Source organism: Carcharhinus amblyrhynchos, chromosome 28 (assembly GCF_965287045.1).
Source record: "Carcharhinus amblyrhynchos chromosome 28, sCarAmb.v2.hapA, whole genome shotgun sequence".
NCBI lineage: Eukaryota > Metazoa > Chordata > Chondrichthyes > Carcharhiniformes > Carcharhinidae > Carcharhinus > Carcharhinus amblyrhynchos.
Genome location: NC_137351.1, coordinates 12,868,730 through 13,012,908, shown reverse-complemented (window position 1 = coordinate 13,012,908; position 144,179 = coordinate 12,868,730). Strand labels below are relative to the sequence as shown.

The window sequence follows — 144,179 nt, the reverse complement described above, 5'->3', positions numbered from 1 at the left end:
GCCCCGCGTTCATGTCTCCACCATTGGTCACCCGCCATGTTCATCCTCATCACATCCTGCCTTCCAACAGCCAATCAGAAAGTGAACAATCTCCTTGTCCAATCACAGAGTCATAGGGAGGAATTTCCCCGCCCAGCCCGTGATGGGCTGGGGGGGGGGGACCATGCAAACGTCCGTCATCTCAGGCAGGAGTTTCTGGCCTTGGGGTGAGCATAGCTAGAAAATCCCACCCATAGAGGATTTTATACCCCGCTCACCAGGGGAATCGGAGTGGGTGAGGGGCGGACAATGGGACGATCTGTTGACCTCGGTGGAATTTTACAGTTTCAGGACAAGTGAAGCCATAAAATCCTGCCCACAGAGTCATATCGTGCAGAGAAGGCCCATCGAGTCTGCACCAGCAGTATCTACCACACAAGGCGCACTAATCCCATTTTCCTGCCTCGGTCCCATACCTTTGAATGTTATGATATTTCAAGTGCTCATCCAAATATTTTCTAAAGGTTGTAAGGTCTCTGGTCTCCACCATCTTCCCAGGCAGCGCGTTCCAGATATCCAACACCCTCCGAGTGAATTTTATTTTCTCAAATGTCCTCTGAATCTCCTGCCCCTCCCCCTAAAACTCTGCCCCCACGTGATTTACCCCTCAACCAAGAGGGGCAACTGCTCCCTACTCACCCTCTGCATCCCCCCACACTCCATCCATACCCCCCCACACTCCACCCGTACCCCTCCCACACTCCACCCGTACCCCTCCCACACTCCACCCGTACCCCCACACACACTCCACCCGTACCCCCACACACACTCCACCCGTAACCCCCCCACACTCCACCCGTACCCCTCCCACACTCCACCCGTACCCCTCCCACACTCCACCCGTACCCCCACACACACTCCACCCGTACCCCCACACACACTCCACCCGTACCCCCACACACACTCCACCCGTACCCCCCCCACACACTCCACCCGTACCTACCCCCACACTCCACCCGTACCCCCACACACACTCCACCCGTACCCCCACACACACTCCACCCGTACCCCTCCCACACTCCACCCGTACCCCCTCCCACACTCCACCCGTACCCCCACACACACTCCACCTGTACCTCCCCCCACACTCCACCCGTACCCCCCCCACACTCCACCCGTACCCCCACACACACTCCACCCGTACCCCTCCCACACTCCACCCGTACCCCCACACACACTCCACCCGTACCCCTCCCACACTCCACCGGTACCCCCACACACACTCCACCCGTACCCCCCCCACACACTCCACCCGTACCCCCACACACACTCCACCCGTACCCCCCACACACACTCCACCCGTACCCCCCCACACTCCACCCGTACCCCCACACACACTCCACCCGTACCCCCCCCACACACTCCACCCGTACCCCCCCACACACTCCACCCGTACCCCCACACACTCCACCCGTACCCCCACACACACTCCACCCGTACCCCCACACACTCCACCCGTACCCCCACACACACTCCACCCGTACCCCCACACACACTCCACCCGTACCCCCACACACACTCCACCCGTACCCCCCCCACACACTCCACCTGTACCCCCATGCACACTCCACCCGTACCCCCACACACACTCCACCCGTACCCCCACACACACTCCACCCGTACCCCCACACACACTCCACCCGTACCCCCACACACACTCCACCCGTACCCCCCCCACACACTCCACCCGTACCCCCACACACACTCCACCCGTACCCCCACACACACTCCACCCGTACCCCCACACACACTCCACCCGTACCCCCACACACACTCCACCCGTACCCCCACACACACTCCACCCGTACCCCCACACACACTCCACCCGTACCCCCACACACACTCCACCCGTACCCCCACACACACTCCACCCGTACCCCCACACACACTCCACCCGTACCCCCACACACACTCCACCCGTACCCCCACACACACTCCACCCGTACCCCCACACACACTCCACCCGTACCCCCACACACACTCCACCCGTACCCCCACACACACTCCACCCGTACCCCCACACACACTCCACCCGTACCCCCACACACACTCCACCCGTACCCCCACACACACTCCACCCGTACCCCCACACACACTCCACCCGTACCCCCCCCACACACTCCACCCGTACCCCCACACACACTCCACCCGTACCCCTCCCACACACTCCACCCGTACCCCCACACACACTCCACCCGTACCCCCACACACACTCCACCCGTACCCCCACACACACTCCACCCGTACCTCCACACACACTCCACCCGTACCCCCACACACACTCCACCCGTACCCCCACACACACTCCACCTGTACCCCCATGCACACTCCACCTGTACCTTCCCCCACACTCCACCCGTACCCCCCTCACACTCCACCAACCCATACCCCCCACACACTACCCATAACCCTCCCACACTCCACCCGTAACCCCCTCCACATTCCCACCTGTACCCTCCCCAAACACTCCCACCCGAATCCCCCCCCACACACTCCACCCGTAACCCCCCCACACACTCCACCCGTAACCCCCCCACACACTCCACCCGTAACCCCCCACACACTCCACCCGTAACCCCCCACACACTCCACCCGTAACCCCCCACACACTCCACCCGTAACCCCCCACACACTCCACCCGTAAACCCCCCCACACACTCCACCCGTAACCCCCCCACACACTCCACCCGTAAACCCCCCCACACACTCCACCCGTAACCCCCCCACACACTCCACCCGTAACCCCCCCACACACTCCACCCGTAAACCCCCCCACACACTCCACCCGTACCCCCTCCACATTCCCACCTGTACCCTCCCCAAAAACTCCCACCCGAATCCCCCCCCACACACTCCACCCGTAGCCCCCCCACACACTCCACCCGTAAACCCCCCCACACACTCCACCCGTAAACCCCCCCACACACTCCACCCGTACCCCCTCCACATTCCCACCTGTACCCTCCCCAAAAACTCCCACCCGAATCCCCCCCCACACACTCCACCCGTAGCCCCCCCACACACTCCACCTGTAACCCCCCCACACACTCCACCCGTACCCCCTCCACATTCCCACCTGCACCCTCCCCAAACACTCCCACCCGAATCCCCCCCCACACACTCCAACCGTACCCTACCCCACACTCCACCCATACCTCCCCCCACACTCCACCCATGACCAATATTTTTTATAATTAACCCTCAGCGAAATGAAAGCGAAACAGAGTTATAGAGATTTATAGAGTTCTTTTCACAACATCCAGAAAGCATTTACAACCAATCAAATATTGCCATTGTAATGCTGAAGAAAGCAAAATTACATAGCAAGCTCCCACAAACAACAGCAGGTCAATAATCCAATGACGTTTCCAGCCTTGCCTAAAAAAAGTGCCATGATGTCTTTAACATCTACTTGAGGATACCTGGCTTACAACTCACCTGAAAGACAGCAGTGCAGCACTCTCTCGGTACTGCAGGGTGTCAGGCTAGATCCTTGTGCACATGTCTCCAGCGTGAGGCTTGAACCCACGGCCTCCTGACTCAGGGTTGAGAGTTCTCCCCTTTGGGGCACAGCTGGCACGTGTGTTTTTATTTTTATCGTTCCTAACTCCCGGGTTTTCAGCCCACTGCTGTTTGCTGGAGATTAATCTCCAATTTCCGGAGACTCCAGGGTGGCGTGGGAGGGTTTAGGCAGAGGCAGGGGCTCGGAACGTGGCCTGTCACTGAAGGCTTGGGGCCTGTGGACAGTTTCCACGCGGCCACAGGAGGGCAGCCTCAGGAGAATCGCACAGCACGATGACGGGCCAAGGATCGGAAGAAAGCAGATGAGAGAATCTGTCACACAAACATCTTCATTAAAACAGAATCATCCCTCCATGTCATTGCTGAGCGGGGCCCGCGTATTTCAGGAAAAGCTGTCTTTAGTCAGGGGGAGGCGTCATCCAATCTGGACGTTTTAAACACAACAGCTGTACCGCAGGGTTGCCAGTTCTGCTTGGATATGCGTCTGAAGGTTGCCTCATGTGACTCCCGGCCACTAACTCCCCCACCCAGTCTAACAGCTTTCTAACCCACCCCCGCCCCCGCAATCCCTGTCCACAGTCTCCACCCCCCCCCCAAACAATCGCCACAATTTTTATAAATATTGTATAAAAGAGTTCAAGGCTTCGTTTTAATGTTCTTCTGCCCTCCCCAGCACCCTGCAACTCCTTTCCCCACCGGCCCCCACCCCCGTTACTCATTGTAGAGACTCCAAGACAATCCTGGAGAGCTGGCAACTCCAAATTCACAAATCTTCAAAATGACAGCTTTCATGAGAGAAATAAAGATCCTTTCATTTATTTTTAAAGACTTTACAGGTGAAATCCCCTCTACAACAAGGGTTTTCTGGAGGGATAAATTTAAATTTTTTTTACGTTAGTGAGGTTAAGGGAGATACACAAGGGTCAACCAGAGGGAAGTATCCTACAGATTACCAGCATTGAAATCGCCGCTACGTGGCGGGGAACATTAAGGGCCTTGAAAAAACGGGAGAGATCATTGAGTGCTCTCCCCTTCCTGGCAAATGCACCATGTTACCCTCAGTATCGCCTGCTAAATGCACCCTGCGACATCGCAACCCGCCAAGACTTCTTCAGCAACTCCCCCACAAATGCGTGACCTCCACAACCCAGAAGGACATGGGTAGGGGGTGAACGGAAACACCAACCGCTGGAAGATCCCCTCAAGACACTCACCATCCTGACTTGGAAACATATTGGCAGTTCCTTCACTGTCCCTGGGTCAAAATCCCGGAACTCCCTCCCTAACACCAGTGCCTACACCACATGGATTGCAACGGGTTCAAGAAGGTGGCTCACAACCACCTTCTCAAGGGGCAATTAAGGACGGGCAATAGCTACCAGCAATGTCCAGGTCCATGAATGTATTTTTTAAAATGTAACACCACAGGATATCGGCCAGATTTACTATAAACAGGCTGCATGTAATCGATCTCTGGCCGGACGGGAACTAAGTCTGTTTACTTTTCATAATAAGCAATTCTTCTTCTGTTGTACAACGCTGAGCAGGAAAGAGACATCACTCACTGTCACGTACTGAGACTACTGAGTCAGATCTATGGCAGATGCTCAGGCTAATGAGATCAGCTTGAGATCCTAGTATATTCTACAAAAACATCTGACCATCACAGCTGCTAGAACAATCCCTCACAATGCTGATCAGAGGGAGCACTGTCATTCTAATTGTCTCAAGGTTCCTTCTTTTCGGGAGAGAGAAGCGGTAATATTTGGCTGTTCTCTGATTTTCTCCTGAAGGTGTTGGCTCACACTGCCCTGTGGCTGCCATCTCCCTTGCATGGTCTTTTAAGTTTAAGTTTATTTCTTAGTGTCACAAGTGGGCTTACGTTAACACTGCAATGAAGTTACTGTGAAGATCCCCTAGTCGCCACACTCCGGCGCCTGTTCGGGTACACTGAGGGAGAATTTAGCATGGCCAGTGCATCTAACCCTCACGTCTTTCAGACTGTGGGAGGAAACCAGAGCACCCAAAGGAAACTCGCACAGACACGAGGAGAACGTGCAGACTCTGCACAATGAACCTAAGCCAGGGATCGAACCCAGGTCCCTGGCGCTGTGAGGCAGCAGTGCTAACCACTGTGCCACCGTGTCGCCCACATTCTCATTGGTAAGCCTAGGCACTGAAGTGTTGGCAACTGTTTTCAGATAACAGCACTTTCAACACAGCTCAGCCTTCACTCCCAATGAAAAGAAAGAACTCACATCATTGGTCCAAAGCACTTACCTAACCTGTGGCCATTTTTACAGTGCAGGAAGTCACTTTGCACTCAGGAATCAGGCATGTGAGAATGAGTTTATCTGTTTCAGTGACGGTAGTTAAGGGTAACATACTGGCTGGAATTTTACTGCCCTGCCCACCACAGGAATTGGAGAAGGCGAGAGGCGGACCATGGGAAGGTCTGTTGACGTCAGGCGGGACTTTATGGTTGTGGGATGAGCGAGGCTCCTGGCACAGCACTTCCATCCTTCTTCGAAATAGTCACTTTTCATTCCCATGAAAGGTCAGATGGAGCCTCATGTGAACATCTCAGTGACTACAATTGTAGCCCGTCAGTGGTTGCCTGATGCTGTTGGATGGAGAACTCAGTGTCGGAATTGACAGTAATCAAGGAATCATAGAAATAGAATCATCAAATGGTTACAGCACTGAAGGAGGCCATTCAGCCCTTTGTATCTGTGCTGGTTCTCTGCTAACCCCACTCCTCCACCCTTTCCCACTAACCACGCAATTATTTTTCCCTTCTAGTAATTATTCAATTCTCTTTTGAAAGCCACAAATGAATCAGCCTCCATCGCACTCTCAGTCGGTGCATTCCAGATCCTAACCACTCGTTGTGTTAAAAGCTTTTCCTCATTCTGTCTTTGCAAGTTTTGCCAACCCTTCTGCCAATAGGAATAATTTCCCTGTCTACCCCTGATTATTCTAAATATCAAAATTCTAAATATCAAATCCCATCCTCCGTCTGAAATTTGAAAGACAATGTATCTCGGTGACTCATGAGGATGAACCATGCAAACACATGGCACAGAATGCTGTGAACTCTCTGCACCGTCTAAACTGGTGCTTAATGTGCCTCCATATCTCGCCCCTCCCTATCTCAGTAACCTCTCCCAGTCCTACAACCCTCTGAAATCTCTGTGCTCCTCCAATTCTGCCCTCTTATACATTCCCAAATTTAATTGGTCCATCATTAAAGACCGTACCTGTAGTTACCTGCGTCCTGAGTTCTGGAATTCCCTCCCTAATTCTCTCCTTTAAGACTCTCATTGAAAACTAAAGCTTTGACCAAGCTTTTGACCGCCTGTCCTCATATCCCCTTAAGTGCCTCAGTGTCAAATTTCTCAAAGTTTGAGAACTAATAGCTGCGGCACAGTGTTGAGCGCTGCTGCCTCACAGCACCAGGCTTCAATACCAGCCTCGGGTGACTGTGTGGAGTTTGCACGTTCTCTCCGTGTCTGTGTGGGTTTCCTTGGACGCTCCAGTTTCCTCCCACAATCCAAAGATGTGCAGGTTAGGTTAATTGACCAAGTTGCCCTTTAGTGCCCTGGGATGCATAGGTTAGAGGGTAAATATGTGGGGTTACAGGGATAAGGCCTGAGTAGGATTGTTGTTGGTACAGACTAGATGGGCCGAATGGTCTCCTTCTACACTGTAGAGATTCTATGATTCTATGTCTAGCTTAGACATGAATGAAAGGTTACTGGAGGGGTGGGGTGAACCTGTGTAAAATGCTCTGATGACAAGCTGGTGCGGACTCGACAGGCTGAGTGGCCTCCTTCTGCACGGTACAGATTCCTGTGGATGCTTGACCATGTTAAAGGTGCTATATAAATGCAGTGTTGTTGTGCCTAATGCAGCGAGTGCAGGGATCTGTGAGCTGGATAAGAAATAGGTGTGCAGTGTGGCAGATTGTGAGGTGGGCGCACAAATTACTGTATCTATACTGAACATCGCATGAATACGTTACCAGCACTCAGGTGACCACCCTGGGGGACGGCCTCTTGTCTCTTACCCTTTACTTCTCTCCCCACCCCTCACGTTATCCGAGAATCTGTAAGACATTCCAGCCGATTTCCCGAAACAGGCTGAATCCCACCTGTTTCAGATGGGTGGATACCTGCATATTAATTACCTTGCCACTTTCTAACATGTTTCCTTCCTAATTACTGAGGCTCGTTGTCCCTTTACCAGCTGTAGCTATTGTGCTGTGTGATGTCTGCCCAGCTCTGCGAGGTTCTAGTGTTTACTTTTCAAAAGCCTAATTAACAGTTAGTTTTTTTCCCCCCAGCATTTTTTTTTGCTGTGATTGCAAAGGCTACACACCCTACGTGTAAGAGTCTCCTTCACAGCTAACAAGCACTGAAGCATCAACATCATTGACTGGAGTGATCTTTTCGAGTGTATAGTGGAAATAAATTCCCTAGAGTCATTCACGGGGGAGGAGGATGTTGTGATGGGAGTACGGCTGCAAACCCTCCAGGATTTAAGGTAATTGACAAAATTAAACCAGAGGGGAGATGAGTAAAACATTTTTTTTTCGCGCAGCGAGTTGTGATCTGGAAGGCACTGCCTGAAAGGGAGTTGGTAGCAGATTCAATGGTGACTTTCTAAGGGGGATCATTTTGAAGGGTTGTGGGAATCATTAGGATCCCTACAGAGCAGAAGGAGGCCATTCTGCCCATCGAGCAACAATCCCACCCCAGGCCCTACCACCTAAACCCCACAAATTTACTCTGCCCAGGGGCAATTTAGCATGGCCACTTTATCTATTATTGTCACAAGTCCGTTTACATTAACACTGCAATGAAAAATCCCCTAGTCGCCACACTCCGGCACCTGTTTGGGTACACCGAGGGAGAATTTAGATGGCCAATGCACCTAACCAGCACGTCTTTCAGATTGTGGGAGGAAACACACGCAGGCATGAGTGAACAAAGCCCAGCCCATCGCACAAACCAGCCTCCCACCCATTGACTCCGTATACAGTTCCCGCTGCCTCGGAAAAGCAGATAGCACGATTAAGGACCCCACACACCCCGGACATTTTTTTTTCCACTTTCTTCCATCGGGAAAAAGATACAAAAGACTGAGGACACGCACCAACTGACTCAAGAACAACTTCCCAGCTGCTGTCAGACTTTTGAATGGACCTACCTTGCATTAAGGTGATATTTCTCTGCACCCTAGCTATGGCTGTACCACTACATTCTGCACTCTCACATTTCCTTCTCTATGAATGGTATGCTTTGTCTGTATAGTGTGCAAGAAACAATACTTCTCACTGTATACTAATACACGTGACAATAATAAATCAAATCAAATGCGGAGAATGAGCGAACTCCACACAGACAGTGAACCCAAGGCCAGGAATCGACCCCAGGCCCCTGGTGCTCTGAGGCAGCAGTGCTAACCTCTGAGACACCCATGGGAAAATGGGGCTAATTGGATAATTCTTGTAAGAGCTGGCACAGGAATGATGGGCTGAAGGGGTGCTGTGTGTATCATACTCTATTTTATGACTGCTTTGCTCTACAGGGGTTAAAGCTTAATCACCCTTGTGCTGCTGCAAACAAAACAAAACAGAATAAAAATAAGACCATCATTGAAAAATGTGTTTCAGAAACTGTTTGGGCACCTTGGGTTTAGCAGTTACAAGAATATTGGGTAATGAAAAAAAGACAGGGATGTTACACATCTGTCCAGGAACATACAACTGAGTAATATGAGAACCCTTTCAGTTTCCAATTGGCCAGGGGAAAGCTGATGGTGTGAGGGTGCGTGCGCTGGGTGACCAATGGATGTCTGTGGGGGCGGAGTGGTTGGAGACAGGAGGTCATGTGATGAAAGCTCCAGGAGTACGTCCAAGCAAAGCTGGCAACTGGAGATGGGAAAGACTGCACTGTCTCAATGGAACAATAGGCTCAGTGGGTGGATTAGTCCCCCCGGGACTCAGCGAATTCTTGTGATGTTTCAAGAGCTGGCTAGCTCCTCTCTAATATATTTATACAAGGTCCGAGGGTTCAGTCTCTGCTCTGGGTTGAGTTAGATGCTCTTAGCTGGGATAGAACCACATTTGGGCTCAGCGCCTTCCATGTTAAGATGTGCGAGCATGCCAGCGTTTCTGCTCCTGGCTGATGTTTCCTGTCAGGAGATGACTGTGTGTTTCTGATGGCAATAATCAGGTTCTGTCGTGACGCCCCCACAGTGGAATAGCTTGCTCATATTCACTGCCAAGATTCACACTTGGGAGCTTTTATATCTGTGGTTATCGCTCCACCCCATCATTTGCCAGCTGTAAAACACTTTTCGGGGAGGAGATGGGTCCCTCTGTGGCTGTGACCGGTGCTATATCAATGCAGTAACATTAAAGCAAAATAGTGCAAATGCTGGAGATCTGAAATAAAGTGCTGGGGAAACTCAGCAGGTCTGGTGGTCGAACACGATATCAGTCTGATTTTGAGACGTTTACGGCCTTGCTTATCCCCCAACTGGAAAATCCCACCTGAGGTCAACAGACCTTCCCACGGGCTGCCCCTCGCCCGCTCCGATTCCCATGGTGGGCGGGACGGTGAAATATATCAATCAAGCTTCCTTCTTAGTATCTACTTCAGAGCTGGTCTCACAGAGACACAGTAAGAAGTCTCACAACACCAGGTTAGAGTCCAACTAGTTTATTTGATAGTAATCCCACAAGCCTTCGGAAACGGTGTTCCTTCGTCAGGTGCGTGGAAGGTTACTCCTGTCCAACGCCGGCATCTCTACAACATGACCCACAGAGACACACATGACAGCTCACCACCTACATATTTCCTTATTCCGACTGCAGAATTGTCGACTGTTCTACTCTGATCTATCCTGTTCCCAGAACGGGGACTGGTTTAATGCCATTGACCGCAGGTGAGCTGATGTCACTGCAGTTGACTCCATGTCCTGGTCGAGCAGCTGACTGTGTTTGACCCAGAAGGAAAAGGAGAAGCCCAGGTTCATTTATTAACATCATAAGTCAGCTTACATTAACACTGCAATGAAGTTACCATGAAAATCCCCTAATAGCCACACTCCGGCACTTGTTTGGGTACACTGAGGGAGAATTTAGTATGGCCAAAGCACGCCTTTCTGACTGTGGGAGGAAACCAGAGAACCCAGAGAAAATCCATGCAGACACAGGGAGTACACGCACTCGCATCGAACCATAGAAACCTACAGTGCAGAAGGAGGCCAATCGGTCCATTGACTCTGCACTGACCACAATCCCACCCAGGACCTATCCCCAGAACCCCGTACATTTACCCTAGCTAGCCCCCGACACTAAGGGGCAACTTTAGCATGGCCAGTCCACCTCACCCACACGTCTTTGGAGTGTGGGAGGAAACTGGAGCACCCAGAGGAAACCCATGCAGACACTGGGAGAACATGCAGACTCCGCACAGACCCAAGCTGGAAATCGAACCCGGGTCCCTGGTGCTGTGAGGTAGCAGTGCTAACCACTGTGCCACCGGGCCGCTCCTTAGGTACCAAACTCCAGTCAGAGTCAGCCACCTAGCTGGAGAAAATTAGACAGTGGATCACAGCGTTCCAGTCTCAGGAGTGACTGGGCTGGTGTCTGTCTTCAGATTTCAGCTGACAACGCTGTGATTTCAGTGAAAGGAAATAGACACGTATGGAGTGAGAATTGTGTGTACTTTCGTCGATTTGAGTGAAGGAAAGGAACAGAAAGTTCTTCAGTTAAGTGAATGAACATGTTAAAAGCAATTATCACATTGACTACTGGTGTCAGGCTGTGACTCCAACAGCTCCAATATAGGGGTGGTGTGGGTACAGTTCCTGAATAACGTCAAGTGAGGTGTTGACAGCTGAAGTGAAACAAGCAGAGACTCTGGAGCAGACGCTGCCTCTGATGGCAAATGGGAGACCGCATTTCTCGTGTTCCTTTTTAAAAACAAACTTACATTTATATAGTGCCCTTCACAACCATCAGATATCTCGAAACATGTTACGTACTTTCGCAAGACAGGCACCGTTTTAAGTTGGGAAACAGCAGCCATTACGTGCAGAGCAAGACGTCAGAAGTAACAATTCGGAATCATAGAATCCTATAGTGCAGAAGGAGGCCATTCAGCCCATCGAGACTGCACCAACCTCAATCCCACCCAGACCCTATCCTCATAACCCCATGCATTTACCCTAGCTAGTCCCCTTGACACTAAGGAGCAACTTAGCATGGTCAGTCAACCTAACTCATACATCTTTGGACTGTGGGAGGAAACCCACGCAGACACGTGGGAGAACGTGCAAACTCCACACACACAATGACCCAAGCCAGGAAACAAACGTGAGCCCTTAGCGCTGTGAGGCAGAAATGTTAACCACTCTGCCATCGTGCTGTCCTGATGTAGGGCTGGCCAGATTGTGGGTTAGTTTGTGTGATCCTGACTGAAGGATTGGCCAGGACACTGGGGAGGAAATCTCTCCGGTCCTTCTTCAAATACTCTGTAGGACTGTTTCACATCCTCGAGAGGATTGGTGCCTCTGTTTAACATCCTCTCTGAAAGACAGCACCTCCGACACTGCAGCACTCCCTCAGTACAAAACTGGAGTATCAGAATTGAGTTTTGTGCTCAAGTCCAGGAGGGTGACTTGAACCCAGAATTTTGTCAGTCAGAAACAGGAGTGCTGCCAACTGAGTCACGGATGATCATTCATTCGCCCTTATTTTAAAGAATTACCATCTTGTTCTTCAAATATGAGGCAGCCTTGTAGATCTGAGTAACTTGTACTCCAGGATGGGTGAGGGATTGATTCTGTGGGTAAACACTCTTGCACTGAGTCAGGCGAATATTCAGCTGACACTTCAATATCATAGAATCCCTACAGTGCAGAAGGAGCCCGTTCGGCCCATCAAGACTGCACTGACAACATCCCACCCAGGGTCTAACCCCACGTAATCCTTCTGGCACTAAGGGGCAATTTAGCATGGTTAGTCAACCCAACTCACACATCTTTGGACTGTGGGAGGAATCCGGAGAATGCAGACATGGGGAGATCGTGCAGACTCCGCTCAGACAGTGAGCCCAGGCTGGGATCCAATCCGGGTCGCTGGCGCTGTGAGGCAGCAGCGCTAACCACTGTGCCATCGTGCCGCCCCCAAATGTCAAAACCGAATTCATCATCACACTGGAGGTGCGACCTGCCGTTTGAGGGAGAATTTTGAGAGAGGCTTTTCTTCACCTGTTCCAGCTTGGATACTGAAGATTCCGTACCGGGAGTTCTCCCAAATCACTGGGCAAAGTCCCCCTCAAACAACAGCGCCAGGAAAGCAGAGCCCCAGCTCACCCCCTCGCTGTTCACGGGGTATTGGAGCCTGCAGACAGGCAGCCGCAGTCGCCTGCGAAACCCAACTCACTGCATTTCAAAGCAATTCCATGTGAAATATCTGAGTTGTTTCCGTTGAGAAGTGTGACAAGATGTTAAATAATGTAAAAGTGTGTTGTTACAGTAGGACTGAGGGAGCGGGGCTGAAACAAGGAAACTGGCACAGAACTCACCCTATTACAGCACAGACTGACTCACAGTTGGACGCAAGTACAAAGGCTGTAAGAAAAAACATTGTGAGTGTTTGAACCCCGGGAGTTACAGGTCAGTCAGCGTCTGAAAGAAAGAATTTGCATTTACGTGACTTTAAAGCTTTAGGATGCCTCAAAGTGCTTTACAACAACAATAACACCAGCCTGCATTAATATAGCACCTGCAATGTGATAAAACAAATCAATGTGCTTCACATTCAAAGTCCGATGGCAGCAGGGGAGAAGCTATTCACATACCAACAGACTCAAGAACAGCTTCTTTCCTGCTGCCGTCAGACTCTTGAACGGGCTTATCTTGCATTAAGTTAATCTTTCTCTGTACCCTAGCTATGACACTAAATTCTGCACCCTCTCTTTTCCTTCTCTATGAACAGTATATTTTGTCTGCATAGTGCACAAGAAACAATACTTTTCACTCTATATAAAGTTTATTTATTATTAGTCATAAATATGGCTTACATTAACATTGCAATGAAGTTACTGCAAAATTTCCCTAGTCGCCTCAGTCCAGAGTTTTTTCGGGTCAATGCAGCTAACCAACATGTCTTTCAGAATGTGGGAGGAAACCCGGAAGAAACCCACGCAGACACATGGAGAACATGCAAGCTCCACACAGACAGTAACCGAAGCCAGGAATCGAACCCAAGTCCCTGGCACTGTGAAGCGCTTACCACTGTGCCACCCCTGATACCTGTGAGAATAATAAATCAATTCAAAATCATTGTAAAACAAAATGTGACATTGAAAAGTCTACTCTAGTTCTCCCCACATAAGGAGCAGGTAGTCGAAGGTGGAGTTGAGGAGCATCTTAAAGGAGGAGGGAGAGAGGGTTAGGGAAGGAATTCCAAATCTGTGGGTCTAGGAAACTGAAGACATGGCCACCAAAACTGGGGTTCCCCAACAGGCCAGAGTCAGTGGGGTGCAGAGGGTTCAGAGAGGCGAAGGCGTGAAGGAGATTACAGACACAGAGAGAGTGTGAGGCTAGGGAGGAATTTGAAAACAAGAACGAGAATTTTAAAATCAACCAATAATGTATATAAAGTATTTCTGAAGTGTCAGACACTCAACAGCCAATTTATATACAGCAAGGTCTCACAAATGGATATTCTAGTTTGTTTTTGTGATTTTGATTCAGCGATGAATGTTGGCCAGGATGTCAGGAAGAACTCTGCTGATGTTCTTCCAGAAAGTGCCGTGGAGCCTTTTGCCTCCACCTGAGAGCCCGGACTAGGCACCAGTTTAACATCTCGTCCAAAAGACAACACCTCAGACAATGTAGCACTCCCTCAGTACTACACCACAATGACAGGCCTGATGATATTATCCAGTGGCTGGCGTAGTGTTTGAGTCCACAGCTCTAACGTAGAGGCAATAGGGCTGTCCACTGAGTGACAACAGATAGCCACAGGAACATGTTAGATCTGACCTTGCACCAGGAATCAAATGTTGCGCCTAATAAAGATTCACAGAATCACAGAACACTATAGAAGAGGCCCTTCAGCCCATCGAGTCTGTACTGACGCCTGAAAGGCCCTGATCTGCCCACCTAATCCCACTTGCCAGCACTTGGCCAATTGCTTGGAATGTTATGATGTGCTAAGTACTCATCTAGGTACTTTTTAAAGGACATGAGGCATTCCACCTCCACCACCCTTCCAGGCAGCACATTCCAGACCCTCACCACCCTCTGGGTAGAAAGGTTTTTCCTCAAAACCCCCTAAACTTCCCACCCCTCACTTTTAACTTGTGTCCTCTCATAACTGACCCTTCAACTAAGGTGAACAGCTGCTCCCTATTCACCCTGTCCAACAGATGTTTGTAATCAGGGAGTTCATGGACTAATATTGCGTTAAAAGGATCCAAGACAGTAGGTGAAGCAGAAACTGAGGCACAGAGGTTTATTATATTAAGAGCACTTATTGACTTGTTCAGTCTCACATCTCCCCTCCCACTCAGCCCAGTGTCCCAGCCGTCCCCTATTTTATGTGTCCAAACATACTCATTATCTGTTTCTCTTAACTGTAACAATGTAGTTGACAAGACGTTGACACAGTGTAGGAGCTACAAATCCAAATTAAGGACAGAAAATGTTAGAAATACTTCGCAAGTCAGGCAGCATCTGTGGAGACAGAAACAAGTGTTTCAGCCTGATGACCTTTCATCAGAACCATGCTAAATTTTCCCAGTATTTTCTGCTTTTAAACAATTTTGACAGAGTATATCTCTCTTCTGGTCTTGTGGCGCAGTGGGTTAGCATTCCTGCCTCTGAGCCAGAAACTCCCGGTTTGAATCCCATCCCAGGACTTGATGGCCAAGGAAAGTGTGTTCATTACACGCAGCTCCTTCCAAACACGCCAATGACTGGCGGTAAGAGTGGAAGAGACTCCTGATCAGCCATGATTGATGCGGAGTGGCTGCCCCCAAGCTATAAGCCTCCGGAGACAGACTAGTGACCTGTTCCCAGAATTACTAGCTATGGAAACAGATGGTATCACTCGGTGTGAGTGGAGAATTGGAATTGGAATATCTCCCTTCCCTCAGTCCATGACACGAGAGGCATCAATTATTGAAGCTTTCACTGATGTTTTAGCTGTGGGTTTATAAGCTGAACCTTGGTCCCATTCCCTGTCTGTGTTTGTCTTTGGCTGAAGTCAGGGGTCCCCGATTATAAAACCCACAGAAATTCTTCCAATTAAATCTTACAAGGCCAACCTGATAGGCAGCAACAGAAAGGGATACAAAGCCATGGCCAATAAATGGAGTTAAATTACAGATCAGGCATGATCTAACTGAATGGTACAACAGACTGGAGGAGCTGAATGGCCTTCTTTTCTCTATGTATTAGCACTTTCCTCTTCCTGTAAATGGGCAGAACAATGGCACAGTAGTTAGCATTGCTGCCTCACGGCACCAGGGACCCAGGTTCAATTCCCTGCTTGGATCACTGTCTGTGTGCAGTTTGCACATTCTCCCCATGTCGTCATTGGTCTCTGGTGTAGTCCCGGAGGATTGGAGGATAGCGAATGTTGTCCCATTGTTTAAGAAGGGGAACAGAGACTTCCCCGGGAATTATAGACCGGTGAGTCTTACTTCTGTTGTGGGCAAGGTTTTAGAAAAAATTATTAGGGATAGGATTTATAGTTATTTGGAGTGTAATGAATTGATTAGAAATAGTCAGCATGGTTTTGTAGCAGGTAGGTCGTGCCTTACTAACCTTATTGAGTTTTTTGAGAAGGTGACCAAAGAGGTGGATGGGGGTAAGGCAGTTGACGTGGTATACATGGATTTTAGTAAGGCGTTCGATAAGGTTCACCATGGTAGGCTTCTGCAGAAAATGCAGATGTATGGGATTGTGGGTAATCTAGGAAGTTGGATCAGGAATTGGCTATCAGATAGGAGACAGAGGGTGGTGGTGGATGGTAAATATTCATCATGGAGTGCAGTTACGAGTGGTGTGCCTCAGGGATCTGTTTTGGGGCCACTGTTGTTTGTAATTTTTATTAATGATCTGGATGAGGGTATAGTTGGGTGGATTAGTAAATTTGCTGATGACACCAAAGTTGGAGGTGTGGTAGATTGTGAGGAAGGGTGTCATAGTCTGCAGGGAGACTTAGATAGGTTGCAGAGCTGGGCCGAGAGGTGGCGGATGGAATTTAATGCGGAGAAGTGTGAGGTAATTCACTTTGGTAGGAGCAACAGATGTGTCGAGTATAGGGCTAACGGGAGGACTTTGAATAGTGTGGATGAACAGAGGGATCTAGGTGTGTGTGTACATAGATCCCTGAAAGTTGGGAATCAAGTAGATAAGGTTGTCAAGAAGGCGTACGGTGTCTTGGCGTTTATTGGTAGGGGGATTGAATTTAGGAGTCGCAGTGTAATGTTGCAACTGTACACTACTCTAGTGCGGCCGCACTTGGAGTACTGTGTGCAGTTCTGGTCCCCGCATTACAAGAAGGATGTGGAGGCGTTGGAGAGGGTGCAGAGGAGGTTTACTAGGATGTTGCCTGGTATGGTGGGGAGGTCCTATGAGGAGAGACTGAGGGATCTAGGGTTGTTTTCGTTGGGAAGAAGGCGGCTAAGAGGGGATCTTATTGAAACATGTAAGATGATTAGAGGTTTAGATAGGGTGGATAGTGATAGCCTTTTTCCTCGGATGGAGAAAGCTAGCACGAGGGGGCATGACTTTAAATTAAGGGGGGGTAGCTACAGGACGGATGTCAGGGGTAGGTTCTTTACCCAGCGGGTGGTGAGGGATTGGAATGCCCTGCCTGCTGCAGTTGTAGATGCGTCTAGTTTGGGGGCGTTTAAGAGATCTCTGGATAGGTTTATGGACGAAAAGGGATTGGTATAGGCTAGTGGGTCATTGTTTTTGTAACTGGTCGGCGCAACATCGTGGGCCGAAGGGCCTGTTCTGCGCTGTAATGTTCTATGTTCTATGTTCTATGTTCTATGTCAGCGTGGGTTTCCTTCAGGTGCTCTGGTTTCCTCTCACCGTCCAAAGATGTGCAGGTTTGGTGGGTTAAGTGTCAGGCAAACTAGCAGGGTAAATACATGGGGTTACAGGGATAGGGCCTGAGTGGGATTGTGATCGGTGCAGACTCAATGGGCTGAATGGCCTCTTTGGGCACTGTAGGGATTCTATGATTCCTCTCTCCTGCTCTCCTGGTGTATTGTGAGGAATTTCAGGGTGCCATCAATCCCAGTGTTTATGAACAAAAACAATCTTTTCCTATCTGGATTGTAATGGAAAAAGCTGCACCTTGTCACCCTAGTCTTTGTTAAAGCAGTCAGAAGATGCAGTCTGAGTGGCAACTGGAGGTGTGAGGGTTGGATGGGAGAGTCAGTTCTTTCTCTCAGACCCCATTGTGTGGGAGGACAGCTATTGCTGTGGATCTCCACAGCTCTATTCCAGTCAGGAAGTACAGGATGTTATGGGCTGTGCTACATGTCTGTGTCGGTACTTGTTGGAGGAAGTGAGAGCTGTTAACTCCTACTTAGTGCTGTCGGTGGGAAAGAGAGAATACATTCAGGGGTGTTTAAACCGATCAAAGCAAGTTTCTCATTACAACAATGCAGTTGTAATTATACAATCATTCAAAGCATTGAGAACTGTCAACAGATTTTGGTGTGGAGCGCTCTGCGCAGTGTTACATGCTACTCCCTTTTCAAACCAGCTTTTTCATGTTACATTTTTCCAGCCTTTCTTTTGGAATGGGGAAACCATTCAATTTTTGATTTGATTTATTATTGTCACATGCATTAGTATACAGTGTTGCTTCTTGGGTGCTATACAGACAAAGCGTACTGTTCATAGAGAAGGAAAGGAGAGAGTACAGAATGTAGTGTCACAGTCGTAGCTAAGGTGAAGAGAAAGATCAACTTAATGCAAGGTAGGTCCATTCAAAAGTCTTGACAACAGCAGGGAAGAAGCTGTTCTCGAGTCGCATGGTATGTGACCTCAGACTTTTGTATCTTTTTCCCAAAGGTGGAAGAGAGAATGTCCGGGGTTCTTAATTATGCCTTTCAACCTGTTCCACATTCAATTCATTGCAGTTTGTCGATTCCCAGTCATCGGCCGAAACTGTACCATCTTGCTAGTCCCAGAATTGGGGCGGGCGAGGTTCTTCATTGGCCTCAACTGGGATTTTACGACCTCGCCTGAGCGAGGCCTATCCATAGAATCCCTACAGCGCAGGAGGCAGCAACTGGGCCCATCAAGCCTGCACCGACTCTCCAAAAGAGTATCCCACCCAGGCCTTCTTCCCGTAAACCCGCATATTTACCCTACCTAATCCCCATAACCCCCACATCTTGGGACAGCGAGGGGCAATTTAGCATGGCAAATCTGTGGATCTTTGGACTGTGGGAGGAAACCAGAGCACCCGGAGGAAACCCATGCAGACACGGGGAGAATGTGCAGACTCCACACCAATAGTGACCCAAGCCGGGAATCAAACCAGGGTCCCTGGCGCTGTGAGGCAGCAGTGCAACCACTGTGTTGCCCCATTGGCCATGCATAAATTGTCCCTTGGTGTCCAGAGATGTGTAGGTTAGGCGGATTGGCCATGGTATACGTGTGGGTTAGAGCAGGGGCAGGAGGGCCTGGGTATGATACTGTGTCAGAGAGTTGGTGCAGACTCAATGGGCCGAATGGCCTCTTCTGCCCTGGTCCATCGGTCCTCAGCTTTCCGGGGCGATAAAGTTCCAGATTCCCACTATTGTTTGTATCAGGAAGTGCTTCCTGACGCCCCCGTGCAGCCTCGTTCCAACATTAGGGTTTGGCCTACTTCTTCTGGGCTCGCCCCCACCAGAGAGAATTGGGTGTCTGTATCCAGCCCGTCTAATCTTTTAACCATCTTCAAAATCTCAATTAGATCATTCTTCCCCTGAAGGCACTGGGTAACGCTTGCTGGTGTTCAATTCCAAACACCCCGGCGCTCTCTGTCACTGCGCCAGAAAGGTCTGTTGTTTATGTCTGAGTGCAAAACTGGCAGCGTCTCTTGGTTGGCTGAGCCACGAGGCTCCGGGTTCAAGTCCCACCCCAGGAATTGAACACAAAAAAAAATCAAGGCTGACACAGCACTGAGGTACTAAGCGTTTTCAGATGAGATGGGAAAACAAATCTCCGGCTGCTGCTCAGTCGGAAAGAAAAGATCCATAACATTACTTTGAAGGAAAGTGGGGAGGAGGCCATCATCACAAAAGGAACAGATGATTACTCTGCTGGGTGTGGGATCTTGCTGTGCCTAAATTGATTGCTGCATTTCCTACAATAACCCGGATTCAATTCCCAGCTTGGGTCACCGTCTGTGTGGAGTTTGCACATTCTCCCCGTGTCTGCGTGGGTTTCCTCCGGGTGCTCCAGTGTCCTTCCCACAGTCCAAAGGACGTGCTGGTTAGGTACATTGACCCGACCAGACACTGGAGTGTGGCGACTAGGGGATTTTCACAGTAACTTCATCGCAGTGTTAATATAAGCCTTACCTGAGACTAATAAAATAAGCTTTAACTTTAGGTATGCGTGGGTTCGGTTGATTGGCCATGCTAAATTGTTAGAGGGAATGTGAAGGGGATTAGTAGGGAAAATATGAGAGGTAATGGGGATAGGGCCATGTAGGATTGTTGTTGGTGCAGTCTCAATGGGCCGAATGGCCTCCTTCTGCATTGTAGGTATTCTACGATTCTGTGAGTCCTGGAAAATTCTGTTGAAATGTACGATGGTTCTGAAAAATGTGAGTCTTTTTGTATAAGCAGCAGGTGTTACCAAGTTATTCGACCTTGGAGTGCAGCGCAGATCAACTTGAACCTGACATCTAAGTTTATAGTTTATTTATTCGTGTCACAAGTAGGCTTACATTAACACTGCAACAAATTATTGTGAAATTCCCCTAGTCGCCACACTCCAGCACCTGTTCGGTTACACTGAGGGAGAATTTAGCATGGCCAATGCACCTAACCAGCATGTCATTCGGACTGCGGGAGGAAACTGGAGCACCCGGAGGAAACCCATGCAGACACAGGGAGAACATGGAAACTCCATACAGATAGTGACCCAAGCTAGGAATTGAACTTGGGTCCCTGGCGCTGCAAAGCAGCAGTAATAACACAGTGCCACCCTACACAAAGGATTACAAGGTAACTGGAGAGGAGAAAGATCATTTATCCCATCTCAATTCACCCATCCAGAGAGCTGCTAACATTCCCACCAACGGTTCTCTGTGCCTGATGTAATACTACGGTTGTTATCCCCGTTGCTCTCCCTCTCTCTGAAATGTATCCAGACGCTTCTGTGTAAGGGAGAATTTCTGATATCAGCTTGAAAATTATCCTCCTTTAGTTTGAAGCTGCTTCTAAGGCCTATGGTTTAATTTCAGATAATTTCCTGGGTTAATTTTTCTCTACCTGATAAAATCACCAGACTAAAAAAGTTTAATCCCCCCGCCCCACCTCCAGCATTTCCTCAGAACGCAGGCCGCTGACTGATGATTAGCCCCCTGGCTCCTTTCTAATTTGCTTCCAGTGTTTGAAGGTCAGGGCTTTAAGCGTTATTCAAAATGCAGCTTATCTGAAGCACTCTATAACAGCCTAGCTCCTCCGTCTACCGAGTGCAGCATCCAGTGGGCTGTCGCTGATTGCTGCTGTGAAATATCTGACGTGTTTAGAGCTGATCCTTCTGAAACTCTCAGGTTGCAGCCGGTCTGATTCCCATTGTGCTTCCAGCTCCCTAGACCTAAGCTCCGGAATTCCCAAAAGAATTCTGAGGGAGGCAGTAGTGTAGTGGCACTGTGGTGTCATCATTGGCCTAGTAATCCAGATACACCCGGTAGTGCTCTGAGAACCTGGGTTCGAATCCCACCATGGCAGATGGTGACATTCAATACAATATCTGGAATTAAAAGCAAGTCTAATCGTGACCCTGAATCGATTGCAATAAAAACCCATCTAGTATTCTTTTGGAGGGAAATCACAGAATCCCTACAGGATAGAAGGAGACCTTTCAGCCCATTGAGCCTGCACCAACATCAATCCTACCCCCATAAGCCCACGTATTTTACCCTAATCCCCCTGACATTAAGGGACAATTTGACATGGCCAATCAACCCAGCCCACACATCTTTGTGATTGTGGGAGGAAACCCTCGCAAACACGGAGAGAATGTGCAACAAACTCCATATAGATAGTCAACCAAGGCTGGATTTGAACCCCCAGGTCCCTGGCACTGAGAAGCAGCAGTGCTAATCACCATGCCATCCTTATCTGGTCTGACCTACATGTGACTCCATGGTTGACTCTGAACTAGCCTCTGAAAGCTCCTCAGTTCAAGAGCAAATTGGGGATCAACAACAAATGCTGTCTCATGAAAGAATTCTTTTAGAATTCTCTCCCTAAACCTCTCCACCTCCCTCTCCTCCTTTAAGTAGCTCCTTTAACCAATGCTGGAATTCTCTGACCTTGCCCATGGCTGGGGTTCTCCAGCCCCGCTGCAATGAATGGAGGTTTGGCTGAACATCAAATTCTCTGCAGTGATCGCGGGGCACATGAAATTGGAGATCCCGGCCCAAGTCTCAGATTATCTTCCTGAACGTCTCCTCACGTGGCTCGACGTCAAACTCTGTTTGCTGCTGCCCTTGAGAAGGTGACATTTCACTACATGGATGGCACTACATAAAATGTAAGTGACTGTTGTTAGTGATCTGTGGTCCTATGGAGGGGAGACAAGCTTTGGGCAAACTTCTTTGACTCCATCCAACCTCCCTTCCCCACCCGCCATCCCCACACCCCCAACTCTTCTATCCTTTCTGGTTGTATCACAGCTTGTTATATCTCCTGATTTGACTAAGATCACAGGAAACTACAAAGGGTCGTGAATGAAGCCCAATCCATCACGCACACCAGCCTCCCATCCATTGACCCTGACTACACTTCCGGCTGTCTTGGCAAAGCAGCCAGAATAATTAAGGATCCCTTTCACTCAGGACATTCTCTCTTCCACCTTCTTCCGTTTGGAAGAACATACAAAAGTTTGAGGTCACGTACCAATCAACTCAAGAATAGCTTCTTCCCTGCTGCCATCAGAGTTTTGAACGTTATATTAAACTAATCTTTCTTTACACCCAAACTATGATTGTAACACTCCATTCTGCACCCTCTCCTTTCCTTCTCCTCAATGTACTCTATGAATGGTATGTTTTGTCTATATAGCGTGCAAGAAACAATACTTTTCACTGTATCCCAATACATGTGACAATAATAAATCAAATCAAATCAAAAGTCTCACCACTCCAGTTAAGCTCCACCACAATCAATGACAAGACTGCCACCCAGGTCAGATCCAGAATCAGATCTGGAACCTTTTGCACCCAGAGAAAGGCAAATGGTTACTCCTGCCGCACCTCAGTCAGTTTGCTGTAGAATTAAACCAAAGGGGATGAGACTAGTCCCAGCTTCTAACTGTTCTTGATTTTGATTTGATTTATTATTGTCACATGTATTAACGTACAGTGGAAAGTATTGTTTCTTGCGTGCTACACAGACAAAGCATACCGTTCATAGAGAGAGAAAGGAGAGAGTGCAGAATGTAGTGTCACAGTCATAGCTAGGGTGTAGAGAAAGATCTCCAGGGTCCTAGGGTCCACTAAAGCTGTAAGAAATTGTATTAAAGCATTGTTAGAGTGTCAGAATAAAGTTTTAGAAGCCTAGAACCAGAGTAAAAGATAGAATTAGAAAGTATACTGGGCACAGCTTGCAAGAAGTGGCCTCGCTCTGGCACCATCTCAATCTCAGCCGAGTTTAACAGTTGAGGTTTGAGACTGTGCCCTCAGTATTGTTCAGCTAACGAGGGCAGAGTGGGATAATCAGGGAGTAAGCCAGGGATTCCATTCTGGATCACAGTCCAGTGGCCATCTGCTGGAGATGCCTTTCACAGTCAAACAGCCAGCTGCCACTGGCAGGTGAGGAACGTCCCACTCGGGGGCTGCCTGGCCATCGGTGCCCAAACATGAGTCAGCTCCAGTAGACGAAGGGTTAAGACTAAGCGCTGTGCCACCATATGAGGCATCTGGTTTGAAAGGTCCCGTTGCCTAAGTTTAGTGATCGCAGTATGACGTTGCCACAGGGGATGATGGGCCGTGTGAAACTCCCACTCCAAACCAAACATGTTGAGTGGATATCAGAGAAGTACAGAATCCAAACAAAACATAAAGTCTTTCACCACTAAGTAACCACCAAAGTTGGAAATGTGTTCTCTTTCTGGGTTACATCTGTGACAGATTTCCATTTCCAGCATGCCTGTTATAATCTGGATCGTATAACCCCCATCACTGCATTTAGATAGTGCCAGGCACATCAGGCAAGCTGAGCTCATTCACCCATCCATCCAGAGTGATCTTACAACAACAACATTCATTTATATAGCCTATTTTTACGTAATAAAACATCCCAAGGGGCTTCAAATCAATAGCAATACCAGACAAAACCTCAAACTGAAGCTCATAAGAAGCACTATCAGTGGGAATCTGGAAAGCATGGTCTGGGAAGGTAATGGAGGTAACTTTACAACCTCTCAAAAATACTTTGGATGAGCACTTGAAATATTACAACATTCAAATCTATGGGATGAGTGCAGGAAAATGGGATTAGTGCGCCTTTAGTGGTAGATATGGTTGGTGCAGAGTCGGTGGGCCTTTTCTACATTGGACTCTGTGCGTAGGATTTTGTAATCTCACTTGTTCCGAAACCGTAAAATCCCACCTGAGATCAGACCTTTCCATGGTCTGTCCCTCGCCCACTCCGATTCCCGTGGTGGGCGGGACAATAAATTTCCGGCCTATAGCTCTATATTGAGACGGATAACCAAAAGGCTTTGAGAATCAGTGCAGAAGGAGACTGTACAGCCCATCGAGTCAGCAATGACCACAATCCTACCCAGACCCTATCCCCCTAACACCACATATTTACTCTGCTAATCCCCTTGACACTAGAGTCAGTTTAGCATGGCCAATCAATCTAAGCCGCACATCTTCAGAAGCATTTTCAAAAGGAGGAAAGAGTGAGAGAGATCTGTGGAGGAAATTGCCGAAGGTGTGGCCCATGCAACTGATGACACTCTCACCACTACGCTGGGGAGAAGATGTGTGGATTAGGTGGATTGGCCATGCTAAATTACCCCTTACTGTCAGGTGGATTGGCAGAGTAAATAAATGGGGTTATGGGAATAGGGCCTGGGTGGGATTGTTGCTAGTGCAGGCTCGATGGGATTCTATGATTCTAGGTTTACACAAACTGCCCTCAGTTTTACTCTGTAAATCTTGAACAGCTCAGTTCAATGCGTAGCTGTTCCTAGGACCTATCAACTCTGCCCAGACATATTCCTGGATCTTTTGCCAAATGGCTTCCCACCTCCAATTGCCCCACCCTGTTAAACAGCCCACTTTTCGCCACTTCCAAATCACTGCAGAAACAAAACTGTGCAAAGAAAGCGAAACAGAAAAACAAAAGACAAACTTTTCTAATGCCCTCAGTGATTTTCCTCCTGTGTTGCTCACAGCCGTGTCCAGGGTGATAAATCCGTAATGCCCCGAGACGCCGGGACAGTCCTGGAGGGTAGGTGACCACCCCCCCACCCCCTGCCTCGAGCGCAGTCAAACCACTCATCCTTGGCAACCAGCAGCCGGAGGTCCGAAGGTCACTATGGGGTAGTGACAAGGTGTGGGGGTTAACTATTGACGATGCTGGAGCAGATTGTTACGGTGCTAATTAGCTTCATTGCACACACACACACACACACACACACACACACACACACACACACACACACACACACACACAAAGAAATTGCGTGACTGAACAGTTTGGTGCCAGGGCCCAATGTTTTGTCAGTGACTCTGAGATATGGGGGGGTGTGTGTGGAGGTGGGGGTGGGGAGGGGGGCTATAAGATGGGCTGGCGGGTGGGGGAATTGTCAGGGTGGGGGGGGGGGGGATTGGGGGCTGGGGTATGAGATGGGCTGGCTGGGGGAATAGTCACGGTGTCTCCGCAGCTACACCCATTCATTCTGTCGGCATTGAGCACAGCTCAGGAACGACTGTTCCGATGCTTTGGAAGCCATCCAACCCCTTCTGTCAAACACTAGACCTCATTGTTTGCTGGAATGCTTTCTTTTTGAACTGCTAACCCAGAAACATGAAAGCAGTCTTATAAGTTTCAAATTATGTATCCTTTGTTTCTTAATTACATTCATTCTGGAAAGGGATTCTTTTCATCCCACCATTTGATCTCGCTATAGCGAGGGAAACTGAATGTTTAAAGTAGACAGGAACAAAATGACTCTGATTTACACAAGCTATTTAGCCCAGGCATAAAAAATGAGGCCTGGGACAAAGCCTTTGTTCCTTCAGTGCTGCTGCCTTCAAAGAGTTCTTTTTGTTCTGTTTTATTTTTTGTTTTTTTTTCCATGGGACGGTTGATTCTCTCTGGTCAAAGCTTGGAATGCAACAAAGCTCTTTTAAGGTCATCTCTTAGGCACCCTGTATTTAGTAAGTACGAAAGAGAGAGGGAAAAAAGATGAATTGCATTTAGATAGCGCCTTTTAGGATCTCAGGATATCCCAAAAGTATTAATCGAGGCATAGATTACCAAAGCATGTTGGAGTTGTACTCAACTTTGGTGAGGCCACAGCTGGAGTACTGTGTGCAGTTCTGGTCGCCACTTTATAGAAAGGGCATGAACGCACTGGAGGGGGTGCAGAAGAGATTCACCAGGGTGCTGCCTGGGGTGGAATATTGAAGTTATGAAGAGAGGCTGGAGGAGGCTTGGGTTGTTTTTGGAGGAGCAGAGAAGACTGAACATAGAACATAGAACACTACAGCACAAACAGGCCCTTCGGCCCACAAGTTGTGCCGATCATATCCATACCTACCAGGCCATAGAACTATCTATAATTCCCAATCCCATTAAATCCCACGTACTCATCCAGAAGTCTTCTAAAAGACCCCAGCGAGTTTGCCTCTACCACCACTGACAGCAGCCGATTCCACTCACTCAACACCCTCTGAGTGAAAAACGTATCCCTAACATCTCCTCTGTACCTGCTCCCCAGCACCTCAAACCTGTGTCCTCTCGTAGCAACCATTTCCGCCCTGGGAAATAGCCTCCGAGAATCCACCCTATCTATACCTCGCAACATTTTATAAACCTCTATCAGGTCTGAAGGGCAACCTGATCGAGGTGTACAAGATTATGAGAGACATGGACAGAGTGGATAAAGAGCAGCTGTTCCCCTGAGTTGAAGGGTCAGTCAGAAGGGGATATAGGTTCAAGGTGAGGGGCAAGTGGTTATGGGGGGGAAATGTGAGGAAAAGCTTTTTTATCCATAGGGTAGTGAGGGTCTGGAGTGCGCTGCCTGGGAGGGTGGTGGAGGCAGGTTGCCTCACATCCTTTAAAAAGTATCTGGATAAGCATTTGGCACATCATCACATTATGGGCCAAGTGCTAGTAAATGAGATTAGGTGGGAGTTCAGGTGCATTGCTGCAAATTAGATGGGCTGAAAGGCCTCTTCTGCACTGTATGATTCTATAATTTTATACCTCTCATTATCGGTTCTCCTCATTCTCTCTCACTCTTTCCTTCCCTCTTCTGCTTCACAGACAATGAGTACTTTGCTCAAAGTGCAGTGTTTTGTTGTAATGTAGGAATCACAACAACTAAATCACACACATCAAATCCCAGATACTGCCCCTAGAATCTGTTTTCTTTTTGTGTTATTGATCCAGGACACGGGGGAGAGAACTCATCAGCCCCTTTCTCAATGGCAGGTGGGTGGCATATTTTACATCCAGCTGAGGGGGCAGACAGATCCTCAGTTTAACACCTCACCTGAAAGATGGTACCTCTGAGAGTGCGGTGCTCCCTCGGCACTGCACTGAAATGTCAGGCTCGAATTGGCACTCAAACCTTCCGCATGATAATTTGTAAAGATTTAGGCCAAAGTGGGGGGGCAGCACAAAATTGAAACACGGTGGCTGGAATTCTCCGGCCGTTCCCACCGGCAGGATTCTCCGGTACTGTCTGCAATACATCCCCGCCAGCGGGTTTCCCGCCGGCATGGGGCAACATCAACGGGAATACCCAATCCATCACGCAAACCAGCTTCCCATCCATTGACTCTGTCTACGCTTCCCACTGCCTTGGCAAAGCAGCCAGCATAATCAAGGACCCCACGCACCCCGGACATTCTCTCTTCCACCTTCTTCCTTTGGGAAAAAGATACAAAAGTCTGAGGTCACGTGCCAACCGACTGAAGAACAGCTTCTTCCCTGCTGCTGTCAGACTTTTGAATAGATCTACCTTGCATTAAGTTAATCTTTCTCTACCTCCTAGCTATGACTGTAACAGTACATTCTGCACTGTCTCCTTTCCTTCTCTATGAACGGTATGCTTTGTCTGTATAGCACGCAAGAAACAATACTTTTCACTGTACGTTAATACATGTGATAATAATAAATCATATCAAATTATTGGGATTGGAAAATGTAACCACTAACAAATGACGTGCCACCACTTCCCACCAGTGGGAAGCATGGCGCTGGGAGACCGGACAATCTCTACCCTTATGTGAACAAGTTATTTTGCGCAGTTGGTTACCAGTCATGAGTACTAAACATCGGGGCATGGGAACAGAATGTGCGAGCATGACCACAATCCACTCGTGACAATCTAGCCTAGATGTTAATGGAGATATTGTCTGACTGCTGGCTGCCTCAGAGCATCTGCTTATCTTGCAGATCTTTGTCGACACTCTGTTTCTGTGCAGCAACTCTTAGAGCTCTCTTCATGCCCTGGGTGTCTGCACCTCTGTAGAGATTACAAAGCCACAATTGAAGGTGGCAGTGGCTTTCTTTTGCACTGCCGTGTTCCACAGTCAGTTGGACCACCGCAGACAGGTTGGAGGCACGGTGGCACACTGGTTAGCACTCACTGCTGCGTCACAGCACCAGGGACCCAGGTTCAATTCCAATCTTGGGTCACTGTCAGGCGTTTGCACGTTCTCCCCGTGTCTGCATGGATTTCCTCCAGGTGTTCTGGTTTCCTCCCACAGTCCAAAGGTTGATTGGCCGTGCTAAATTGACCCTAGTGTCAGGGGATTAGCAGGGTAAATGTATGAGATTATGGACTGGGTGGGATGTGGTCTGTACAGACTCAATGGGCCAAATGGCCTCCATCTATACTCTAGGGATTCTACAAAAAAACTCAAATGTTTCGTTCCATTTCCAGTGTATCACAGCTTAGCTTGGCAGGGGTGGGGGGTGAGCTCATCCTTCACAGAGAGTCATAGAGCTTTACAGTATGGAAATAGTCTCTTTGGCCCAGCTTGTCCATGCTGCCCTTTGTTTTAAGCTCCTAAGCTAGTACCAATTGCCCACATTTGGCCTATATCTCTCAATACCCATCTTGCCTATGTAACCATCTAAATGCTTTTTAAAAGACAAAATTGTACCCGCCTCTACTACTGCTTCTGACAGCTTGTTCCAGACACTCACTACCCTCTGAAAAAATTGCCTCTCTGCATCCTTTTGTATCTCTCCCCTCTCCATCCACTTTGCATCTTCCCGGGAAAGGAATGGGCAAGAATCAAGGATTGAAGTTTGATTATTATTTTCAAATTTGATTAATTCTATCCTGTTTCTTTTTTATTCAATGGATGATTTTATAGAATTCAAATTTTACCATCTGCCGTGGGGCGATTCGAATCAGGTTCTCTGAGCATTGCCCTGGGTCTCCAGCTTACAACACACCGCTACCTTCCCTCTGCATCATGGCCCATTGTTCTGACTGGGTGACTGCCATGACTACACCAATGTCTTGGACAGGGTGCAGAGTCACCAGAATGTTGGATGGGGTTAAAAGAGTTCATTAATCACAAAGGTTATGCCTGTATTCCCTCGAGTAGAAAATTTAAGGCTGATCTAACTGGAGAGCTGTGGTTAAGATGATGAAAGGATTTGTGACGGTGGCACAGTGCTGATTGCTGCTGCCTCCCAGTGCCAGGGACCCTGGTTCAATACCTGACTTGGGTCACTCTTTTGTGGAGTCTGCACGTTCTCACCATATCTGCGTGCGTTTCCTCTGGGTGCTCCGGTTTCCTCCCACACTCCAAAAAAATGTGCAGGTTAGGGGGATTGGCAAGGCTAAATTGTCCCTCAGTGTCCCAAGGTGTGTAGGTTAGGGTAAAATGAGGTTACATCAGAGAGTTGGTGCAGGCTCAATGGGCCAAATGGTCTCCTTCTACACTGTAGAGATTGGGTTGATGGTCCATGCTAGATTGACCCTAGTGTCAGGGGATTAGTGGGATAAACATGTGGGGTTACAGGAATAGGGCATGGGTAGGATTGCGGTTGGTGCAGACTTGATGGGCCGAATGGCCTCCTTCTGCACTGTAGGGATTCTATGAATCAGTATGGGAAGAACATCAAAAATATGTAGAATCTAAACAAGGGACTCCATCAAATCTTATGCAACTATTTTTTAATAGAATTCATAATATAAATGTAATGACCTGAGGGAGGCCCATGAGGTTGGCCTCTTGGAGTAGAAACAGGTTCCATCAAGGTATTCAAAGGGGAATTGGATTGAATGAGAGAATGTGCAAGATTACAGGGCAAAGACAGGGGAGTGGGACTGGATAGAATGCTCCTTTCAGCCAGCCAAAACTTGATGGGATGAATGGCCTCTTGTTGCACTGTAAAGATTCTGAGACTCATGTACAAATCTCTCCACAGCCTCACCCATCCCTATCTTTGTAATCTCTGACAGCACTCCGAGATATCTGTGTTCATCTAATTATATATCAGCTCTTCTTCATCCCCAGTGTTAATCACTTCATCATTGGTAACTGTGCCTTCAGCTGCCCCGACCTGTAGCTCTGGATTTCTGTTAATTCACAACATGCTGTACTCCTTTAGGATACTGTAAGATAGAATCCGTATTGTGCAGAAGGAGGCCATTCAGCCCAATAATCTCCAGCAGAGCATCTTACCCAGAACCATCCCCAGCCTATCCCTGTAACCCCCGACAATTTACCCTGCTAATTGCTCTAACCTGCGCATCTTGGGACATTAAGGGGCTATTTAACATGGTCAATTCACCTAACCTGTACATCTTTGGACTGAGGGAGGAAACCGGAGCATCTGGAGGAAACCCACACAGACACGGGGAGAATGTGCGAACTCCACACTGACATGTAGATATTGCTTCAAACCTAACTCTTTCAAAAGCTTTTGAACACCTAAATATCTCCATCTGTGACTTTAGTAATTTTGCTTGTTGTTGCTCCAGTAAAGTGTATTGGTGTGTTTTACTGCATTAAAAGGGGCTACATAAATGTACGTCTTAATTATAAATGAATGTTGTTCTGTTTTAGATCTCGTTACTTTGTGTTTCTTTCGTTGTCTTATTTGGGATCGGGAGTCAGCCTGACTGGGGTTAGAACAAAATTGATTTGTCACTGAAGTGATTTAATTGCAATGATCACACAATAAAAATCCCCCAGCTTTTGTACAGAAAATCAATAGCCCAAAACTCCAAGAAAATGTAATGAAAGCTCACAGTCCCCTTTACTGAATTTACACTAATCAGATTCATTGCAATTACAGGAAAGACAAGGTAGAACTTGCATTTTTATGGCACTTTTTTTGACATCAGGACATCTCTGTGCTTGCTCCAAAAATCCAATTCCAATTGATTCCAATCCATGGTTCCCACAAGAGAGACAAACAAGATCCAAGTTGATAAAAGAAAGCATTGTACCCCATCTCAGGCCTGATCTTAGCCAAGAAGTGCTGAATCATCCTAATATTCCAGTCCAGAGATTTATGTTATTGACTGAGGGGTAAATATTGGCCCAGGGAATCTGTTGTACTCTTTTGCAAATAGTGCTGTGGGATTGTTTACATCTGGCCGCATTTCATTGGGCTCCTTCAATGATCATTCGAATATTAGCCCATAATTTGCTGACAGGTAAATTTTTGAACATTTCTAACACCCCAGTGTGTTGTCTCAGACCATGATATTACACTCACGGGAAGAGTCCTGCGTTCAAGTGAAATATCTCCTCTAACAAGGCAGCATCCTCACCCTCGTGATGATTGCCCTCAGAGTGAGCGGACGCTGTGGGGCAGACCCTGAACCTGCAACCATCTGACCCCAAGGCGAGACAGCAATGAGCCGGCCCATAAGATGAGTAAAGTCAGCATTTAAAATGTTCTCCGTGACTGCAGTAACTGCAGCCCATGTGCACATTTCCAGGAAGATTATAATGGAGTTTGCAGTTTCACAGTTGTTAACAGGAACAGATGCTAACAGTAGCCCCAAAATGCTGTTTCCATGTCTCACAAGGCTGCTTGCATTCCAGCTAGGGCATATTTTCTTTCCTTAATATAATTCTGTTGTCAAATAATTTATCTTAGTCCCATGGAGCCTGTCAAACAGCAGTTAAGACAGCCACTAATTTTTCACCAGGGGTGGACGTGTGACAACCTAGCAGACTGTGTGGCCTTGTTCAAATATGGAATCTTGTGACAATTTGCTGTAATGTTGTTAAGGTGGGGGGGGTTTCACAGGCAGTCAAAATCTTCTTCATCGCTCTTGTTGTAAATGAGACCATTGCTATAACCCAAGCTGCCTGCAATCCTCAATCTCCTTTGAACCGCAAAGGTTCAGGGCGGCACAGTAGTTAGCACTGCTGCCTCACACGGCAGGCATGATGTGGATATGCCGGTGTTGGACTGGGGTAAACACCTGACGAAGGGACAACCCCGAAAGTTTGTGAGTTTACTATCAAGTAAATCAGTTGGACTTAAACCTGGTGTTGTCAGACTTTTTACTGTGTTCACACAGCAGGGACACGGGTTTGATTCCTGGCTTGGGTCACTGTCTATGCGGAACCTGGACACTTTCCCCTTCACTGCGTAGGTTTTGTCCAGGTGCTCTGGCTTCCGAAAGATGTGCTGGTTAGGTGCATTGGCCACGCCAAACTCTCCCTTAGTGTACCTGAACAGCTCAGGTGAGATTTTATGGGTTTGGGGCACATGCATGGCTAGAAAATCCTGCCCTCTTCTGAAAGACAGCACCTCCAACAGTGCAGCACTCCCTCAGTACTGCACTGGAATGTCACTGAGGTTTTTTGTGCTTGTTTCCTGGAGTGGGATTTGAATGCACAACTTTCCGGCTCAGAGGTGCGAGTGCTGCCCATTGAGTCACAGCTCTGAGGCAACCTATCTCGCCTTAAGGTGTTTATGAGCTTCTCGCTCTATGCAACCAGTGTTTGCCTATCATTAACCTGCAGGAGTTACCTGGAAGGGAATCTAATCCTCCATTGACACATTTGCTTCTGAAGATCAGTCAATGAGTCAGCCTTAGAAAGAAAATGAAGTAGAGGTTTTCACAGCCACCTGCCAAACTGTGAACATAGCTGAACGAGTACAATTGTTGACTAAATGGTAATGGTAATGTCGTGAGTCTGTGAACCCAGGAGATGACTCATTCAGTGACTGTCCTCAAAAGCTTAATGGCCAAAATGATTCCTATTGTTCAGCTGTACTGCAGTGATCGCTGATGGCTATTTGCCTGAGCCACTTTTAGAGAGATTAACAAAATTACTCATATTATGGGTTGTATCTTTAAGAGCTGCATGAGAAGGATCCCTCGCCACTTTTATTTCTAAATCACACCACTACTCTCTCAGCTTCAAGAGCTTTTCAAATCCCCCCCATGGTCTCACTTTTTTTGATTTGATTGATTATTGTCACCTTTAATAGGATATAGTGAAAAGTATTGTCTCTTGCATGCTGCACAGGCAAAGCATACTGTACATAGAGCATATAGGGGAAGAAGAAAAGGAGAGGGTGCAGAATGTAGCGTGACAGTTGTACCTAACATTTAGAGAAAGTGCCATTTCTGTAAGAGATTGAAATAGAGCCTTGTTAGAGAACAGTTTTAAGAGCATAGAACGAGAGTTAAAGATAGAATTAGAGGGTATGCTGGGGGCAGCTCGCAGGAAGTCCCAACGCCTAGAATCACAGGCAGAAGGAGGCCATTCAGCCCATCATGTCTGCACCAGCTCTCCAAATGAGCATTATGACTTAGTGCCATTCCTCTCCATTTTCCCCGTGCTCCATCGCGCTGTTTCTATTTAAATAATCTAAAGCCCTCCTGAATGCCACGATTGCACCTGCCTCCACTTCACTTCCAGGCAATGCATTCCAGACCTGAACAACTCACTGTGTGAAAAGGATTTTTCTCACACCACATTTGCTTCTTCCAGACTCTCCTCCAGCCCCACACACCTGCGTTTGTCTAATTCACCCTTCCTGTGCATTCGAATTTTAGTCATTCCACCATTGGCCAATGTAGCTATCTGGACATTAAGCTCTGGCACTTCCCCCATGAACATCCCCATCTCTCCCTCACTTTGCTCAAAGAATAAAGTACAGCACAGGAACAGGCCGTTCAGCCCTCTAAGTTCCTGCCAATCATGATGCCCTAACAAAACTAAAAAAAAGACCTTCGGCCCTCACTCGACCCGAATCCCTCTATTCCCTCCCTACTATCCATGTACCCATCCAGATGCTTCTTAAATGTTGTCAATGTGCCTACTTGCACCACCTCCCCGCATTCCAGGCACCCATCACACTCTGCATGAAAAACTTCCCCTGCACATTTCCCTTAAACTTCCCCCCTCTCACACTGAACCTGTGTCCCCCCCTGTAATTGACGCTTCCATCCTGAGAAAAAGGATTACTCATCCTGACTATTCATCCTGTCTATACCTTTCGTAATTATGTAGATCTCTATCAGGTCTCCCCTCAACTTCCATTTTTCCAGTGAAAACAATCCGAATTTATTCAACCTCTCCTCAAAGCCAACACCTTCGAGACCAGGCAAATTCCTGGTGAATCTTCTTTGCACTCTTTCCAAATCTTCCATGTCCTCCTGGTAGTGTGGGAACCAGAACTGCACGCAATACTCCAAATGTGACCTAACCAAGGTTTTAAATAGCTCTTTTGAATCACAACTTAAAACCTACCTTTTTGACTAAGGTTTTGTTCATCTACTCTAACATCTCCTGATGTAGCGCCTTTTTTGTTTGACCTTGCTTCTGTGAAATACCACAAAGGCACTATATAAATGCAAATTGTCCTTGTTGAGGGTGACAGGAGCCCTGTGATACCCATTCTTCAGCAGGTTATTCAACGACCGAAGGCATCACAGAAAATGCAAATCTGTCATTGAAGAGAAAGGGTTTATATTTATATAGCACCTTTCGTGAACAAAGTATATTAAAGCCAAGGAAGGTTTTATCTGAACTGCGGTCATTCTGTAATGTAGGAAGTTGGTACGGCTCCTGCACTGCCCAAGACCGCAAGAAACTGCAAAGGGCCGTGAACAAAGCCCAGTCCATCACTCAAACCAGTGTCCCATCCATTGATTCTGTCTACACTTCCCGCTACCTCAGAAAAGCAGCCAGCAAAATTAAGGACCCCACACACCCAGGACATTCTCTCTTCCACCTTCTTCCGTCGGGAAAAAGATACAAAAGTCTGAGGTCACGGACCAACTGACTCAAGAACAGCTTCTTCCCTGCTGCTGTCTTTTGCATGGACCTACCTTGCATTAAGTTGATCTTTCTCTATACCATAGCTATGACTGTAACACTACATTCTGCACTCTCTCCTTTCCTTCTCTATGAATGGTATGCTTTGTCTGTATAGCACGCAAGAAACAATACTTTTCACTGTATGTTAATACACGTGGTAATAATAAATCAAGTTAAAGAAGAGACTGCCGCCAAGATCCCACGAACAGCAGAGAAATAAATGACCAGATAATCTAATTTAGCAGAGTGGGTTGAGGGGTAAATATTGCCAAGGATGCCAGGGAGAACTCCCCTGCCGTTTTTTGAAGGAGTACCATAGGATCTTTGACAACCACCTTGAGGAACAGCTGAAAGGCCACAACACAGGCCATCAATCTCACGGGTTCCTAAGGAGCCAGTCAGCTTGTGTTACTTCCATTCGAGAGGGCACGTGGGGCCTCAGTTTAACATTTCATCCAAAAGACGGTATCTCTGACAGTGCAGTGCTCCCTTGGTACTGCACTGGGAGTGTCAGTCTGGATTATGGGTCCAAGGCTCTGGAATAAAACTGGGACACTCAACCTTTTGCTTCCGAGGGGAGAGTGCGACTCACTGAGTCATAGCCGAAAATGCTGGAAACACTCAAAGAACAAACGCTGCAAACTACAGGGCAGCATAGTGGCACAGTGGTTAGCACTGCTGCCTCACAGCGCCAGGGAGCCCCGTTCGATTTCCGGCTTGGGTCACTGTATGTGTGAAGTTTGCACATTCTCCCCGTGTCTGCGTGAGTTTCCTCCTGGGACTCTGGTTTCCACGCACAGTCCAAAGATGCACGTGCAAGGTGGATTGATCATGCTAAATTGCCCCTTCGTGTCAGGGGGACGAGCTAGGGAAAAGGCATGGGGTTATGGGGACAGGTCCTGGATGGGATTGTGCTCAGTGCAGACTCAATGGGCCGAATGGCCTCCTTCTGCACTGTGAGGATTCTACTCATTGGTAGTCTATCAGGCCAATGCTAAATTTCAAGGTTTCATGCCTGAAAACATTGTTGGACTGTGCTCCAGTGAGATTATTATTAAGAAAGCAGTTGTTAAATAAATAATGAAATATAAGTCTTTGATTCACTCAGCTATGCTAGTGCGATTGATGGATGCCTACATTGTCTTTACAGCCTTTTAAAAAGATATTTCTCAATCACCACATTGGTCAATTTGCGGAATGTTGTCCAAATTGCTGTGGGTACATGGACATTGCAATCTGAGAGTCTTGGAGACAGACGTCTGGCGCCCACCAGCCACAATCGGTACGAAGGTTAGAGCTCTGAGCCCCTACGGCAATAGGAATGTGTCCTGGCATCGTATCCTTGCACATTCCACGCCCACAAAAGCTGCTTGAGAATTTTTGCTGACTCAGGGTGGATGACCACGCTGAGTCAGGAGGTTCCTGGCACAAGTACCCACTCCGGGAACGCGATCTCCACAATCCAGGCTCCTGCTGCCAATGCTGATAGAGTGCTGCACTGTCAGAAGTGCGGTCTTTAGGCTGACATGTTAAGGTCGAGGCCATTACTGCCTTCTCAATGCAAATGATCCCACAGCACTATTCTGAAAGGCTCCCCAGTGTTCTGGCCAATGTATATTGCTCAAACAATATCTGGTCATTGTGCTGTTTGTGGGATCTTGCTGTTCTCAACGTGATTGCTGCAGTTCCTCCACTGGGTGCAGCGGCTTAGTGGTTACCAGTGCTGCCTCACAGTGCCAGGGAACCGGGTTCAATTCCGGCCTTGGGTCACTATCTGTGTGGAGTTTGCACGTTCTCCCCGTGTCTGTGTGGGTTTCCTCCAGGTGCTCCATTTTCCTCCCACAGTCCAAAGATGTGCGGATTAGTTGGATTGGCCATGCTAAATTTACCCTTAGTGTTGGGGAATTAGCAGGGTAAATATGTGGAGTTATGGGGATAGGGTGGGATTGTTGATGGGGGCGCAGGTTTAATGGGCCGAATGGCCTCCTTCTGCACTGTAGGGATTCAATGGTTCTATTCTACGATTCTGCATATCAGTGACAACTCTTCAAGTTCTGGGGAATGTCTTGAAAGGCATTACACAAACAAAAGCCAGTCTCTTAGAGCAATTAACAATAGCAATAAACATTGCCTCATCTCTGTCACCCATGTTCCAGGAACAAATAACAAAAAGCAGCTTAAGAAAAATCAACAAAGCTTTGCCCCACTGATACTGTAGAGATGAAGGCCAGTGCTAGTCACTGATAAGGGCTGGGTGATGGACACACACCAGAACCCTTGCTCTGTGAGAGCTAGCAAGGCTGTGCAAGGTTGAAAGAGAAACTCTGTTGACACTCAAGACCGTGTGGAAGAAGTGGATAAAGAAACCGGCTTTGCAGGGGTGTGGGAACAGGATGCTTAAATGAGATTAGGACTATTTGTTCATGTGCTGACGTGCACTGGTTGGGCTGAATGGCCTGTCACCATTTTATAACCTTTGATACAAATAACCTTTCTGATGGTTTGATGATACTGGGGGGTGGGGCGGGCGGGGGTTGGGTAGATGGTGGAATTTGAATTCAATAAAATTATTTGGAATGAAGAATCTGCTAATGACTACGAGATCATTGTCGATTGTCGGGAAAACCCATCTGGTTCGCTAATGTCGTTCGGGGAAGGAAATCTGCCGTCCTTACCTGGTCTGGCCTACATGTGACCCCAGAGCCACAGCAATGTGGTTGCCTCTCAACTGCCCTCTGAACAAGGGTAATTGGGGATGGGCAATAAATGCTGGCCAGCCAGTGACACCCATGCCCCACAAATAAATACAAAATGTATTTCCATTTTTTGCACAATAAAGTTCTGAAGAAAAATCATAAAAACATAGAAGATAAGAGCAGGAGATCATCATTTGGCCCTTTAAGCCTGCTCCGCCATTCATTACAATCATGGTTAGTTGTCCAACTTAATACCCTAATCCTGCTTTTTCCTCATAACCTTTGATCTCATTCACCCCCAAGTGCTATATCCAGCCGCTCCTTGAATACATTCAATGATTTGGCATCAACTACTTCCTGTGGTAATGAATTCCACAGGCTCACCACTCTTTGGGTGAAGAAATGTCTCCTCACTTCCGTCCTAAATGTTCTACCCTGAATCCTCAGATTGTGATCCCTGGTTCTGGACTCCCCCACCATCGGGAACATCCTCCCTGAGTCTACCTTGTCTAGTCCTGTTAGAGTTTTATAAGTCTCTATGAGATCTCCTTCCTCATTCGTCTGAACTCCAGCAAAAACAATCCTAACCTAGTCAATTTCTCCTCACACTCCTACCATCCCCGGACTCAGCCTGGTAAACCTTCGCTGCACTCCCTCCAGAGCAAGAATATCTTTCCTCAGAAAAGCAGGCCAAGATTCCACACAATACTCTAGGTGTGGCCTCACCAAGGCTCTACATAATTACAATCACACATCCCTGCTCCTGTACTCGAAACCTCTCCGCAACGAAGGCCAACCTACTATTTTCCTTCTTTACCACCTGCTGCATCTGCATGCTTACCTTCAGTGACTGGTGCACAAGGACACCCAGGTCCCGCTGCACACTTCCCTCTCCCAATTTACAGCCATTCAAGTCATAATCTGCCGCCTTGTTTTTGCTCCCAAAGTGAATAACCTCACATTTATCCAAATTATACTGCATCTGCCATTGATTAGCCCACTCACCCAACCTGTCCAGATCATTCTGAAGGATCTCTACATCCTCGTCATAGTTCACCCTCCTACCCAACTTGGTGTCATCTGCAAACTTTGAGCTGTTACATTTTGTTCCCTCATCCAAAATGTGAAAAGGTTTTGAGTGCAAAATTAATCATATGGGACTCAAAACATTAACTCTGTTTCTCTCTCCACAGATGCTGCCAGACCTGCTGAGTTTTTCTAACACTTACTGTCTTTACTTCAGAATCTCCAGCATCTGCAGTATTTTGCTTTGATTCGTTCAATAGGCCATTCAGCCCATCAAGGTTGTTCTGCCACTCAATATGATCATGGTAGCTCAAAAACTTTTACACCCATTATCCCCATAACCCTTTAATGCTATTGTTAAATCAATAATCTATCAATCTCTGTTTTAAACAAATTCAATAACAGCCAAAAGATTCACCACCCTCTGAGTGAAGAAATTTCAACTCATCTTGGTTCTAAGTGGCCTCCTCCTTATTTTGAAATTGTGCTGCAGGTTCTAGATTCCCCAACCAAGGAAAACATCTGACCCGTACCAACCTGTTGTCCGGTGACCCATGACCTCCAGGATTGTTACAGAAATATTGACATTTTTCATGAACATGGATAGAAGCTTGAAATGTGGAAGCCACGTTTAAACCAAGCTGGACCTGCACATCGCAGAGCTGGAACAGAGTGTACTCATAGAATAATAGAAATCATAGAATTCCTACAGTGCTGAAGAAGGCCGTTCGGCCCATCGAGCACCAACAACAATCCCACCTAGGCTCTATCCTCGTAACCCTGCATATTTACCCAGTGTCGAAATTTGCTGATGACACCAAGATTGGGGGAACGGCAAATTGTGTGGAGGGTGTGGAGAGTCTGCAGAAGGATCTAGATAGGCTGGGCGAATGGGCCAGGAAATGGCAAATGGAATTTAATGTTGGCAAGTGTGAGGTGGTCCACTTTGGTAGGAATAATGGTAGGAAGGACTATTACTTACGGGGCGAAAAACTGCAGCAGGCGACGGTGCAGAGGGACCTCGGGGTCCTTGTGCATGAGTCGCAAAAACCCAGCTTGCAGGTGCAGCAGGTGGTCAGGAAGGCGAATGGGATGCTGGCCTTCATAGCGAGGGGGATTGAATATAAAAGTAGGGAGGTCTTGCTGCAGCTGTATAGGGCATTGGTGAGGCCGCAGCTGGAGTACTGTGTGCAGTTTTGGGCGCCGCACGTGCGCAAAGATATTTTGGCCTTGGAGGGAGTGCAGAGGAGGTTTACTAGGCTGATACCGGAGTTGAGGGGGTTGAGCTATGAGGAGAGGCTGAATAAACTAGGCTTGTACTCGTTAGAGTTTAGAAGAATGAGGGGAGATCTTATTGAGACGTATAAGATGATGAATGGGATGGATAGGATAGAGGTGGAGAGACTCTTCCCGCTCAAAAAAGACAGTAGGACTAGGGGGCACAGCCTCAAGATAAAGGGAGGGCGGTTTAGAACGGAGTTGAGGAGGAACTTCTTCACTCAAAGGGTGGTGAATCTCTGGAATTCTCTGCCCGTTGAAGTGGTGGAGGCTGCCTCGCTAAATATTTTTAAGACACGGGTTGATGGGTTTTTGATAAGAGAGGGGATTAAGGGTTATGGGGAGAGGGCGGGAATGTGGAACTGAGCCGCAACAGATCAGCCATGATCTTATTGAATGGCGGGGCAGGCTCGAAGGGCTAGATGGCCTCCTCCTGCTCCTATTTCTTATGTTCTTATGTTCTAATCCCTCTAGCCTACGCACCCCTGGACACTAAGGGGTAATTTAGCATGACCAATGCACCTAATCCACACATCTTTGGATCGTGGGAGGAAGCCGGAGCACCCGGAGGAAATCTGTGCAGACACGGGGAAAATGTGCAGTGACCCAAGCCGGGAATGGAACCCCTCTGGAACTGTGAGGCAGCAGTGTTGACTACTGTGCATGTAGCCATTCCTTGGACAATCAATTTCACGTTAGGAACTGCCTGATCAGGTACTAATGGCTTCGTTCATTTTAGAACAAACTGTTGTTTACACATCCAGTGAACTTGTTTTGTTAGAAGAATGCTATGCAGACTTGGTGGCACCCAGCTCAGTAGAAGGACAGGGCCGAAGCATGACAAGGACAGCACTTGACAGTTGAAGGTTCAAAACCATGTTCTGCAACCTCTAAATATGGAAAGTAGTAATCTCCAGCCCCAGCCCGATGCTAGTGTTGGACAAAGGCCACAGAATCTTCAAGAGGGCGTGAAGAGGGGGATAGAATGGGGCAATCTGGAGCCCCAGTTCTCTCTGCTTTTGCACCTTCTTCAAGGCTATCTCCGTTCAGCACTTCGATTGGCAACCAAGCAGCATCTCCAGCTCCTTGTACCTCGTGGTGTGCATCATCAGACTGACCAGACCCAAGAGCTGCCCTGGCAAAGTGACCCAAAGATCAGAACCTAAATGAGACGGGAAGCCCCATTCAATGACTGCAGATCCTGAAACATCAGCCAAGTCCAAGGAACAGCCTGTCCCAGCCTTATTGAACGGGTATTACCAATCTTTTTAGACAGGCATTTCAAATAAAATCATAGGGCCTTGTGGGAGGGTGTAATGAATCCTCGGAAGTGCATGTCAGGAGTAGATAACTAGTATTCATTTGAAACTGTTTACTGAAGAGTCTTGGGAAAAGGTGGATAGAGTTTGATTAAAGTACAATACTAGAGTTTGATAAATATTGTTTTTCCTTGATAAAGTGTTCAATAAATTTATCTTCACCTGACTCTTGTCTCCTTTATCTATCTCACCGTGTAACATGCCCGAGTTAAAAATGGTTACCACAAACTAGTCAAGGTCATAGAAACACCAACACTTGAAGCAGGAGGAGGCCATTCAGCCCTTCAAGCCTTTTCTGCCATTCATCTTGATCATGGCTGATCATCAAATTCAATATCCTGATCCCCCTCTCCTTTCCATATCCCTTTATCCCTTGAGCCCCAAGAGCTAGATCTAATTTCTTCTTGAAATCAGACAACGTTTTGGCCTCAACTACTTTCTGTGGCAGTGAATTCCACACATTCACTACTTTCTGGGTGAAGAAGAAATTTCTCTTCACTCAGTCCTAGAAGGTTTCCCCCTTATCCACGAACTATGACCCCTAGTTCTGGACTCCCCCACCATTGGGAACATTCTTTCTGAATCTACCCTGTCTAACCCTGTTAGAATTTTACAAGTTTCTCTGAGACTCCCTCAAACTTTTCTAAACTCCAGTGAATATAATCCTAACTGACTTAATCTCTTCTCATAAGACAGATCTGCCATCCCAGGAATCAGCCTGGTAAACCTTTGCTGTAGTCCCACTATAGCAAGGACAACCTTCCTCAGATAAGGATACCAAAACTGCACACAATACTCCAGGTGTGGAGAGTCAGAGAACATTCACCCACCTTTCACTTTACAACAAACCATTGTCTATCCCTTTAAGTACTTTGTAGGTTTCAATGAGATCAACTTCCATTCTTGTCCCAATCTCTCTTCACAAGATGGTCTCACCACCCTGGGAACAGATCTGGTGAACATTCACTGCATTACCTCTATGGCAATAATATCCTTTCTGAAGTAAGGGGACCAAAACTGCACAAAGTACTCTAGATGTGGTCTAATCAAGCTCCTTACCAGAAGGATACAGTTTATAAAGAGATATTGATAAAAAAAAGTTGTCAGATAGTGTATAATGTTGTTAAACGTGAATTGCTCATTTTGAAATATAGAACAAAAGAACAGTATTATTTAAATGGAGAAAAACTGCAGAAAGCTGCAACACAAAGGAACTTGGGGTACTTTTGCACAAAACACAGAAAGCTAGCACACAGGTACAGCAGGTAATCAGGAAGGCTAATGGAATGTTGGCCTTTATTTCAAGGGCGTTGGAGTATAAGAGTAGAGAAGTCTTACTGCAACTGTACAAGGTACTGCTGAGGTCACACTGGGAGCAGTTTTTATCCCCTATTAAAAGGAAAGATATTATTTCATTGGAGGCATTCAGAGAAGGTTCTGTAGGATGATCCCTGGTGCAGAGGGATTGTTTCATCAGGAAAGGTTAAACAGGTTGGAATTCATTGGAACTTAGAAGAATGGGAGGTGATCTCATTGAAACGTAAAGGATTGTTAAGGGGCTTGACAGAGTAAATGTTGAGGAGGTTTCCCCTCGTGGCAGAGTCTCGGAACAGACAGCCTAGTCTCAGAATAAAGAGGCACCAGTTTAAGACAGAGATGAGGAGGAATTTCATCTCTGAGGGTTGAGAGTCTTTGGAACTCCTTGCCACAGAGAACTGTGGGGGCAGATTGTAGAATCCTTACAATGCAGAACAAGGTCATTCGGCCCATCAAAATCTGCACCAGCTCTTTTGGTTAACCAAATGAATTAAATTAATGAAGCGACAATTTAAAAAGGGGCAGCTTCCAAAAGGAGGGGGCTCTTACCCAGGCTTACATAACCCCACAAATTTACTCAACTAATTGTCATTCTTTTTAATCAAAACAGTTATACAAATATAAAACTACATTGCACCAGTATCAACATTAAACATGTCATTTAAATATGATAGTACAAATAACGTATCACAATAACAAGTAACTCGCAGCAACAATAAACCAGCCAGTCACTATTTAAACAGTACCGATGGCTAAACACCGTCCTGTAACCAATAACAAACAACTACTCCCTTGCACCAAGAAATGATTCATTATAGGTTATCTTCGAATTTCCAGATCATTTCCCAAAAGTTTATTTATTTATTGGTCACAAGTAGACTTATGTTAACACTGCAACAAAGTTACTGTGAAAATCCTCTTCAGCAGCGGTTTGGGTACAATGAGGGAGAATTTAACATGGCCACTCCACTAATTCTACCTAACCTACACACCTTTGGACACTAAGCTGCAATTCACCATGGCCAAGAGCTCTTTGGAGTGTGGGAGGAAACTGGAGCACCCAGAGAGAATATGCAAACTCCACACAAAGGCTGGAATTGAACCCAGGTCCCTTGTGCTGTTCTAACCACTGTGCCACCCAAGTGTGAGGTAATGCATTTTGGAAAGTCTAATACAGAGAGGAAACATGCAATAAATGGCAGAACCCTTAAGTGTATTGATAGACAAAAGGATCTGGGTGTACAGGTACACAGGTCACAAAGTGGCAACGCAGGTGGAGATGGTAATCAAAAAGGCATACGGCATTCTTCCCCTCATCGGCCTGGGTATTGAGTTTAAAAATTATCAAGTCATGTTGCAGTTTCATAGAACCATAGTTAGGCTGCACTTGGAATATACTGTTCATTTCTGGTGGAGTCTTTGGAGAGGGTTCAGAAAAGATTTACCAGGATGTTGCCTGGCACAGAGGGCATTAACTATGAGGACAGGTTGGAGAAACTTTGTTTGTTCTCACTGGAACGACAAAGGTTGAGGGGCGACCTGATAGAAGTCTACAAGATTATGAGGGGCATGGACAAAGTGGATAGTCAGAAGCTTTTTCCCAGGGTGGAAGAGTCAATTACTAGGGGGCATAGAGTTAAGATGTGAGGGGCAAGGTTTAAAGAAGAAGTACGAGGCAAGATTTTTTACACAGAGGGTGGTGGGTGCCTGGAACTCACTGCCGGAGGAGGTAGTGGAAGCAGAAATGATAGTGACTTTTAAGGGGCGTCTTGACAAACACATGAATAGGATGGGAATAGAGGGGTATGGTCTCCGGAAGAGTAGGGGGATAAGTTCAGTCGGGCAGTAAGGTCAATGCAGGCTTGGAGGGGGGGCCTGTTCCTGTGCTGTAATTTTCTTTGTGCTTTGTTCTCAATTGAAGCAAGACCTCATTACACCTGTATTGTACTCAAATCCTCTTGATTTGAGATGGACTTGCTCCCATTTCCAGCAGTGCTAACTCCAGAGTTAGCAGCTCCAGTCCTGGATTTCCGACCGACAGTCATATTTCAGCCAAGCCTTTGCCAGCTAGTTTCAATCCCACGTGGGATGTTTGCAGCGTTCTCAATTAAGCGGCCAATGAAAACTAATCTTTTCAGTAGCAAATGACCCTGACACTTCATGCAATATAAACAGTTGAAACGATTCCAATTAGGACTCGAACAGACATCGAACACTTTAAAAATAATTGTCAAGCGCTTGAGATTTATACACTAAGGTCATAATTTATTGCAATGGAACAGATCACGACAAGATGCAAACAAAATAAGATATTTTGTCTCTGTGTTTTAGTACTTCTGTTAGAGGAGACTGAATGGGAAAATTAACCAGTGACAAGAGTTTTGGGGGGCACTCATTGCAAGCGGTTTCAAAGTTTATTTTATCACAGGCGTGGTTTCAAACGATTTTGTGAGTGCATTCAAGACTCTGAATTGGACTTGATTTGATTGAATTGGAAAAAGAACAACAAAAATGTCATAGTTCTGCCATGGATGTGAAGATCATGCGGAATGTGTACCAATCAGCCTTTTAATTCCACCATAAACTTCCTACATTTGTACAAGAGTGTTTGGTGAGGTGGAGAAGATGCATTTTATAAAAGCAAAACTTTTTTTTCTCTGGGGTGCTGTCTGGCTTTGGAAAGTAAGAGTTTGCAAATGTTAAGATATATTTTTTAATTGGAGCTGTAAATGTTATAATGTAATAACTTGAAGGTTATTTGGGAAGTAAGAGTTTGCAAATGTTAAGATAAAAAGTTGCTGAATTGGGGCTGCAAGTTTAAAATTTAATAGGTTGGAAGGAGGAAGGAATAAGAATTTGCAAATATTAAGACAGAAGGTTTTTAAATTGGGGTTGGAAGTTTCAAAATTAAATAACTTGGGGAGGAATAAGAGGTTGCAAATATTATTTAATTTTGAAACCTCCAACCGCAATTTGAAAACCTTTTGTCTTAACGTGGGAAGGAATAAGAGTTTGCCAATATTAAGAAATATTTTTAAATTGGGATTGGAAGTTTTAAAATGTGATAACTTGGGAAGGAATAATATTGCAAATATTAAGGTAAAAAAACTTTTAATTGGGGTTGGAAGTTTAAAAATTAAGTTGCAAGGGGAAAAACAAGAGTTTGCAAACCTTAAGATAAAAGGTTTTTAATTGGGGCTGGAAGTTTAAAATTTAAATAAAGAGGGACTGAACCTTTTGGACGTTTTCATGTTCAGATTTGGCTCCCTTTCACTAAACATCTTATGATTAACATTTGCTAAGTATGGGCTGTCAGCAGAGTTGATGGGATTGATAGTGATGTGATCATCAGGTTTTATTAATTTTTTTTGCAAAAGAAATATATCTAAGCAGAAAAGAAACCTAACAGTTTGCCTCCCCTCTCCCCATTGCACACACACACACAGATCCTTTTACCACATGGTACTGACAGATTGTTTGAGCTGTTGGTGGGGGGGGAGAGAAAGACATTCAAAGCTAATTAAGCAGCCATTCCAGTCGCTATTTGCAAGCACAGGGCTGAATCAAAGGCATTTGTCAGCACGGCCCGGCCCCCACGTGGGGTTTGATTGACAGGCGGCGGGGAGAGCAGACGGAGGGGGCGGGGCCGGGCGCGAGTGAGCGACAGAGTCTGCGCGAGGGTCTGCGGTGATTGACAGGCGAGGCGGATGACGACCAATAACGGCGCGGGAGAGAAGTTCGGTGGCGCCGATTGGCTGGTGCGGGGTTGGCCGGCGCGGGGTCCCCGGCCCGGGAGAAGGGCTCCCCACGTGGGGTTGGCGCTCTCTGATTGGCTGGGGCTGGCCCGGCGGAGCGCTGGTGACTTTGCTCCCTAATATGGTCAGGGCTCTGGCGGCAGTGCGGGGCGGCGCGGGGAGGCTGAGCTCCAGACAGCGAGCCGCACGCCGGGGATCTGTCCGTGTGTGTGAGCGCGGCGGGACATTCTCCACACAGCCAGCCGCCAGCGCTCCGACACCTTCGCAAAGGGGTTAAAATCGCCAAGCCGAGCGCGGGGAAGTTGCCGGAGATTCTCAGCCATTGTCTCGGATTTCCGCCGCCGCCGCCGGGAGAAGGGGCAGCATGATCTCCGCTCCCGCTGCCGCTCCGCCACTCCCGGCCTCCGGCCTGTGCCGCTGAATCCACCACCCCCCCCAGGGGCAGAGAGGGAGCCGGAGCCTCTCGGCCGGCTTCAGCCCTGTGTCCTCCTGGAGACCCCCCTCCTCCCCGGGCACCCAGAGCCCCGTGTCCCCCCCGGAGACGTCCCTCCTCTCCCCAGGAGACCCTTCCCCAGGCACCTAGAACCCCCCTCTCCCCGGGAGACCCTTCCCCAGGCACCTAGAGCCCCCCCTCTACCCGGGCTTGTAGACCCTCTCCCTCTTCCCCCTCCCCAGGCACCCAGACCCCTCTGTCCCTGGGAGACCCTTCCCCATTCCCCGGACTTGTAGATCCCTTTCTCCCTGGGAGACCCTCTCCCCCCTCTACCCGGGCTCCCAGACCCCTATCTCCCCGGGAGTTCCCCCCCCCCCCCCCCCCGCACCCAGATCCCTCTTCTTCCTTCCCTTTCCCCCCCCCCCCCCCCGGGCACCCAGCTCCCTCTCCCCGGGAGACCCTGACCCTCTTTCCCCCCCAGCCCCGGCAGTGCGGGCTAGCTGCTGCTGTATTGTGTGGATCCGGAACTCGGCTGTCACTTGAACCGCACCGAGGAGAAGGGGGATTGTTTGATTCGGAGGCCGGCTGGAAAGTGGAGCTGCTGAATCCTCTCTTGTTGCTGACTCTCTGTCATCTAATATAAACTAGATCAATCTCTGGCTGCTGGGACTGCCCTGGACTGTGTACCATGAGCTGTTTTCATTCTGCCTGAGCTGCCGGGAGCCCCCCCCCCTCTCCCCACAACACAAAGGGACGACTTTTTTTTTGTTAATTATATAAAGAAAGCTCCAACCGGAGAGGACTTGCTGCTTTGTTCTGTAGCATTGGGAGTGGTTCTGAGCCAGAGTGGACTCTTATCTTCAACTGGGGTTATTGCAAAGTGTCGGGGTGAATTTTGCCCTCTCTCTGTATCGGTGTGTGTTTCCTTTCCCTGTGTATCCCTCTGTCTTTCCTTTCCCTTGTATCCCCCTGTCCTTTCCTTTCCCCTGTATCCCTGTCCTTTCCCTAAGCAGGGATACAGTGTAAAGAGATGTATCCACAAGGCAGGCACCCGGTAAGTGTGTTCCTCTCTTTATTTGTTTCGCTACAAACAAACCCTTTTTTAAAAAAACTTGAATAAGCTGGAGTTTGATGGGTTTCGTTGTTTTTCAAGTAACTGTATCCATGGGTCGATTTCTTTGTCTGTATTCTGCTTGCTAGCGTCAGATTTGATCTTTTTGTTTGAGTATCTCTTTCCTTTTTAAAATTCTGCCCTAAAATTCAATTCCAGGCTCCTCACCAGCCTGCCCAGCCCTTCAAATTCACCGTGGCCGAATCCTGCGACCGAATCAAGGAGGAGTTTCAGTTTTTACAAGCTCAGTATCACAGGTAGGCTCAGAGAGAGATCCGAATCTGTACAATTGCCCTCTTTCCCCCTCCTCTCTCTCTCTGTCTGCCTCTCCCCTCTCTGTTCACAGTTCATTAGATAATAGGGCGAGTATATTTTAAACTGATAACATTGCGCAATTGAGGCTATTTATTTGCAGTGTGTGTGGGTTAGTGCAGTCCCTGTAAACAGGCTTTTAAATAATTCAGAGCCTATGATGTAAGTTCATTGTTTGGTTAATGTGTTGACAGTTTTCTCTGAATTCTCTCCCCCCCCCCTTGAAACTGATACTCTTTTCCTGCTTCCATTCAGTTTAAAAATGGAATGTGATAAGCTGGCAAATGAGAAAACTGAGATGCAGCGACATTATGTTATGGTAAGTGTGTTTTCTACCCCCCTCCCTCCCCTCTCGATGTTAATCCACTTCAAAAACATCTCCCAGTTAATTTGCAGGTTGTTATTAAGAGCTTGGACCGTGCAACAGCCACCGAGATTTAGAATGAATGATTGCTAAGAGATCTTAGAACAAGACAGTCGTCGCTTTAAAAAGTTAAACGCGTTGACTCACTCGCATTGGTTACTCGCATGTTAATGTGATGGTCCCTGAACATTCAACACTACTTTTAGATATATTGAAAAGGTAAACAGGGTTTACACGTGTGGTCTGAGAGCCAGCCACGACAGCTCTTTACTAAGAATTTGAGATAAAGCAGAGGGCCAGACAGTTGTAGAAACAAAGTGGGTGCAAATAAATTAATGGCACATGAAGGGGGGTGGTGAATAGCCAAGTGGGAAATAAGCAAGCTTCTTTTGCAGTGAGATGTTTAAATATCCCAGGCTGTAGATTTAATGCATTTTATGATTCTTGTTCCAGTATTACGAGATGTCTTATGGGCTGAATATTGAAATGCATAAGCAGGTACGTGTGCACTGGGGAAAATGCCTTTTTTTTTCTTGGGGGGGCGGTGGGGAGTTGCTGTTTTGGCTGTTACATGAAACAGATTTGCTGGTTTACACAAATTGCTCTTGGCTACATCCTGTTTTCTTTTGGTGCAGGGGGTGGAGTGAGATTTTTGGGTTTGTTTTGAATAGTTGTGGATTGGAAATGTGTTTTGGGTTGTGGGTGGCATTTCCAGGGCCTGCCACCAGTTGGTGCTGCTCTCTGCTCCTTCTGACTGGCAACCCGTTCCGAGATGCTGCTTTTCCCAAACATCTGTCAGACTCTTGGTTCCCGAATATCTCTCTGTAGCCGCATTATGTGTTACTAATTAGAGGTAATGTGAAACTTGGGTAATCTGTCAGGAACTTAAAGGGACAGGGCTCCTTTGTTGCCTCTTTTTGAAGAGATCGGTTCCCCCCCCTCCCCGCAGTAGGTTCATTTCGACTAAGGCCTCAATCCTTCTTTCAATGTCAAAGCCATTTAAAATTTAATGAGGATGTTCTATGAATAAAAGGGTAAACCAGATTTTTTTTCTGATCACAATTGTACTTGACCTTTTTACCCACTCCCCTCTCCTGTTCAAAAGGGAAATGCATTGTGTGTGTGTGTGTTTTTCCAAAACTTTGTTTTGGATGGCACTTGAGGAATGGCACACCAGTGATTAGTTGATGTCTTGAGGCGGAGGGATGGGACAACTGGGGACCCTTGGGCGACCTGAGTTGAATTTTCTTAGTTTTGATGCAAGTTGGTGTGCTGATTTTTGTTTGAAATGGGGCGTGTCCCAAGCTGTCCCACTTGTTCTCCGTTTTGCGGCTTCCGGCAATATTCGGACATTTGTTAAATCACCCCTACAGCAGCGCTAAGACTTGAAAACAGCTCCCTATGTTTGTGAAGACACGTTTGTCGTCATTAATGTGTGCACGCTTTGCATTCAGTTCAGGGGATCTGGTGCAGGGTTTTTGATTTATTATTGTCACGTGTATTGGTATACAGTGAAAAGTATTGTTTCTTGCGTGCCATACAGGCGAAGTTCTTAGGGAAAGGAGAGAGTGCAGAATGTAGTGTCATAGCTAGCATGTAGAGAAAGATTAGCCAAATATGAGGTAGGTCCATTCAGAAGCCTGACAGCAGCAGGGAAGAAGTTGGCATTTGCCATGGTGTGGGTGGGGAGTGTGGTGGACGGAGGAGCGGTAAGGGTTAAAGTTTGTGTATTTGGGTAGGTGGGCAGAAGAGAGGGGAGCGGGTGAAGGTTGGTTTTAATCCTGAATACCTCCACTGTGGAGTTTGTTAAAATGGTGGCAGATACCTCCCTATAAGATAGTAATTGTACAAGCCAGGGAGGTCATCAACCTTCAGTTCCTTGTTAACATTTATGTCGTGTATCCAAAAGCTGAACGGCCTGGTGGATTTCCAAAATCAATCCATTGGATAGATTGAACTTTGCCAGCATCCCTCCCTTATCTTTGTTATTATCTGTAATGTCTGTCTTAAGTTGTGTTTTTTTTTGCTTTCCCATTTAGCTTTTTGTAATGTTTCTATCTCTGGCACTGATCTCCAGTGACTTTGAGAGAAAAATGTGAGAGTGAGTGTTGGAATGTGCTGAACAGATCAGATCCTATCTAGGCAGGGAGGGGCTGTGTGCCTGTGAGTGAAAAGACAGCACTTGGATCAGTCCTGATACTGGCCTTTGAGAGCAGTGTAAAGTTACAGGAATGGGGAATGTGTGAAGAAATTGTTGGGAAATATTGATGGTGGTGACTGTGGCTGGAATCTAGACTGGAGAGACTCCTGGAATTATAATCTGTGAGATGTTTAAACCGATGCCTCACCTGTCCTTGCAGGTGGATTTAAAGGGCTCACGGAAAAATTCTGCTTTGGTAAAGGGATTTCTCCAAGTTGTCCTGGCCAGGAATTCTGATTGTGGGAGCAGAGAAGCAGATTATTTGGCAATATGGCCTTACAGGGAGCTTGCTGTGTATAAATTGACTGCATTTCCTTCATCCGTGACTACACTTCAAAAAGTACAGTCCTGTCCATGAAAAATGAGTAAGAAGTCTTAAAACAACAAGTTAAAGTCCAACGGGTTTATTTGGTAGCACAAGCTACTAGCTTTTGGAGCGTGTGGCTTGTGCTACCAAATAAACCTGTTGCTCTTTAACTTGGTGTTGTGAGACTTCTTACTATGTTTACCCCAGTCCCACGCTGGCATCTCCACATCGTGAAAAATGATACATCAATGCAAGTTTTTTTTGTTAATCCCTGCAAAGTTTCTTGCGTGCTGTGATTTCTGTGCTGAAGTACTGACTCCCATGAACAATTCCAAAAAGGGGCATGATTAGACAGTGAGAGGTGGAACGCTGCTGTTTTCCTGGGGATTTGAGGTTAATTGAAGGATTCCTTAACAGGGGTCCTGTTAGCCCAGAGAGAGAGGGGGGGGCTTTGACCTTGTCTGTGAGGCTCAAGTTTCTGTCTGGCCAAATTCACAGATCCCTTGCTGCAGATTCCTCCTTGCAATTGTGTGAAAACGCAAAGGAAAGAATTGCTTTTTTTTTGTACACAAAGTTTCTCACCTTTGAACATCAATGAATTACTTAAGTAATCAGTTGGAGGCAAAATAAATGATTGGTTGATCTGCTTTGCAGTTGAGAGTTGAGGGATAAATATTGCTCTGGGAGAATTCACCTCCTCACGATAACATTGTGGGATCTTTTACATTCACTTGAAAGGATCGATAATGCCTGCTTGCCTGAAAATTTTGAACTTCTGGTTTAACTTTTCGTTGAAGAGACGTGCATGTGTGGCCCTCCACTGCGTTGGAAGCATCAGCCTGAATTATGTGCCAAATTCCAGAGTGGGTCTTGAACCCACAACTGAAGGAGTGGTAGTGTTGTGGTAGCGTTTGTGCACTAATAATGCAGTGGCCTGGACAAATGCTTTGGAGACGAGTGTTCAAATTCCACCGCGGAAACTGGAAGAACTTAAACTAAGTTAGAACATCTGGAAAATGAAATGCTGATGTCAATAATCACACAAAACTCACTTAAAAACCCCGCCTGTTTCGTGCACAGATTTTCAGAAGAAAATCTGCCATCCTTATCTGGTCTGGCCGACACGTGATTCCAGCCGCTCAGCAATGTGGGTGACTCTTAACTGCCTGTTAACAAATGGTTGGGCACGCAATATGGATTGCTCAACTCCCACCTGCCCAAAGTGCAATTAACAATGGGCAATAAGGGAGTGCGGGGGGGGGGGAGTGGAGGAAAGAGCGAGCCAGGGCGTGGATGTATTCAGAATAATGGAACGTACAGTTTTGAGATTGACTGATTCCCGTGTGCGTTGAATTGGAGAATAGTGTCTCTGAAGTTGACGTTTGGCCAGCTAGATGGGGATGTGACCTTGTGCCTTCCTTTTTGAAGAATCTCAGAAGGAGTCTGTTCCTGGTTTCGGTGTATTGTTTGGGTGTGTTTGATATTGGGGAAGGCTAGCATTTGTGATTGGTGCTGTTTTAATGCTGTGTGTTTGCTCGTGCTAATTTGGACTTAGATACTCCTGCAGTCTAGGGGCTGTCTGATGTTGCCTCGAATGGGCTTTTGCCAGTGAAGGTTTAACTCTTCCTGGTAATTTTATTAATGTAAAGCTCCCAGTGAGTAATGGAAATTTTCCATCTTCCTCCCTATACCCCTCCCTAACCCTGTAAGCACCTCCAGCCCTCTGACCCTCTGAGCAAACATACACTTGCCTTATCTCATCACTACAATGGAAGCTTTCTTCCTGAGTGTAGGAAAAGCAATAAACCAGCTTTCATAAATCCCTTGCCATTCTTGTAGCCTGCTCCTTTAGGGGCTGAAAGCAGCTTCGCTGAGCCTTGAGAACATCAATAATGGTTGTACAGTATTTTGACTTTTGCAAGTGGCCTTTGCTGGTGCTATTGTCTTCAGGAGGGCAGATTACTGGAATTAAATGAGCTTTTGTATGGTTGGGATTTCCCAGCCTGCGATTGGCCCTGTAGCGTGTTGTTTCCCTGACGCGTCTCCATGGTTACTGGAGGAGTGTCTGCAGTAGGCACTGGTGTAGCAGAGCCAGTTGTTTGAGCATGCCCAGACGGACAAACTTGGAGTCCTGTCATTGACTGTATGTCCGAGAAGAATTCCTCTTTAAAGAGGGAGTTCTTGGCTGGACTGCAGTTCAAAGACCAACCACGTAGTCCCTCTGGGCAAGGGAGAGACAGAGGGCCCACCATGGAAATTCCCATTTCAGCTGCGTGCATGGCGAATCCTGCTGGAGTGTGTGTGTGTGTTGTTTAGATGTTGGGGAAGGGTGGGTTCGTGCTCTGATCATCTTGTTCCCACAAAAACAAGAGATTTATAATTTATGTAGTACCTGTTTAGGACGTCCCATCATGCTTCCTGGCCAGTTGAGGTAAGATTGTAAGGAATTCACCATTGTGGACCCTTCTCCATCATTTAATGAGACTATTACTGTTCATTTCGTTCAAACTCTACTCTCCTGCCTGGTCTCCGGAGCTGCTCCTTCCTTTAGTGCCCTGAATTCTGTTGCTATCCAACTCAGATCTACTCTGAGCACCCGCTGCCCTCGAGGAGTAGAGAGCTGTGAAGTTTCTTGAACTGCTTTGCAACGACAATCCCTCGTCTGAGACTTTGCTTCGTTAGCTCAATAGTGTGGGGGTGGGGTGAACCCCAGTCAGCGCCTGAGGCTTATCCCTAAGACTTGACCAATCTGTTCTCCAGCATGGGGAGGGGTCAGCTTCAGAGTCACTCCCTGGATTTGCTTTTGAGTGAAAAATAGAATTTGTATTTCAGACAAAGTATTGAAAGTACTTGGAAGTATAACAGCCAAAGTGATGTCATACACCTCATCAGCAAGATCCCACAGACAGTAATGCCGAAATGGTCACTTAGGCCTTAGTTAAGGCACCAAAGACTCATTTTTGACTTCTGCTGCTCCACAACCAAGAGAAAGATGGGCCTGTGATTATCTTGAGCAGCTCCTGAAGTTCTTCATGGGCAACGATTTACTTGTGAAGTTTTAAGCAAATGGAAGGCTGGGGTCGGGTGGGGGGTTTGCAATCCTTTTACACATGGCAAGGTTTAGCATGCAGCTATGATTCAATTTTCAGGGCTGGGGAGAATAATTGAACCTGGCGGGCATTGTGAGGAATCGACTGGCATGGAAAACTGGCAACTCTATTTACAAAAATCTCTTTCTACCCTCTAGCCCAACCTTTGATCTCTGTGTCTGTGTGGGTTTCCTTCGGGTGCTCTGGTTTCCTCCCACAGTCTGAAAGACGCACTGATTAGGTGCCAGAATGTGGCGACTAGGGGAATTCCACAGTAACTTCATTGCAGTGTTAATGTAAACCTTACTTGTGACTGATAAACTTTAAAAAAAACTTAAGGTGGTTCTGTGTGTAACGGGCATTCTGGATGGTGTGAATTTAGAAGAATGGGGGGGGATATCTTACAGAAACTCAGAATTATGAAGGGAAGGGATAAGATAGAAGTAGGGAAGTTGTTGCCGGTGAAACTAGAATGGAGTATGGCCTCAAAATAAGGGGGAGGATTTAGGACTGAGTTGAGGAGGAACTTCTTCACAAAGGGTTGTGAATCTGTGGAATTCCCTGCCCAGTGGCAAGGATAGTTATATTTTTGAATAAATAATAAGGTTATGGTGAGTGAGTGGGTAAGTGGAGCTGAGTCCACGAAAAGATCAACCGTGATCTTATTAAATGGCGGAGCAGGCTCAAGGGGCCAGATGGTCTGCTCCTGCTCCTAGTTATGCTCTTGTGAATAATTCATCTGGTGTCCTGTCCTCCAACCCTGCCTGTTTGTGATTGCCTTTGCCAGGGAAATGCAGTGCTGCTACATTGGGGAATTGGTTGGTTCTGAAGCTCAGTTGGGATTAGAGATTCAGGTACAGCACATTGTTTTTCATTAAAATCTGTGGACTGGAAGAAGAGGTGAAGCGATAACTAGAGTGAGACTTTAAATGGAGCGGAGAGTTGCCTAATTGGTGGTTGCCTTGGAAGTGGCAAGGAGTAGTTAACAGGAGACTTGTATACAGTGTGCAACACCTACCGTTTGTCCTTTCTAAGTCTTTAGCTCTCCTTAGCTATAGAACATCCAGATTCTTTTGCCTTGCACTGTACACAATTGCAAGGTAGAATGGGAGGAAGGTTGGCATCCTTTATGAAGGTATCCTGCAATGGTAAGGCATTTCTTGTACCCATTTACATCACGATCATAGAATCCCTATAATGTAGAAAGAAGGAATTCAGCCCATTGAGTCTGCACCGACCCATCTATTATCTTACTCATGCCCTACCCCGTAACCCTATATATTTACTCCATTAATCCCCCTAACCTACACATCTTGGGGGACTAAAGGGCAATTTATCATGGCCGATCCACCTAACCTGCACATCTTTGGAGTGTGGGAGGAAACCCATGCAGACACAGCAAGAACCTGCAAATTCCGCACAGTCGCCCAAGGCCAAAATCAAACTCAGTTCCCTGGTGATGAGGCAGTAGTACTGACCACTGTGCCACCATGTTGCCCATAAAGCAGTTTATAACAACAGGAGTTTGCTTTATCAAATCTAGTACCTTTTAGTTAACACTCCTGTACCATGTCGAGGTAATTGAGCACTGAACCTGATGCTGAGGCATGAGATACTGGGGCAGATGTCAAAGAGCTTGGTCAAGCAGACCAATCTTCAGAAGCGTCTTAATGAGGGAGGAGGGTGTAGGGGATTAGTTCCAGAATTCGGGCCTAGAAAGCTGAATGCACAGCCACCAGTGAACATTATGACCTGGTGCGAGGTGCCAGAATTGGCGGAATGGAGACTAGTCTTTAGTTGGAGTACGAAGACACAGTGGTCGTCTCATTTATAAATCCTCTCTGATCATATCTCCTGTATGACTCCCAAGAAATTACTGAATGGTTGGTTGTGTCAGCACATACAGCAGGCTTCCTGAGCTGTGTAATCTGTCTCAAATGGCAGAGATATTTCTGATCGTCCGGCTAACATTCCTCTCTCGGCATCCAGAGAACTCCTGTTGCTTTTTGAATGCCAATGATTTAGGAGGGGGGTGGGGGGGCGGTGGGAGGGAGGTGGTGGTTTGTATAATCCACTTGGAGATGGGGCCTCGTTGGACCTTGTTCCTAGGACTTGCTTGCCAGGGGTTCCTGGACAGCTCACATCATTCATCTGAGAACAAATGCATTTTTTTGAAAGAAGTTGGATTCAGTGGTATTTTTCAAAATGGAATTTGATTTGTTGGAGGGAATAAAATTGAAAGCTGTGGAAAAAGAGCAGGGGAGTGGGACTAAATAATTGGAAAGCTCTTTTCAGAGAGGCAGCATGATGGACTGAATGGCCTCCCGTGTTGCAAAATTGTGATAATTAAGGATAATTTAAGGTGACTATGAAGAGAGACTAAATAGACTAGGTCTGTACTCCATTGGAGTTTAGAAGGATGAGGGGGGACCTTATAGAGACGTATAAGATAATGAAGGGGATGGATAGGGTAGAGGTAGAGAGATTCTTCCCGCTCAGAAAGGACAGCAGGACTAGAGGGCACAGCCTCAAGATAAGGGGGGGGGGTGGTGGAGGGGACAGTTTAGAACAGAGTTGAGGAGGAACTTCTTCACTCAAAGGGTGGTGAATCTCTGGAATTCTCTGCCTGTTGAAGTGGTGGAGGCTACTGCACTAAATATATTTAAGACGGGTAGATAGGTTTTTGGTAGACAAGGGAATTAAGGGTTATGGGGAGAAAGCGGGAAAGTGGAACTGATCCACTTCAGATCAGCCATGATCTTATTCAATGGCGGGGCAGGCTCGAAGGGCTAGATGGCCGACTCCTGCTCCTATTTCTTATGTTCTTATGTCTTTGTGCTTTAGATTCTGTTCCCCCCTCTGTGGAGTGATATTGCTCTTGAGGCATGGCCTTTATCCTTGAGGTGGACAGAGGCCGTGGGTTCTAATGTATAGTTGAAGAGTTTGCATGTCGCTGATTAGAGTGATCTTAATTTCCAAGAAAATTGGTTGCAAAAAAAATTTTCTAATCTTGGCATTGAAGCAAATGTTTGCAGGGTCTTGTATTGTCCATTAGTTAATTTTGAACATGGTGCAGTGATTAGCCCTGCTGCCTCATGGCACCAGTGACCCAGGTTTGATCTGTGGCCTCGGGTCACTGTCTGTGCGGAGTTTGCATGTTCTCCCCATATCTGCGTGGGTTTCCTCCCGGGTGCTCCAGTTTTCTTCCACAATCTGAAAGACGTGCGGGTTAGGTACGTTTTACCCGAATAGGCGTCGCCGGAGTGTGGCGACTAGTGGAATTTCACAACTTCATTGCAGTGTTAATACAAGCCTATTTGTGACACCAATTCATAAAATTTATCTTTAACTAATTGCAGTCCCGTTGTAAGGTGGGAATCTGAAACCAGTTTGTGCTCTAGTTCTTCCAGCCAGCTTGGTGGTAAACAGATAATCAGTGTTAACCATGCTGATTTGAGAGGAAAATTATTAATGGGAATCTGGGAGTGAAGTGGGAGTTAATATAACTGTGTGTGTGTGTGTCCGGGAAGACTGGCCTCTGAAGGAAAATGACTCTGTGAAGTGACTTGTGTACACGAAGTAATTCATAGCGTAAAGTGCTTTGAGATTTTTCAACGTGAAAGGATATCTTTTATAGGCGCGATTTATGGCTATTAATTGAAACGGTTGCTGGAGTCTCTTGCCTTCACACACACCGAGCTTGCAGCTTTGACTGTTTTCCCCAGTGGCGTCATAAACGCCAGGCACTTAAACGACATGTTTGCAAGAATTATTCAAGTGAGCATGTACACTGGGGGAGGTCGGGGTCAGCTCACTTCTCCTTCTCCCCTCCCTCCCACTCACTCACTCCTTTGGCTCCTAATGATAGTGTAAGGGCAAATAGCTTTCAACATGCCTTTGACAGGAGTACTGAAGTGAACACTTGAAATGGTGCTGGACAGCTGAAAAGTGCTGATAATTGTGGAGCAGGAGTGTGACCACCAGAGCGCTGGAGCTTGTTTTTATTCACTTAATGGGCCTTGCTGGTTTGTTTCTTCCTTTTTAAAATTTCTGGCTTTATTCTCCTCCCTGAAGCTGATGTATCTTTTAGTCTGCTCCTGGTTTCAGATCTCTGCCCCTTTTCGTTCAGTGGGATGTCAGTAACTTCTGGAGCCATGGCCTGGGTGCCAAAGCTCCCACCTCAAACTGGTTTATATTTTAGTGCTGTCAACTCCAGGTATATTTTTTCTTTCTCTCTCTCTCTCTCTCTCTTTTCCCCCCCCCCCTCCTTTTGTTTCTGGCTGAAATGCTTCACTGTAGTTAGGAGTAGGATTTGAGTGGTAGGAGAGGGCAGTGGGCATCTCCCAGGAGTTTGTTATATTCCAAGTGAGTAGACCCTGGCCCTCTGCCCATCTCCAATAGGGACTATTGTCTGGTGGCATTGACGCAATTGTACCCGGGTCCCTGGCGCTGAGGGGCAGCGGTCTAGCCACTGTGCTGCTGATTTTCTTCTTGGAGATGTTGAAAGGGTTAAGCGTTTACTGCAGCGGTTTTTCTCTCCTTTTTTTTTCGTGTGTGAACCTTTTTTGTTACTTGCAAAGAATTTCTGGCACCAAATAAGTCCCGGTATTTTTCTCTCCTGTGTTTTGACAACAATGTCACCACAACATTTTTTTGAAGAAAAATGTAACCTTGAGGTTGTTTGCTGTTTTAATCACCGTCCTTATCTCTCACCTGCTGCCGGCATTTACTCACGAATTGTTTTCCACTCCAGTCCCACCAGCCAGCTGGTTGAAATATCCCCCCACCTCGTGCCCCCCCCCCCCCCCCCCCCGAGTTCAAACAGGTCATTTAAATAAGAATTATCGGTCCAGCAACATGGGGTTTTGCTTAACTTGTGCACCCTGTTTCATAACCCTCACCGGAAGGTTTTGGTTGGAGAGCGGTGATGCACATCCTCGGGGCAGCTTGGCATTTCCTATAGCGGAATGATTCTTTTTTTTTTAATTAAGCGTTCATACGGTTGAAGTGCTGGATCTGCTGTCAGAAATGCAACCCGTTCCACATCGTCCTGAAATTGATTTTGATTTGATCGGATCAGTTGGAGTGCTGATCGGGAGGGGCAGGGAGTAGAACCTTTAACGCTGGAGCCACGTCGTTCAGGGGTGATGTCAGGAAGCTTTTCACACACGGAAGTGCAAATCTGAAACTCCCTCCATCCTCTGCAAAGGTGCTGGCCATTGGGAAGACACGCATGTGCGCAAGTCAGTTAGCCTCTGGGTGCAGGCATTAGATAACATCTCCAGGAATGGAGCAGCACAGTAGTTATACTGCAGCCTCACAGCACCAGGGTTCATGTAGGTCCTTGGGTGACTGTGGAGCTTGCATTTTCTCCCTGTGTCTGCATGGGTGCTCCAGTTTCCACCCGCGCTCCGAAGATGTGCAGGTTAGGTGAATTGGCCGTGTTAAATTGCCCCTCGGTATTGGAGGAGTTATGATGTGGAGATGTCGGCGTTGGACTGGGGTAAACGCAGCAAGAAGTCTCTCAACACCAGGTTAAAGTCCAACCTGTTGGACTTTAGCCTGGTATTGTGAGACTTCTTACTATCGGAGGAGTTAGCAGGCTAAATGAGCATACAGGGATAGGGCCTGGCTGGGATTGCTGTCAGCGTAGACTCGATGGGCCGGATGGCCTCTTTCTATACTGTGGGAATTCTATGAAGGATAGGTTTCCTTCCCCGCGTTACTTTTGTGAAGAAGCTGGGGGTTTTTTTGACAATCTCTTGGTTACTTTTTCAGAGGGTGGAGAAAAAAGGGATTTTTAAAACTGAATTTACAAAACAGTTCACGGTGAGATTTGAACCTGTTCCTGTTGCTTCGTTAGCTCATTACCACGATCACTACCACAGCTCGTTTTCAATTTTGACTTTAATCGAAGGCCGTGGTTAAGACTCCAGTGGTTAAGTTGATCTGTAATGTATAAAGCCTCTGCTCGGTTGCTAAAGGAAGCCTAAGGGGCGGATCTCATTGTCTGCGACTGAAGGACACCGAATGCAATTTACACGAATGTGCTTTTAGTTTCTTCCACCCTTCCAAAAATGAATGTTTTTAGTTGTTCTGAATGTTATGGAATGAGGCCTCAGACGGAGAAATCCCCTCGGGGTAAATGAGGCTTGATAGCACACTGTACACAAATGCAGTGATGTCAGTTTTGCACATTGGATGCCCAAGAGGCAAACCTTTAACAGTTAAATTGGGGACAGTTTTTTTTCGCTCGAATACATTTAGATACTCGGAAGCACAGTTTTATCTTGGGCAAATGGATGGAGCGCTCTCACATGGGACTCTGACACAAGAACAAACGTGCGTTTTCATGATTACTTTCGCAACCTCTATGACCCAGAGCATTTCACTTTGAGGGGGTGGGGTGTGGTTCACAGTTGTGGTCAGAGTTGTAGGAAACCCAACAACGAGTTTCCGCATGGCAAGATCCCACAGGCAGCAATGTGACAAAGATCATTCACTCAAAAAGGACTCCGTGAATGACTTTAAACACAACTTCTCGTGCTCCGATTTTCTACAAACTCCGGCCGTTTCTGTTGTCATCAGGAAAGCAGCCTAAATGAATAAGACCGGAAAGGGTTGTGGGGGTGTGACTGGGTGGGAGGCTCTAAAGGGCATTGAAGTAAAAGTGAAATACCACAGCTGCTGGAAATGCTCAGTTTGGCAGTGTCTGAAGAGAGAAATCAAGTCAGCATTTCGGGTCAAGGACTCTTCTGTTTCTCTCCCTCCATGGATGCGGTCGGACCTGCTGAGTATTTTCAGCTTTTTCTGTTTATAATCCTCTTTCGATATGTTGGATGGACATTTTCCTTTGTCCATTTAAAGCCATCACTTTGAAGCAAGAATCTCAAATCGTTTACAGCTCAGAGAATCAGCGTTGACGTGATGGGCCAAACGGCCTTCTCTGTTTATAATGACAATAACATTTAAGTGTCAAAGTTTGCATGTGCTGTTGGATTTTATGTATTTCCTCCTTTGAACTGAAATGTGTGTGGGCGAGAGGGGCCTTGTGGGATTTTCCACCTAAATATCAAGGGCCCTAACGTCATTTTTTTAATAGTTTGGATTTTGAGCATGTTGCTGTTTACCACAGGATGTGGTGGGACAGAATTCCATTGAGGATGATGCAACCAAGCTGGGACTTCAGATTTGTGTAGAGACCTGAGTGCCTTGGTTGTTCTCCTTTTGAACATAGCAGAGAAGATTAAGGCACAATTTGATCGGTCTGTTGATGGAGTTAATGAGGAGAAACTGTTTCCACCTTGCTTCTGGTTAATGGACAGGAGAACTGGGGGGGGGGGGGGGGTGTGTGATGAGAGGAGGAACCTTTCCACGAAGTGAGCTATGTGGCTGAAAGGGAGGTGGAAGCAGATTGGACAAGTCGCTCCTAAAGGAAAACTGGATGATTATTTGAAGCAGGAATGCTCACAGGACTGTTGGCAAAGGAAGCGTGAGCACGGAACCTATTGGATAGCTCCTTCAAAGAGCTGGCAGTGACTCAGTGGGCTGGATGGTGACCACATGTTGGGTTATCTGATGATGGGCCACCCAGAATAACTCGCTTGCCTGGAAGATTGGAGCTTTTTGTTTTTCAAGAGGAGCTGATTCCTTGCTGGGGTTATAGGCTCATCTCTGGGTATCTTGCCCTGGAAGGAAGGGGTGGGAGGGGGTCATTGATCTGTCTGCCTTTATGGTACAGGTTACCATGACGTTCAGGTAAATTGCATCTTGATCTAAAATCCACAGTTCCTGCAGCCAGCTGAGATCACCTGACATGCTGTTAATCGAACCTCATGTCACCTGACTTAAAACATTGAGTTACACGCTAGATAAGCTGTCACTGGAAGCAACTTGGGAATATTTTAACCACCTTTTAAGACTAAAGTTTGAGTGTCACAAGTTGGCTTACATTAACACTGCAATGAAGTTACTGTGAAAATCCCCCTAGTCCAGTGCCTGTTGGGGTACACCTGAGGGAGAATTTAGCACGGTCAATGCACCTAACCAACACGTCTTTTTGGACTGTGGGAGAAAACCAGAGCAGCTGGAGGAAACCCACGCAGACATGGGGAGAATGCACAGACTGCGATACGATTGCAAATTGTTCAGTGCTGAGAACATTGAATAAGCTCCATAATTCCTCTGACTCTTGGAAGTTAGCGTGAGGGGTTAGCCAGGAAATTGCAGCATGGAGGATTTGACTGGCTGGTGCTGTCAGAGTGGGGTCAGGGAGCTATTCTCCGGGATTGGAGCGTAGTTGGTGGCTGGCTCGTTGCTGCCTGCCTGCCTACTATATCTGCCCTTAATTTGTGAAGCAGCTCTGATTGGCAGTTTAAAATTTCAATTTAATAACCTGCCTTGGTGCTCATCACGTGTTTTCATAGACTGCTGTGGTCAAGGAAGGTGCAATTTACATAATGATCTCGGGGACTGGTTTTCGCGTAACTATGGTAACAGGGAAGATGGATTGAGAATTTTTCTTGGCTGGAAGTTATCCATTGGGTGTTCTGAAGAGTACTTCCCACTGTGGCCTTGATAAATGGATCATATTACTGGGAGCAGTAATGCTTCATAAAGTCTACACTTGGCTGTTTGGGTTTTTTTTTGTTCTGTCAGATATTAATAGATTTGGCGGCAGTTCTGTTTTGTTTATCTTGAGTTGGGGTATGAGGTGAAAGAGAATAGAATCACTGTGTAAGTGGGGTAAAACGTAACGTTAACTCTGTTTCTCCACAGATGCTGCCAAACTTACTTGAGTTTTTCCAGCATTTTCAGTTTTTTATTTTGGTTTTCCCAGCATCCCTAAATTTTTAAATCCTAGCACGGTGAGGATGTTGAGGGGGAGAATACAGGGCCTCGTGGTGGCACAGTGGTTAGCACTGCTGCCTCAAAGTGCTAGGGACCTGGGTTCAGTTCCAGCCTTGGATGTCTGTCTGTGTGGAGTTGGAATGTTTTCCCCATGTCTGCATGTGTTTCCTCTGGGTGCTCCAGTTTCTTCTCGTACTCCAAAGATATGTGGATTAGAATGGCCATGCTAAATTGCCCCTCAGTGCACCAGGATTTGTGGGTTGGGGCATTGGCAGGGTAAATATGCAGGGTTGTGGGGACAGGCTCTGGGTAAGATGAACCTGGCGTTGAGAGACTTCTTAACATGAGTTGGTGCAGACTTGATGGGCTGAATGGCCTGTGGGGTTTCTATATAGGAGTAGGCCATTTGGTTCCTTGAGGCATTTAGTTAGATCATGGCTGATTAATCTGAAGCTTAATCTTTTTTGCCCACGATAGTTTTGTAATGCTCACACCTGAGTTGAAGAGGTTTGAAATGTGAGTGAGGTTTCGGTGACTCTCTGCTCCTGATGTGAAGTGTTCAAGACAATTGCAGGAACTGCTACACCTGTGACTAGAGTCTTGACTAATACGTGAAGCGTGAGATTCTCTGGCCGCCCTGCAGTGTTTTTTTTGCCGGTGGAAGTTGGCGCATCGCTAACCGGTGGCTAGATCTTCTGGTCCCACTACCATTGATGGGATTTGGCTTTGATGCTGGGGAACCCGGGGTGGAGCTGCGCCATCAGCGGGACTGGAGGATCTCACCATCATGAAGGGATGGAAGATTTTGCCCCAAAGCTTTCAGCAGTTCGCTAATGGAAATAAGGAAGCCTGTTTGGCTAATAGTGGTTAATCTTGCTCCTTGAAGCCTCTTGCCACTCATGATGGGGAATCTCCAGCTGTGATCTTTTCCCTGCAGGAACAGCTGTTGGCATCAGTCTGGGTTGTGGCCATTCTATAGTGGAAATTTAATCCATGGCAGCGCTGAGCAGTGTCTGAGGTTGTTCCCTTGGGTTGGTGAAGACACCGTTGGCAATGTTTGTTTACTGTGCTATTTTCATCAGCTAGTGAGTTACCTTCTCGCTTGTAGAGAAGTTTTGCGCTTGGTGGGAGCTTGCTGTGCACGAATTGGCTGCTGCCTTTCCCACATTGCAACGGTGGTGATTGAGCTCTGTGGCTGAGACGCGTTTTGGAATGTCCTGAGGTCATGAAAGGTGCCAAATAAATGCAGCTTCCTCCTTTTTTGATGGTCTGGGCATCGGGTAACCCAGCTGCATGAGTGTTGTGGATTTTGCTTGCTGTACTGGTCCATCCAGTGAGGAGTGTCCTTGGGTAATGTTTGAGGGTGGTTGCAGTTTACATCCTCATGGTGCTGGTATTCTCTCCCTTCCAGAGTCAAGTTGTGTGCTTTTAAAAAGCTGACTTTTGGAGTGTGTTCTGCAGTTGAGGTGTGCTGGAGGATGGAACTGTGAACCAGCAACAAAACATTAAGGACTGTGGAGAAGAGAGGCTTCCTTTTAAATTAAGTGTCCTTCCGTGTGGAAGGGCCTTGGTGAATCTCCACTGAGAAAAGCCCAGGGAGAAGAATCAAACAGCGATGTATTGTTTAATTGGTAGTGCTTAATAAGGTTTGTGATGGGGGCTCTTCATTTGCATATTAACAGAAAGACCCCTCTGTTTGAAACTACTTGGGTGAATCCAATAAACCTGCAAATTGATAGCATTCCCAGAGCCATAACAAATATGTACAGTACATAACTGAGTTAAAGCAGCAATGTAAACAGTAGAATATAGATTCCCAGAATAATACCTTGGTAAAAAGATTAAATTGTGAATGCATAGGCCATTCAGCCCTTTGAGACTGCTTCACTAGTCACTATGATCGTGACTGATCATATTCAATTTCCTGGTTTTCTTTTCCCTGTCGCCCCATATCCCTTGATCCCTTTAGCCCCAAGAGCTATATCTAATTTCTTCTAATCACAATGTTTTGGCCTCAATTACTTTGTGGTAGTGAATGCCACACGTTCACCAGCCTCTGGGTGAATTTCTCTCCTCTCAGTTGGTACAGTGGTTAGCACTGCTACCTCACACCGTCAGGGACTCGGGTTTGGTTCCCAGCTTCAGCCACTGTGTGAAGTTTGCACGTTCTCACCGTGTCTGCGTGGGTTTCCTCTGGGTACTCTGGTTTTCTCCCACAGTCTGAAAGACGTGCTGGTTGGGTGCAGTGGCCATGCTAAATTCTCCCTCAGTGTTCCTGAACAGAGTTGGCGACTGGGGAATTTTCACTAACTTCATTGCAGTGTTAATGCCAGTCTTCTTGTGACTAATAAATCAACAACTTTTAAAAAAGGGTTTACCCCTTATCCTCAAACTATGATCCCTAGTTCTGGACTGCCCACCATCAGGAACATTCTTTCTGAACCTATCCTGTCTAATCCTGTTAGAATTTTGTAAGTTTTAATGCGATCCCCTCCTTCTATAACAAGGACATCCTTCCTCAGCTAAGGACACAAAGATTGAATGCAATATTCCAGATGTGGCCTCACCAACATCCTATACACTTGCAGTAAAACATCCCCATCCCAATATTCCAATACACTCAATGAAGGCCAACATACCATTTGCTTTCTATACTACCTGCGTGCTTAGTTTCAGGGACTGATGTACAAGGGACCTCAAGGTCTCACTGAGTATTCATCTCTCTCAATTTGCACCCATTCAAATCATTTGCCTTCCTATTTTTGCTAGCGAAGTGGGTAAACCCCTCATTTATCCCCATTATACTGCCCACTCAGTCAGCGTGTCCAGATTATGTTGAATAGGAGTTACACAGACACTGCTTGTGGTCCATTGAATATAGAAGATTGATGAGTTTAGAATGATAAAGAGCAACTATTTCCTGTAGTGGTGGGTGGAGGAAGAGTCCAGAATGAAGGGAAATAACCTTAAAACCTACAGAGCTTTGACAGCTTTCTAGAGAATTCATGATTTTCCCTAAACGTACGTGTGCGTGCATGCACAATATTTTCTCACCATCTCTGAGCAGCCTCTGTAGGTTTTAAGGTTATTTCCCTTCGTTCTGGACTCTTCCAGAAGATGCTGGTCAGTTAACAATTTCAAAGATGAAATTGATGTGTTATTGTTTAGGGAAAGTTCACAGCAGCAAGGTGGTTAGATGAGGTCAAGCTAAAGATCATCATAGAATCCTACAATGCAGAGGAAGCCATTCGGCCCATTGAGTCTGCACCATCCATCACGCCCAGGCCCAATTCTATCCCCATAACCTCATGCATTTATCCTAGCTAGTCCCCCTGACATTAAGGGGCAATTTAGCATGGCCAATCCACCTAACCCCTACATCTTTGGACTGTGGGAGGAAACCGGAGCACCTGGAACAAACCCACACAGACACGAGGAGAACATGCAGACCCTACACAGTGACCCAGCTGGGAATCGAACCCAGGTTCCTGGAACTGAGGCAGCAATGTTAATCACCGTGCTGCCCAAAGAGAGACACCCTAGCATGATCTGACCCAATGGGCTTAGGGGCCAGTTCCCAGTGATTGTTTGGTGTTGTGACCTGGGCTGGAGCAAAAAGTAAATTTACACATTCTCCATCCTGTCGCATCTCATGTTTTTTTAAAGCAAATTCCATTTCTGGTGTTCTGTCTGAACTTGCTTTATTAAACGCATCTAAATTTTTTAAAAAGTAAAGTATGCAAATGTTGCAACTCTGAAATGCTGGATATGCTTGGGCAAGTTAGGGTCATGGCTGTGAAAAGAGGCAGGTTAACCCGGAGATCGTAAATCCATCAGGAAGCCAGTCTTGATTCTTCATAGAATCCTGCAGTGTGGAAGGAGGCCATTCGGCCCATCGAGTCTGCACTTACAACAATCCCACCCAGGTCCTCCCCGTAACCTCTCGTATTTACTCCACTAATCTACTCTCCCAGGACACTAAGTGGCCACGTTAAATTGCAAATCAACCTAACCCGCACATCTGTGGACCGTGGGAGGAAACCCGTGCAGACTCCACACAGACAGTTGCCTAAGGCCGGAATTGAACCTGGGTCCTCAGAGCTGAGAGGCAAGCCATTCAGAGTGCTAACCACTCTGCCACCATGTGGACTCTCAGCCTCGCTTTTGAAAGTTACTGTTGAATCTGCCTTTCCTTTCTGATTATCCCATTCCAGATTGTAACAAGCCTGTCTGTCTCTCTTGGAGCTGATTTCTTTTTAAATTTAACTTGAGTTGTTGGCTGTGGGAAAACCGATTTAAGCATTCAACAATAAGTTGCATTTATGTAGATCTTATTTAAAAACAAAACCCAAGGGTCACCTTATCTGTGAAGTTCTTGGAGCTTGATGGGATACACATCGTGAGACAAGCGTAGAGCGCTATGGTCACGATCTCAAGCTAAGGGGTCACTTATGGTTAGGGCTCAAGATATGCAGGTTAGGTGGATGGGCCATGCTGAATGGCCCATTAGTGTCCAAAGGTGTGTAAGTTAGGAGGATTAGTGGGGTAAAGGGAATCAGGTGGGCCTGGGTGAAATACTGTCCAAGTTGGTGCAGACTCAATGGGCGGAATGGCCTCTTTGGCATTGTAGGGATTCCATGACTGAGATGAGTATGTTCTTTTGAGTTTGTCTCTTTGGAATTGAGCAGGTTGTGGATGCTTGGTTGCTGAGTATGTTCAAGGGCAAGATTAATTGATAGATTTTTGGATGTGAGGGGAACTGTGGAATGTGGAGATAGGGAAACAAAATGGAGTCAAGGTGACTTCATGATCCTGTTTTCCCCCCCCGCCCCCAAGTAATGTGCATTAATTTAACCTTTTTTTTAAGGTGGCCTTGTGGCGCAGTGGGCTAGTGTCCCTACATCTGAGCTAGAAGCTCCGGGTTCAAGTCCCACAACAAGACTTGATGGTCGAGGAAGGCGCATTCATAACGTGGCCAAACAGGTTGAGTGTCAACCTGCAAACACACCAATGGCTGGTGGCAAAAGTGGGAAAGACCCCCTGATCAGCCATGATTGGTGGGGAGTCCCTCTAGCTATAAGCCCCCGGTGACAGATTAGTGACCTGTTCCAGAAATGACTAGCTATGGAAACGGACAGCAGTCTGTTTTAGTGCGCCACCAGGTGCGAGAGAATTGGAATTTGAGACCCGTTTTTGCTCTTATTTTTGAGAAGCGTGGATGCAGATCTTGTATAATTGTGACCTGAATGTTCAAAGTGTGGGAGCCTCTTAAACTGCCATAAAATAACTGACCAGATAACTTGCTGTTGGAGACGTAGGGAGAGATCGCACCAGTCTTTCATACTCTGGCTTAGGATCTTGAGTCCACCTCGAGAGGGCAGATTGGACTTCAGTTTAACATTTTACCTCTGATCGTATGGCACTCTGTGGTACTGGCACTGGGGAGGGTCAGCCTGGATTATAAACTCCATTCTCTCTGGACTGGGATTTGAAGCACCAACTTTGTAGCGGAGGTCGAACACTGTGGATTGGTCCACCTGAGCAGAAAGAAACGAACAAAGACAAACGTGAAGAGAGGGAATGTTCTGGCATTCAACCCGCTGATCAAATCTCACCGTGCACAACCTCATTGTAACGAGCCAGAGTTTCACTGAAGCGTCTCGGAGCTATCTCATCTTCACTTGCCAATCTCCGGCAAAGTTCACCATTTGAAGTGTGGCGCCGAATAACTTTGAGACGATCTGTGTGTGTGTGTGGCGAACTCTGTTTGGAAACTTTGGAAAGCGGGACATGACTGGGATAAGGTTATTAACGTTTGTCAACTGTTCTTTGAGAATTTTGTTAAAATTGAGACCGATTTTAAGATTACTTCTGGTGATGTTGCAAGTCGAGGTGTCAACTCGCATGAGCCAAATGTGGACATTCTTCCTCAGTGCTGGTCGCAACTTCAGTCTGTGCCCCATAAGGCTGTGTTCTCAGCCCCCTACTATCCTCCTTATACACCTATGACTGTGTGGCCAAATTCCCCTTCAATTCGATTTCCAGGTTTGCAGATGACACCACCATAGTGGGTTGGATCTCAAACAATGATGAGATAGAGAATCTGGTGAACTGGTGCGGCAGCACTAATTTCTCCCTCAATGTCAATAAAACAAAGGACATTGTCATTGACTTCAGGAAGCGTAAAGCAGAACTTGCCCCTGCCTACATTAATGGGGACAAAGTAGAAAGGGCCAAGAGAGCTTCAAGCTTTTGTGTCCAGATCACCAACCTGCCCTGGTCCCCCCACCCCTGCCGACACTGTAGTTAAAGCCCACCAACCCCTCTACTTTCTCAGAAGAGGGAGGAAATTTGGCATGTCAACTACGACCCTCTCCAACTTCTACAGATGCACCATAGAAAACATTCTTTCTGGTTGTATCACAGCTTGGTATAGCTCCTGCTCTGCCCAAGACCGCAAGGAACTACCGAAGGTCGTGAATGTAGCCCAATCCATCACGCAAACCAGCCTCCCATCCACTGACTCTGCCTACACTTCCCGCTGCCCCGGCGCTTCTTCCCTGCTGCCATCAGGCTTTTAAATGGACTTAATGCAAGTTAATGACAACTTTTGAATGGACTTAACTTGCATTAAGTTAAGTCAAAAATCTTTGTGTGATGGGTGTAGAGCGTGTTGGTGTTGGACTGGAAGCCATTTTGACAGCTGTTTAATATCAAAAGATTGCACGTAGGTCCAGTGTAGATTACTGTGTGCTAAAATTGACCAGAATAATGTAGTAATGCTTTGGAACTGTGTAGCCAGAAAGCAGTTACCTTTTCTGAGTACATGGACTCTGAAATTTATGGCGCTGTATGAGGAATGTGTTCTGCAATGTTCTAGAAGCTAAGGAGCTTTTGAGTTTGTGAAAGTCTTTGCCCATGCTGTCTAAGTCGAGGCCACCCATAAGGGAAATTGTTGATGTAAACTGTTATCAAGCAGCCTATAATTTGGTTGTGTGACTGTGTGTGCGCTTAATTGGACGTCTTGGAGAATTGCATGTTTAGTCAAATGGAACAAGGAGAGCAAACCTTTGGTTTTTGGGGGATTTGAGCTGTGCTTGGGATGTTCTCCAGTGCGTTAAGTTGTCGCGTAGAAGACAATCCAGGTTCTTAGCTGAATAAAGCAATCTTGAATCCCTCATGTTGCCTTCTCTAGTGTTGAGTGTTTTGCAAACTTGTCAAGAGAGAATGAGGTGGAGAGGAACCCCTGTGTCAACTACTGATTAAACCAGTATGTCCCCATGGCAACTGGCTGATTGTGCCGGGCCACAGTCAAGGGGGCAAGGCCAAAATTCAGCTGCAATTTTTCTGGTGGTTCTTCTGAAACTTCAAGACAGTTTCTCAAGGTAGAAGTGGATTTTTGCCGAGGATTGGACTCTATGATGTCCAACCACCAACATCTATATACTTTAGTAGCCTTATCCACTTCCTCTTGTTCTTGTTACTAAGTTAAGTGAGGAATGTGGGGATGAGGTAGAACATTGACCATGATCTTGTTTTGAAGGGTGGGGAAGGTTGGAGGAACCAAATGGCAGAATCTTGTGTTGTAAAAAGCTGCTGTGTGTGAGGAGTTGCACCTTTAGTGTAGAATCAATCTATATTACTGAAATTAGGCAGCCTGGTGCGGATTGGGGAAGGGGTGAGTCGAACCCAAGGTTGGGCTCCATTCTGCAGTGGGAGGGTATATGTAACAATTTGAGTGTCAGGATCTTTGTTAATGGCTGTGAGAGGTTTAAATATTGGAACAATGGCCGATCAGTATTTCTCTCCTGCTTGGATCGTAAGATGTAGGAGCTGAAATAGGCCATTCGGTCCATTTGAGTCTTCTCCGCCATTCATTGAGATCATGCTTGACCTTTTTATGTTGGGTATAGTAGATTCAATCATGAGTCTCCACCTTTTTTCAATGTTCATGCTATAAATGGGATATAATGATGTTGTCCTGGACCTTTTATTTACTTTGCATTCACAGCCTTCCTGGTTTGTCAGTTTCATTAAGACCAACCTGGTTTGTGGCAGGTGGGTGCTCTAAAGGGGGTATTTCCTCCAGTCTGACTGGAGTTGGCCACTAGGCCTTGGGGACTGCTGCACTGCCTGGATCTCACCCAGCCTGAGTTGGGCAAGACAGGCACAGAAGAAATATAATGTCGGTAACGGTTCTCAGAGTGTCAGCCTGATGTTGATTTGCCACTCTGAGGAACTTACATCCCAGTGTTTTACATTTTTGCTCAGTTTTCTGTGAAGAGATTTTCCTCTCGTGCTAATTAAAGTTTTCTTGTTTCTTTTGCTTCCTTTTCAGACGGAGATTGCTAAAAGGCTAAACACTATCTTGGCACAAATCATGCCTTTTCTTTCACAAGAGGTAAGTGACTGTTCAATCCTCTAGTTAGTTGCTATTTAACATTGAGTATAGAAGCTTAAAGGATTCATGTGTCCAGTTTGTCTCCCCCCTGTAAATGTGCCTCACCCCTAAAGAATACCCTTTCTGCCTCCCCTCTCTAGCAATTGTTAAATGTATGCACCATCCCCCCTGTACTGTTATCGTTGTTGTTAATGTACCCACTATTTGAAGAGGGTTAGAAGCTGAGATTTTCCAGGTCCAGGTAGTAATGGGACCTTTATGGCTAACCGCCTTTTTTAGCCCTGCTTATGTGATGTAGCCCAACTAGAGGGATCCTGTGGGGACCCCTCTTCTTCCCCACTCGCTGGTTCATCCAAAATAGTGTCTGCAGCTGCCGTTCATAGAACATGGGAGTTGCTGGTCGGGCCAGTACTTATTGCCCATCCCTAATTGCCCTTGAACTGACAGCAGTTAAGAGTTAACCATGTTGCTGTGAGTCTGGAGTCACATGTAGGCCAGACCAGGTAAGGACAATAGATTTCCTTCCCTAAAGGACGTGAGTGAACCAGTTAGGTTTTTGTGCAATGATTTTGTGATCGTTAAGACTTTTAATTCCAGATTTTTGAGTTCAACTTTCACTATTTTGCCGTGGTGGGATTAGAACCTGGGTCCCCAGGGCTTCTGGATTAATAGTCCGGCGACCAAAGTCCGTCTGTTACTCAAGTTATATTCCACCTTCAATCTGTTTTGATCTCCTTTTTCTAGCGTCGCTTTTGGGGGAGGGTGAGGGGCGTTGCCAAATTTTGGAAGGTGTATGGGTGACATCGTCCTGGCTATGGGGGTGTTCACAACTAGTTTGGGGAGGGGTTGTTTGATCCAATGATGAATTGTACGTGCTGAACAGTCCAGTGTGGTATCTCCTGAATATTGAGGCTTTTTAGGAAATGGTTTATCCTGCTTGTAATTTCCATTCTTTGAAAATTTTAAGCAGTGCTGGATGTTTTGTTTAAAACTACTTCCTTCTCTCTCTCTCCTCCACCCTGCCCCCCAACCCCCTTCCTCTCTCACCTCACAGCATCAGCAGCAAGTAGCCCAGGCTGTCGAACGTGCCAAGCAGGTGACTATGACGGAGCTAAATTCGATCATCGGGGTACGTGGAGTTCCCAATCTACCCCTCACAGTGTGTAAACCCTCTTATTACTTGACACTATTTGAGAGTGAAGTTTTGCAGTCTCCTTGTTGAAAGGATGGTGGTACTTTAATGATACTTAGTAAAGGCAGCCTGTAATGAAGGAAAAAAGAATCTGAACTACAGAATCCCCTTCTGCTGGTGAGAAACATCTGCAGAAATAAAATTGTTCACCGGTGCAAAGACCACACAAATGTAATTTATGTTTGCGATTGTCCTGCGAGATCCTCGGGTTGTAGATTCGAACCCCACAATTATTGTTACAGAAACACTCTTCCTTCCAGTCGCTCTTGCTGCTTCTGTCCATGACACGAGCTCTGGAGTGGAATAAAGTCTCCCCCTTGCCCCAAACACAGTATAGATGGAAAGGGGGGAATTTGTTCCACTTGCAACCCCTGATTTACAACTTGGTTAACTTGTACAAGGTCCTTTTTGAGGTGTTTGGTGCAAATCTTTGTCCAAAGCTAGGCAGTATTTTGTACAGTGCATTATTCCCCCTCCACCCCTCACAAATGCTCCCCAGAACAGTGATTGTATGGTATCCATGTGGAGTTTGGTAAAGTTCCGTGAGGAAAATTTTGTGGCTCTTTTTAACATAATTAAAGGCAGCTTATTCATCACATTCCCCCTTCTCCATTGATCTCACAAAATCATGCACCCTAATTTCTTTATTTTTCTTTACTCTTTGTTGCACTATCCATTTCAATCAGCAAGGATGACAGGTTTCCTTCTCTAAAGGATATTAGCGACTCTGATGGGTTTTACCACAATGGTGGAGAGCTTTCCTGGTGCTGAGGATTGAATTTAAATTCCATCAGCTGCCATGGTGGGATTTGAACCCTGGAGCATCAGCTTTGGGGGCCTCTGGATTGCTAGTCCAGTGACATTCCCCCCCGCCCCCCCTCTGTCTTTCTGAAATGTACCTGTAATGATCCATGCCTAAGGCAACCCTTTGAAGCATTCATCAAGCATCATCTAGGGATGGAGAGTGACTCTAATGTCAAGAGGCAACTAGGCACGAGAATTATCTGCTCTCAGAAGTTGCTTCCAATGTTTGTAGGAGAAGAAAGCCCAAGAGACACCACTGCTGTTTAGTAAAGATGAATGGGGAGTGGCATGTTGGTTGGCACTGCTGCCTCACAGCACCAGGGACCCAGATTTGACACTCGTCTTGGGCCGCCGTCTGTGTGGAGTCTTCATGTTCTCCTTGTGTCTGCATGGATTTCCTCTGTGCTCCAGTTTCCTGTGTGGGTTAGGTGGATTGGCTGTGCTAAATTGCCCTTGGTGTTGGGGGAATCTAGCTAAGGTTAATGCATGAAGTTAAGGGGATAGGGCCTGGCTGGGATTGTGGTCGGTGCAGACTCGGTGGCCTGAATGGCTGCCTCCTGCACTGATTTTGCCTGGTGTACAAGACTGGAAACTACTACCAAAACCTCACCTCACCTCCCCCTCCCCAACTCATGCTGTGTTTGGTGAGATCATTCATCAGCTTTTGGGTGAGGGGTGAATCGTGGTGTGGGCAGTGGTTGGGGAAGGTGAGCACGGACCAGTACAGAGTGGGAGCATCGTCGCAGTTACTCGCCCAGCACACACGGCTATTGCTCAGAGGGGGAGCGGGGTTGAGTTGGGTCATTAAAGGTCGGCTGGCATCTGAACTCCCTCGCAATTTGTGAAAATTACAAACGGTGCTCGGCAGCTCAGACATTGCCTCAAATTACCGCTTTTTAAAACCTGATCACTCGTCTGGTGCCTTCATTAAAGAGTTGCCGTTCACCCTCCTTTCAAGCTGTGACTGCACAATTGGCTCTGACAATGTTGTATTTTGATGTGAGTCGCTATAGAAATTAATTGGGTTAAATTAGTGTTTAGCACGTCTAATTACTGCTTTGGATGCTGTGTGACATTGCTGCGATTGGAGAAATTTGACATGAAAAGACTTGTGTGTCTGTCAGCGAGGATGGCAATGGGAGTGGATTGGGGTTTTAAAACACGACAGATTCAGCTGAACGTTGGAGATACGTGCGTGGAAATAATTGACAAGGAAACTATCATGCATCAAATCCATTTAGGTTGCCTGGAAGGCCTCCGATACCACCTTTTTATTTTAGCCTTTCCTCTAGATGCGTGAATTGATCAACTGCCCGATTCCTGAAGATAATGGGATCGATATCCTCTGGTCTTCCTGGAGCGTCCCTGACGCTTTCATCCCCCCTCCAGGTGATGGCAAGATGTGTAGGAGGCTTAAGAATAAAGAAGTCATAGTTTGATTAGCCTCCCTTTTTAAGCTGGAGTTGAGAGGCCAAGAGGCGGGTCGTGGCAGCTGGAGGGAGATATTGGAATTCAATTAAGGCAAATGAGTGAGGCCTTCGACCCCCATTTTCAAGGTAATTGCTTCCTTGAATCTGGCTGAATACAACTGTGGGGCTGTCATTAAGCAGGCAGCTATTCAATCAGCTTGTCTGATGAACCGTTGCGAAGGGTGGAATTATGGGCAATCACTGAGCGGCTCTGCTGTGGTTCTGCGCTTGTCAGCAGTGCGTTTGCAAAGCAGAGTCTTTTCAGGCATGGCCTCCTTTTGTCTCGAAGAGAGCTGAGACTTTGTGTTTGATGGGGGCGGGTAGGCTAACAACCACCACCACCACCACCAGCCGCCCCCCTCCACGCCCCCAAGAGAAGGCCTATTGGTGGTCTCTCTTTTAAATGAGTGTTAATCACAAAGCAATCCAGTTGTTCCACACTGTAGGTTGTGCTTTGTCCTGCCATGGATGCTGATGATTGGAGGTGGGGGTGATGGGTGACCTGTCCTTCGTTTTTCTCTATTGTGGCCGTTGATTTGAGAGAACTTGGGTCTAAAAGCAAGGCCTAGCTTTTGGGATTAAGTTGGTTTATGTCCCTTGTTTCTGGATTTTTTTTTAATTTGGACCTCATCTCTCCCCTCCCTCCCTAGTAGTTGAGAGCATTTGAGCGGGGCGTAGGCTGTCAGTGGTGTTTAGAAAATGGGAAAGGGAGTGAGGATTTAATTTTTGAATTATGGATGTCATTTTGTGAATTTTAACCTGTGTGGTGCCTTATTTTAATCCCTGTTTTCCCCATCAATCTTTAATCACTCACTGTGGGAATCTCTCTTTCTCTGCCCCCCCACCCCGATATTTTTCTCATGAAATATGCATAAAATAGCAGAATAATCTGCTTTTAGCTTCGTGTTTTCAATTATGATCATAAGGCGCTCAATGTTTGGCAGTAGTGTTGGAAGATGTACACAGTGGTGATAGTTTGATGCGTGTGTTTGCCCTTTCATTTTGGGACTTTTCAATGCATGTTTTTCTTTTGCGTTAGTGTTTGAAGAGCTCTGACCTGCTTGTGTCTCCGGGTCAGTAACTTTGTCTCTTTGTTATGCAAGGGTGGGCAGTACCCCGTGTCTTGTGGTGATGCTATTGTGCAAGGAACTTGTTAAAGAGTAAAAACAAAAGCTGGTAGCTGATGAGTAACAGTAGTTACGCAGTCTGGACAAGTTGTCCTCTTTGTTGTTTTTACTTCCCTCAAATTTAATTTTCAACCAGTGAAATTCTCAGGATAATTTTCCAGCAGAATAAGTGGGTGTGAATTTTCACTCTCTCTTCACGGGTCATTTCCCAATTCTAAGATTCACTGATGCGTGCTGACCTAACCGATATACTGCTCAAATTCCATTGTTGCCTTAAGGCTTTCTCTCTCTCCCTAGTTGCTGTTACCATTGGGTGTGTTGGGTCTTTTTAAAATAAATCTCCTCTTTGTCCTGCTCTGCCACTTGTTTCCAGATCGCCGCCGCCACTGCCGCCTCTGTGTTTATTGTAGGAACGTTTGGAGAGCGTCCTTCAGCCCCTCGAACGTGTTCTGCCTTTCAGTTCCGTCACGGTGCTCCAGTTTCCTCCCACAGTCCAAAGATGTGCGAGTGAAGTTGATTGGCCGTGTTAAGTTACTATTTAGTGTTGGGGGGGGGGGGGAGCTGGCAGAGTAAATGCATGAGGCTGTGAGGGTAGGGTCTGGGTGGGATTGTGGTTGGGGCAGACTTGATGGGTCGAATGGCCTCCTTCTGCGTTGTAGAGATTCTACAAATACCCTTGAGCCGCCAGTTTGGTGAGTTGTCCAGCAGAGGCAATTGGGAGCATTTCACTGGACTCATTTTCCAACCTTCAGGAATTGGGGAATGTCGAATCAAAGAATTCCTGAAATGGAAGATTTTTCCTTCCCATTTGCCTTTTAAGGGGAAGCCCAATCCTGGAGACATGAACTTGACTTCAGTGACCATGTTGATTTTTTTTTCCCCCAGGATAAAGATCTATTCAGTTATTAAATATTTGGTGCTTTTGATCGTTCTGCACGTCCAACATTTTGCCAAGGGTGCTGGGAAGGCAAGGATTTTACGGCGCTGGTGACAGGATTTGTGTGGCCAAATTCAAGGCTACAACTATCAAGGAAGATTGCATAGGCTGGCTGGAGGTTCTTGCCCCTGGGGGAAAAAAGAAGGTTGATCTTCTTCTGATTCAAAAGTAGAGGAGGCTCCCATTTGTGTGTGGCCCACAAATTTGTAGGTCCTAGAGATAAGACATAGGAGCAAAATTAGGCCACTTGGCCCATTGAGTCTGCTCCGCCATTCAATCATGGCTGATATTTTTCTCATTCTCATTCCCATTCTCCTGCCTTTTCCCCATGACCCCTGATTCCCCCTTGTTAATCAAGAACCTATCTATCTAGCTGCTAATAAATCCCATAGAAAATTCCGGAAAAACCTGCTGGCAGTTAGCACTGCTGCCTCACAGCGCCCACCAGGGAACCAGGTTGATCCTGACCTTGGGTGAGTACCTGTGTGGGGTTTGAACATTTCTCCCCGCATCTCCGGCTGCTCAGGTTTCCTGCTCCAGTCCAAAGGTGTGCAGGTTAAGTGGATTGGTCATACTAAATTGCCCCCGTTAGCGTCCAAAGGTTGTGTAAGTTAGGGAGATTAGTAGGGTAAATGTGTGGGATCACGGGGATAGGGCCTAGATACAATACAGACCTAATGGGCCGCCTCCTGCACTGCAGGGATTCTGTGTAAGTGTATGATTCTACGAAGGGTTTTACCCCGGAGAATGGTGAGAATGTGGAACTTTGTACCACAGGAAATAGTTGAGGCACATACGTGGATAAGTATACAAGAGAGGGACGATTAGAGAAAATAAACACTGGTTAAAATTAGCGGTTTAGGATTTAAATTTTGGCTGATTTAACATAAATAGGTGTATGTTGTGTTCCAAACAGGATCAGGTCTGTTTTATTTCGCAGGGATGGCAGGTCGTAGGGCAGATGGAGGGAAAGTGACTAATATTCAGCGAATAAGGAGCCAGTTTTCTTGCCTTAGAGCTAAAAGGTTGTATTTTAAAAATTGTAAATTCTGTTTGCTAGCCCTCCCCTTAACCCCAGCAGGATTGATTTGAATTTATTGGATACAGTCAATGGTTCCATGGAACCATCATGTAAAGCCTTGAGAGAGCCGTTAACTAATCTACACGTGGACTGTGCAGGCAGTACCTGAGCACAGCATCCAAGGCTGATCCCTTGTAACAAAGTAGAGTGCTGTGCTGCCGTTGACATCTGGAGGTGTCAGCCAATGACCGGCCCATGTCCAGTTGTCCCAAATCCCAGGCACCTGCCATTGAGTTACCTAGCACCTCAATCCCCATTTCCCACAGGAAAACAAACAGATCCCAATTGGATGATCTTCACTGATGTGACAATCAACATTTTCATAACATCAATTAGAAGAGGTGTTGCTTTTTTTTAAAAAGTGTCCATTATAATTTTTCTCTGGTGTTCCAGGCAGTAGTTTTTTTAATTATCAGTCTCCAGAATGGTTCGGGAGGGTTGGCAACCCCTTACTCTGCTGCACTCCCACCCTGCGTACTGAAACTCAGAGGGACTTGACAAGGATGCTAGGAGACCATGTTTGTTCTTGAGTTGGAGGGGGGAAACCGGGAACGCAAGGTCACATGTTCGGGATAAGAAGTCAGCCACCTAGACAGATGAGAAATGTGCGCTCGCGCAGAATGTTCTACCCTAGAGGAGTTTGGATATCTAGTCATGAGTATGTTCGAGCTGTAGGCCAGTAGATTTTTGGGGAATGTGGGGAGGACGTTGGAATGGAGGGAAATCAGCTTTGATAAATGGTGGAGCAGGCGCGAAGGGACGAGTAGCAAGAAATAGCCCCTTATTTCTTGCGTCTATTGGATTTGGAAGTTGCCCCAGTTGGAGGGGAATGGATACCTTGTGGGAGCCCAGCTGTCTGTAAATAGTCATGCTAGAAGTGTCTAACTAGTTTGCTGTCCTTGTGTAGGACATTAATAACTTGAGCTCTGTCTGTAACCTGGAGCATGTCACCCGTCTGACAGCCAAGCGCTCACCAGATTTGCTGTTTCTTAAAAAAATATAAATATATCGTTGGGAAGCTGCGAGCCACTGGGAGACCTCCAGCCAAGTAAACACATGCTGGTAATTTTATGTTGTATCAATGCCTTGTGTGTGAAGGGCTGCTGCAGACTTGAACATAGTTCTTGGGCTAGTTGGCACATTACCAGAGGCAGCGGTGGATTAAAGCACGAGGAAACTGAGAAGGGAACTTGTTGATATGCAAACTGTCACCTTGTATTGAATTTTTAGAACTTGTGCTTTTGGGTAATTTAGTCCAGGCAGTGGTTTTCGTTTCACGCCATGTGTTTTCAGTTGGAATTGTTTTGCTAACGCAACCACAGTCATCCATCTTTCTCTCTGCTCCCATGACCCTACAACTAAGGCAACTTCCAAATCAAATAGACGCAAGACTAAGGGGCTGGAGTTGGCCATTCGGTCTTCAAGCCTGCTCCACCATTCATCAAGGCCATGGCTGATTCCCCTCCATGACGCCTTCCTTCCCTCCGTCCACGTTCTATACTTCCCAGTGTCCTCAAAAATCTATTGACCTATAGTTCGAACATACTCAATGACTGGGCATCCAGAACTCCCCTGGGGTAGAAAATTCCAGAAACGCTCAGCCCTCTTGGTGAAGACGTTTCTTATCTCTGTCCCCAGGAGCTGACCTCTTACTCTGAGAGTGTGACTTTGTGCTCCTGATTTCAACCCCCCACCAGCCAGGAGCATAAATGGTCTTCCAGCATCGTTGCCAAGTCCCCTTTCAGTACGCAGGGTGAAAGCGAGGGGTAGGGAGGGAGTGAAGGTGTGCTGAAGTTACTCAGCACAGTTTGGGCATTGAGTGTTGCAGGTGACTTTGGATCTGCGAGTGCATTGAGAGTATTTGAGTGTTCTTCCTACCCAGTTAGACAATTGGGACATTAGCTATGTGGAACCAGCAGAGAGACAAGGTGATTAGCAAAGAAACCAGAGTGTGAGATGATGAGTCTGAATGCAGCGAGTTATTGGAATGTGGAATGTGTTGTCTGGGAGTGGATGCTGGTTGGAATGTAACTTTCAAAAAGCAATGAGATAAATACTTAGATTTTGTAGCTCTATAGTGAGAGAGAGCAGGTGGAGGAGGGGTTAGGACCATTGTTCCAAAGAACTGACACTGGCAAGATGGACCGAATGGCCTCCCATGTTGTAATGTGGTTGCATGGTCAGATTGTTGGTCTGGGCTCTTTTGGCTTAAACCCGTTTGCCCATTGGATTGTATTAAGAGTGGTCAGAATGCAGAGAGCCCCCCCCACCGCCGCGCACACGCACCAAAAGCTTGTTGAGCCACCTCTAATGCCTTCCATGGTCAGATGAACTGATCAACAACAACAATGAAGACCTTCTCGCCCTTTTATTCTCTGTGGACTGTCATTAGAAGCCCTTGATTTTTGTGGCTATAACTCTCATCTTTCATTCCCTGACCCTGCAGTATAAATATCTCCCACTTTCTGTGCCTTTTTAGCTTTAACAAAGGGGCATCTGGATTCGACGTCAGCCCTTTTCTCTCCTTCCAGATGCTGCCAGGCCTGCTGAGGTTTTCCAGTGTTTTCTCTTTTGGTTCTCCATTTTGTAAACTGTCTTGCATGCTGCAATTTAATAAGTCAATCATTGCTGCTAATTTTTAAATAAACAAGCGCATGATAGCGCTCTCGCTAATGTGTTAGCACCCGAATCAAGTGGGTCATTTTTATTAGATTAGAAAATTGGTGCCAAAGTTCAGCTGCGAAACAGATTGGTTATTTTAAATTGTAATATTGCCCAAAAAACTTCATACCCGAACCCTTTGATTTATTTATTGGCTGCTGCCTTGTGCAGTGTGGGGAGACCACCTTGAATGTTACGTGCAAATCTGCAGTGTTGCTGGGCTGTTTGACTTTGTGGTGCCTCATGTCTGGTTTAATAAGTCTCTTGTATGTTTTCAGATGGGTCTGTAATTAGCAGGATGGGGCCCCGGGAGGGGGGGGGGTGGGGGGAGCGGTGGTGCTGAGTTTGAATTGCATTTAATCTGCCAACAATAACATACAATTCCTCCTCTTTCTCTTCTCTCTGCCACCAATCCCAACCCCCCTCTTCCCCCACCTAGCCCCTGAGGCAATTCTAACTCCCTCCCAAAGGTGGGGCTCTTTATTGAAGTGGTTGTTTTAATTGGGGAGGAGGTTTTGCCTCTTTATGACAGGGGTGGGCTGATCAGAAGATAGAAGCTCCTTCTAGTTCATTGATCCTGTGAAGTGTTTATACATTTAGCTCCCTGGCTCACAGAGCTAAGTGGTGCAAATTTAAGCAGCAAATGTGCCTCACCTTCGCCGTGAATCCTGTCAAACTCAGATTTATCAAACTGCGATTTATAGTGTAAATATATTAATTTTGCAAAACAAATTATTTTGAATGGACCACAACAATTGGAAATCAATCTTTGAAAGCAGAGGTCTGATTGCAAGGCCGGGCCTACCTTTGCCTCCTCACGGTTACAAAGAGTGTTTGTGCTTATCAATAACAGTGCTGCAACTGTGCTATGTCACTGGACTGGTAATCTGGAATTTTAACCTAATGTGACAGTAGTGAGAGTTCACATCCCACCATGGTGTCTAGAAAAAATAACTCTAAAGTGATCATGAAACTGTCAGATTGTCATTAGTTGGCTGCTCTGTGCTGTACATACTATATAGTTAAGGAGTGGTGGATGTTGGGAGGGAGAATGGACCAGAGTTGACTTGAGCTGGAATCTGCCCCATCTACTAAGGGCCTGATTGGAGCTGACAATGGCTCCGATGGGCCTAAATCTTAACCTGGATCTAAACACTGGCTGAAATCGTGACATGGCTTATTCTGGAAGGATGGTCACTTGGCCTTGCCATTGGAGGTTGGTGGGAGTACTGGTGTCTCAATGACCAGGTGCTGAGTCTGCCGCCTGTGCTAACATTGACTCCCAACAAATGTGTTTGCCTTGGCTGTGTGCTGGCTTCCCCCGTTAGTGGAGCAGTTGGCAGCATTATCATGGCTGTGCCTCTGTGACGACACTGAAGGAGCGCTTCAGTGTCAGGGGGTGCCAAATTTGGATGAGATGTTGAACCCCCCCCGTGGAACGGTGAGGCAGTTTGATTTTTGGGAGCAGGGTGCCTTTGAAGAACCAGTGCCAGGTTACGGTGGCATCACACCGTGCCACTGTCGGTATCTGGCTTTCTCTTGAGGTGCTGGACCCAGAGTGAAGGAGCTTTGCTTCAATCATCCCTCCAACTTCCCCAAAGCAGACTTGTGATGGTAATTCATGCATCAATAAGTTTATTCATCCTCGTCAGTGTGAAGCTACATTGAGCGAACAGCTGGCTCTCCAGCAGATCCCAGTGGGCTGTTTGTTTGACCTTCTGTTTTGGGGTGTAAGTCTAAGTATTGGGGCGAACTTGCTTTTGGGGGGCGGGGGGGGCGGTTGTGTGTCTAAGTGGGGGTTGTTGGGATGCGAACGAGGGGGAGTTGAGTCGTAATAATTTAACATCTGAAATCTTTTTTTTTTCTTTTCCGTTTTCCCAGCAGCACCACGCTATCTACCCACCTCTCATGGTTAGTCCTGCCCGTCTACGCTGTCTTTCTGCCTCTGTGTGTCTGGAGCATGCTCCCCATGTGACCCACTGCTTCCGTGTGCCAGAGGTGCATGCGTGTGCAGGATTGGCCGCTTTTGCTGGAGCTGCAGTAATCTTAACACTAATTGGCGATGTGGCTTAGCTTTTGTGGGGACACTGTTCCTTCCCCCCCCTCCCTGTTGCTACCAACCACACCCCCCCCCTCAAATTAGGTGCCTTGGGTTGCGTTAACTGTCAGCACTGTTTGTTTGAACTTTTCTCTCGAGCGCTGGACAACCCACCTCCGATTTGTTTCATGGCACGCAGTCTGAGAGAAAAGTGGAACAGGCTGATCCCAAGTTTGATGGCATCCTGAGTTCTTGCAAATGGCTTCCACCCCTGCGACTGTGAAGCGATTTGAAAAGTCCAAAGCAGCAGCCGCTGGGGGTGTGAAGTGGGCAGACGGTTTGGGTGCTGAGCTTCCAGTCACCCGAGCTTACTGCACAGCTCCAATTTAACATCTCCAAATATTGCCTGCCTTCAGTCCGGGTCTCTCTCCATCTCTGCCATTGATTTGGCTGCAAGGAGAGCCTCGACGGGGGAGGTGGGATAACTTGGAGCGGTGCAGTTTCTCCCTCTCAATCACCATAGGGTTGGTAGGTAAATCTGCACAGTTGGTATGATCTGATCATTGGGGTTAGTGTTCCCAGGCTTGACATGGAGTCAGCAAATTCCTAGGCCTGCGGCTAGTCTGTGCAACCTGGTGTAGCTAACCTCCATTGAGGTGGTGGTAATGGGGCCCCCAGAGAATAGTTTTTAAATAAAAATTGGTTCCTGGTTGCTGGTTCTGACCCCCCGCACCCTCCCCTCGAGTATGGTATGTTAACTGATCAAAATGTTCCAAGACAATGAAACTGGTTTTCAGACCTCCTTGGGATTTATCTCCTGGGTTTTTCATCCTGCGGGCTTGCAATCTTCAGTTCCTAGAGTTGGTTCCTCTTTTTGGACAACTGCCCAGCTGGACACACAATTGACGTGTCTGGATAGTGATCAGGAGCACAAATCTTTGCCCAGCTAGAAGTCAGGTGTAACATCTAAACCAGTTCTCCAGGCTGAGATCGCAGCAATCTAGTGATGTCTGTGCCTCTACTGATGTTTGTTTAGCTGCCTTGGGAGTTTATGGATCAGAATGTTGAGTTGTCCTCTTCAGAGCAGAGGGACTTTGACAGGCACGGTCAAAAAAGACTTTCGAAGACTAAATCGGGAGAAATTTGTATCCTGTGGCAGGAAGGCTGGGAACTAGAGGATGGATTTAAAGAGATTGGCAAAAGAACTGGAAGCAACACCAGTAACTACGTTTCTGCATAGTTACAACGTGGGACGTGGGTGATGGTAGATTCAACAATATCTTGCAAAAGGAAATTGGATAAATATTTTCAGGGAGAAAATGTACAGGGGTCTGAGGAGGTGGGGCAGTGGAAACAGTAGAAGGTGGGAAGTAAGATTATTTAATTTGTTCTGTCAAAGAGCTGACACAGGCATGATGGCTGAATGGTCTCCTTTACCATTCTGTTACTTCCCCCTTCCAGAGGCATGTATAACAATCATGATGTGGAGATGCCAGTGTTGGACTGGGGTAAACACAGTAAGAAGTCTCACAGCACCAGGTTAAAGTCCACTCACCTGATGAAGGGGCCAACCCTGAAAGCTAGTGGCGTTTACTACCAAATAAACCTGTGGAACTTTAACTGGGTGTTGTGAGAATTCTTGTTGTGTATAACAATGACGAGAACAGATCCACAGGTTCATCTATCCTGTTTCTGTACAGTTGTGATGACAGGCGCTTTACGTATACGCTCCCCGTCTATACAGTCATACACTTCTGGATGTTCACAGGTTTTGGCTGGTGTTTCTGTTAGCAGGCAGTGCAGTTGGAAGAGTGACAGAGTAAAGGTGACTGGACACCTGAAATCTTTGTAACTGTTTAACGTGTCCATCAAGATTGGTGTCAGTGGAATGTTCCGGTAAAGCTGCTCCTATTAAGAAAATGCACCCATGGACAAGGAGGGGGGGGTGATAATTGTAGATTATGTTGGCCAATATTTATTAGACTGAAATCGCTGCTGCCTGTATGGTGTTGAGTGAATGCCTATACGATTGTCTGTGCCAGATTCCATGTATGGTCTCTGTTTTTGGGTGATTTTCTTTCTGGTGAAAGATTTTCAGGTGTGTGTGTGTGTGTGTGTGCGCGCGCGCGCGTGCATCAGTTGAATTTGTAAAGGCTCCAGTAGTGAGACAGCAGCATTGATGTGTCTGCAGTTTGAGAGCAGCATGTCAGCGAATCTCACATGCTTATACACACCATTTGGGAGGCTGTGCTTCATGTGGCCATGATAGTGAGAAAGAGTTGAGCCAGGGTTCCTGCTCCTGATCACTTGATCACTAGACAATGCAAGTTAGGCTGTGCAGTAACCATCCACTCCCCTGACCCCATCTCTGTCTAATCACTGGCGGCCGCCACTTGTAGTCTAAACCCTTTCTTGAAGAAGGACCTCTTGAACTCGATTGAAACCCATTGGGATTGGACCCCAGCACATGGAGGGAGAGGGAATGAGAGTAAAGCTTCCATGTTGTGTTGTGTGAGGTATCTTTGTTGCTTTGTACTGTTCAGGGTCAACGTTTTGTCTTTGGCTTAAAATTAACCATTTTGCTTCTGGAATATTTTCTCTCCTTCAGCAAGGCTCTACCTGGAAGCCTTTTTAATGTTTTGTGCTTAATGATGTTTAAAAGTTACTCATGAGGTTTTTCATGCTCTCTCTCTCCCTCTCTCTCTCTTTCTCTGACTCCCCCTGCTCCCCCTCTCTTTCCCACACTGTCACCCTATCTGGTTGTCTTTCTCCACTCCTAACACCCCCTCCCCCTTCCTGTCTGGTTGTGCCTCGTCGTATCTTTTTTTCGCTCGTGCTCTCTCTCTCTCTCGCACTCCTTCCATCACTTTTGTGTTCTCTCTCATTCTCCCCTGTTCGCTCTCCCCCTCTCTCTCTGTCTTCTTCTTTCTCCCCCCCATCTCTCTCTCTCTCTCTCTCTTCTCTCCCCCACCAATCGTTCTTGCTGCGTTGCTCCATCCATTTCTCCTTTCCGATCCACTGTGCCGTTGGTTTCTCCACAGCAGCAACAACTCCAGGCTCAGCACCTCTCTCACGCCCACGCGCCGCCTGTCCAAATGCCACCCCACCCCTCTGGTCTGCAGCCACCGGGCATTCCCGCCGTCACCGGCAGCACCTCGGGACTTCTCGCCCTTTCCAGTGCCTTGGGCAGCCAGGCCCATCTGTCGGTGAAAGATGAGAAGAACCACCATGAGCTGGATCACCGAGGTGAGGGGCTGCGGCACTCGTGCGCTGATGGGTCGGCTGCCCTTTATAAGGGGATCATTTTGCCAAGCCTCACCAGGTGGAAGCAGCTTTACAAAGCAGATACTCCCTGATGTTTGGATTTAAACCTATCCACTTCGACATTTAACTGGGGAAATAAGCTCTGCGACTTGAGACTCAAACTGTTTTCAGCAGACACCCAACCTTTTGTGTTAGAAATCTTAGAACAGAAATACCTGGTGATAGAGCAACGCTCTTTTGAGGCTGAACTGCCTAGATTCTGGGTAAAAGCTGAGGAACGGGATTAAACTGGTTTTGAAGTGCTCTGGTTAGGGCTAGCCCGAACATAATGGGCCAGATGGCTGCCTCCGATGCAGATTCTAACTTTTTAAGAACAACGTAAAGTACAACACGGGAACAGGCCCTTCGGCCCTCTAAACTTGTGTCATTCATGATGTCCTAACTTAAAAAAAACTACCTTTACTCAGTCTGGTTACAGGAATGTAAATACTGGAGAAACGGTTTGTTAGATTTGCAGTAGGATTCCCATATGTTTTTAATTGACTCTCTCTCTGGGTGTGGGCACCCTGACAAATCTGGCATTTATTACCCATCCCTTGTTTCTCTGATCTTGCTTATGGAAAGATGTGGCTCAGTGCGTTAACACTGGGTCGGTGTTGACATGGAGCTGGATTAACATAACCGGCATGGTGGGGTGGGGGGAGATGTGTAGCTATCAGCTGAACCGGTTAATGTCAGATCCCAATGTCACCAGAAAAGGGGACAATGGAGTTCATCTCCATCAGGGTTTAGGGGTTACCAACCGTCCAGGATTGCCCTGGACTGTTCACAGCAATAGTTGTTGTTGGCTGTGGTTGACTTGGCAGCACTCTTGCCTCCTTGAGTCTGGGATCGAGTCCCACTCCTGAGATGAGCACAAAAATCCAGTACAGCGCTGAGGGAATGCGGCACTATCTTGGGTGCTGTTTTTTAGATGAGACATCAAGCCAAGGTGCCATCTTTTGATTAAAAACAGGATGGTATATCCACCTCCCCCTTCCCTAGCTAATGTTGTTTGAGGGATGAACATCTCAAAAAAAACTCCAAAAATCTGCTCGTTATTGCATTTTGTGGGAGCTTGCTGTGCACAAGTTATCCACTGTTTCTGACGTAGTTACTGGACTTTTAAAAAGTACTTCATTGGCTATCAAGTGCTTAGAGATAGCTGGTGATTGTGAAAAGTGCAAAAACCCAGGAGAGAAATCAAAGGGGCAGTGACATTTTGTGTTCAGTTTGTTTAAGAACAGTTTGACGATCTGGTGAATGGAGATAGAGGGAGTTAAAAGGAATGTTTCACTGACGGTTAAGAGTAATCCAATTGGGATGTTCCTTTTCCTATTAGCCATGGGAAGGGAGCATACCCGGAGGAGGGGGCCAATGCCGGGGACTGGGGCTAGGGAAATCTCCAGGAAGTATCCAGTCAGAGTTAGCAACCCGAATCCTCGCTCCCAGTGCGTTGGTTGGATAAGGTGGAAAGTGTTTTGTTCTGTTGAGAATTCAAATACTAATTGTTGCTCTTTTTCCCTCCCACCCCTGGCTGACTGCTGATGCCATCGCTCCTATACTACACATCATTTTTCATCAGAGCGGGAATCCAGCGTGGTGAGTATTCAATCCCACTTGGTATCTCCTGTGTTGGTGGGGTGGGTAGATAGTATGATATAAATAACTTCCTTTTAACCACTCCACATTGGCACTTGAGGTTGGAGTTGAACCTGAATTTCCCAAACATATCCCGTTCTGAAACCTGAGCGTATTTTGCAGAGTTTTTATATCTGAGCTAAGCAGTGAACTGTTATCCCGATGTTCCAAACTCAGAGGGATGGTGAAGGTCTCTGCGATGGGTAGAGTATCTTGCTGCAACTTTTTCTAATCCGTTAGGCCATCTGTGCGTGTGCCCATGCCCCAGTTTGTTGTATAGTACCAGATGCTCTGCTCTATGGTACAAGCGCTGAATATTCCAGCATTAACAGCACACTTATTTCCACCTCCCCTCTGCAGTAAGGTGGTTGGAGCCTGTCCCTGGCTCAGTGACTGGAGACGCTTAGTTTTGGTATGATGAAGTTTTCATTCTGTTCATAAGATTTTGCTCTTGGTGTTTTAAGTATTTGCAATTCAGCCTCCAGAAAGATCAGGCTATTGACACGTGTGTGCAGAATCTGGGTTAATGGATGTTGTGCAAATAGTTTTGTAAATGGAATTGTGTGAAGTAATTGTGAAAGCATTGAGCTGAGGAGTGTTTTAACATACAATTGCTCTTTCCTTCTCTGTGCACCTTGGAGAGATGGAGGTTTGTGGAGCTGCAGGAAGGTGGGTTGGTTATAAGCTACCCCCTGCTCCATGGATATTGTTTGGGCTATATGTTGTCCCATGGGCCATTCTGACTGACCCTGGACTTGTCAGGGCTACGCTCCAGCCTCCATCTCGTTTAAAGTTTGTTTATTAGTGTCACAAGTAAGGCTGACATTAACACAGCAATGAAGTTGCTGTGAAATTCCCCTTGTTGCTGCAGTCCGGCACTGGTTCGGGTCAGTGCACCTAACCAGCACATCTAGCAGAATGTGGGGGGGGTGGGGGGGGAAGCAGAGCTCACAGAGGAAACACACGCGGACACGGGGAGAACGTGCAAACTCCACACAGACAGTGACCCAAGCTCTGAATCAATCCCAGGTCCCTGGCGCTGTGAAGTGACAGTGCTAACCACTGTTCCACCACCCCCCACCCAGCTCATCATCACCACCACCACCACTGTTAGAGCCTGTTCAGGAGTGTTTAAATGTCCCACCCCCCCCGACACTGTTATGAATGGAGGAAATGTGGTTTGATGATAAAAGGTCCGGATAAAGGTTAGATGTGGAGCGAATGTTTCTGCAGGTGGGGCATTCTGGGATGAGAGGTCATATTCTTCGGATAAGGGGTAGCAAATTTAAAACAGAGTTGAGGAGAAACTACTTCTCGCAAAGGGTTGTGAATCTGTGGAATTCACGACCCCAAAGTGTGATGGATGCTGTGACAGTGAGTACATTGGAGGAGGAATTAGGCAGATTTCTAATTGGTAATGGGTTGAAGGGTTATGGGGAGAAAGCAGGAAAACAGGGATGAGGGGCGTACCAACCATGACCGAATGGCAGAGTGGAACCGAAGGGCCAAATGGTCTAATTCTGCTCCTTTAGCTTATGAGTGAATCAGATAACTGGAATTAGAAAGCCAAGCAATTGGACATCTCAATGTGCGCTAAAGTGATGCTGGGTATACCCAGTGGGCTGAGCAGTGTCTGCGTGGGGCGGGATGGTGGGGGTGGGGGGGAGAGTTGGGGGGGATGCTGGGAGTGATGGTTAAATGAGAGTGCTGGTGTCTCTGATGGGACTAGTCACAGAAAGTGTCTCATCATCAATGGCCTTTTGTCTTCTTGAAATGTACTTTAATGGCTGAAGAGATTTCCTTGCCTGGAAATAATTTTTCCCTCTGTTTAGGAACTGATCTAAACAAGGCTAACTCTGTTCTTAAGATCCGTTTGCAACTCTTGTGTCAAATGCTAGTTTAATCCCTTTTTCTGTTTGCTTCATTTTCTTATTCCCCGCCTGTGTCTGTCACCTTTATTCTTGTCATCCTGTGTCTCTGCTGCTTTGTGTAGTCTCCTTTTCCAAAGCGGGTGGCTTGTTAAAATGCGAGTAAACTGAGAGATTAACAATGCCTTTGCTTCACCTTAAGAGCGGAGAGGAACTGGTTGACTCCACCCTGCCGACTCTGCTTTGCTTTTGGAGGAAGGGGATTTGTCCTCGTTCCTTGTCCAGAATCGACCCTGGGTATGTGAGTGGTGGATCACGCTTGCCTGTTCATTTCATTGGTTGCAACGAGCCTTTTTATGAGACGGGTTTAGAGCATTCCGATGCCTCGTAGGACCGACGCAAGTTTGCGTTCCGTGTGAGCGAGCTCTCTGAATATGTTCAGTCAAGTCTGAAGGACTAAAAATGCCACCACCACCTCCTCCTCCTCCTCCTCCTCCTCCTCCTCCTCCCTCCCCCCCCCCCCCCCCACCGTGATTATGAAACCATTTTATCCTTGATCAGGCTCCTGTATTATCCTCAGGCAGCAGGTCCATGTTCTTACTGTGTGACGTGCTGACATTTAACTTTTGGTGTCTCTCACCTCCACTCATTTTCTCTCTCATTTGATCTCTTTCTTACCCCACTCCTAAATTCACCATCTTGCTGTGGCCTAACTTCACTTGTACAGTTGTGCCATTGCTAGTACAGTCACCCTTGATGACAACGTGCATTTACGTAACCCCTTTTCGTATCTGTCCTGACATACTTCTCCAGAGAGACTTTTCAAACACAATTTGGCATCCAGTCACGTAGGGAGATTGGCTAAAGAACAGGAAACGCAGTTGGTGCCAAAGGGGTCATTTTTGGGTTGCCTATCTGTCACTAGTGAAGTGCTGGGATCTGTGCTGGAGCCTCCACTATTTACCATCAAATACGCATAGCGGATGAAGGGACAGTGTGTACTCTTGTTAAATTTGCTGCTGACATAAAGATTGGTGAGAAAATAAAGTTGCGTGCAGGATGCAAATTTGCGAAAGAATGTAGATTGTTTGAAGTGAGTAGGCAAAACTTTGGCAGATGGCATATAACATGGGAAAATACGAGGGTGTCCACTTTGGCAGAAAGAATATTATTTAAATGGAGAGATTGCAGAGTGCTGCGGTACAGGGGGAGGCAGTGGCATAGTGGAATTGTCACTGGATTAGTAATCCAGAGACCCAGCTTGATGCTCTGGGCTTGATGCCTGATGGTGATTGTGAACCCATTGTCGATTATCAGAAAAACCCATCTGCTACGCTGATGCCCTGTTAGGGAAGGAAACCTGCTGTCCTGATCTGGTCTGACCTGCATCTGACTCCAGGGCCACAGCAACATGGTTGACTCTCATGCAATAAATGCAGGCTCAGCCAGTGACACCCACATGAATAAAGTGAAAAATGGAGGGGCCTGGGTGTCCTTTTGTATGAATCTCAAATCGTGCAGGTACAGTAAGTGATTAGGAAAACAAATGGAATCTCTGTCTTTATTGCAAGCAGAATGGAATACAGAGGTGGGGAACAAAAGCGAAAAATGCGGGAAAATCTCAGCAGGTTTGCCAGCATCTGTGGAGAAAGAATGGAGCCAACGCTTTGAGTCTGGATGATCCTTTGTCAGAGCCCAAAAGAAGTAGGGAAGTTTTGCTGCAATCATACGGGGCTTTGGTGAGACTGCACCTAGAGTTGTGTATATCATTTCCACTCTACTTATCAAGGCTAGTATGTTTACGTGGGAAGTAGTTCCAAGAAGATTCACTGGATTGTTTCCTGGGATGCAGCGATTGCCCACATTACACTCCTCATGAAACAATGTGAAGTTGTCCATTTTGGCAAGAAGAATAAAAGAGCTTATTATCTAAATGGAGAATTGCCACGCTCTGAGATGCTGAGAGATCTGGGTGTCGTCATACATAAAAGGTTAATGGGCAGGTACAGCAAGTAATTGGGCAAGCTAATAGAATGTTCTCATTTATAGTAAGGCGCATTGAATATAAAGATAGGAAGGTTATGCTTCAGTTGTGCAGGACATGAGTGAGACCACATCTGGAGTATTGAGTATAGTATTGGTCTCCTTACTTAAGGAAAGATGTAAATGTGTTAGAAGCAGTTCGGGGGAAGTTTACTAGACAATACTTGGAATGGGCAGATTGATCTTTCGTCACAAGACAGAGAGGCAAAGTTTGTATCCACTGGAACAATTAAGAGGTGACCTGATTGAAACCTTTAAGATTCTGAGGGGTATTGACATGGTAGATGAGAAGAGAATGTTTCCTCTTGTCAGAGAATCTAGAACTAGGGGTGGGAGTCCTTGAATATTTTTAGCGCAGAGCTAAAGGGGGCGAAAGATTATCGGGGGGGGGGGGGGGTGTGGCAGGAACGTGGGGTTGAGGTTACAATCAGATCAACTGTGACCTTATTGAAGGCTCAAGGAGCCTACTCGTTCGTAAAGTATGTAAAGGTTGGGCCTGTAGACAATGGCAAATTCCCGTGCGTGTGTGTGTGGTGGGGGGAAGAATCTAAAACTAGAGCAGAATAAAGAGAACCGCCCCCTTGTTTTAGACTGAGAAAAGGAGGAATCTTTGAAAGCTTTGAGATTCTTTTCTGTAGAGAGCAGTGAAGGCTGAAATTGATCTACAGGGAAGGCTAAGGTGAAGACAGAAGAAGTGGAGTTAAGGCCATTTTCAAATTGGCCACCATCTTCTAGAATGGCAGAGCAGGCTTGAGGGGCCTACTATTGTTTCTTGTGTTAGATGGATAAGAGGTGGGCTTTAATGAATGCCTTAAAGGAGGGTAGATAGGGAATATTAGTGTTCAAGGCGGCTGGAGAAGGAAATTGGTGTTACCTTTAATCACATGGAAATAACAGGGAAGTATCCTAATTTCTTATCCTGAATCGCTGAAGTGGGAAATGTGAGGCTGCGATGAAGAGGAAAGGACAAGATGGTGAAGAGTGAAGAAATGAGCAGAAAACCATCTTCAAACTTCGTGGCCTGCAGCTCGGCTCCTCCCTCTGCAACTGGATCCTGAACTCCCTAACTCGCAGACCGCAATCAGTCAAAATAGGCAACAACACCTCCATGATCGTCCTCAGCACCCATGCCCCACAAGGTTGTGTTCTCAGCCCCTTTGTAATATTCCTAATACACCTATGGCTGTGTGACCAAATTCCCCTCCAACTCAATTTTCAAGTTTGCTGATGCCGCCACCGCGTGGGTCGGGTCTCAAACAATGACGAGATTCTACAGGAATGAAAGAGAGAACCTGGTGCGATGACAATAATCTCTCCCTCAATGTCAACAAAGTGAAGGAAATTGTCATCAACTTTAGGAAGCGTAGTGGAGAACATGCCCCTGTCTGTATCGGCGGTGACAAAATAGAAATGGTCGAAAACCTCAAGTTTTTAGGTGTCCAGATGATCATCAAACTGTCCTGGTTTCCCCCACTCCTGCCCCCCCCCCCCCCCCCCCCAAAAAAAAAACAGTATAGTTAAGGCCCAGACTTTCTCAGACTACAGACTCTTGGCACGTCCACTACAATTCTCTCTCTAACTTCTGCAGGTGCACCATAGAAAGCATTCGTTTTGGTTGTATCACAGCTTGGTATGGGCTCCTGCTAGTCCAAGACTGCAAAAAAACTACATAAAGTCGTGAATGAAGCCCAATCCATCACTCAAAACAGCCTCCCATCCATTGACTCTGTCTACACTTCCCGCTGCCTCAGAAAAGCAGCCAGCATAATCAAGAACCCCAAGCACCCTGGACATTCCCTCTTCCACCTTCTTCCATCAGGAAAAAGATACAAAATTCTGAGACCATGTACCCAGTAACTTGAGAACAGCTTCTTCCCTGCTGCTGTCAGACTTTTGAATGGACCTATCTCACATTAACGTGATCTTTCTCTAAACCCTAGCTATGACTGTAACACTACATTCTGTACTCTCTCCTTTCCTTCTCTATGTACAGTATGCTTTGTATAGCGCGCAGGAAACTTTTCATTAACCTTGATTTATTAGGGGGTCAGGCTGGATCTTTGATCACGTAGAATCAACAGCAGAGCAGTAGGCCATTTGGCCCAACTGGTTACTGCTGACAATGTTCCATACCAGCCCCGCCCCATTCTTAATTACTCTTCCCAACCAGCTCTTTGGGATCCCTGTAGTCCTCACCCCCTCACGTATGCATCCAGTATCTCCTCAGAAACAAAAGTGTATTAACCTCTATGTTGTGGGGTGCAGACAGTGGCAGCAATAAATTAGCACTAGGGTATTTAACTTTTTTTTATTAAACACAGTTCTTTGTACTGTTGGTATTAAATTGATATTGTCATCTGTGATATGGGTGTACAACATAACCATCAAAGTACTAATCTAAATTTGACCTTTATAGTATTTTGCTGTACCTTTAGTTTCTATAATCAGTAACTCTTGTCACATTAGCTAAGTGTTTCTGTGAGAGCCAAGTTTAAAGTACTTGGAGGCAGGAAGTCAGTGGGGTTATGGATGAAGAGAGGGAGAGCGAGACTGAAGAGCTGGTGCAGACCTGATGGGCTGAATGGCCTCCTCTGCTGTATTACTTCTGATCCTGTGTGCTAGCTGGATCCACAATCTCACCATTGTCTTCGTTTCATTGTGGTTGAGACTAAATTGCCTCCATCTCCCTTCAGACTAATCTCCCACCCCTTGACCTGTGCAACACCCGGATGAATAAATTTAATATTTTAAATTTAATTTTTTTTGGAGCAAATTCTTTGGGGGAGGAAAGTGCCAGGTTAATCTTTTTTTCCGTTTTGTGAAGACAGCCTGAGCAAATTTCTTATTCTTGATTTGTGTTTCAAGGTTTGAAACTTTTCTAATCTTGGGTGCAAAAAGTTTCCAGGGATGGTACTGTGGGTGAGGAGCTTCTGGTAGGTGGATCAATTAGAGAAGTTGGGGTTGGCCTCCTTGGTGAAAGTTGAGAGCCGGTTTCTGACTGAAACCATGAAGGGTCTCACTAGAGTTGACAAGAGGATCTGTTCCCATTGGCCAAAGGGTTGAGAACCAGAGAGAAATGATGAGCAAATGATCCGAGAGTAACATGAGGTCGTTCCCCCTCCTTTTGGGGAGCTGCCCCCTTTTTCTTTGTCCGAACGTAATTTAAGTTAGTTTACTTGGTTTGACCCAAAAGATGGGGAACAGGTTGTTTTCACACTGAGTGGTTAGGATTTGGAATGCACTGCCTGGGAGGATGTTTGTGTGGATTCAATTGTGGCTTTTGGAAGGGATTTGGGTAAGTACCTGGTTGCAAAACTAAGGAGAAAAATTGGGGAGGAGTCGAACTGATTTACATTGCTCCTGCTGAGAGCTGGCAGGGATACACTGGGTTGAGTGGCCACCTTCTGTGCTGTAACCACCCTGATACTCTGATCCACTTGTGAAAATGAGGCCCCATGTGTAAGGGGAGAGATGGGCTCCCAAAAAATAATGTGACTATAGGACAGCACTGTAGCGCACTGCTGTTTCACAGGATCCCAGGTTCAGTTCCTGGCTTGGGTCACTATCTGTGGAGTTTGCACCTTCTCCCCGTGTCTGCATGAGTTCCTCTCTGTCTGAAAGATGTGTGGGTTATGTGCATTGACCCAAAAGGGTGCCGGAGTGTAGCGATGAGGGGAATTTCACAGCAATTTCAGTGCAGTATTAATGTAAGCCTTACTTTGTGACAAATAAATAAATGATTGAGGTGATGTTTGGTGTGGTGTGAGAAATCCAGATCCTTGTGTTCAGACTGAAATCTGGACAAAACTTGTTTAAATTCTGTGGTTTCCGTGGCTTTCGATTTTATAATGTGTGATCGAGCTGTATGTAGTTTGAAGCATCTTTCTAAGTTAGTCTTTGCAGAGGCTATGTGTTCCACTCGTTCCCTGGCAGGTCCCTTTAAAACTGACCTCATTGACCAAGCTTTTGGCTCCCAACCCGAAACCTTGTGTGACTCGGTGTCGAATTCTGCTTGGGGAATATGTCTGGAAAGTGCCCGAGGACATTTTGACCAGATTAAAGGTGCAATATAAATGTTAGTTGTCAAGGAAGATTATCGACTGCGGCCTTGGTGTGCCTCGCGACCTTTCAGAGCCCAGATTGCTGGCAGCTGGGCCTTGCATACGGAGGATTCCGTGCTGCTGACGGAGTGGGCATTAGCAGAGGGCTGGGAGCCCGGCACTTGTCCAACATATTTGGCAAGCGCCTGTAGCCCGAGGAGAGCATTGAATAGCGATGGAGCTTTTCCAGCGTGGTATCAGATCAGCAGTTCAAACTAGCATTGCCTGAAGAGGGTGGGTGGGAGGGAGGGGGTAAATCCTTATAGATGCCATATCTATCCAACAGATGTGGGAAGATTTTCATTTCATTGAAGTGAGCAGTGAATATTTTCTGATTCCCTCCCCTCTGTTTGTTTGTATTTATATATGGGAACCTGAAACTGATTTCTGGTTCTACACTATTGAATGTGTTTTCGCTCCATCCTGCATAACATACAGCACTCTGGCCATTCTACATATGAGGCTGGAAGCTTTGAGTGATCCTGCTGGGAGGCTGATGTTCTAGTCAGCCTTGTCCCTGGTTTATATTGATTTCCTAATGTCACCTTTACACAAAGATATTGGCAGTGGCTGCTGGGGTTGGGGAGGTGGGGGGGGATCTTAGAATCTCAAACGTCTGCCGATTTTTTTTTTTGTTTAAAAGAGCAGAACTGCTTTGGCTGGCGGGCTTGACTGTCACTTAACCTTGTAGAGAATGCCTGGGTCGTTAAAAGGAATATATTTTCAACAATAAAACCCTCTACAGAAAGCCTCCATAAAAGGCTATGATCTTGAGAGAGTTCCATTCATAAAACTAAAAGCGGTTTTTAAAATATCTGTCAGAGCAAGCAGCGTTATTCATTTAGTTGGCAATGGGCCAGGTTAGAGGACTGGGTCATTTCTAAAAGATGTTCCAAATTGTTCTCTGGTAGTCACAGATTTCTGTGTGTGTGTGTGTGTGTCTCTCTCTCTCTGTGTCTGTGTCTCTCTCTCTCTGTGTCTGTGTCTCTCTCTCTCTGTGTCTGTGTCTCTCTCTGTGTCTGTGTCTCTCTCTGTGTCTGTGTCTCTCTCTGTGTCTGTGTCTCTCTCTGTGTCTCTGTGTCTCTCTCTCTCTGTCTGTGTCTCTGTGTCTCTCTCTCTCTGTCTGTGTCTCTCTCTCTGTCTGTGTCTCTGTGTGTCTCTCTCTCTCTGTGTCTGTGTCTCTGTGTCTCTCTCTCTCTCTGTGTCTGTGTCTCTGTGTCTCTCTCTCTCTGTGTCTGTGTGTCTCTCTCTCTCTCTCTCTCTCTGTGTCTGTGTCTGTCTCTCTCTCTCTCTCTCTCTCTCTCTCTCTCTCTCTCTGTGTCTGTGTGTCTCTCTCTCTCTCTCTCTCTCTCTCTCTGTCTGTGTGTCTCTCTCTCTCTCTCTCTCTCTCTCTCTCTGTGTCTGTGTCTCTCTCTCTCTCTCTCTCTCTCTCTCTCTCTCTGTGTCTGTGTCTCTCTCTCTCTCCTTTTTTCTCTCCCTCTTGAGCTGTCTGACACATTCTGTTCGTGCCTCTCCACCCTCAGCAGCTCATGCCGGGAGTTCCTTTCAGTTCGTCAATTGCCTTATTCTGTAGCTGCAGCAGTTTTGGAAATAAATGAGTTGGTGTTTAATGTAAAGCATGGCTGATTAGCAAGTTGTTGGGCCTAGTCTTGGCTTGTGTGTAACAGTCTCCAGGCTAAATCCCTTCTTTGTTTAGCTGAATGAGTGTTTTTCCTGGAAGGAGCTGAATAGAGGCTGAAATCTTGCTTATTTGTGTCGTTGCCTCCTTCCTCCTTCTCTTTTCTTTATATATGGAAGAGCTCAATGATGAGGCGTCTGTTCAGTGTTCACATTTTGGACCAACAGTCTGAATTGCTTGGAGAGCCCTTGTGCGGGGAAGTGTTTGGTAGTTTGAAACTAGTTTCTAATCCCTGGCCAACTTGCCTTTTTCAACAACGACACACACAATTGCACATTTTCATGGTGACGTGGGAATGTTCTAGAGACCTCCAGGGTGTTGTGCACAACTTTTTATATCTTAACACAGGATGTGTATTAAATGGAAGCTACTGGAGCCGATTCTAGTTTGCTCAGTCGACGCCTTGGCTGCTCTCCACATAACAAAATGATCACCAACTCATGCTCTTTACTCTGTGTCCTTGCTGGTTCATTTCCTGCCCTCACCACTGTTCCCAGCCCCTCTAGGGAGGGCAGATGTCTGTCTTGTGTGTTAGGTGTACCACAGGCATAACGAAAGCAAACCTATCCTCGTAGCAATCGCCTCTCCTTCAGCAAGGGCAGAGGTCAGAGTGCTGTTGGATTGAATGATCCTTGGCTGTCCAATCAAACAGTGTCTCAGCCCCCATTTCCAATCTATAACCGAGTATTGAAAAAAAATTAAAATTTACTTGTTAAAACGCCCTTCGTTTATTTTTTTTCCTCTGGTTTTGCTCCCAGTTTTGTCATCCGGCTCGATGCGCACTTCCTGGAGATTCCAGGGTGATTCCTGGAATCATAGACTCCTATAAAAGAAGCATTCAGCCCATTTGAGGCTACACCAACTCTCTGATAGAGCATCTTATCACTCTCCCATAACCCCACATATTTCCCATGTCTAATCTATCTAACAGCAAGTAGTCTTACACCAGGTTAAAATCCAACATGTTTATTTGGTGGCACGAGCTTTGAGTGCTGCTCCTTCGTTGCTCCAAAAGCTCGTGCTACCAAATAAACCTGTTGGATTTTAACCTGGTGTTGTGAGACTACTTACAGTGCCCACCCCAGTCCAAAGCTGGCAACTCCATATCATAATCCATCTAACCTATATCTTTGGGTACCAAGGGGCAATTTACCATGGCCAATCCACCTAACCTGCGCGTCTTTGGACTGTGGGAGGAAACCAAAGCACCCAAAAGAAACCCACGCAGACACAGGGAGAGTGTGCAAACTCCACAGCCTGAGGCTGGAATTGAACCTGGGTCCTTGGAGCTGAGAGGCAGCAGTGCCAACCATTGTGCTGCTGTGCCATCTCCAGGGTAATTCCTCAGGGTTAGCAACCTTAATACGTAGAAAATGACTTTGCTTTGCCATGTTTGGTTTCTGATTGGGTTGCCTGTTTTGCAATGTGATGCTGGACAGGTGAGTGTAAATATCCCCACTTGGCATGATGTTCTGTCTCGGGACTGTACGGTGATGACATGCTACGTCTGTTTTTTCAATGACTCCTCTTGTTTCCAACAGAATAATTCTGTCTCGCCATCAGACAGTCTGAGGCCCAATGATCGGAACAGCAGGAGTTCATCTGACTACCTTGATGCAAAGAAACGCAAGGTGGAAGAGAAAGACGCCATGAACAGATACGTAAGTTTGACTTTAGGACAAAGAAAGTTACAGCACGGGAACAGGCCCTTTGGCCCTCCAAGCCTGCACCAACCATGCTGCCCGAATCAACTAAAGCACCTTCTGGGGACCATATCTTTCTGTTCCCATCCTATTCATGTATTTGTCAAGACGTCCCTCAAAAGTCACTATCTTGTCTGCTTCCACTACTTCCCCTGGCATCGAGTTCCAGACACCCACCACCCTCTTTCTTAAAAAAAAAACTTGCCTCGTACATTTCCTTTGAACCTTGCCCTCTCGCACCTTAAACCTTTGCCCCCTAGTAATTGACCCTTCCGCCCTGGGAAAAACTCCTTGGAGACGTATGACTTTGGGTTTGGGGAGCCTGGGCTCACAGGTTTTCTTTATCCACGCTGAGACCAGTGTCAGCCGAGGTTTAGTGGGAATTAGTCTTGCCTTGGAGTCAGAGTGTGGGTTTAGGCTAGAGGCTTGATCGCCAAGTGCAGGCTGACAGTCCTGCTGCAGTGTTGAGGGAGTGCTGCGTTGCTAGAGATATTGCCCTTCAAAGTAGATTGTTAAACAATGGCCCACCTACCATTTTGGATGAGGCACAGTGATTTACAATGCTGCCTCGCAGCACCAGGGATCCGGGTTCGATTCCCTGCTTGGGTCACTGTGTGGGGTCTGCGTGGGTTTCTTCCCACAGTCTGAGAAGACGTGCTGGTTAGGTGCCATGCTAAATTCTCCCTCAGTGTACTTGAACAGTGTGGCGACCAGGGGATTTTCACAGTAACTTCATTGCAGTGTTAATGCAAGTCTACTTGTGACACTAATAAATAAACTTTAAAACAAAGCTGTGCACGATATTTCAGGTGTGGCCTCACCAAGGCCCTGTGTAACTGCAGCATGGCATCCCCTGCTCCTGTACTCGAAGCTCTCACTACGAAGGCCAACATACCATTTGCTGCATTTCCTACATCATATCAGTGACATTTCAAAAAGTTCTTAGTTGGTTGTAAAGCACTGTGACTTCCTGGAGTTGTGAAAGGCGCTATATAAAGGCAAGTTCTTCTATGCTGCCTTGAACTTTAATTTTCAGCCCCCCACCTCCCAACCTACGCATTTGAAACATGTTGAAATGGACGTGAGCCTTTCTGACTTCTGTTTCTCTCTCTTTAGGACAGTGATGGTGATAAGAGTGATGACTTGGTTGTGGATGTTTCCAATGAGGTAAGAAACAGCCACGTGTTTTTTTTCCATTAGGCGGTATTCCTCGTGCAGATATTTGTGCCTGGGTGGGAGTGTCGGAGCAGAGAAGACCACTGTTGCAACGTTAACCCGCTGAGGTTCCTTTTCAAGGAGACTTGTGCTGAATGTTTGGCCAACAAATTGGAGGAGTCTTCCCCTCCCTTCCCAGCATCCATCTCCTCCATCTCCCAAATCCAAAACCTTTGGGAAAAGAATGACTGTCACATTTCCAAAGTTCCTCCCTGTGGGAGATTTTAACTTGTTTATCTTTTGTTTTCTTTGTGTCTTGCCAAAAGATCTTCCCAAAGTTACTCTTAATGTTTGTCTTTCATTCTCCATTCCTCCTCTCCCATGCATCTAGTTTATTTTGTCTTTGTTATATCACCATCAGGCATGTCCCTGAATATCTCTACAGAAGAATTTGCCATCTTGTTTGGTACTGGGTGCTGTAAACCCACTTGAGTCTATAGTGCCTGATGCCTGGCCAATTCAGACTGCATCCAAAATGGTTGCAGTTGGTCAGTGTCCCCAATGAGGGGAAGGATGCAAATTGGCCAACCTTCCTGCTCCCAATGTCCTCCTCGGACTCCCATTGCATACAGAGGCCATTGGGCCCATCGTGTCACTTTCAGCTCTTTGAGTTGTCCAATTCATCCTTCTCCCCCTGCTTTGTTCTCATAACCCTGAAGCCTTTGCTTCAAGGAAATATTCTTTCTCCTTTGAAGTTGTTGTTGTATTTGTACCCTCTGCTCTTTAAGGGAGTGTGTTCTGGATCGCAATGACTCGCTGCACTAAAACCTTTCCTCTTCTCCCTCCCTGTATCATTGAAAGCACTGCATTCAATTAAGTGGCTATTGGCAGGCTCCTTCTAGCCTCATCCTGCAAGGCAGGTAATTGGGGCGAGTTAGAGGAGGATTATCAGTGTCCGAGTAACGACAGTGGCAGGAGGACGGGGCCTTTGGATTTGGTAGAGCAGGGGCTGATGGATGGAAGAGAGAAAAGAAGCTTTGAGAGTTAACCTCCCTCCATAACCTTTGGAAGTTTGACCTTTTGAACTTGCTGTGCAATCCGTGGCATAGGACGGTTTGGAGGGACACTAACAATGGGATCTTGCTGTGTTTATCCATCTGTGTCTGAACCATTGCGTCGTCACCTTTTTTCTCCGTGCCTCATGTCGACATTTTTGTTCCTGTTGAACACTGCAGGATCCTGCCACACCTCGTGTCAGCCCCACGCACTCTCCACGTGAGAACGGCCTGGACAAGGCACGTGGAATCAAGAAAGACGCACCCAACAGCCCTGCCTCCGTCGCTTCATCAAGCAGCACACCTTCCTCCAAGACGAAAGATATGGGCCATGTGAGTGCTGCTTGTTTCTGTCTGTCTCCCTCTCCTTCCTCATCTAACGAATGCAGAAGATTGGCCATTCTCACCTCTTTAGAATTCCCTCTTCCGTTGGAAAGAGGTGGCATTATCGCTAAACTATTAATCCGGAAACCCAGCTAGTGTTCTGGGGACCAGGGTTCGAATCCCGCCATGCCAGGTGGTGGGATTTGAATTCAATTAAGAAAAAAACCTGGAATTGAGAATCTACTGATGACCACAAAACCATTGTTGGGAAAAACCCATCTGGTTCACTAATGTTCCTTTAGGGAAGGAAATCTGCTGTTCTTACCTGGTCTGGCCTACATGTGACTCCAGAGCCACAACAACGTGGATTGACTCCAACTGCGCTCTGAATAAGGGCGACTAGGAATGGGCAATAAATGTTGGCCAGCCAGTGACATCCACGTCCCACAAATGAATTTTAAAAAAAAGTTATTTTCTGTGGATTATAAACAAACTCTGACGATACTGGTAACAGAATAACATCGGCTGCTTTCTAACCCACTTGCCCACTTCATGTTTCGCCCTCACTGACCGTTATAAGAAATTTGTGATTGCTCTTCATTTGAATAATTCTGAGGTGAAATCAGTGATTTGTTAGTAACGGAAGCAGTAATGAGTCTCTGTATTTAAGCAAGGCAGTGGAAAGGCTGATTTCCGTCAGGACCACAATATTACACCGTGATCTTAAATGACGACATGAACTTATTTGGCTGTTAAATGCTCAAAACATCCTGAAAGGCTTCAGCACAAAAGCTCGCTCTTGCGCTCCGCCCTCATCCTGTATTGAAGCTTCCCCCTTTTTTGTTTGTTTTCCAGAATGACAAGTCATCGACCCCTGGGTTGAAGTCAAATACCCCAACTCCACGCAACGATGCACCAACCCCTGGTACCAGTTCAACACCAGGGCTGCGACCAGGGAAGCCCCCAGGCATGGACTCATTAGGTAACTGTGCCCACCCCTCTGCCTTTGGGTTTGGCTTATTTGTTAACAGAATGGACTCTGGCTTATTGAAGATGGGAAAACTGTCCCTTGCTAATCACCAACTCCAAGCAGCTTTTGGTACGATGACTTAGTTAATGATATGTTGACCTTGGATGGAATGCAGAGTAGTTAATAGTTGCAATTCCATGTGTTAAATTATATGACAAGGAACCATTACAGTGCGGAAGGAGGCCATTCAGCCCATCTTGCCAGTACTAACAGCAATCCCACCTAGACCCTATCCTCATAACCCAATCTACTTTGCTCTTCTCCCTGACACTAAAGGGCAATTTAACATGGTCAGTCCACCTAATTAGCATATCTTTCAGACTGTGGGAGGAAACTGGAGTGCCCAGAAAAAACCCACGCAGATGGGGGAAGAATGTGCAGACTCCACAAGACAGTGACCCGTGGCTGGAATTGAACTCAGGTCCATGGCACTGTGAGACAGCTTTGCTAACCACTGTGCCACTGAGCTGCTCTCGCAACCTAGAATTGTGTTCCCTGGAATTTAGAAGGTCAAGGGGTGAATTGATCAAAGTTTTCAAGATGTTATGGAGAAATGGATGAAGAGAAATAGTTTCCACTGATTGTAGCATTTAGGACAAGTAATAATTCGGGTGAAATTCAGGAACTCTTCTTCAGAATATGGTAGAAGTTTGGAATGCCCTCGCACAAAAAAGCAATGAATGCTGGATCAATTTTTTTTTTACAACGTATGTAATCTGAAAATTGGGTTTAGCCAACCTGATGTGAGAATATTTTATCCTTTCTCAAGTTCACTGGATAAATGCTGAATGAGTTTCCCCCCTCATCATAATTGGGGTGGCACAGTGGTCAGCACTGCTGCCTCACAGTGCCAGGGACACAGGTTCAATCCTGGCCTTGGTCACTGTGCGGAGTTTGCATGTTCTCCGTGTCTGCATGGGTTTTCGCCGGGTGCTCAGGCTTCCTCCCACAGTCCGAAGATGTGCAGGTTAGATGGATTGGCCGTGCTAAATAAACCCTAGTGTCATGGGGATTGGCAGGGTAAACGCGTGGGGTTTTGAGAATAGGGCCTGCGTGGGATTGTGATCAGTGCAGACTCAATGGGCCGAATGGTGGCCTCCTGTACTGCAGGGATTCTATGATCCATCATTTTGATCATGCTTCTGTGAGATGGATTGGTTTCCTGATTTTTAATGTGTGAATTTTTAATTGTGAATGCAAATCGCTGAATTGTGTGTGTGTGTGTGTGTGTGTGTGTGCGTGTGCGCACGCGCTCCTGAGAGTATTTCCCAGACGTTTGCTCTCAGCAGGTTCCTGGAGGTAATTCCTCGAGCCTCCGGGGCAAAACTTGAAGGGTTGGCGACCCTAACTCGGTGAAGCACCTTTGGGCTCGTTTCTTGTTTTTACCTTGCTATCTAAATGCAAGTTGCTTGTATCTGCCCTGGAGAAGGAGGGAGACGCCCACATGGTGAGGCGCTGTATAAATGCAGCCAGTTAGGAGTTGCCCGGGGAGTTACTGATCCACTTTGTGTGTTTGGTTTCCAGCGCCGACCCTTCGAGCGCCAATTTCGCTGGCCGGCTCATACGCTCCCTTTGCGATGATGTCTCACCATGAAATGAACGGCACCTTGACGAGTCCGGGAGCGTATCCCGGTCTCCACAGCATCTCGCCGCAGATGAGCGCTGCGGCTTACCGATCTCCTATGGTGAGCTTTGGTGGTGTACGTAATGAACTTCGCTCTTTCTTATCACAATTATTCAAGATTTATTTCCAAATTGAAAGCACGCTGTTCCTGGCAGTGCCTGACCCCGAATGTAAACTCACTGGTGCTTTGCATCTCTCCTACAGGTTGGGTTTGACCCCCACTCCCACATGAGAGCTCCGGGTCTCCCCGCCAGCCTCGCGTCCATTCCTGGAGGGAAACCGTAAGTCCTCTATTCTGTCATTTCTGAATTTATTTAGCTTTTGGAACTAATGAAGAGGGGGTCCATTTACCTTAAACAAGATCAAGGACTCTCGACTACTGGCAGTTACTTAGAGAGACTAGGTTGTTCTCCTTGGAGCCGAGGTGGTTAATTAACTAGTTTGTAGAATCCTTACAGTGCAGAAGAGGCCAATCCGTCCATCGAATTTGCACCAATTCTCTGACACAGCATCTTACCCAGGCCCTATCGCTGCACGTTTACCAAGGCTAACCCTTCGTCTTTAGCTATCATGGTCAATTTAGCACAGCCAATCCACCAAACCTGCACATCTGTTGTCTGTGTGGGGTTTATCCACGGTTGCGAGCAGGATGTCCAAATTCCACCCAAAGTCGGAATCAAAGCAGGGTCACTGGTGCTGTGAGGCAGCAGTGCTAATCACTGTGCCACCGTTTAATTGATGCATGTTCAAAATTGTAAACAGATTTCATAGAATAAATAAGGACAAACAGTTTCAATTAGCAGCAGGACTGGACACCAGAGGGCACAGATTCAGGATAACTGATAGAGACAAGGTCACGATGCTTAATCCACACACTGAATTGTTGTGACCTGGAAGGTGCTGCCTGAAAGAACAGTGGGAGCAGATTCCATAATTTCAGAAAGGAATAAATATTAATAAATATTTGGAATGAGTGGGATTAGTTTAAAGTTTATTCATTAGTCACAAGTGAAGCTTGAATTAATACTGCATGAAGTTACTGTGAAAATCTCCTAGTCACCACACTCCGGCATCCGTTCGGACCAATGCACCTAACCAGCACGTGTCTCTCAGACTGTGGGAGGAAACCCACGCAGACAAGGGGAGAATGTGCAAACCCCACACAGATAGTGACCCAACTGGGAATCGACCCCAGGTTCCTAGTGCTGAGGCACCTAGTGCTAACCACTGTGCCACCTGCTCTGATGTGGGTATGCTGGCGTTGGACTGGCGTAAACACAGTAAAAAGTCTGACAACACCAGGTTTTAGTCCAAACGATTTATTTGATAATAGACTCTCAAGCTTTCGAGGGACACCCTCTTCGTCAGGTGAATGGAGAGTTCTGGCCTCAGACAGAGCATATAAAGCACAGACAGTTTAGAGATTACTGATTAGAATGCGAATCCTTACACTTAACCTGCTGACAATGTGAGCGGAAGGAGCACTGATCACAGGTTACAGAGATGTGTATTGTCTCCAGACAGTACAGTAAGTGAGGTTTTGCAAACCCAGGCAAGTCACGGGGGTTACAGATAGTGCGACATGAACCCAAGATCCCTGTTGAGACCGTCCTCATGTGTGCGGAACTTGGCTATCAGTCTCTGTTCAGCGACTCTGCACTGTCGTGTGTCGTGAAGGCCGCCTTGGAGAATGCTTACCCGAAGGTCAGAGGCTGAATGCCCGTGACCACTGAAGTGTTCGCCAACGGGAAGGGAACAGTCTTGCCTGGTGATTGTCGAGCGATGTTCATTCATCTGTTGTCGTAGCGTCTGCATGGTCTCCCCAATGTACCATGCTTCGGGACATCCTTTCTTGCAACGAATCAGGTAGACAATGTTGGCCGAGTTGCAAGAGTATTTACCATGTACCTGGTGGATGGTATTCTCACGTGTGATGATGGTATCCATGTCGATGATCCGGCATGTCTTGCAGAGGTTGCTGTGGCAGGGTTGTGTGGAATTGTGGTCACTGTTCTCCTGAAGACTGGGTAGTTTGCTGCGAACAATGGTCTGTTTGAGGTTGTGTGGTTGTCTGAAGGCAAGAAGTGGGGGAGTGGGGATAGCCCTGGCGAGATGTTCGTCTTCATCAATGATATATTGAAGACTCCGGACAAGATGTCGTAGCTTCTCCGCTCCGGGGAAGTACTGGACGACGAAGGGTACTCTGTCCACTGTGTCCCGTGTTTGCCTTCTGAGGAGATCAGTGCGGTTTTTCGCTGTGGCGCATCGGAACTGTCGATCTATGAGTCGAGCACCATATCCTGTTCTTATGAGGGCATCTGCTCTGGACAGCTTTGCAAGCTGGCACTGGTATGATGGGTTGAATGGCCCCCTCCTGTGCGTTTATTTGCAAGCCTCATTTAAAAACTCAGAGAGGTTGGGTAAATCTGTTCTGTTCCAGGGCTGCTGTGAGTGAATTGTTCAAATCGTGAAGCTTGAGTATTTCCTTTTCCTTTTGAAGCTTGAATTTAATTTTCTTTCTTTCCCTCCCGCAGCGCATATTCCTTCCACGTGAGTGCGGATGGACAGATGCAGCCAGTTCCATTTCCCCCCGACGCCCTGATCGGACCTGGCATCCCACGGCACGCCCGGCAGATCAACACTTTGAATCACGGTGAGGTGGTGTGTGCCGTCACCATCAGCAACCCCACGAGGCACGTGTACACCGGAGGGAAAGGCTGCGTGAAAATCTGGGACATCAGTCAGCCAGGCAGTAAGAGCCCCGTCTCCCAGTTAGACTGCCTAGTAAGTGAAACGCGGGGAAGAATCCATTCGGAAAGCTTGTAGAATTGAAAGTGGCAATTCTGTTGGGATTGGAGCTTATTCTGAAGAGCCGTGTGGTTTTAACATCAACTCAAAGGAGCTCCTGAGGCTCAGTGGGGGTGCGGGGGGAGTGATTTTTCAATGACTTGGTGGTTAGCACTGCTGCCTCATGTCGCCAGGGACCCGGGTTCGATTCCCGGCTTGGGTCGCAATGAGCGCTGAGTGCGCATGTTCTCCCCATGTCTGCATGCATTTTCTTCGGGTGCTCCAGTTTCCTCTGAAGCCATGCTGGTTCGGTGCATTAGCCGTGCTAAATTCTCCCTCGGTGTACCCGGACAGATGCTGGAGTGTGGCGCCTAGGAGATTTTCCTAGTAACTTCATCACAGTGTCAATGTAAGCCTACTTGCGACACTAAACTTAAAAAAAATCTCTTGAATAAAAGCAAAACACTGCGGTTGCTGGAAATTGGAAATAAAAATACAAAATGCTGTATAATCTCAGCAGGTCTGAGGAGAGAGAGAGAGAAAGAGTTTCTCGTTGAAGCAGTTGGATTAGACTCGACGTTAACTCTGTTTCTCTCAGCACAAGTGCTGCCAGACCTGCTGAATTCATCCAGCGTTTTCTGTGTTTGTGTTAGATATCTCCTTTAAAGGGTTATGTGGTGGTGGATGGACGCTTGACCACGTGATGGCAGGAATCTGGGACACCCAGTGGTTGTTGAACTCGATGTTGGGAAATTCTATGCAGAGTGTGATCAGTGTGGCTCCACAATAGAGAGTTTGGATTTACCTGGTGCTTTTTGCAATGATGCAACACCCCAAGCACTTCACAGCCAATAACGTGAATTCACTGTTGCAGCGTAGGAAACACAGCAACCAATTGGCACACAGTAGGACCTCACCAACGTCAGCGAGATGGCAATAGTGCTTGAGGGATGACTATTGGCCAATAAGTACTGGGAAGACCTCCCTTTCTCCAAAGTAGTTCCATGGGATTTTTCTGTCTACCTGAGAAAGCAGAAGGAGCCTCTGTTTAATGTCTTAATCTGAAATGGGATGTTGGCCTCTGTTGCAAGAGGATTTGAATACAGGAAGAGTGAGGTCTTGATCAATTGTATAGATGGTTGGTAAGACCACATCTAGGTTACTCTGTGCAGTTTTGGTCCCCTTACCTCAGTATTATTGCCATAGAGGAAATGCAACAAAAGTTCACCACACCTGCTCCTGGGATGGCAGGACTGCCTTATAAAAAGAGGGAGGATAAACCGGGTCTGTACTCTCTAGAGTTTGGAAGAACGAGAAGTGATCTTATTGAAGCCTATAAAATACTTAAAGGAATAGACAGGGTGGATGGAGGTAAGATGTTTGCCTTGGTTGGAGAATCTAAAACCAGGGGGTCACAATTTCAAAATCGGGGGGCAGGGGCAAGTCACTTGGGACAAAGAGGGGAAAAGATTTCTTTACACGGACGGTTGTAAATCTTTGGAATTCTGTGAGGGCTGTGGAAGCTCAGTCACAGTATGTTAAAGGTAGAGATTGTGAATCAGAAATCTATCAATGTAAGGGGATTAGTGGGTGCAAAAAGCATTGAAGTGTCCAATCAGCCACGATCACATTAGATTGTGGAGTCTGCCCCTCCTGTGCTGAAGATGGCACTTCTGACACTTTGGGTGGAAGCAACAGTCTGGATTTTGTGCTCTGGAGTGGGACAATCTTCTGACTGGTGAGAGTGCTGCCCAGTGAGCTATTACTGCTGTCTTTACTGGCTCTGTCGGCTGGTAACTAGAACAAAAACCACCAAATCATCCAAATGGACATTGTGTGGTGGAACTGTGGATTCTGACTTGAGTCACAGCTTCAGGAGGAGCTGAATGGTCTCCCTGAACGATAGAGGTTTACAGCATGAAAACGGGCCCTTTGGCCCAATTGTCCATGCCACCCTTTTTTAAACCCCTGAGGTAGTCCCAATTGCCCATATCCCTCTATACCCATCTTACCCAAGTAACTGTCCAAATGCTTTTTAAAAAGACAAAATTATACCTGCCTCTACTATGACTTTTGGCAGCTTGTTCCAGACACTCCGGAGGAAAAAAAGTCCCAGTCTATCCAGTCTCTCATAACTCAAGTCCTGGTAGCATCCCAGTAAATCTCTTCTGCACTTTTTTTAGTTTAATAATATCCTTTCTATAATAGGATGACCAGAACTGTACACAGTCTTCCAAGTGTGGCCTTACCAATGTCTTGTACAACTTCAATACAACAATATCTGTCTTGTGAACTAGAGTTACTTTCCCGACAGGTTTGCTATTTCTGAAGGAAGGAAGACAAAGCAAAATGGATGTTACTCTAATGGAATGCCAGCAGTCTAGGATTCTCAGCCCTCTGAGATCTGATAGTGTCAGTCTCTGGAATTGTGAAAAAGAGATTAAATCTTTGTAAACTGTTAATTTATAATAAATGATTTGACCCGTCAAGGGTCTTGTAGAAAGCGGCGAGCAGTGGGATTGATCAGTCTAAACCTTTGTTTTAGGGGTGGGGGTGTTGAAATGAGGTTTGAAAGGTGACTGCTTGAGGAGGACAGGTATTTCCGATTTGAGTTATAAGCAGGAAGTGGCCATTCAGCCCACCAGTGTCCTGTTATTGCTAGACCCTGGCTGATCTATATCTTTGACTTTTAGCTGGCCAACTCGGTTCTACAATCCCTAATACTCACATTAATCAATCTCCATTTTCAAACGACTCAACCTCAACCTTTTTTGGGGAGGAGCATTCCAGATTTCCACTACAATTGGTGTGAAATGTTTCCTCCCATCCCTGCCCCCTTTTACAGTCGCCTGAAAAAGCGGACCAGGCCTCACCTTCATTTCTCGTCCACCAGACACCTCCAACAATGTAGCCCTCCCTCAGCAGAGCAGAGTTTGGCTTAACTTTTGTGCTTCTGTGGGAGAGGGACTCAAACCCGTGACTCTCTACAGAGTAGGTTACCCGCTGAGCCGTGGCTGGGTCATCCCCAGCAGTGATGCCTTCTGTTGTATTTTGCCTTAAGTTGACTTTTCTTCTCCTCCCCAGAACCGGGATAATTACATCCGCTCCTGCAAACTTCTGCCTGATGGCCGTACACTGATTGTCGGAGGCGAGGCGAGTACGCTAACGATATGGGACCTCGCATCCCCTACGCCGAGGATCAAGGCTGAGCTCACGTCCTCTGCGCCGGCCTGCTACGCGTTGGCGATCAGCCCCGATGCTAAAGTCTGCTTTTCCTGTTGCAGTGATGGTAACATAGCTGTCTGGGATCTTCACAACCAAACTCTTGTAAGGTGAGGTTGCTGGCTGGCTTACTCTCAGCCAGTTCTTTCTTCCTGCTCCTTGGGGGGGGGGAAAAATATCTTTTTTTTTCTTGAGGTAACCTTGTGGCACAGTGGCTAGCGACCCTGCCTCTGAGCCAGGAGCTCTAGGTTCCAGTCCCACCCCCTGGACCTGACGGTTGAGGAACGCACGTTCATAACGCAGCCAAACAGATTGAGTGACAACCTGCAAAATCCTTCCAGCCGCGCCAGTGGCTCGCGGCAAGAGCGGGAGAAACTCCTGGTCAGCCATGTGAAGTGGCACCACTCAAGCTATAAGCCCCTGTTCCGGGAATAACAAGCAATGGAAGCAGATGGAAGTCAGTCTTAGTGATCACTAGGTGCAGGAAGGGAATTGGAATTTTGTTTCTGGTTCTGATGCTTTAGAGAGGGATTTTGGAGATTGAGCAGGTGGAGTGGGGCTGACTGCATTGCGCTACAGAGGGCTGGCATGGACTTGGTGGGTTGAATGATCACCTCCTGTCCCGTGATATGATTCAGTGGTTGAGTCATTGTCCTTCCGTCCAAGTTCCAGTCGCCCTGTTGCGATGCACAATTATCTAATGACCACCAGGTGTGTGTAGAGCAGCCTTGGTCCTTGGCCCTTTTCATCAGCTTGAAGGTGTCCGTTAGCATCTGCTGCCTGTGCCTCCATAAGGTGCTGGCATCTTGGGATTCAGTATGAGTGATATAACATGTGGTGAATGGAGCACAGCTTGGGAGTCACTGGTCACTTTTGGTGTATAGTTCCGAAAGTTCTCCATCACGGAGATTTCCTCCCCTTATGGCTGACTCTCTTGTTTGCTCATTGATCACAGAATCCCTACACTGTAGAAAGAGGCCGTTTGGCCCATTGTCTGTACCAACTCTCAGAACATGCCCTTCCCTTATCCCTGCGCATTTACCATGGCTAATCCATCTAACGTACACATCTTTGGACAATTTGGGTAATGTCGCATGGCCAATCCACCTGAACTATACGCCTTTTGAATGTGGGAGGAAACCAGAACACCCAAAAGAAACCCGTGCAGACACAAGGAGAAGGTGTAGATTTCACATAGTCAATGACCTAAGGCTGGAATTGAACCTGGGTCCCAGGCACTGAGACTGTGGTGCTAACCACTGTGCCATTGTGTCTCTGATTTGCTGATAGGGATGGTAGATGGTGAAGTAGGTGGACCTGGACAATTTTCATTTAATAATTCCTATATGTGACACCCGTAGCTGAGAGTATTGGTACATCCTGGTACCCCTGCCCAGTGAGGCCGAAACCTACAGCTAGGGACCAGTGCAGATCGCGCATTTCAGAATTGGGTGACGTTTGTGTGGTAGCACCTTGTACTACACCCGTGTGTGATAACCAGTGATCTATGAAGAAAGAAGATGAGCATCTAGAACTACCGTTCAATTTAACCAAGATTGCGTCAACCCGGGTTACTCAGATTGGAGGCTCCTTATCCAATCCTCTCCTTGCCCCTTGGGGGGGTGTGTGTGTGTGTGTGTGTGTGTGTGTGTGTGTGTGTGAGAATAAATGCAGCAATCTGTCCTGTGGGCTGGGAGGAGGTTCATGAAGAATGAAACACCGTGTGTGGTTTTGTTTAGACAATTTCAAGGGCACACGGACGGTGCGAGTTGTATTGATATCTCACATGATGGGACAAAGTTATGGACGGGCGGCCTGGACAACACGGTCAGATCCTGGGACCTGCGCGAAGGGAGGCAGCTCCAACAGCACGACTTTACCTCACAGGTAAGCGCCTGAGAGTAAATGAAGCCAATCTGGTGGTGTTCTCTGGAAAAGGTATTGGTAAAAGTCCACTCCCATCACTGAGTGAAAGAAATCTTCAGTCATTAAATTGCTGCCATTCAACTTGCTCTCCTTGAGTACACAGTGCACCTGGTCAGATTATTTCACGATTTACATTGTTCCCATTGGACCTACATCGATGACAGGCCCACAATAGGGGAAGTAGCTTTGAAGCAATGCACTGCAGCTTTGTTCAGTTGTAGGATTTCTATAGATTTGTAGGTGTTTGCAGCAGAGGAGGAGGCCATTTGGCCCATGTCTACACCAGTCAACGTGGAATCCCTCCGGTGCAGAAAAAGGCCATTTAGCCCATCAAGTCTGCACGGACAACAATCCCACCCAGGCCCTATCCCTGTAACCCCAAATATTTACCCCTCTAATCCGCCCCGACACTAGGATTAATTTAACATGGCCAATCAACCTAACCTGCACATCTTTGGATTGCGGGTGGAAACCGGAGCACCTGGAGGAAACCCACGCAGACAACAAGCATTTGACCACACCAATACAATTTTCCAATGCTCGGCCCATAGTCTGGAGGTTATGGCAGCGCAAGTGAATATCCAAATACTAAAAATGTTCCGAAAGTTTCTCACACAATGAAAAGGTATTCCCATGACTGTTGATACCAGTAACTACTGGTACTTCACATTGCTAACATGCAGCCCACCCTCTAACAAACCCAGGATTTTGCAGGCAAAAGGTCTAGTTATAGGGCTCACAGTTTACATATCTGCTTATTGTACTGCTGGTGCATTGCATTTCTCGATCCTTCGATTAGCAGCAAATCCAAAGTTGCACAACAGGAGGACAACATTTGGCCTGTTGATGTTGGTTTTAGTCTTTCTACCACAATCCCACTTCCCCGCTCCGTACGTTCTATCAGTAATAGTGAGAGAGAGAGAGAAAGCAGTCAGCAACACCACAAACCTGTACTCATCTGTGGTGCAAATTCATAAATTTGCTGCACGGTGGCACAGTGGTTAGCACAGTTGCGTCACAGTGCCAGAGATCCAGGTTTGATTCCCTTTCTTGAGTCACTGTCTGTGGAGTCTGCATGTTCTCCCCATGTCTGCGTGGGTTTCCTCTGGGTGCTCCACTTTCCTCCCATGATCCAAAAGATGTGCTGGTTAGGTGCATTGACCATGCTGAATTCTCCCTCAGTGTACCCGAACAGGTGCCGGAGCATGGCGACTCGGGGATTTTCACAGTAACTTCATTGCATTGTTAATGTAAACCTACTTTTGACACCAATAAAATCAGTAACTGCTGATAAATTACATAAAATTTACAATGCAGAAACATTCAGCCCTACTGGTCCAAATCAGTGTTGGTGTCCCACATGGGCCTGAATCCACTCTGCCCATCTAACACATCCTCCAATCCCTTTCTCCCTCGCATTTATCTGGCTTCTCCTTAAATATACTGTTCGCCTCACTGTCTGTTTGTAGTACGAAGCTCAAACATGAGCTCTACATTCTGATTACGTCTAACGTTTCCTGAGGTAATAGACGAACAACTCCTTTCCTCTGCCTTTTCCTCTTGGCGAGCGATGTGATGGGCACTGGAAATAATCTATCTTTAATGTATTGATTTGTCTACGTGTAACATTACACCTCAAAAGTTCTTTGGCTTCCATCATTTTGTGATGCCCTGCAATTGTGAAAAGCTTTTAACTGAGAGTTTGTAATTTAGGGAAACCCGTATGCAACCCAGTTTAGCATTGAGTTGACAGCACAGAAACAGGGTGTTCAGTCCACGTAGGAATTCATCCTGTCGATGTGTCACCTCCCATTCCCCATTTGTCTCCATCGGCATCACCCTGTACTCCCACGTGCTTGTCTAGATTTTGTTACAATCACCATAGAGACTGAATTTTTAAAAGGGAAATCTAATCTCCAGTTAATGGCTGAAAGGCTGATGCGACTAAGCTTCACAGCTTAATATTTTTATTGTAAAGAATTTTTTTATAGGCAACTTGAATTTTAAAGCACAAAGCAGAACATTCCACTTTTTCTTAGAACTGAAAACACATCTCATCGATATATTTTACTGTCCTTTAACCTAGATATTCAATTTTCCGGGAACCATTCCAGGTGATTTTTTTTAAGCTTCCAAGAGTTTTCCTTTGTGTTTTTGCTTGGGAATTTTTTAATCTCTGAAGTGTCCTTCACAGAGAATATTTATCTCGAGCACAAACTGGCCAAATCTCCCTGCTTTATTTTAACCCTTCATGAATTTGATCCCTTTGATCTGAGTGAGCTCCTAACTGTGTTCCTGCATGATGAACCACAGCATCTTCATGCCTTTTAATTGCTCTCCCTATCACTGTCCAAGATCTTGACAGATTAACTTGTCTTGAGAGCTTCAGGAATAACTCAAAGCTCTCTCCCTCCCCCCCCCGCCTCTCTCTCTCTCTCTCTCTCTCTCTCTCTCTCTCTCTCTCTAAAGCCCATCTCCATCACAGCATGAATTACATGGGCCCTATATCCAGGTAGAGATGCTGAATATCTATTTATGAGACTGTGGAAACAAATGGGCTGTTTAAAACACAACTTTTTACAAACCAACGCTCTTCTGGGACTTGGGTGACTTCCAGTCTATCCATTTTTAGCACAGGGCTGCTGCCATTGTCTTCAACTATCAACACTTTGCATCTTCTTCCCAGGATGGGGCCCCTTTAAACTCTAACAATCAAACCATCTGGGATTGCTGTCAGGCAAATTTGGGAACAGATCACGTGATTTCCTTCAAAGACTCAGACCCAAAACATAAACCTTATGAATTTCCCTCTAATGCAGGATTCCCAAACTTTTCCAGCCACAGAAGCGTTCTGACCTCCCAAGAGAACTAACTGAATACGAAAAATATTCTTATGATGTTGAGGAGTTGTACCACAAAAACTTGGTCATTTTTGCACAATAGGCAAAACATCCAAAAACAGATTTATTGAGGTCTTGTTTCTTATGTAAGCATGAATTACAATGAAAAAGTTCCCATTCAACAAAGTAGCTTTCTGTCCTGTCATTTTTTTAATGGGAAGAATGGGGTGGCATAGTGGTTAGCACTGCTGCCTCAGGGCCAGGGACCCAGGTTTGATTCTCAGCTTGGCTCACTGTCTGTGTGGAGTCTGCATGTTCTCTCCATATCTGCGTGGGTTTCCTTTGGGTGTTCCGGTTTCCTCCCACAGGCCAAAGATGTGCAGGTTAGGTTGATTGGCCATGCTGAATTGCCTTTTAGTGTTGGGGGACCAGCAGGGTGAATACATGGGGCTATGGGGTTAGGGGATGGGTGGGATTGTGGCTGAATGGCAGTCTCCTGCACTGGAGAGATTCAGACTGATTTTTCTTTTGCTCACATTCATTTATTTTAGTGTGCAGGAAAACTGGATTCTCTGTCTCTCTCTGTCTCTATACAGCCCCACAAACACCCCTCTCTCTCGCCTGCCCTCTTCCCTAGGACATTGAATACTCTCTTCGGATGAGCTGGAAATAGCAGCAATCAGAGGCCGACTTTTCAGTGCATTGACTGCTAATGGGCATACCAATCAACCCATTAGTAACCAGCACTGTGAAAACCACCTCTGGGCAAGCAGGAAGAACAGCTTTTTCCAAATTTACAACAGCCAGCCTATTGCAGAGCTCTGGCCTGTCGCCACTGGGCTATCTCCCCTGGAACCCCAGAGTTCCATGGAACCCAATTTGGGAAATGCTCCCTTTATGCATCTTATTTATTTGCCTAAGCTGGTCATGTGACAGCAAGTTCCACATTTTCGCCCCTCTGGGTAAGGAAGTTTCTCCTGTACTTCCTATTGGATTATTGTATTAATGATCTCTATTTTTGGACTCGCTCATACAAGTGGGAGCATTTTCTTTCTTCAGTATCCTAAAGACCACTGTTTGATCTCACCTAGAGCATTCTCTGAGATAAATGCCTGATTCTGTTCAGTTCCTTTTCCGGTAAGTTTATCCTTCCAGTTCTGGTGTCACTCGTGAATTTTTGTTTGAACGTTCATTGATGGTTTTATAACACGGAGGCCAGAATGTTTTTTTTCCTAAGTGTGGTTCAAGCAAGCTACATAACTCCTCAACCTTATAATCCAATCTCTCTAGAAATCAACCTAATTGTTTTTGGTTTATTTTTCAACGCCTAACGAACTATCTCAGTTTAACATTTGTGGACTTCTGCTGGTACTGGCCATTACTGATTCATTCAATCTTTCGTTCCTGTGCAGATCTTCTCTCTCGGTTATTGCCCTACTGGCGAGTGGTTAGCAGTGGGTATGGAGAGCAGCAACGTGGAGGTGTTACATCACACCAAGCCAGACAAATATCAGCTTCACTTGCATGAGAGCTGTGTCCTGTCGCTTAAATTTGCATACTGTGGTAAGTACGGAGTATGAATCATTTTCGGTTGATCTTTAATGCTACCCCCCTGAGTTCCCTACTGGATTTGAGGGAATAAACCTAGCTACCTTTTAATCTGATATTTCCCCGTGAGGAAGGATTAATTAGTAATATCACAGTAAAAGATCCACTGGGAAATAGTGATCATAATACAATTAATTCCATTTCAAGTTTGAAAATGGCATATTCCAGTCACAAACAAAAATCTTCAATTTAAGCCCATTACATAGCTGTAAGGGCCACATGAATTGGATAATAGACTAGATGATAAGTAAGCGCTAGGAAATATTTAGAACAGAATTCAACAAAAAAAAATTCCATTGGAAAACAATTTGGATCAATGACTCTGGGAGTTGAAACTTCAGTGAACTCATCAAATCCCTATAGTACAGAAGGAGGCCATTTGGCTCATCGAGTCTGTATTGACCATAATCCCACCCTGGCACTATTCTCGTAACCCCATGCGTTTATTCTAATAATTCCCCTCACGCTAGGGTCAATTTAGCATGGCCAATCAACCTAACCTGCACATCTTCGGAGTGTGGGAGGAAATCGGAGCACTTGGAGGAAACCTACGTAGACGCGGGAAGAACATGCAAACTCCACACAGTGACCCAAGCTGGAATCAAACCCAGGTCCCCAAAGCTGTAAGGCAGCAGTGCTAACCACTGTGCCACCATGCTGCCCCAAAGAAATCCTGGGCTCGTCCAGGATTTGAACCTGGAACCTCTCGCCGTTGCCCTAGGTGAGAATCATACCACTAGACCAATGAGCCAACCGCTCAATTATGGGCTCATTTTGGAGACCAGACACACTCAAAGATCTGTTCGTGGTTTACGAAGGTGGTCAGGGATAGTATTGGATTAGGAAAAGAGGATTACAATGTTACAAACATTGTTAGTAAGACTGGGAATGTTTAGAAACTAGCACAAAGCCAAAAAGAGAAAGAAATAGAACTTGACAATAAAGGAATATAAAAGCAATTTGAAAAACATTTTATAACTATATAAAGGGAAAAAGAATAACTGAAGGCAGGATTAAACATTTTGGGCTTATGCTCACTGGAGTTTAGAAGGTTGAGAGGGGGATCTGATAAAGGTTTAAAAGGAATTAATAGAGTAAACGTAGACCAAATGTTTCCTGTTATGGGGTAATTTCGAACAAGAGGTCGCAGGTACAGGTTGAGAGGCGGTAGATTTAAAACTGTGAGATGAGGAGAAACTACTTCTCACAGAGGGTGGTGAATTTGTGGAACTTGCCGCCCCTTGGCGCGATGGAGTCCGAATCGTTGAATGGCTTCAAGAAGGAAATAATATATTTCTGATTAAAAAGGGAAAGAAGGATATGGGGAACAAGTGGGGAGGTGGATTTGAAACCAGGGACAGATCAGCTGTGATCTGACCTGATGGTGGAGCAGGCGTGAAGGGCTGAATTTGCCTACTTCTGCTCCTAGTTCCTATCTTAAACTAAACATTGGTACCTTAGAAAGCAAGATAGGAGAAACTAAGGGAATAAGGATAAGCTGAGGCATTGAAGAAATACTACTTGCCTTCACAGAAGGCACAAGTTCCATGCCAGAAATAGAGGGTAACTTAAGGGCTAAAGAGTGAGGAAATTAAGGTCATTGATATCAGCTGAGGAAAAGGTATTGGACAAACTCAAGGGATTAAATCCCCCAAAACCTGATATGATCAGAGGAATTGGATGCCCTGTCTATGATTTTCCAAAATTTCCTAGATTTTGGGACACTCTCAGCAAGTTGGCGAATATAACACTGCTTTTTGGTAGTGCAGTGGTTAGCACTGTTGCCTCACGGTGCCAGGGACCTAGGATCGATTCTTGGCTTGGGTGACTGTCTGCGTGGAGTCTACACGTTCTCCCTGTGTCTGCGTGGGTTTCCTCCCACAGTCCAAAAGACATGCGGGTTAGGTGCATTGGCCATGCTAAATTCTCCCTCAGTGTTTCCAAATGGAGTGTGGCGACCAGGGGATTTTCACAGTAACTTCATTGCAATGTTAATGTAAGCCTACTTATAACACGAAAAAGCTAACACTTTAACTAGTTTTTGTGCTAGCTCACAAATAGGCTACATGTAGAGTTGTGCCCATCAAACTCTTTAGAATTTTAAAAGACTGGGTCATCCCTTTTGCCTTCTCTCTCTCAAAAACATCTGAAGGGTAAAAACTGAAGTGGAACCAGTAAATTTTTGATGCACAGGAATAAGATTCTGGTAACTTCATACACTTTTTAAAAATGGGATGTTTGTTGTGTTCTTTCTAGGGAAGTGGTTTGTCAGCACAGGGAAAGACAACTTGCTGAATGCCTGGAGAACGCCCTATGGTGCCAGCATCTTCCAGGTAAGAGGAGGCTCCACTCGGCATGAGATCAAATCTTTCTGTAATCATATTTCTCTTCCCTTTTTCCCCCTCAAACAAATGAGTCTTCATAATTCTTTGCTCTTCACAGCCTGAGGAGACATTGGGAATCTGCCACTGACCACTTGGTAGTTACCTCTTGCCCCCCATAACTCAGGGATGTCAACTCATGACCACCTGGCTCCAACACCCCTTCCCACTTTCCTGCCATTGGCTGCCTTGGCATATCCCACATTCCCACAGCCAATTGAATGTACAGGTTTTTCCATTAGTTTTATTGGATGATTCTTGAATCTGACACCATCTTGCTAGTTTTAAAACTAGTGAATAAAAGTTTACAGATGAACAAGATCACCTATTTTAGTTCCTCTTTGATTTTTGTTCCAGAGCTGATTGTTTCCAATCCCAGAAGCTTCAGGCCAAATATAATTACGAGACATCATTATGACATACAAGGAGGCCGTTTGGCCCATCGCGTTCATGCCTGGGGATTAGTCCGGTCCCTGATTAGAGAACAGCCCCTCCTAACAGTTTCCTGTTTGTCCTTTTTGTTTTGGATGTAGAGTTTGGGGGTGAGGGGTGGCTGCTGAGTGAGTGATGTCCTCTGCTGTTGAGTAGCCTGCTGATATTCCCCAAGTGGTCTTGCACGTGAAGAGTGCCCTTTCCTGAAACTGTGATTCAATTGGAGAGAGTTTCTGAGAAGGCGGTGTAATCCCTTCTGGGCACAGTGGTTAGCACTGCTGCCTTATGGGGCCAGGGACCCAGATTCGATTTCCTGGCTTGGGTCACTGTGCACATTCTCCCCGTGTCTGCGTGGGTTTCCTCTGGATGCTCCGGTTTCCTCCCGCTGTCCTAAAGTAGTGCTGGCTGGTTAGGTGCATTGACTGCTATATTCTCCCTCAGTGTATCCGAACAGGTACCGGAGTGTGATGACTGACTAGGGGATTTTCACAGTAACTTCATTGCAGTCTTAATGTAAGTCTGCTTGTGACATTAAAAACTTATAAAGTTTGTTTATTAACTGGTTTATACCCTCGGACAACTGCTTGCCAATGCTGTCCTTACACAATGATGGTCCCTATCTTCAGGACCGTGAGAGGTGTGCCAAATACAAGGGGGAAAATATAAAACAGTTATTTAATTCGGTGTATGCTTACGTCTCTTCTAAAACTGTTCTCTCTTCCCCTGTCTAGTCGAAGGAATCATCTTCTGTTTTAAGTTGTGATATCTCAGCCGATGACAAATACATTGTCACAGGATCGGGTGATAAGAAAGCAACAGTCTATGAAGTCATCTACTGAAGACAGCAAGGACTATAGCGGCACTTTAGACTGTGGGATTCAGGGACAGACTTGCTCTGGTTCAAAATAACAGCTTTTAAAATAAAATGCGAAGGAGCGTATTTGGCATTGCAGTCACGCATAACGAGGCCTAGTTTACAATAGATTGTCTGTCTGGGATATGCAGGATTTGGAGCCGTCTTCTGGGCTCTGAAGAGTGGCTTGTGGTGGCCTATTTGAATCTGAGATATTTTGAGACTCTCAATTTTTCTCCCAAAGCTTGGAGTTGAAGACGACTTCTTCATTTAAGTGACACTGGTTAATCTGTTGAGCACAGAAGAGGTGTTGTCATGCCGATGGCACACGTGCGGTTTGCAAGCACGATGCTTTTTGAACTTCGGAACGAAGCGGTGCTTCATTAGTTCTGGATGTGTAACCCGTGCTGTAAATATGTGGTGACAACGGGAGAGCGTCGCCTCCGTCTGATCCTGTGGGTGTGCTCGTGAAGTGGAATGCGAGTGCGTCCATGCAAGCATGGCACCAGCTCCTCGCGCAGACCTTGTCATGGTTCGAATCTCTTCGTGTTGGAGGAGAAAGGAAAGGTGTGGTTTTTTTTTGAAGTGTATGCCACTGAAATCAGACGAGAATTTGTTCATGTTGAAAAAGACGGACTGTGGAGAAAGAATGGGTTTGGGGGGCAGCTGGGAGGGAGGGAGTTCCCACTGATGGTCCATCAAATCCTCAAGTGTCCACTATTTGATTCAAGTGCATCGTTGTTGCTGAACGACACCTCTTCCCTCTTCCCATCCTCCCTTCTTCCCTCTTCCCATCCTCCCTTCTTCCCTCTTTCCATCCTCCCTTCTCCCCTCCCTCCTCCTCCTCCTCCTCCTCCCTCCTCCCTCCCTCCTCCTACCTCCTCCTCCTCCCTCCTCCTCCTCCTCCCTCCTCCTCCTCCTCCTCCCCTCCCTCTTGGAAGCAGAGAGGGAGAAGAGCGAAGGAAATGAACATAATGAAATGTTGACGACACAGCTCAGGGAATCTGCGGAACAGATTTGAGTCTTTTTTAAAATTTTGCCTCCTGAATGCAAACAAGGAAAAAATTATTTGAAACTACTGATAAGAATCTGGACTTTTCCGAAGTGATTTTTTTAAAAATCTGCCAAATAGGTTTCAGTCCCACTCCACTCCAGCGTGGCTTTTTCTGCTTCAACCAATCAAATGCACATTATCTAGATTCCATTTTAGTCTGATGTGTTCTGAAAATGTTCAAATCCCAGGTCACCAGTTATGCAGTCTTGCAGCAACTAAGTCTGTTTGTTTTGACTTTTTAATCATTTGAACAGCAAGAGTCAAGTACTCAAGGATAGCATCTTGCTAAGTAACCCCGTGCGCGTGCCCGTCTGTCTGGATGTGTCTGCCTGTGTGTGCGTGCCTGCCTCTGTCTTTGTGCACGTGTGTGTGTGTGTGTGTGTGTGTGTGTGCGCGCGTGCACCCTTGTCTGTCTGCGTGCCTGCCTCCCTCTGTATGCGTGTGCCTGCCACATCCACCCCCCACCCCCCTTTCTGTGTGTGAGTGCACGCCTGCCTCTGCCTGCAGGCGCTCCACCTCTGCTTTCGTCCCCCACCTCTCACCCTTGGGTTTTTGGGATGAGGTGCAGGAGAGTGCAAGCCATCATCTTTCTCCTTTTTCTTCACACTTTGCATTTTTTTTTTCTCCCCACCCCCCGCCCGCCCCTCCGATTTGACTTCTATATAAGGTGCTGAGAGACACATGGATAAGATGGGTATAGAGGGACATGAGCCAAATGTAGGCAATTGGGACTAGCTTAGGGGTTTTAAGAAAGGCGGCATGGACAAGTTGGGCCAGAGGGCCTGTTCCCATGCTGTAAACCTCTATGACTCACTGGCAATGGCCTATGTCCCAGTTTTACTCGGCTCAGTGATGGCCACAGAAGTGTGGGAGTTTTTGTGTAAATTGAATCTCTTGGTGCATCAGCGGTTCAAACCCTTCCCCATCTGCATCCTATAACCGGTGACCCTGAGTCAACAACGTTGCTCCAGAACCCAGTTAGTTTAGTCATGTTCCTAGTTTCTGCAGGCTAACCTTGACACTGATTCATTTTTCACTAGTTGATGTAATGAACAATTGCTGTCATTTTCATTAATTCCCTCCCTCCCTCTCACCCAACCCCAGCCCCCTGATAAAAAAAAATTGGCAGGACTTGTTTTGGATTAACTTTTTTGTTCCTAATGCTCGTGTCAAAGTTGTTCCTTTTGTTTTCCCCCTAAAACACACAACTGAGCAGAAATGTGCAAACGTGGAAAAGCTGGTGACTGAGTCACTGGACAAGTCAGTGAAGTGTTTAAAATCCTCACGGAGTATGTAGCAACTTAACTTTCAGATTTCAGAAGATGTACAGTTGTTAATAATTCAATAAAAGTTTTTTAAAAAAGGGCTGCATATAATGGGAAATTTTGTAAAGTTCCCGGAGACATTTTGTAGAATTGAAACTAAAAGATTTTGTTCTGATTCATGCAAGGTTCAGCACTGAGCAAGTACAGGCCACTAAATTTCTTTTTGAGTTCATTTGTGGGATATGTCGCTGGCTGGGCCAGCATTTATTGCCCATCCCTCGGTATCCTTGGAGGACAGTTCAGAATCAACCACGTTGCTGTGGCTCTGGAGTCGCATGTAGGCCAGACCAGGTAAGGGTGGCAGATTTCCTTCCCTAAACGACATCAGTGAATCAGATGGGTTTCTCTGACAAGTGACAATGGTTTCATGGCCATCAGTAGATTTTTTGATTCCAGATTTTTTTAAAATTCAAATTCGACCATCTCCCATGGTGGGATTCAAACCCAGGTTCCCAGAACATTAGCTGAGTTGCTGGATTAATAATCTCTAGCGATAATACCACTTGACCATCACGTCCCCCACATAGATTAAGTTCACAGAACAATACAGTGCACGAACAGGTCTTTCGGCCCATCAAGGCTGCCTGAAAAGCAAAGCAAGCCTTTGAACTTGAGATAGAATGTTATTTTTGCCACCACGTTACTGCCATAACCCCATCTTCATCTTTAAGGCAGAGTTAGTATTGGATGGCACGTAGCCCCAAGGTTGTTAACTCAAGATGATTCCTGAAAGTTTCCTCCTATGATCACCCACCAGCAGGAGAGTTTGGGTGCGGGGCATCCAATGGGCAGAGTTGTATACCTGACCCCAAAAAAAGCTGCTGGTGAAAGGCACCGTGTTAAGGCGTTTGGGTGATTGAAGCAGCGAGCTGTTTACGCAGTGAGTGGTAATCGGGAACTTAGAGTGGTGAAAGCGGAGATGAAAGCGCTGTGAGAATAGCTAAATAGCTCAACTGAGCACAGGCATATATTTGGTGGGCTGTATAGCCACCTCCTATGCTGTAGTGAATTTAAGGTATTGCACAATGAGGGTTCAGATAATCCAGGAAAACCCTGTAATGGTTTCTACAAAACCTGCAGGCCAGAGCCTGTCTGTTGATGTACTTCAGTGGGTGTGAGAGCAAGCTATCGCACCACTAAGAACACAGTTACCACACAGTTCTGAAGGAGTCATATTCAACACACAAATGCTGCCAGACCTGAATGTTTCCAACCACTCCAGTGTTTTGTTTTTACTGCACAGTTAAACCATGTGGAATGAACAGCAAGGGATTCAGTATTCCCATGTCTGAAACAGCCTGCACGCCTACATGCGTGCACACAAGCACATTGTTCCTCCAACAGTGCCATAAACTAAGCTGGGGTTAGATTTTATCAGTGTCACAAGTAGGCTTATGTTAACACCACAATGAAGTTATTGTGAAAATCCCCTAGTCACCATACCCCATCACCTGTTCGGGTACACGGAGGGAGAATTTAGCATGGCCACTGCATCTGACCAGAATATCTTTCTGACTGGGAGGAAACGTGAGCACCCAGAGGAAACCCATGCAAACACAGGGAGAAAGTGCAGACTCCGCGCAGTAAGTGATCTGAGCCCAGAATCAAACCTGGCTCCCTGGTGCTGAAGCAGAGCAGTGCCAACCATGTGCTAGTCAGGTGCCTTGACCATGCTAAATTGACCCTTGTGTTGGGGGATTAGCAGGGTAAATGTGGGTTACAGGAATAGGGCAGTGGTGGGATTGTGGTCAGAGCAGACTCGATGGGTCAAATGGTCTCCTTCTGTACTGTATGAATTCTATGAATAGGGTCCTGTGTGTCAGCATGCAGTGCTTTCCTGAGCTTAACTGCAGGCTGGTTGTAAAGGCTGCTTTCAATGAGGTGGTATCTTGTCAAAGTCATGCATCGCCCAAGGACCTTGGAGATTATGGTTTGATATTTTAAACCAATTTTATTTGTACATTAATTTTTTAATATTGTTCTGAAATGTGCCCCCAAATTGTTCTTGTTCCTTCAATAAAAAGACTCAACAGGGATAACAGCAGTGTTTGACAGCCATGGAATCAGAGTATAACATCTTTAATAAGCTTGAAACAGCAAGACGCTGGCACATTAAAAATATTTTCCAAGCAAGGACATGTGTATTATCCTAGAGGCTTTTCCTAGTGATGTATTGAATATGACACAGCCTGCTGGGAAAGAACATTCCAGAGAGCTGAGGGCTTGTGTTCAGGAAATTCTTCAGACACAAATATTTTTAATTCATCTGCACGGGACTCTTGGCCAAACTGCGTAAGTGGCCCACACCTGACACCATTAAAAGTCTTGTGGGATGAAATCACTTTGCAAGTTCCAAGGTCGGATTTCTTTGTGGTTTGTTTCTGAGCTGAGGCTCAATTTTCATCGTGTTCACGTTATATTGGAAAGTTAGCTCGAGAGAGAGAATTTCCCTTTTAGCGTGAGCCTTTCCCAATGTCTCAGAGTACTGTGCAGCTAACGAACATGTCTCGGAGAGCAGCCATTGTTAGCAGCGCAGGAAACACAGCAGTCAGTTTTGTGCAGAGCAAGATCCCACAAAAAAATGGAAAGTTAGGTTAACAGTTTTAGTCACAAGCAAGGCTTACGTTAACACTGCAAAGAAGTGACTGTGAAACTCACCAAGTCGCCACGCTCCGGCGCCTGTTCCGGTACACCGAGGGAGAATTTAGCATGGTCAATTCTCTTAACCAGTATGTCTTCCCAACTGGAGGAAACCCACGCAGACGTGGAGAATGTGCATGCTACACACAGACGGTGACCCAAGCCGGGAGTCGAACCTGGGTCCCTGGCGCTTTGAGGCCCAAAGCTTGTGCTGCCAAATAAACTTGGACTTTAACCTGGTGTTGTGAGACTTCTTACTGTGCTTACCCCATTCCAACGCTGGCATCTCCACATTGTAGCTGTGAGGCAGCAGTGTGGAATCAAGTAGATAAGGTAGTTAAGAAGGCATACGGTGTCTTGGCGTTTATTGGTAGGGGGATTGAATTTAGGAGTCGCAGCGTCATGTTGCAACTGTACACAACTCTGGTGCAGCCGCACTTGGAGTACTGTGTGCAGTTCTGGTCCCCACATTACAGGAAGGACGTTGAGGCTTTGGAGAGGGTGCAGAGGAGGTTTACCAGGATGTTGCCTGGTATGGAGGGGAGGTCCTATGAGGAGAGACTGAGGGATTTGGGGTTGTTTTTGCTGGAAAGAAGGAGGCTAAGAGGGGATCTTATTGAAACATATAAGATGATTAGAGGTTTAGATAGGGTGGATAGTGATAGCCTTTTTCCTCGGATGGAGAATGCTAGCACGAGGGGGCATGGCTTTAAATTAAGGGGTGGTAGTTATAGGACGGATGTCAGGGGTAGGTTCTTTACCCAGAGGGTGGTGAGGGATTGGAATGCCCTGCCTGCTGCGGTTGTAAATGCGCCTAGTTTGGGGGCGTTTAAGAGATCTATGGATAGGTTTATGGACGAAAAGGGATTGGTTTAGATTAGTGGGTCAGTGTTTTTTTTAAAAAAACTGGTCGGCGCAACATCGTGGGCCGAAGGGCCTGTTCTGCGCTGTAATGTTCTATGTGTGCTGCCCTGAGCAATACTAAGATTTGACTAGGTAATCTTGAAAGAATGCACTCCCTTCATTTCTATTGAACCTTGTGACCTAATAGACCCTAAAATCTAGAGCCAGGTGTAAATTTGAAAGAAGCCATTGTGTTGATCTAGGCCAGCGTGTTTTACACAGGAAAAATGGCCTGCGCTGGCTGTGGGGAATGGCTGGAAAACCTTGTCCATAGTCTTCACAAACTGGGGATGCCACAAAGTACTTTGTAGCAATAAAATACTTTTGAAGTGTGGTCCCTGTTGTAGGAAACACAGCAACGCATGTGCGCAATGTGATAAAGACGAGATCATCTGTGTGCGTGATGTTGGTTGAGGGATGTTTATTGGTCAGGACACTGGGGAGAGGTCCCCTTTTTTTTAATCATTGATCTTCTCCTGTGCTGTAGAGATTCTTTCAGCCCATCGGGTCTGAACCAACCACTATCCTACCCAGGCTCGATTCTCCATAATCCCACATATTTACTTTGTTGATCCCCCTGATACTAGGGTCAATTTAGTATGGCCAATCAACCTAACCTGCACATCTTTGGACTATAGCACAGAATTTAAAAATTGTTGAAAAGGGAAATGTGCTGCCCAAGTTTTTCATCTTGCACTCATCAGGATAAATACCAAATTCCGAAGAATCTCAACAAATTATATGACAGGAGAAAAGGAAGCTGATTGACCAAGCAGAGTCAACTAACCTACAAAAAGAAAATAGTCTTTAGACAATAGTGTTTTTATTACAGTAAAAGCTTTGAAACTTGAAATCTTGATGTCATTTTTTCAGCTATTAACTGGAAGTTCGAATTTTGATAAGAAATATCCATCTCTAAGAGGGTTGTGACGATTGCAGAGGAGTTAATGGAAAACATATTTGATTTGTTTGCCATATTGTGTGATTCAGTGGGAAGACCTGGCATTGTGTGGCTTGCTTTCTTGCCAAGTGCTGACAGCTGTTGTTGTAACACTTTCTGTCCCGGGAATTGGGTGGATTTTTTTTTTCCCATTTCTTCTTTGGCCTTGTTTTGTCAGCAAACTGGAGAGAGTAGGTCGCTGCTGGGTGCAGCAGAGGGTCAGTGATACCCCATCTGAGATTATTTGGTTCAGTTATTTTGCATCCATATAGCTGTCAGCCAAGAATCAGTCCCATGTAAAACTTGAGAGATATGTTGGGCTCAGTAACAAAGAAATGGCCCTGGGCCTTGGGCTGTGTCAGATCTATCTCTCCTCAATGTCAGTCACATGCATATCATCATAAGACCATAAGACATAGCAGAATAAGGCCACTTGGCTGCTCTGCTATTCAATCATGGCTGATATGTTTCTCATCCCCATTCTCCTGCCTTTTTCCCATAACCCCTGACCCCCTTATTAATCAAGAATTTATCTATCTCTATCTTAAAGACATTCAATGACCTGGCCTCCACAGCCTTCTGCAGCAGAGAGTTCCACAGATTTGCCACTTTCTGGCTGAAGAAATTCCTCCTCATCTCAGTTCTAAAGGATCATCCCTCTAGCCTGAGATTGTGTCCTCTGGTTCTAGTTTTTCCTACTAGTGGAAACATCTTCTCCGTGTCCACTCTATTCAGGCCTTGCAGTATCCTGTAAGTTTCAACAAGATTCCTCCTCATTCTTCTAAGCTCCAATGAGTACAGACCAAGAGTCCTCAACCGTTCCTCATATGACAAACTCTTCATTCCAGAGATCATTCTTGTGAATATCCTTTGGACCCTTTCCAAGGCCAGCACGTCTTTCCTTAGATATTGGGTCCAAAACTGCTCACAATACTCCAAATGAAGTCTGACCAGAGCCTTATACAGCCTCAGAAGTAAATCCCTGCTCTTGTATTCTAGCCTTCTTGACATGAATACTAACATTGCATTTGCCTGCCTTACTGTCAACTGAACCTGCACGTTAACCTTAAGACAGTCTTGAACAAGGACTCCCAAATCTCTTTGTGCTTCTAATTTCCTAAGCATTTTCCCATTTAGAAAATAGCCTTTGCCTTCATTCCCCCTTCCGAAGTGCATAACCTCACACTTTATTCCATCTGCCACTTCTTTGCCCACTCTCCTAACCTATCCAAGTCCTTCTCAAAGGGTCTAGATTCAAAATTCTCATCTTTGCTTTCAGTTTCCTCTGTTGTTTTGCCCCCTCTCCTGCGATCCCACAGCCCTCTGTAATATCTACACTCTGTTTTTCAATTCTTTCCTCTTGCCCATTCGCTCATTTTCTTTGCTCCACTTTAGCTACCTGTGCCACAAACTCTGGAATTCAACCCCCACGCCCCCTCCTCAAGGCTTCTTGAATTCTCTCCCTTTTCTTTTGTTCTCTTCTTAAAGAGGAGCTAACTTAAAGAGGAGCTTTGATGACCACAACTCTAAGTACATTTCACAGCTTTATTCTGCTTCCCCGAGGCTACTCCTTATCTTAGAGTGGATGTAACAGAACATAAGAACATAAGAAATAGGAGCAGGAGTAGGCCAACTAGCCCTGCGAGCCTGCCCCGCCATTCAATAAGATCATGGCTGATCTGTCTTGGCTCAGCTCCACATTCCCGCCCTCTCCCCATAACCCTTAATCCCCTCGCTTATCAAAAACCTATCAACCCGCGTCTTAAAAATATTTAGCGAGGTAGCCTCCACCACTTCAACGGGCAGAGAATTCCAGAGATTCACCACCCTTTGAGTGAAGAAGTTCCTCCTCAACTCCGTTCTAAACCGCCCCCCCCTTTATCTTGAGGCTGTGCCCCCTAGTCCTATTATCCTTTCTGAGCGGGAAGAGTCTCTCCACCTCTATCCTATCCATCCCAATCATCATCATATACATCTCAATGAGATCTCCCCTCATTCGTCTAAACTCTAACGAGTACAAGCCTAGTTTATTCAGCCTCTCCTCATAGCTCAACCCCCTCAACTCCGGCATCAGCCTAGTAAACCTCCTCTGCACTCCCTCCAAGGCCAAAATATCCTTGCGTAAGTACGGCGCCCAAAACAGCACACAGTACTCCAGCTGCGGCCTCACCAATGCCCTATATAGCTGCAGCAAGACCTCCCTACTTTTATATTCAATCCCCCTCGCGATGAAGGCCAGCATCCCATTCGCCTTCCTGACCACCTGCTGCACCTGCAAACTGGGTTTTTGCGACTCATGCACAAGGACCCCGAGGTCCCTCTGCACCGTCGCCTGATGCAGTTTTTCTCCACGTAAGTAATAATCCTTCCTACCATTATTCCTACCAAAGTGGACCACCTCGCACTTGGCAACATTAAATTCCATTTGCCATTTCCTGGCCCATTCGCCCAGCCTATCTAGATCCTTCTGTAGACTCTCCACACCCTCCGCACAATTTGCCTTTCCACCAATTTTGGTGTCATCAGCAAATTTCGACACCATACACTCGGTTCCCTCCTCCAGATCATCTATATAAACGGTAAATTTTCATTAGATTAATTTCTGGTTACCCCATGCCCTTTAGCCTATTTTAAAAAGGGGTGGCACAATGGTTAGCACAGCTGCCTCAGTGCCAGGGACCCAGGTTCAATTCAGGCCTTGGGTGACTGCCTGTGTGGAGCTTGCACATTCTCCCTGTGTTTGTGTGGGTTTCCTCCGGGTGCTCAGGTATCCTCCCACAGTCCAAAGATGTGGAGGTTTACCTATTATAGAATCCCTACAGTGCAGAAGGAGGCTATTTGGCCCATCGGTCTGCTTCAACTCTCTGATAGAGCATCTTACCCAGACCCTATCCCGATAACTGCAAATATTTACCCCACTATTCCCTCCAACCTAACATCCTGGGGTGCTAAGGGGCAATTTACCTAATTGACCATGCTAAATTGCTCCTTGGTGTCCTAAGATGTGGAGGTTAGATGGATTAGCCGCAGGAAATCTGTGGGGTTGTAGGGAAAGGGTGGGGGAGAGGGCCTGGGTAAGATAGTCTGTCAGAGAGTCAGTGCAGAACTGCTGGGCTGAATGGCCTCTTCTGCACTGTAGGGATTCTATGAGGGGAGATTGGGTAGAATGGGCCTATATTCTCAGGATTTAGAAGAATGAGAGGTGATCTCACTGAAACAGATTCTTCGAGGAGTTGAGCAGGCAGAGGCCAAGGGGTTGTTTCCTCAGCCAGAATGTCTAGGATTTGGGGGTCATAGTCTCACAATAAGAAGGTTGGTCGTTTAGGAGAAGTGACCTGGTTGCTAGCTCATTGCGGTTTGTGGGATCTTGCTGTGCGCAAATTGGCTGCTGCTTTTCCTGCACTTTGAAAGGAATCCACTTGCTGTAAGGCACTAAATCAATGTGATCATTTCTCCGATTTTGAATAAAGTTCAAACAGTATTTATTTCACCCGAGGTAAGTGTGGTCTGAAAACCAGTCAGCTCCTAATGAGGTCAGTTGTAACGCTAACCACGCACTCGGGGCATGATGGACAGCTTTCCACAACCGAATGATTTGGCTGAAATTGAAATGTTAATCTGTGGCTTGTCCCGTCTGTTGATTCATTTCCCAAATGGATTCAGAAGATTTCCCAGCCTTTTCCTCACTCCTGTGGTGCAGTGGAAAAGTCTTGACTTGTCATCAGTTTCATAGCCTCAAAAATGATAGGCGTTCCTGAACAAACAGTGAGGACATGGTGGCACAGTCCTCAGCACCGTTTCCTCACAGCGCCAGGGACCCAGGTTCAATTCCCGGCTTGGGTCACTGTCCGTGTGGGGTTTGCACATTCTCTCTGTGTCCATGTGGGTTTCCTCCAGGTGCTCCACTTTTCTCCTGCACTTCAAACATATGCAGGTTAGATGGATTGGCAGTATCCAGATTACCAACAACCCATGCTGGTAGCCCCCCCCCCCCCCCCCCCCCCCATGCTGCCACTATAGTTAAGAAAGCCCACCAACGTCTCTACTTTCCCAGAAGACTAAGGAAATTTGGCATGTCAGCTACGACTCTCAGCAGCTTTGACAGATGCACCATAGACAGCATTCTTCCTGGTTGTATCACAGCTTTGTATAGCTCCTGCCCTGCCCAAGACCACAAGGAACTACAAAAGGTCATGAATGTAGCCCAATCCATCACGCAAACCAGCCTCCCATCCATTGACTCTGTCTATACTTCCCGCTGCCTCAGCAAAGCAGCCAGTATAATCAAGGACCCCAGACATTCCCTCTTCCACCTTCTTCCGTTGGGAAAGAGATCTGATGACATGTACAACCGACCGACTGTGTAGCATGCAAGTGACAATACTGTATATCAATACATGTGACAATAATAAATCAAATCAAAAGATTGGCCATGCTAAATTGCCCCTTGGTGTCAGGGGGATTGGCAGGGTAAATATGTGAGGATAGGGCCTGGGTGGGTTGTTCTCAGAGCAGGCCTCAATGGGCTGAATGGCCTCCTTCTGCACTCTAGGGATTCTATGGTTCTATGACATCTTTTTTCCTCTCTTTTATCATCTGCTGAAACAGCACTGTTAGCTGGCAAACCCTTTTCCTTCTGTGTAATGCTGGAAAAGTTGGATCGAACCCCGATATCATGCAGTCAACAGGATATTTTCAGATTGACTGAGAAAGTGTAATGTAGTACGTGTGAGACAGTAACAGGGGCCCTGGCTGCCTGTCTAGGTATATATGAACCTTCCCATGGCACTGGGAGGGGGGTGGTTTCCAACATTCAGGCCAATACTCATTCCCCAACAAACAGCTGGAGATCAGATGATTCGACTGGCCTCTTACTGGTGGCTGCGGGAGCTTGCTGTGCATTCATTAACAATTGCAGTTCACAGCATCGCAATACTTCAGATATAATCCATTGGCTGAGATGTGCCGTGGGTGCCCACAGGATGTGACAGCTTGTATACAATTGCGAGTGCTTTGTTTCCTAGCTGGAAACACATGCACTGAATTGTGTAGACTTAATGCTCCCACTGCACCCAAAACCCCACCAAGAAATATATTCTTTCCATGCAACCTAAGCACAGTGAGACAGTGATTCTCTATGAACAGTGTGCTTTGTTTGTACACCACGCAAGATACAATACTTTTCACTAATACATGTGACAATAATAAACCAAATCAAGAATGACTTCACAAAACAGATATCTAAATGCGAAGGGGTCAATTTTCTGGGTTCATCGGAATCATTGCAAACAATTTAAAGGACTTTTTAAAGGTCCAAAGACCTCAGGCAGGGATTTCCGATGGATATAATCAGAATATTCCACCCAAAGTCTGAAAAGTTCAATACAAGTATTGCATAGTCTGACTTTCAGGAAACTTTAGACAGAATCTGACCATTTCTCTTCAGCGCTCAGACTGAAAACCAATGTTTCACTTTCACAGCCCAGTTTTCTCTCCAGATCTTGAGCCCCCCCATCCCCGAAGTAAAAGAAATGAGTGGGAGGGATTTGCTGTGTGAGGAGGATGGGGGGAGGAGGGGGCTGATAGAACTGGCAAGGCCGGACCCATAGAGATCAGGACCTCATCCTTAAAGGGTGCCCTAATGGGCACTGAAGGTGAACTCCATTCCCCTGGTCCATCACAGAGGTTTGATATGATTTGATTTGATTTGAATTGATTAATTATTGTCACATGTATTAGTATACAGTAAAATACTTGCATGCTATACAGACAAAGCATACCATCCGTAGAGAAGGAAAGGAGAGAGTGTAGGATGTAGTGTTACAGCCATAACTAGGGTGTAGAGAAAGAGAATGAAGTTTTAGAAGCATAGAGCCAGTGTAAAAGATAGAATTAGAAGGTATGCTGGGCACAGCTTGCAGGAAGTCGCCTCGCTCTGGTGCCATCTTGGAATTTTTTGGGGGGCTCCCCCCAACACTCAGACAACCATAGAGGGCTTCCGTTCCCCCCACTGTGGAGGTATCACCAATGTTCTGTTTCACTCATTGCCCTGCAGGCCTGCAGGTTCTCTCTTCATTGCCTACTCTCCACTCCCACCACATTTTGACTCAGCAACAGTGAAGGAATGCCTGCTGTATATCCAAGTCAGGATGGTGAGTGGCTTGGAGGGGAACTTGTAGGTGGAGGTGTTCCCATTTCCTTGTTCTTCTAGATGGTAGAGATCGCAGGATTGGAAGGTGTTCTCTAAGGAGTCTTGGTGAGTTCCTGCAGTTCTTGTAGACGGAAACACTCCTTCCACTGTGTGTTAGTGGTGGACGGAGTGAATGTTTGGGGATGGGTGCTAAGCAGTGGGCTGCTATGCCCTGGATGGTGTTGAGCTTCTTGAGTGTGGTCGGAGCCGCACTCATCCAGGCAAGTAGAGAGTATTCCATCGCACTCCTGACTTGTGCCTTGTAGACGATGGACAGGCTTTGTGGAGTCAGGAAGTGAGTTACTTGCTGCAGTATTCCCAGCCTCTGACCTTGGTGGGAGTATGTTGGAACTTTCCTGGTTGGATAAGCCAACTGGCTTTCCTCATCTGCCGCTGGTGTGATTGAATGCAGCTCAGCAAAACACTACAAACCATTACAGTGTTACTAAAGAAAAGGTTAGCAGTAGAAAGAGAAAATACAAAGACAAATGTCGAATAAGAAGATGTGGGAGATGAGTCTAGAACTCATAGATCAGACCCACAGTCAATGTAATCGTCAACCTTGTAACCAACTCACGGTTGTGAGTTGAGATCTCTTAAACCTTGGTTTTCATTTTGCTTTCTTAATTTAAGAAAAGGTGAAGACCCCACTGATCGTAGGGTTAGCAATTGAGAAACAGGACAAGGCCATTCAGCTTCTCAAGCCTGTCCCATCATTCCACTCGATTGGACAGTGTAGTCAGGGAGTTAGATTTGGGTCTCTGCAGACGAGAATGAGAGTCCAAAGTCTGTCTTACCTGTCCGGTGCCAGGGTCCAGGGCATCTGTTCAGAGCTGGAGAAGAACTTGGAATCGGGGGAGGACCCAGTTATCATTGTACATGTAAATACAAATGATAGAATTCCTACAGTGCAGAAGGAAGCCATTTGGCCATCAAGCCTGACAGAGCATCTTACCCAAGCCCTCTGTCCCCCTTGCCCTATCCTCATAACCCCACACATTTATCATCTAACCTACACATCTTGGGACACTAAGGGACAATTTAGCATGGTCAATCCACCTAACCTGCACATCTTTGGACACCAAAGGACAATTTAGCATGGCCAATCCACCTAACCTCCACATCTTTGGACACCAAGGGACAATTTAGCATGGCCAATCCACCTAACCTCCACATCTTTGGACACCAAGGGACAATTTAGCATGGCCAATCCACCTAACCTGCACATCTTCAGACTGTGGGAGGAAACTGAGCACCCAGAAGAAATCCACGCAGGCACGGGGAGAACGTGCAACCTCCAGACAGACAGTGACCCAAGGCTGGAATTGAACCCAGGTCCCTGGCGCTGTGAGGCAGCAGTGCCAACCATCATACTGCCAAATTACATTGATAGAACTGGGAAAAGAGTTCTGTGTTGGGATTGCGAGCAGCTTGGGGCTAAATTATAAAAGCACAACCTCAAAGGTAAGAGTCTTCTCTGAAAGATGGCACCCTGAGTAGTGCAGCACTCCCTCAATACTGCACTGAGAGTGCCCAGCCTCTCAAAGCAGACACTAACTGAGCTGGCGTCATAGATCTAAGGAATGCTCAAGATGAAATTCACTGTGGCCAATGCCCTACATCCACAATCTGTACAAATTCCCAAGTGACATCTTGGTCAGTTATCTGTTGGCACCAGTCTGGACTAATCATTACCAAAATGTCCACTAAAGCAGTGGACCTTGGACAGAAGCTCATCTTAATACACACAGCAGGGACAAAAAAAAATAATTAGCTTACAAGATTTCAAGTCTGTAATAAAGTGACTCAAATCTCCCCATCTGTATAATGTGAGTGTAAGTTTTACATTTACTAAGTAACTAAGTTGTGCTAAATCTCATTCCTCTGGCATCTGTTCTGATAAATGTTTCTGGCAACCTAATCTTCCACATACTTTTTTTCTATTCATACGTGGGACATGGGCGTCGCTGGCTGGCCAGCATTTATTGCCCATCCCTACTTGCCCAAGGGCAGTTGAGAGTCAGTCACATTGCTATGGCTCTAGATTCACTTGTAGGCCAGACCAGCTAAGGGTGGCAGATTTCCTTCCCTAAAGGACATCAGTCAACCAGATGGGTTTTTCCCGACAATTGACAATGGTTTCATGGTCATCAGTAGATTCTTAATTCCAGATATTTTTGTTTTATTGAGTTCAAATTCCGCCATCTCCGGGATTGGAACCCAGGTCCCTAGAACATTCGCTGAGTTTCTGGGTTAATAGTCTGGTGATAATACCACTAAGTCATTCCCTTCCTGTAAGACACTGATCTTAATATTACCATCTAGACCTCCAACAACATCTTGCATTGTCTCCCACATGGTAAAAACATTACAAAGTACTGCACAAGAGAGATCATTAAATGGTATTGGACACCAAACTACAACAGGCAACCCACAGATTTGTCAAAGTGTTAGGCTTTAAGAAGTATCCAGAAAGAGGGGAAAATGAGGCCGAAAGGGACAGGGACAGAATGACAGGGCTTAGGGCCCAGGAACCTGAAGGCACGGCCACCAATCGATGTAAACCAGCTCCCCGCTCCTCCCAGATGTCTGCGCTCTGCAATTCCGGCTTTTAGTGCATCACCCCACTGTTGGTTCAATACCCTCACAGCTGCCAGTCTCTGGGAATTCCATCCCTAAATATATCTCCTTTTATCTGGAAGGAACTACAGTTGCTTCTTAAAAATCAAACAGTAATTAAAACGTTGTGCTAAAAGTTTAATTTAGACTATTTACTTAAAGTTCAAAGCTTAGTTTAGATGAAGAACATCTTTTAACACCTCTTTCATGGGATGCAGGCGTCATTAGCAATTCTTGCCCTTGAAACTGGATGGCTCACTCGGCCATTTCTCAGGGCAATCCAACACATTGCTGTGACTCTGGGGTCACATGTAGGCCAGACCAGGTGAGGGTGGCAGATTTCCTTCCCCAAAGGGGTTACTAGTGAACCAGATGGGTTTTTTTTGATGATAGTTTCATGGTCGCCATTGCTGAGGCTAGCTTTATAGCTCCAGAGTTCTGAACTGATTTGTGGTAGCGTGGCTCCTTTAAGGAGGCGGTCCTTGAGGGTCATGTGATTGAGCTGGACCCTATGGTGAGACAGCATGGGAAGCCGAACCAATCGGGAGCAAAGGCGTGGCATCCTAGATTGGGGAGGAGCCTCAGTTGGAGGCAAGGAGGAGAAACTGTGTATTAGTGTTCCATCAGACTCCTGATTATATATATATATAAATATTGTTGGTAATAAACCCTTTATAACTTGAAGCCACAACAAGTCGCCTTTGAAGTTATTACATTATTGAATTTAAATTCCACCAGCGGTTCTGGTGGGATTTGAACCCACAGCCCATGGAGGATTTGCCTGGGCATCTGGATTACTAGCCTGGTGATGTTACCACAATGCCACCAGTCAGTAATGGTCTGTGGACTCTCTGAATCCCAGAACACTACTTAAATAGAATCATAAAGTGCAGAAGAGGCCCTTCGGCCCATCGCGTTAGAGGGTTACCGACCCTCTGGCAGTGTCCTGAAGCATTAAGAAATAACGGTAAAGCTCCAGAACAGTGCCACGAGCAAGAACTGGGTGATGGCAGTTACGGCACTGTCCAGTATTGGGCCTTAAATGTCCCACCTGGTCGAACAGCTGAGAATAAAAATGCCCCATCCCACTATGGCTTTTTCTAGGGCTTCTTGCTTGGAGCTGTGTCTGGTTTGGAGAGCTGGCTCCTTCTTGCTACTAAATATTCCATAGCCATAAAGGGTCGAGTTTGTAAAAGCAGCTAGACTCCAGGGTGGATCCCTGGTCCGTGCTGGATTTCCCGAGTGACTGTCAGATAATTCTGCTCAGTGGAGTTTCCCCTTGTTCTGGTGGACTTTGGTTAAGAGTGAGGAATTGAGGTTTGCTTGCAGCAGTAATTGGAATTAGTTTAGTTTATTAATCAGTGTAATAGGTAGGCTTACGTTAACACTGCAATGAAATTACTGTGAAAATCCCCTAGTCACCACACTCTGGTACGTGTTCAGGTACACTGAGGGAGAATTTAGCATAGCCAATGCATCTAACGTATTGTGGAATGTGGGAGGAAATTGGAGCACCTGGAGGAAACCCACGCAGACATGGGGAGAATGTGTAAACTCCACACAGACAGTGACCCAAGCTGGGAATCAAACCTGGGTCCCTGGGGCTGCGAGGCATCAGTGCTAACCACTGTGCCACCATACAGCCCATTTTCTGAGCTTAAAGGTGGAACGGCCTTTGACGACTCAGTGAGAAAGCTGTTCAGTGGTCAGCATCTCCCTGTGATACAGTCGAAATCTCAGTTAAAAGCCGCCGTTGTAAACTGTTACAAAGCTCCCCTTCTGCTCTTTACATCATCTGAAATGTGGGATCACATTATTACAAACTTAATATGTTTCCCCCGAGGCCAGAGAACTCGTGTTTCCATGGGTACAGACAGCCTTCTGTTACAACATCTGTGTTCTGTGTTGTGAAATGTGATCCTGTATTCTTACGGGTTGTTTGAATGGGGTTGGGATGGTGGGGTGTGGGGCTGGTGGGGGGTTGGAGCAGGGGCTACACCTTCTCAGAGCCTCTCCTGTACCTGACACCCACAGAGAAAGAAAAATATCACTGCCTCAGGACACTTTCCAACCAATGAGGTATTTCTGAAGAGTAGTCACTATTGTAGTGCAGGACATTTAGCAGCCAATTTACGCACAGCAAGCTCCCACAAGCAACAATGTGACATTGACAAGACAATCTACTGTCCTTGAGGGAAGGTCCTTATCTGCTCTGGCCTACACATAAGAACATAAGAAATAGCAGCAGAAGTAGGCCATCTAGCCCTTCGAGCCTGCCCCGCCATTCAATAAGATCATGGCTGATCTGAGGTGGACTTCAGGTGAAGTACACATGACTCCAGACCCACAGCAATGTGGTTCATCCTTAACCCCACCGTGACCCTGCGCATTTACCATGGCTAATCCCCCCTCACCTACACATCTTGGGACACAAAGGGGCAATATAGTACAGCCAATCTGCCTAACCTGAACATCTTTGGAAACTGGAGCACCCGGAGGAAACCCACAAAGATACGGGGAGAATGTGCAAACTCCACTCAGACAGTGACCTGAGGCCGGAATCGAACCTGGATCCCTGGCGCTGTGAGACAGCAGTGCTAACCATTGTGTCACCGTGCCGCCCTGTGGATGGAGTGCCAATCAGGTCATCTGCTTTGTCCTGGGTGGTGTCGAGCTTCTTGACTGCTGTCGGAGCTGGACTGATCTGGGTAAATGGGGAGTATTCCATCACACTCCTGACTTCTGCCTTGCAGATGGTGGACAGGCCTTGGGGAATCAGGAGGTGAGTTACCACAGAATTCCCAGCTTCGGAACTACTCTTGTATTGATATGGCCGAGTCCAGTTTTTTGATTTAATGAAAGTCATTGGATATCAAAGCAAAATAAAAGCAAAATACTGCGGATGCTGGAATCTGAGACAATAATGGAAAATGCTGGAAAATCTGACAGCAGCCATGGAGGGAGAATAGAGCCAACGTTTCGAGTCTGGATGACCCTTTGTCATGGGCTAATCTGATTTCCTTTGCTCTTAGCTCTGACGAAGGGTGATCTGGATATCAAAGTAATTGATTGCGGGGCTGTGGAGCACTTTTAAGATGTTGTGGAAAGCCTTAAGATAAAATCTTATCTTCTTAATGCTACAGGATCCTTGCAGCGAGAATTAATTTGAACATTAAAATCCTGACTGTGTGTATCTGAAACGAAATGTTTCACTTCCCCGGCCGTCTCCCACATTATGTGGCAGAGTACGCGCTCCCTCGGAAGGTGCTGATCATCACTAATTCATTACCATCAGTTGAACAAGGTTTAAAGCTTCCCTTTTATCTAGCAGCTACTCAGTAACGGGTGGCACCCGGTGCTGTTATTCCAGCTAGGCCTAAAGGAGCAGATGGCTGTAGGAGGTGATGAGACACCATCATCTGCTGTTATCAGCATCTGAAGACATGGTGTGTAAATTATGTTGGCTCGGGTCCTGTTCTGTTGCTTCATCCCACCAGTTTTAATTACCATAATTAAGCTATAATGAACGTGCAGTTGCCTGTTTGGATTTGCTTGCAGTACAACAGGAAGCACTTATTCCAAAGCCAACATCCTCATTCGCGCTGATGCCCAGTCGCTGTTCTGTGACTGCCCATTGGGTTCCGCTCCTATCAGACATCAGATGGGAGCCTCTTTCCCCTGGTTTAGTTTCCCGTCAGTGCAGCACATGACTAACCCTCAGCGGCCTGGCAATCTTTCAATCACCGCCGATGTCCTCGGGGTAGACTGACTGTGGGCAATGCCGCATTTAAAGTACCAGCAGCTGTTAGTTCTGAGCTCAGTCCCACAGTAACGCACGTGCACAGTATAATCGTACTCTGTGCACCAGCGGCAGCCAGTCTCGCACGCTCCCCTCCCTCCCCTCACTACCCCCTCCCTCCCCACACTCCCCCTCCCTCCCGTCTCTCCCCCCTCCCTCTCCACACTCCCCGCTCCCTCCCCACACTCCCCCCTCCCTCCCCACACTCCCCCTCCCTCCCCTGTCTCCCCCTCCCTCCCCGCACTCTCCCCTTCCCTCCCTACACTGCTCCCTCCCTCCCCGCCGTCTCCCTCCCTCCCCTCTCTTCCCCCCTTCCCTCCTCGCACTGCTCCCTCCCTCCCCGCAGTCTCCCTCCCTCCCCTCTCTCCCCCTCCCCGCACTCTCCCCTCCCCCTTCCCTTGCCACACTCCCCCTCCCTCCCTGCACTCCCCCCTCCCTCCCCACACTTTCCCTCCCTTCCTCCCCGCACTCTCCCCTCCCTCCCTGCACTCTCCCCTCACTACCCGCACTCCCCCTCCCTCATTGACCTCAGTCGCTCTGATGGAGAATTCACTGTTTGCTGAGGTTTAAGTTTCAAATTAAAGTTTATTTATTAGTGTTACAAGTAGGACTTACATTAACACTGATGTGGAGATGCCGGTGTTGGACTGGGGTGAGAACAGTAGGAAGTCTCAGGTGAGATTCCAAATAAACCTGTTGGTCTTTAACCTGATGTTGTGAGACTTCTTACTGTATGTTAACACTGCAATGAAGTTACTGTGAAAATCCCGTAGTCACCACACTCTGGCACCAGTTTGGATACACTGAGGGTGAATTTAGCATGGCCAATGCATCTAACCAGCGCATCCTTTGGACTGTGGGAGGAAACTACAGCACCCGAAGAAAACCCACGCAGACATGGGGAGAAAGTGCAGACTCCACTCAGACAGTGGCCCAAACCAGGAATCGAACACGAGTCCCTGGCGCTGTGAGGCCCAGATTCCTCTGCACCTCAGAGTTCTGAAATCTCTCTCCATTTAAAATACTTTGCTGTTTTTCTATTGTTTTTGTCAAAGTGACAAGTTCACATTTATCCACTTGTGGGAGGAAACCTGAGCACCCAGAGGAAACACACACAGACACGGGGAGAACATACAAACTCCACACAGCCAGTGACCCAAGCCAGGAATGGAATTGGGGTCCCAGGCGCTGCGAGCAGCAGTGCTAACTATTGTGTCACTGTGCCACCCTGATAGGACCTTTCCAAAATCTATGGAGTTTTAGAAAATTAAAACCAATGCATCCACTATCTCAACAGTCACTTCCTTTAGGATCCTCGGATGAACTTCAGTGGGATCTGGGGATTTGTCAGTTTTTAGTTCTGATAATTTTCTCAGTATCCTTTCCCTGGTAACTGGAATTGTTTTAAGTCCTTTCTTCCCTTTCACCCCCTAATTCATAATTTCTTCAGGGCTGTTATTTATATTCCCCACACCGACACAAACTATTTGTTCGGTTCATCCGCCAATTTTTTATTTACTATTAACTCCCAATTCTCACTCTCTGGAGGACGAACACTCACTTTGCTGACTCTTTTCCTGTTTAGATATCTGTAGGAATGTTCACTATCTGTTTTTAGGTTTTTAGTTAGCTTTCTCTCATACTCTAATTTTTCTCTCCTAATTAATCTTTTGATCATTCTTTGATGTACTTTATGTTCTGTCCAATTTTCTGACATACCACTCATTTTTGCAGAATTGTACATTTTTTCTTTCAATCTGATACTATCTTTAACTTCTTTGGTTCGCCACAGATGGTGTGTCCTTTCCTTAGATATTCTTTCTTATTGGAATGTATCTTTTTTGATTATTCTGAAATATCTTCTTAGAAGCCTGCCACTGCATCTTTACAGTGCTATCCCTTATCCTAATTCCCCAGTTCACTTTATCCAGATCTGACTTTGTGCCCTCACAATCGCCCTTATTTAAGTTTAAAACACAAATCTTAGACCCACTCCTATCTCCCTCAAACTGAATGTGAAATTCAATCATATTATGGTCACTATTACCTAGGAGTGTCTTCACTCTGAGGTCATTGTGCAATCACCAGACCTGCTCTCTGATTGGTGTAAAACATGCTGCTCAAAGAAACTGTCCCCAAAACACTTTTATGAACTCATCATTGAATATACATTTACCAGTCTGACTTGTCCAATCTATTTGTAGATTACAGTCATCATGATTATTGCCATAACTTTCTGACAAGCTCCCAGTATTTCTTTCTATGTGCCGCATCCTATAGTGTGGTTACTGCTGGGGGGTGGGGGGGAGGGGGAGGGGGAGGGGGTCTGCAAATCACTCCTACTACTGACTTCACTATTACTCTTTCTCAACTTAAACTGATTCTAAATCTTGGTCTCCAGAGCTACGGTCATCCCACTCTACTGTACTGTCATCCAAAGATGTGTGGGTTAGGTTGATTGGCCATGCTAAGAAATTACCCCTTAGTATCCAGGGATGCGTAGGTTGGAGGGATTAGTGGGTAAAATATGTAGGGATATGGGGGTAGGGCCTGTGTGGGATTGTGTTGGGTGCAGACTCGATGGGCCAAAGGGCCTCTTTCTGCACTGTAGAGTTCTATGATTCTATGATTCTTAATTAACAGAGCTAACCCTCCACCTTTTCTTAACTTCCTGTCCTTCCTAACGATCACATATCCTTAAACGTTCAGGTCCCAATTTTTATCATCCTGCTGCCATGTCACTATAATGGCCATCAGATCGTACATATTTATTTGTATTCACCCTGTCAGTTCATCAGTTTTGTTACAAATGTTACATGCATTCAGATACAGAACCTTTAGTTCTGTGTTTTTACGATTTTTGTAACCTCTAGGCTTATCCACTGGTGCACTCTTTGGTTTGTACATTCTATCCCTTCCAGCGTCACTCTGATCATCATTTCCCTTATTGCTACCTTGATCTTTTGCCCTGTCTTCTCTTTTTAATTTGTTGCCTCTTACCAAACTTGATTCCTCGCCTCCACTATTTCGTTTTAAGTCCTCTCTAGAACATAAGAACATAAGAAATAGGAGCAGGAGTAGGCCATCTAGCCCTTCGAGCCTGCCCCGCCATTCAATAAGATCATGGCTGATCTGTCGTGGCTCAGTTCCACTTTCCCGCCCTCTCCCCATAACCCTTAATCCCCTCGCTTATCAAAAACCCATCAACCCGCGTCTTAAAAATATTTAGCGAGGCAGCCTCCACCACTTCAACGGGCAGAGAATTCCAGAGATTCACCACCCTTTGAGTGACGAAGTTCTTCCTCAACTCCGTTCTAAACCGCCCCCCCCCTTTATAGTTGCCCGACTTGCCAGAACGCTGGTGCCAGCATGGTTCTGGTGAAGATTGGCACAGCTTCCACTTTCCCAGTTCTGGTGTCAGGGTCACACTTCAGTATGACTGTCAGGGAATAGGGGGTGAGACGATGGGGTGTTTTATTTCTACGAGCAGCAGTGGCAATGCCTCCAGCCTAAACTCTGGAGCACAGATTTGCATTGAACTAACCTGTCCATTGAGGGACTTTTCAGGCACATCCTGTGAAGATTTACCTGAATTGATTCCAAACAATCCAAACTCAGGGAGAAGCGTGTTGGCACTAACTCCCCATTACGGCTCATGTAAAGAATGGATGAGAGGTGTTGTCCATGATCCCCTGTGCATGCTAACCTCCTGGTCTGATTCCGGGGATAAATAGGTTGATGTATGAGGAGACATTAAACAGAAATTAAACAGTTTGGGCTTGTACTCACTGGAGTTTAGGATGAGAGGAAATCTGATTGAGGTATATAAACGGGATTGATGGAATAAATGCAGACCAAATGTTCTGTCTTGTGGGGCAACCTCGAACAAGAGGTCACAGGTACAGGTTGAGAGGCAGTAGATTTAACACTGAGATGAGGAGGAACTACTTCTCACAGAGGGCAGTGAATTTGTGGAACTCGCTGCCCCGTAGCGTGCTGGAGTCTGAATTATTAAA

General features: G+C 46.5%; 1 protein-coding gene across 17 annotated transcripts; it reads left to right on the top strand.

Annotated features, from left to right (window-relative positions):
• Positions 1-47,608: 47,608 nt before the first annotated feature.
• On the top strand, positions 47,609-121,492 carry LOC145359483 (transducin-like enhancer protein 3). 17 transcript variants are annotated; one of them, XM_080214074.1, is made up of 21 exons: positions 47,609-48,231; positions 48,448-48,545; positions 48,856-48,919; positions 49,418-49,462; positions 71,749-71,811; positions 72,866-72,940; positions 82,967-82,993; positions 86,162-86,366; positions 88,009-88,025; positions 99,295-99,414; positions 100,573-100,623; positions 101,847-101,999; positions 102,846-102,972; positions 104,545-104,720; positions 104,849-104,925; positions 107,179-107,428; positions 110,516-110,763; positions 112,393-112,540; positions 116,832-116,982; positions 119,284-119,360; positions 120,572-121,492. In XM_080214074.1, the coding sequence occupies exons 1-21, from the start codon at positions 48,208-48,210 to the stop codon at positions 120,677-120,679; spliced, it is 2,304 nt and encodes a 767-aa protein (XP_080070200.1). In that variant the 5' UTR covers positions 47,609-48,207; the 3' UTR covers positions 120,680-121,492. The 17 variants fall into 17 exon arrangements, with proteins under 17 accessions (XP_080070200.1, XP_080070201.1, XP_080070198.1 ...); XM_080214075.1 differs by having other exon boundaries at positions 82,964-82,993; positions 86,165-86,366; XM_080214072.1 differs by having other exon boundaries at positions 82,964-82,993.
• The last annotated feature ends 22,687 nt before the right edge of the window (positions 121,493-144,179 follow it).

What these genes read in the sequence shown, in the direction of transcription:
- LOC145359483 (XM_080214066.1), top strand. Translation starts at nt 48,208, where the DNA reads ATGTATCCACAAGGCAGGCACCCG. An exon ending in ATCCACAAGGCAGGCACCCG is followed by an intron (nt 48,232 to 48,447) that starts GTAAGTGTGTTC and finishes ATTCAATTCCAG; the next exon opens with GCTCCTCACCAGCCTGCCCA. An exon ending in CACAACCAAACTCTTGTAAG is followed by an intron (nt 110,764 to 112,392) that starts GTGAGGTTGCTG and finishes GGTTTTGTTTAG; the next exon opens with ACAATTTCAAGGGCACACGG.